At 45.9% G+C, this 118,515-nt stretch overlaps 2 protein-coding genes, 1 long non-coding RNA gene and 1 other non-coding gene across 8 annotated transcripts, besides 2 other annotated features; 2 read left to right on the top strand and 2 right to left on the bottom strand.

Moving 5' to 3' along the window:
* Nucleotides 1-17,016: 17,016 nt before the first annotated feature.
* Nucleotides 17,017-18,895, bottom strand: Gm38539. Its single transcript, XR_869119.1, has 2 exons — nucleotides 18,386-18,895; nucleotides 17,017-17,234 (listed from the first exon to the last, which is right to left on the bottom strand). It is a non-coding gene; the product is annotated as a predicted gene, 38539 (long non-coding RNA).
* Nucleotides 27,904-27,933: an enhancer, noted in NCBI's record as "m6a fragment". NCBI's record gives its function as "moderate activity enhancer in undifferentiated mouse and human ES cells, and in differentiated mouse ES cells" and the evidence as "EXISTENCE:reporter gene assay evidence [ECO:0000049][PMID:17784790]".
* Nucleotides 27,914-27,923: a transcriptional cis regulatory region, noted in NCBI's record as "motif 6a; may bind an NF-Y family factor". NCBI's record gives its function as "necessary for full enhancer activity in ES cells" and the evidence as "EXISTENCE:site-directed mutagenesis evidence [ECO:0005528][PMID:17784790]".
* Nucleotides 28,055-35,920, top strand: Ggct (gamma-glutamyl cyclotransferase). 2 transcript variants are annotated; one of them, NM_026637.3, is made up of 4 exons: nucleotides 28,148-28,320; nucleotides 31,458-31,603; nucleotides 34,047-34,182; nucleotides 35,014-35,920. In NM_026637.3, the coding sequence occupies exons 1-4, from the start codon at nucleotides 28,180-28,182 to the stop codon at nucleotides 35,155-35,157; spliced, it is 567 nt and encodes a 188-aa protein (NP_080913.1). In that variant the 5' UTR covers nucleotides 28,148-28,179; the 3' UTR covers nucleotides 35,158-35,920. The 2 variants fall into 2 exon arrangements, with proteins under 2 accessions (XP_006505429.1, NP_080913.1); XM_006505366.4 differs by lacking the exon at nucleotides 34,047-34,182 and having other exon boundaries at nucleotides 28,055-28,320; nucleotides 35,014-35,071.
* Nucleotides 35,921-46,235: 10,315 nt separating this feature from the next.
* On the bottom strand, nucleotides 46,236-46,364 carry Gm24230. The gene has a single exon (XR_003956602.1). It is a non-coding gene; the product is annotated as a small nucleolar RNA SNORA17 (small nucleolar RNA).
* A 1,976-nt stretch (nucleotides 46,365-48,340) lies between these two features.
* On the top strand, nucleotides 48,341-97,073 carry Nod1 (nucleotide-binding oligomerization domain containing 1). Of its 4 annotated transcripts, none has more exons than XR_377400.4 (12): nucleotides 48,341-48,746; nucleotides 71,262-71,583; nucleotides 72,892-73,066; nucleotides 76,060-77,884; nucleotides 81,628-81,711; nucleotides 82,794-82,881; nucleotides 83,578-83,661; nucleotides 86,537-86,620; nucleotides 87,372-87,455; nucleotides 90,756-90,839; nucleotides 92,897-92,980; nucleotides 96,006-97,066. XR_377400.4 is itself a non-coding variant. In NM_172729.3 (12 exons), exons 2-12 carry the CDS (start codon nucleotides 71,383-71,385, stop codon nucleotides 96,076-96,078), a joined length of 2,862 nt encoding a protein of 953 aa, NP_766317.1. In that variant the 5' UTR covers nucleotides 48,403-48,746; nucleotides 71,262-71,382; the 3' UTR covers nucleotides 96,079-97,073. The 4 variants fall into 4 exon arrangements, 3 of the variants coding, with proteins under 3 accessions (XP_006505341.1, NP_766317.1, NP_001164478.1); NM_172729.3 differs by having other exon boundaries at nucleotides 48,403-48,746; nucleotides 82,794-82,877; nucleotides 96,006-97,073; NM_001171007.1 differs by lacking the exon at nucleotides 48,341-48,746 and adding an exon at nucleotides 49,354-49,446 and having other exon boundaries at nucleotides 82,794-82,877; nucleotides 96,006-97,073.
* Nucleotides 97,074-118,515: the final 21,442 nt, after the last annotated feature.

Raw genomic sequence — 118,515 nt, 5'->3', positions numbered from 1 at the left:
ATCATGGCCCATAGTAACTCAGGGAGGGAAGGATTTGTTTTGCTTACAGTTCCATACCACAGTTCTTCACCCAGAGAAGTCAGGGCAGGACCTCAGGGCAAGAACCGGGAAGCAGGAGCCATGGAGCGTGGACCATATCGGATTACTGGCTTGCTCTCCACAGCTTACTCAGCCTGCTTTCTTATAGAACCCAGGGCCACCAGCCCCAGGGTAGCACCACCCACAGTGGACTGGGTCCTCCAACATCAATCACTAAGTAAGGGATTTCCCCCCACAGGCTTGCCCACAGTCAGATCTCATGGAGGCATTTTCTCAATTGAGGTTCCCTCCTCTGAGATGACTCTAGCTTATGTCAGGTTGACATAAACCTAGCCAGGGCAAGGCCCAAGCCCCTTCTTTCTCTTGCTAACCCCTGGATGGTGCACTAGAGCCCCTTTTCTGTTCTTCCGTTCTCTGCTTTTCACTACTGCTTGTCCATTGGGACCCCCAGAGCCTCTTGCATTACAATACCGCACCATCAATGGCAATTTCAGTATGAGTCTTGAGCCTTGTCTTAGTTAGGGTTTCATACTCATCAAAGGTAAAATCCTCCAAGAGGAACTCTCAATTCTGAATATCTACGCACCAAATGTAAGGGCAGCCACATTCATTAGAGACACTTTAGTAAAGCTCAAAGCATACATTGCACCTCACACAATAATAGTGGGAGACTTCAACACACCACTTTCTTCAAAGGACAGATCGTGGAAACAGAAACTAAACAGGGACACAGTGAAACTAACAGAAGTTATGAAAGTCTGCTGTGTACAGACACCATGACCAAGGCAAGTCTTATAAGGACAACATTTAACTGGAGCTGGCTTACAGGTTCAGAGGTTCAGTCCATTATCACCAAGGCAGGAACTTGGCAACATCCAGGCAGGCATGGTACAGGAGGAGCTGAGAGTTCTACATCTTCATCTTTTTTTTTTAAGATTTATTTTTTATTATATATGAGTACACTGTAGCTGTCTTCAGACACACCAGAAGAGGGCATCAGATCTCATTGCAGATGGTTGTGAGCCACCATGTGGTTGCTGGGATTTGAACTCGGGACCTTTGGAAGAACAGTCAGTGCTCTTAACCGTTGAGCCATCTCTCCAGCCCCTACATCTTCATCTTAAGGCTGCTAGCAAATACTGGCTTCCAGGCAGCTAGGATGAGGGTCTTACAGCCACAGTGACACACCTACTCCAACAGGGCCACATCCTCTAATAGTGCCACTCCCTGGGCTGAGCATATTCAAGCCATCACGAGCATCCAAACTGCCCTATAAATGAGAGTTGAAGAATTTGATTCTCATTTATGTGTTCATCTGTAGCCTAAATGAGGAGGGGGAGGGGCATTTATGGTTCCTAAGGGCAGAAAGCAGTGTGGATGCCAAGTGTAGACTCCAAGTTTGAGTAGTCTGGACAGAGGGGCTAGGGGTGACAGGCAGTAGCAGAGAAAATCTCATCCCACCCCAACATGGCTGAGAGGACCCCATCCTACATTCCTGTTAGGGCTTAGTTGCTTAGGAACAGAGGCCTAAGGGGGCAGTGCCCAGCTTTGCCATCATAATTACTGAAATCTCAGGCTTCAGGGATGGAAGGAGACCCACCTGACTGAACACAGGTGAACTGCCTGCTTTTCTCCCTCCCTGTACCTTCTATATATCCTGAAACACTCAGCAATCACAGAGCAACCCTTGTTCCCCTGTCCCTGAGCTCTGGACCCCAGTGTGGCCTAGACATGTTGAGGACCTAGATAGGAATCTAGATGATTGGACAGCTTGAGTCGTGAGGAATCTAGGGTATATTACAGAGTCAAGGGAGGAACTGGTTAGGTTCTGGGAAGGTCAGGCACTTTGGGGACTCTACCTCAGGGGCCTGGCTGCAACCGTCCCTGGATTCCCATTCAGATTCAAGTTCCCTGAAAAGAAAGTATTCTCACGAGGATACTCAGTGCTGGTGCTTGCCTGCACACATGAAGTCCTGGTACTGTATGATGATGGCGATGATGATGGTGGTGGTGATGATGATGGTGGTGATGGTGGCGACGACATCAGCCCAAGGGAAGAACTAAGCCATATCAGCTGCTCAGGGCTGATGCTACTTGTTTGGGTTTGGTTTTTGTTTTTGTGGAAGAAACCCCAGGTATGTCATGCTTGGCCCATCCTCCTTGGTCTTGAAGGGTTGAACACAGGAGCCAAACAATAGCAATCACCCTCAGGAGGGAGGGTCAGGGGGAGAGGGAGGGCTCAGGGGAGAGGGAGGGCTCAGGAGGAGCTAAGGAGGAGAGGGAGGGCTCAGGAGAAGGAGGGCTCAGGAGGGAGGGTCAGGAGGAGAGGGAGGAGCTAAGGAGGAGAGGGAGGGCTCAGGAGAAGGAGGGCTCAGGAGGGAGGGTCAGGAGGAGAGGGAGGGCTCAGGTGTAGAGGCTCAGGAGGAGAGGGAGGAGCTAAGGAGGAGAGGGAGGGTCCAGAAGGCAATGCACTGCCTTGGGGGCCACAGAGCTCGTAAGGGAGAGGCAGAGCATGAGGTCTTGCAGGCTTAGACAGTTGCTCACGTCACCCCCAGGAGAGCTCACTCAAGGCCCACGGAGAACTAACATCCTTCCACTTCATGAGATGCGCTTTGAGTTCCTTTTAGCATCGCCTTGGGCCACCCAGGTGGTCCTGGGCATTGCGTTTTCACTTAACTGCTGGAAAGATTTGACCTCAACTCAAGAACCCACTTCAGTTCTTCTGGTCAGGAGTTCTGGGCACTCTGGTGAAGGGCGCTCTCAAACGCGCCCAAAACCAACCAGGAGGAATTCAGCAGGGAGAGGGCTCAGTTAACTCCTTAGCAAGATCACTCCTTAAGAGGTAGGGAAGGGAAGAGAAAACTTGAGAAAATACACTGAGATCCGAAGCCGAAGCAGCTAAATTTGTAAGTCTCTTTAGGAAATGAATACTGACTACCTACTCTGTATCAAGGGACATGTTTCATGTTTAAAGATCCTAAAATAGCTAGGCTACCACTCAGCTTTGGCACCTCGCTGAACAAGGGTGAAAGCATTTGGATGTTTAGGGAAATTGTCAAGAGTTGCGATCCCCAGTGCTTAGATCTGCGCGGCTCAGTGCTAGAGCAGGAAGCTTGATCCCCAGCACTACAAAACAAAACCTGCATGCTGGGGAGAATCGGGAAGTTTAGGAAATTTAAAACAGCTTCCCCTTCTGTCACGAGAAATAACCACCTCTCTGCCTATGGCTATAATACGGTTATGAGATGAGCACTAAAAATGTAACGTTTATTCTTGGCCAGAGAACTGGAGAAGCCTGGAGACCAGCAGAGACTATTTATTAGTCAGCTGATCTCTAAGAACTGACTTTGGCTTTGCATATCTGTGTGGTAAGGCCTGTGGTGGACTCATTCCATCCACACCCCACGCCGTGGGGCCACCACAGCCCTGGCTTTGCAGGTGAGAGATGTATTGAGTCAACAAGTGGCATCGATCAGAATCACCCCAAATCTCTTATTCTCAAAGTCTGAGGCAGCCCACAGTTGAGAAGGGACAGAAGCTCTGTTACTTTCTAGAAAGACAGATCCGTGATCACATGGTCCCAGAGCTCAGACTTCATCTTCAGGAGATGGTGGGATACTATGGACCGATAAGGGCTGAAAGAGCTGTATCCTCAAAAACAAAACAAACTAAACCAAGCAAGCAACAACAACCCGAGCGAACCTGGTCTCTGCCAATTCTCTAACAGAGATGTAAAGCGAGAAGGGAAAGCTGTGGCAGGAGAGAATGCCTGTGCTTGCCAGTGTAGCGCTGCCCCCTAGTGGAAATAATGTTGTCTAACATGGTTCAGCATGACTGGCTGCCAGGGATACTCCTAGGCGAGGGAAGAAATGAAAGGAAAAGAAAGTGGAAAGGCTTACATGGTGTGTATTTCCCGGTATTCATTTGGGCAGCACTAGGAATTGAATCTAGGGGCCCTGGCATGCCAGGAACGCACTCTACCACACTCCATGTGTCGCATATTCTCCCCCTTTGTTGCTGCCACCGTTGTTTGGTTTTTGATACAGGGTCTTGCTATCTATGTAGCTCAGGCTGGCCTGGAGCTCTGAATCCCCCCACCTCCCCCGCTTCACCTAACCCAAATCTTCTCAAGGTCTTTTGGCATGTTTCCTTGTATGCATATTTCCTTTGTTACAATGAGCTTACCCCTGACTTCCCATCCTACAGTGCTTCAGATGATGACTAAACTTCATCTAGCTGTCTGCAGGACTTAAAGGACAGCATCACAGGGCTCTTGAGAGTGGAGAGGGGTGTTGTTTGACATCCCACGCCTGCTGGGACCTGAGATGGGGCTGGCCCCATGCCCTTTGCTGAAATGCAGGCTGCTGATTTGGGATCAAGGTGAAAAAAAGCAACTAAGTAGGAGCTCTGGTAAATTCCCTCCCTCCATCCTGAGAACGCCAGGGGAGGAGCATGGGTGGGAGTGGCTTGCAGTCTACACAGCTTGCTTTGATCTTGTGCAATGTAGCCGGCCCACCTTAATCTGAGGTTGTGCCTAACACAGCTCCCTACTTTATGGAAGCTCTAGTCACGAGAGCCAGCAGGTGGCAGCCTCCAAGTGCGCCTTCTTGCTGAAGAACAGGGAATATGCATGCGCTAAGTGGATTATTATTCAGACACAAAGAGGAAGTGAATGTTGTTACACAAATACACAGAAGGAGCCTTGAGGACATATGCCAAGTGACATAAATCACATACAAAAAGACAATCATCACATAATTTCATTTACATGGTATGCTGGCTAGTTTAAGGTCAATTTGACAGCTAGAGTCATCTGAGAGGAGGGAGACTTGATTGAGAAAATGCCTCTGTAAAATCAGGCTGCAGGCAAGCCTGTGGGGCAGTTTCTTAGTGATTGAGGTGAGAGGGCCAGCTCCCTGTGGGTGGCACTACCCCTGAGCTGATGGTCTTGGGTTCAATAAGAAAGCAGGTTGAACAAAACATGAGGGGCAAGCCTGTAAGCAGGACTCCTCCAAGGCCTGTGCATCAGCTCCTGCCCCCCCAGGTTTCTGCCCAGCCTGAGTTTCCTGTCTTGGCTTCCCTCTGTGATGGGGTGTGACCTGGTAGTGTGAGCAAAATAAACCCTTTTCTCCCCAAGTTGCTTTTGGTCCTGGTGATTCATCAAAGCAATAGAAACCCCAACTCAAGCATATGAGGTATTTAAAGTGGTCAAGTTCATAGAAGCGGAAAGTAGAATGCAGGCAACTGAGAGCTAAGGAAGGTTCTAACACCCAGATGCATGGTCTGCTGCCTCCTAGCATCTGTGGCTTCAGATGAGGGGACAGCTGAATATAGAGGAAAGTCAAAGTAATAGAATTGATGTTGCGAGGGATTTGCAAATATTTTTGCTTAGAAGACATTAGAATTCTGGAGCTGACCAGTTCCAGAGTGCTGCTATTAAAGGCATTTGAAACCACAGTTGGTCATGTTTGTTTCTCTTAACTAAACTATAGCCTGCAACCATGCTAGCCCTGAAAGTTACAGGAGCCTCAAAAGAATTATGGGAATGCCAGAGGGGAACAAAAGAGACACTAGACTTGTCCTCCAGCTAGGTACAGGCTAATTAGGATGCTGAATGCAAAATGGGTCCAAATGGCTTTTAAAAATTGTGTTTATGATGCAGCCCAGTGTGAGAACTCCTCAGTGGTCTGATGTCCTGCTGCTTAAACGATGCTAAGTGCTTTATCTCAAGCCAGTATCCAGTGGATGATAACTGCATCAAAAACACCAAGCCAGGAATGTGGTTCATGCCTGAATCTGAGCCATCCTCAGAACAAGGGGACCTGAGCAGGTCCTTCCGTTTGTGTGGTAAACACTTCACCAGCTGAGCCACCTCCCAGGCCCCACCTCACTACTGGATAACTCACTACTTTCGCAACTGCTTTGCTTCTCTGGTGACTTCTCTGGTGGTTTGAATGAGAATGGCTCCTACAGGTTCTTACCTTAGAACACTTGGCCTTCAGTTGATGAAACTGTTTTAGGAATTACTGGGAGGTGTGGCCTTGTCGGAGAAGGTTTGTCGATGGGGCAGGTGATGAGCTTTGGGGTTTCAAAAGCCCATACCAGGCCCAGTCTTGCTGTCTCTCCGCATCCAAATTGCCAATAAGATATAAGCTCTCAGCTACTGCTTCAGCGCCATGCCTGCCCACCTGCTGCCATGTGCCCTGCCATGATGACCACAGACTCACCCTCTGAAACTGTAAGCAATCCCCTATTTAAATGCTTCCTTGTATGAGTTGCTTTGGTCATGGTATCTCTTAAACAGTAACCAAGACAGTGGCATCTGTATATGATGGATGTCCTTCACACGTGAGTGCCCATGGTGCTTTAAACTAAACTCTCTGAAACATTCTTTGTACGTTAATGGCAACATGAAAGATGGGGGAGTCTAATTGAGAAGGGGGTTAAGGTGTAGACCGTACAGAATTGTGGCACCTATAGGATACACAGGAGAGATGTGGTGAAGAGGAAAGAGAAAGGCAGAAAGGAAGACTGTGGAAGGTGTGTCACCCAGGGGCACACAAGATAAAATGCTGAGTCATCACAATGTTGTCCATACTGCCTTCTCAGGGTAGCTGGGAAGGAGGAGGAAGAGAGAGGACTAAGCAGAGTTGCTAGAACCTTCCATGGGGGTGGTCTTAGTCAAGGTTAAGATGCCTGTGATGAAACACCAGGAACAAAAGCAAGTTGGGGAGGAAAGGGCTTACTCGCTGTACACTTCCATGTGTCAGTTTAGTCACTGAAGGAAGGCAGAATGGGAACTAAACAGGACAGGAACCTGAAAACAGGAGCTGATGCAGAGGTCATGGAGGGGTGCTGTTTACTGGATTGCTCCCCATGATTTTCTCAGTCTGCTTTCTTCTAGGACCCAGGTCCACAGCCCAGGAATGGCACCACCCATAATGGGCTAGGCTGTCCCTCATCAATAATTAAGAAAATGCCATACAGGAGGCATTTTCTCAAGGAGGCTTACTCCTCTCTGATGACTTCAGCGTGTGTCAAGTTGACAAAACTCTCCAGCACAGGGATGCTACAGTGTGAGACTAAAAAGACACGGAAAGGAACCGGGCCATGATGAATTGTAAGAAGGAACAAGCAAGCTTATTTTTATCACATTTAAGTGTGTTGGTTGACTTGAAAGAGTTCCCATTTCAGAAATCCTAAGAGCATAGTCTAACTTGAAACTGATGGCATACAACAGAGTGTGGCCTGAGAAGGAGGTGGTGAACCTGGGAGTCAGGCAGTTACAGGGCCTCAAAGAAGGGCCTTAGTCCATCTTGGTAGGCAAGCACATGCAGGACTCAGGGCTCTGGGTTGCCACAGTTAAGAGGTACAGGAGGCACAATGTGTCGATGACTTTAGCAGGTAATGAAGAGAAGGGGAACGGTTGGTGAAGGTTGTGATGAGGCTAAGAAGAAGAGACAGACAGAGAAGTTAGCGGGAGAAACTGATGTGTGGGTTAGAGGTGGAAGTGTATGAGGCAGTGTAGGGTAAATCGGTGGGGCAGGGGGCATGGCTATTGCATAGGGCTGGGTTTGCTACTTAGTTAGGGTTATCTATGGTTTTTAGTGCTTGGGTTTTTGTGATAGTCTCTTTATGCAGCCCAGGCAGAACTAAAGCTCACTGGGCTGCTCCTGATGCCCTTGATTGGCACAGCCACACTCAGTGGGAACCCCTAAAGTCACCAAGCCAGCACAGCTGCTTGACAAAGAGTCCCCCAAAGCCGAGCTGAGTGACACAGTCACCATGCAGTCTTCTACGTCTGGGCTCGATCTCCACCGGTACACGCTTGGGACGCTTTTCATATTTGCACAACTCGGGCTATTGGATTGATGGAAAAATTCTTATGAATCAATTATGCCTTCTCCCAGGAATACTGCTTCTAAGCTTCCCCAGCATACCTGAGTCCTGAGCATACCACGCCTCCTGATTTTAGGGAGATATCCTAAGCCATCCTTATACAGCCCTACTCTTGAAGGCCTTCCTTGCACCCTGGTTGTCACTCAAATAAAAGATGCGAGAGATCTTCTTATGAGGTCCCAGCTCCAAGATACTCTTGGAACATCTGCCCCCGTCTTTATTCAGGAACAAGATACTCAGAACAAAGTAAACTTTAAAAGGTCAGCAAGATTCGCTGGGCTCGAGGAGCTGGCAGCAGATCAAATTAAAAGCCTCTCTCTACTCTACGCTCAGGTGATCACATGACATATAAGATTGGGGGCCTCGTATGGTATGCCCCTCGAGGAAAAGGTACAGCAACAACGTTAGATTGGCTGGAGTTATCTCTGCCCCTACACAGGGGCTTGTATTGTTAGACAAAGAATGATATGGGTAAATGATAAAAAATAAAATGAAGTATTAAGGCCTCCTTTTCCTAGAAAAGTTAACTCATGCAAGGCCACTGTGGTGTAGTATGACCAAGGAACAAAAGAATACCAAGATTAGACATATAAGTAAATTCCACAAAGATAGAGAAACTGCATGTGGCAGAGATTGAATGATAACCACAGAAGCTTTCGCCTGAAGACCTTTTCTTGGACCTAGTGACAATGAACACTGTGACCATTATGACTAATAACATACTTCTTGTGACAGGACAATCTGCCCAGGTTGGCTTGGAGATTGTCTTTCTGTCTAGTGTGCCCTTGAAACCGCAAGAGATACCTTGAGAATGGGCTTCATGCTTTGGGAAAATATGCTTCTAGATTCTTACAAGCTGGGTTATGTGGTTGATGAGGGAAAGTGATTGTAAAAGGTAACTGTTTTGTCACAGTTTATCAATAATGACTAAACTTATGGTCAAGAGGAAGTCAAAACACACGTCTGGGGACAGAAAATGACAAGATCTATGTTCTGCCTACTGAGTTCTGTATAAATAAACACAACAAACACTGACTGCCGTCAGTCAGAATGCAAGATCACCCTGACCCCCGTGCCTGACTCACTCCACCCTCACCGACTCCGAATCATCTCCTCTGTGGGACCCGGCCCTCACCAGGGCTGGCCCCAGGCAATTGATCCTACCGCCTCAGTCTCCCAAAGGTGGGAAGACACATGTGTGCTACAAGCCCAGCTAGGACTGAGTTTAAACAGAAACTTTTATTGTTTATGTGACATTGAACGTCTCAAACTTTCAGGCCATTCTTGCCTTCCCCTACTATATAAAGTTGTTATAGAGTTGAGATTAACCCATAGTTTAGGAAAACATGGTGAAAGCTTCATGAACAGGGCCCACTATTGAGAGACTAAGGGAGCATCATTAATGAACTAAGTCCTGGAAGGAAGGGTGGGCACAGGCTCACAGGTGAGGCATTAGCCCTGCAAAGGAAGAGAGGTCTCTCTGTGGTGGATCTAAAAGATGTCCACAAATTCTTTGGCACACTTTTATTCCAGAGAGTAAAATCTAATTCCCCTCCTTCCAAAGGCAGATGGTATTTAGTCACTCCCTTCAACTTATAGAATTTGGAGGAAGTTTTTATATGCAACTTTAAAAATAAAAAACTTAATAAATTTATATATTTATTTGTACAATGGAAACCTTTGCTCTGAGCCTGTGTCCACTCCAGATGAGCTGCTGAGGACGGGCTCTAGCACTCAAAACCTGTATATGCAACTTTTGAGTGAATTACAGAAGATATTACAGTTTATACCACACTGTTCTCTTAGCTCACAAGGCTGGGCAAAGTGTGGGCACGCGCGCGCGCGCACACACACACACACACAAACATCCAAGCAAATTCTTTGGAGAGGTCCAGGTAATGAGGGCCTCTTGCCAACAGCCCTGTTAGTGTGCAACCTTGAAAAAGAATCTCCAAGTGCTAGTGGCCCAGTGGCACCCCGACGGATCCTATGAAAGGGTCAGGGCCAGAGCTGCCCAGTAAATAACTTCCAAATTGCCAGCTCTGTGGGGTTGTGAGGTCATGGATGCTTGGTCTTTTAAAGACATTTAGTGTGTGTGTGTGTGTGTGTGTGTGTGTGTGTGTGTACCCATGGACGCCATGAGAGGACACGGTATCCTCTGAAGTTAGAGGTAGGTACAGGGTAGGTATGACATACACAAGATAGGTGCTGGGAACTGAATTCCAGTCCTTTGGAAGAGCAGTAAGTGTTCTTATCTACTATGCCATCTCTCTAGCCACACCCCCTTCAAGCTGTTAAATTGGGAGCCAATTTGTAATACAGTGATAGATAACTAATCCACCTTCATTTTCTGAAGTGTAAGGACATCAGAGAACATGAAAAGGCAGGTATAACCTGGGAAGGAAAGGAGGGAAAAGGCTAATGAAATCTGTTATCTCTGTGAAATTACATGTGACCTTTGTCACCCGACAGTGAGGTGATGTGGCCAGGCAGGCAAGGGATTGGAATAGCTGTGCAGAATAGGAAAGCAACTTGGTAGGGAACATAGTCATGACTGATGACTTCTTTGTGCCAAACCCAACCAAGGGTATCACAACTGCTAAGGGAGGGAGGCCAGAGAGTGTAATGAGATTAGGTCCCACAAGTGAGATTCTAAGACAGAATTGTCCTGAGGCAACCCAGGGATCCCTTTGGGAGCAAGCTGCTGATAGCAAGTTCAGGTTGATGCTGGCGGTGGCATCCCTGGGGAAAGTACACCCCCCCACCCCCCCATCCCCCACCCTCCCATCCCCCCACCCTCCCACCCCACCACCACCCCCACCCCCCACCACCCGCTCAAAAGGATCTGCGCAGCTGGAGAGTCTGACACATCACTCGCGCAGTGGGATAGACTACCACAAGAGAGAAAAGCTATGCTGCCTGTCTTCCTCAGCAAACATTCCGCCATAAAGGGAGGCATTGTTCCACACCCCCAGACTGTTAGCAGCAGAGCCCTGGGAGTCAGCCTGACTTAGGCAGCAACTTCTGACTTCTCAGAGGAGACCAGAGCTCATACCTAGAAGGAACCAGACCAGGTCTACCTTCTCCCACAGTTTCTTTAAAGATGCCGGACGGCCCAGTTCCTCTGTTTTCCGCTGGCTTTCTAGAAACTGCGTGGCTGTGTTGTCCTGCAGAATGCCAGCTCCCCACTTCTTCCTAATGTGACTGCTCTGTTTGCAAACTGGGGAGCTGAGACTGCCCTGTAACACAGTGCCTTTTCTACCTCACACAAAAGAGGCTATTCATCCACTCGGCTTTCCACACACTCGCTATTTGATTACTTGGCAGCCAGTTACTGAATGCCGGCTCAGTAATCACACGGCATGTTTCTAAGGCCAGAGATAGAAGGTGAGCACTGAGTGCCCGGGTGGCATGTGAGAAGCCCTCAGCTTTAGGAGTAGTATGTAGGAAGCACCCAGTACGTGTGTACCAAGTTGTATGTATTGAATGGATGATAATTTTGTTCTCTTGGGCATTCTGCTCAAATAGGAGAAGAACGTGCAAATGAAAACCTCAAGTTCCTTAATGGTAAAGGAATGGATTAGTAAACTATAGCGTATAAAGGATGCAATCTACTAGAAGTTAAGGATGCTTTGAGACAGGAGGTAATGCTTAATTTTAAAGAGTAAATATACATTCTCTAGATAAGAAAAGTGAAGTTCTTTATAGGTTCCAAAATTCTCTCTCTCTCTCTTCCTCTCTCATGCCTCTCTCTTATTTTCTTTCTCTCTCTCTCTCTCTCTCTCTCTTTTTTTTTCACTTTCCAGACAGGATCTTATGTATTACAGCCTGGCCTGGACTCCTGATCTTCCCGTCTCTGCATCCCTGGAGCTGGAGTTAGAAGGGGGAACTCCCAAGCCTGATTCTACAAGCCTGCTTTTCTGATTTTGTTTCAGGCATGGTTCTAGTTAGAGACTGGACTCTGGCAACCCTAACAAGCTAGATTTAGCTACCTGGTCTATATATATATATATATATATATATATATATATATATATATATATATATATATATATATTATATATATATATATATATATATGAGTGTAACTTAAACTTTTTCAATTCCTATTTTTAATGATGGTTCTTAAAGGTTTTAACCTTCCTTGCAACCCACCAGAGGTAGTGGAAAAGAAGGAAACAGACAGGGGAAGTGGACCTGTTTAGAAAGGTTCTTTGGAACAACTCCCATCTGTGTTGTCTAGAAATCAGCAGTTCAGTCCACAGAATGGCAGGTAGCAGCAGCTCAATCCACTCTTGAACATCTCATGAAACATCTCACGGATACAGCAGCAGTCAGGTTTGGCAGAGTTGGATTAGCAACAGCAGTGACAACCTAGCAGAGACAGCCAGGCCTCGGCTTCTGCATGAGTCAGCAGGAGGGATCACGAAGGACACCAGGAGAAGTTCTCAGATATGCCTCTCTCTGTCAGGGAAGCGAAGATTAGTGAAGACACGAGACCCATAGCTGTACCAGCAAGCCAAGCTCTGTCTCTGTCACCCTGTGGAGTCCTATTTCTACCCTCCATACATCATGTGCCCTCCATGTGCCTTGCTTCAGCATCTGTCTCGCCTCAGCATGTGCATCCAATCAGTCCGAGTCCTTGGAAGCGGCACAAACTGCAGCACACTACCAGTCTTTTGGTGCGTTTCTCTCTATGGAGTCCTGACAAATGCAGCTCAACTACACGACGTAAGGCAGACCAATACATGCATGTTGACAAAGAAGCCTTCATCATGTGTCCTTTCATGTGCTTGCTTTAGTAGAACATCCTCTCTCCTGTGTCTGCTTCAGCGAAACATTCCTTCACTAGTCTGCCTTAGCCTTTCACATCCGTGTCCACTTTAACGAAACTTCTCTTCATGTGTGCTCCAGCAAAACACCATCCAACTGACTTTCCAAAGAACCCTTAAGGTTCCACTTCAGTAGAGGAAAGTGGTTCAATGCGACCAGAGCCTTTCAGTGAATCCTTAGTGTAGGTTTGACAAACTCTAGGATTTCATAGATCAGCCCCTGAGCATGCCTGTAAGATGCTCTGAAAATTAGAGTAGCCTTAGAATAGGTCTGTGAAAGTTTTTCCAGACTAGGTTAACTGAGGTGGGAAGACCATGCTGACTGGCAGGAAAAGGAAGAGAGGGAGTTGACAACCACATCCTTTGCTCTCTGCTTCCTGATGGCAGATGCAATGTGACCTCCAGCTCCCACCGCCATGGCTTCCCACTGTGACCCACTGTACCCTCTGACTGTGAAATAAAAGAAACACTTTGTCCCCCCCTCCTTTTTTTTTTTTTTTTTTTGGTCATGGACAAAGGGGTATTTCATTACAGCAGATAATAATGCACCCAAGTCCATCTCTGGACTCTTGATGTGAAGTTTAAGTGAAATATTGGGCAGAGGTATGTATGTAGAATTGTGCAGCTCTGGCCAAGGTGTGGTCCCACCATCACTGTCTCCACTCCAAGTCTTCCCTTGAAGAAGTTCTGACAGGTTGTCAGAACTGTGTGAGATTCCTTCCCGTGAGACAAGTCGGTTCCCCTTCTGGCTGACCCAGGCTTTCCAGGCTCCTAGCATGAATTTCAGGAGACACTCCAAACCTGTCGGGACCATGGTTCCAGCACCCTGCTGGCATGGCAGGGCACAGTTCTCCTTTCCCACCATTGTCCTTCCTGGCGGGGCAGTCACAGTCACAGTCTCTTCGGTTTGTTTATATGGGACTTGTCAATATTTTGTTGGATTTTAAGTCTTTGAGTTTATCTGTGTTGTAACAGGTTGGTGAAACTAGATGTAAAACAACTCTACTAAAGAGATTACTTTTTTTGTTTTGTTTTTTCAAGACAGAGTTTCTCTGTGTATCCCTGGCTGTCCTGGAACTCACTCTGTAGACCAGGCTGGCCTCGAACTCAGACATCTGCCTGCCTCTGCCTCCCAAGTGCTGGGATTAAAGGCATGCACCACCACTGCCCAGTAAGAGATTACTTTTATAGAATTGATGAAATTGGAGAAAAACATATTATTTTCTGCCTTATCTTTTGTTATTTTAAAACTAGGTGAAAGACAGTCTTCCTTAATAACAGTCTCTTCAGAGCTGGAGATGTCCCTGGTAACTCACCTGCTGCCAGGAAGCCCCAGGGCTCCACAACAGCATCATGATTTTCTTTTTTCAAGTGTCTTTACTACCTTTAACCTTTTTACCCGACTCTTAGTTGAGAAACTGCATCCTGCACCCTGCTCCACACCAAACCAGTGTGCTCAACCATCAGACACCACACACACTAATCCAAAATGGCAAGAGGACTTGGGACAGCAAAGAGCAATAATCTAATTTGTCACTATCAATTCACTAGTGATTAAGTATGCTGAGAAAATTCTTAACTGCTTGACAGCACAGAAAATTACCTTACACGAGGGGCCAAGCTTGCTAAGTCAATAGGCTGTGGTAATTGGAATTCAGAAGGACCTCTTATTTGAAGCAAGACAGGAGGATCAATATTGACACTCACCTGAATGTTTTAATGAAGGAGCCCTAGTGTGTCTCAAAATTCAACCAGCCTGGCAAGACCTGCCTGTGTTGTTCATGTTAATTATGTGTGTCCTATGCTAATTAGGTGTGCTCCTTGCTAATTAGGGCTTTGCCATGAAGTTGTCCAACTTACTCTTTTCCTCTTGTAAATGATTTGACAATCATAAAGGAAATACAAAGGAGTAAAGAGAGAAAAGTGGGGTCCCCCAAAAGCCTAACAGAAGTTGATGAGCATTTTTATAATAGTGCTGCTATAGTTTCAAACGGACTACAAGGCATGCAACCAGAAAACCCATCAACATTTCTGATTCAGCCTTGTGCTAAAATGTTCCCCACCACTGGCAGAGCCAGGGCAAACCAAACAGAGATTTTCAACTCTTCCCTTTCTACCTAACACATTACTGCAGGTTATCAATTGTTTGGATAATTTGAGACTCTAGTGAGTGATTATTCACAATCTGAATACTTACCATGAATGAATGACTCTAGGCAGGTGTGTCTCCCACAAAAGCATTTTCTACCCTGGTGGTACCTGGCCTCTCATATCTGAGTGGCCTACTATGGCTTCCACATTTTCAATTTCAGCCAACCATGAATCAAACACATTGGCAATGAATAATTTTTTTCCCCAACAATGCCCACCAAGAACTTTTGTGTTGGGGTGAGGCTTCTAGAACCATCCATTTCAAAACTAAGAACCTCTCACTTGCTGAGTACAGTATACACAGGAAGAGAGTGACCTGTCTATGAATCACATCAAGTCTTTTAAATCCCCCACCCCACTTGAAATCAAAGACTATCAGTGTTCAAGTTTCCACAAGCCTTCTCCTCTGACTCATAAATACTAAGGAAGGTTTCTGATGCTTGTCTTTATTGAGATGAAATTTATATGGCATGCTATTAACCATTTTAAATACACAGCTCCGTGTCAATTAACACACCCACACCATTCATCTATCGCTGCGTTCCTGTTCCCAAACATGTTTGTGACCCCCAAATTAAAGTCCACACTCACTAAGTAGTTAATGGCATCCTTCCTTCTCCTAATCAGCTTTCTGTTTCTGAAGGTTTACCTATCTGGATAGGTCATTATTGGAATCATCTAATAAGTCACTTTCAGCCACTGCTTCTTTTAAATAGCAATGCATTGCCTTTATCGACACTTTAGCATTTATAAGCACTTTGTTTCTCTTTCTGGCCAAATACGAGTCCTATATGAAAACGCATCGTTTATTTGTCCTGTGTAGTCATTTGGACCTCTCACTGCTTCAAGTGGGGCTGCTATGGAGATTTGCATACACTTGTTATTTTCAGTCTGTTTAGAGACATACCCGAGGTGTGAAATAGCTAAATCACAGGAAGGTTTTGCCTCTACCACTGTGAAGGAGAGCAAAGCAAATAAAACATCTGCACGGTTTTTGTTTTATTGTTAAGACCAGGTTTCCATATGTAGCTCAGGGTATCAAGTTGGCTGGAAGTCATTACATAGTCCATAGTCTTCTGGCCTCTGATTTCCAAAGGCTAGGGTTACCTGGGCCCAGTCTGAGGGCATAAAGACGTCACTTTCAGGAGGCTCTGGGATAATGCACTTGAGCCAGTTTCTTCTCCACATGTAGAACTCATCTGGTTCTCCCTGGGGTCATTGCTACTTTTGTGAGCCATTTATCCTGCTACTGAGCTACTCAATACACTGTCTGCAGACTGCTGCACTAGTAAGATGTTAACACACAAAAAGCAAGCCACATTTTGGTAGCTTTATGATCACAAGGTGTGTTCAGGTGAAGGTAGAAAATAATGCAGAAAAAAAAACAATTTTTTAAAAGTGATGGCCAACAATACTGGGTCAGCTAAATTATAAAGTTAGAAACCTTCAAAGGTTGTTGTTTTGGTTTTTAAATAGTCAACTTGAGTGCATATGTTTCTGAGAGTAGTTAATTATTAATTAAAAGTTGTTAGACTGACAGCATATTAATTAAACAGAGAACTCAAGCATAGTTTCTAACTTCAAAAACAAAGAAATCAAAACATTACCTAAGGCTTAAACCAGACCTCATTCTAAAATTCCTTTAATGGAGGCGTTACATGAACTCTAGGTTCATAGCTAACTGTTATAACTATCATTATACATGATGTTAACAACTGACTGAGTTTCAAGTCCTTTCTAGAAAAATGAGGTCAATACTCAAGGAAAAAAATTGGAATCTCCACTGAAGTAAGTCTGCTTCACGGTGCAGTTGTCAGCAATAGACAATAGACAACACCTTTCCCTTTATATTTTTATTTCAACTGGTTTCCTATGAACTTTTGAAGTTATCAAACATTGTAATTGGTCTCATTGTGGAGAACTGAATTTAAAACATTGTAAATACCATAAACATAGAGCTAAGAAATAGATATATTGGTGTTATGTTCTGAGCGACCTTGCCATATCAGTCATCAATCCTGGTACGTCTGTCTCAGTCTGACGATATTGTCCTAGTTTGTTTTGAATTCTTGCTATAAACAACATGACCAACAACTGCTTAGGAGAAAGGGTTTATTTAGCGGCCATGGTCTAATCCCAGTTGATCACTGAGGGAAGTCAGTCAGGGCAGGAATTCAAGGCAGGAAGCTGAAGGCAGGAACTGGTGCAGACGTTGTGGAGAGACATTGCTGACTGGCTCGTTCCACATTGCTTGTTCAGGTGGTTTCCTATATACCCCATGATCACAGTGGTCTGGGCCCTCCCACATCAGTCCTAAATTAAGAAAATACCTCATACGCTTGTCCACAGGCCAATCTGATAGCAGCAATTCTCAGTTGAGGCTCTCTCTTCCAAGATGACTCTAGCATGTGTCAAGTTGACAAAAAGCTAGCCAGCACAAACGCTCCAGGAAATGACACACAGAATGCTAAATGGTTCTTTCAGAACCTTCTGGAAGTAACTGGGAAGGTTAGCAGCAGGATCTATAAGAGATAGACTGTGGTTCTCTCCTAAAGCTGCCTGGAAAAGTCTGGCTCCTGTAGTCACAGCAACGGTGGCCTCTCTAGATGAAGACTCAGTCCTCTGTAGAGCAGGGCTGACTGGATCCAGCCTGATTATCTGATTGACATGTTCCGTGACACTACCCTTGGGAATGTGTTCCCTGGGTGGGTTTCTCTCAGAGCACTTGCTTCAGTCATCGCCCTCCTTTTATCTACTTGACAACAGAGCAGACACAAAATTCTGGGAAAAAGTCTTATTGTAAATGTGATACCTGTATTTTCTTTTTAAAGGTCTGTTTATTTTTATTTTATCTGCATTGGTGTTTTGCTTGCATGTATGTCTATGTGAGGGTATCAGATCCCCTGGAACTGGAGTTACAGACAGTTGTGAGCTGCTATGTGGGTGCGGGGAATTGAACCCAGGTCCTCTGGAAGAGCAGCCAGTGCTCTTAACTGCTGAGCCATCTCTCCAGCCACAAATACCTGTATTTTAATGGTTTTTACTTATTTATTGTCTGGAGATAGAACCTAGTACCTTGTACTCTATTACTGAACTATATCCCCTTCCCCACTGTGTGTGTATGTGTGTGTGTGTGTGTTTGTGTAATAAAAGCAGACAAAAATCTTCAAAAGTACCCAAACTACAAAGAATACAAATTTAAAAAAAAAAAAAAGAATGCCTAGTTGGTCCTGGTAACATGGGCCATCGTCTCAGGCACTTAGGATCACAGCTTCGAGCTGCATTAACTGCAGGGTGAGTTTTAGGCGGGCCTGGATAACATAAGACCCTGCCTTGGAATAAAGTGAAAACAGAGAGCCTGGGCACAGCTCAGCAGTGGCCCCACAGCAATCTGCAGTGCAGAGGAAGCCTGCTTCTGCTCAGCTGGCTCTCCCTCTCACCCCTGCCACTCCAGTTCCACTCACCTGCAATAGGGGAGCTTAGCTACAGCCTGGTCCAGCCTTCCTGAAGTACATAGTGACGGAGACACCCGAGGATCTGTTTACAAAGTACATATTATAAGTACCCAGCAGAGCCACTCTTAAAACAAGAACACAGGCCACCCATCACACACCCTGGGAGATGGCTGCCTGATAGAATTTTAACAATGAAATCTTTATTTTGTTTTCTGTCTGACTGTCTTTCTCTTACACACAAAGAAATAGAGAGGGAGTGAGGGAGAGAGAGAGAGATGTGTGTGTGGTAGAACCCCAAAGACGATTTTCGGGGTCTGCTCTCTGTGAGTTCTGGCCATCAGGCTTATTCGGCAAACTCTTGTACACAGACTGACCTTGCCGCCTCAGTATAATGTTAATGTATTCCTCCCCAACCTCATGCGGACGTTGTCTATACACTTTCAGTTCCTGCCATGGGTCAAACCTCACAAGCCAGATAATGCAACAGCAATACCACCGTGTTTGATAAGGTTTGTGTAGAATATGCGAAGGTATTAGTATAAAGCTTTAAATCTTAGCTTATAAGACTTGCAGTGTTTTTCAACCTGTGGGTCATGACCCCTTTGACAAATCTCTATCTCCAAAAATATTACATTATGATTTATAATAGTAGCAAGATTATAGTTATGAAATAACAACGATAATAATGTTATGGTTGGGGGTCACCACAACATGAGGCGCTGTATTAAAGGGACACAGTGCTAGGAAGGCTGAGAACCACTGGCTTACAGCTAAAGGGTAATTTTGCTTCTCCATAAATCCAGGAAACCAGAAAACCCTAGAAAGACAAAGAATTTGGGAGCTAGAGCAAGTTCTTTTCACTCTGGGTCAATTAATCAGCAACTACTTGGTATTCACCTATGCTGTGGTAAGAAGGGCTGAAGACCTTCAAGGTGTGGTCAATAACTCTAAATAGAGTTTACCATCTGCTGGAAAATCAGTTGGGTAGACGGGATAGAATCAGATAATAATGGGATTGCACAAGAGCCCGAGTTTGGTAAAGTAATCAAAGATGCTTCCACAGGTTTTTACAGAACAGTGGGATATGATAAAATCAATATTGAGTAACACGTCTTCACTCTGTTCCATCCCATTTTACAACCATGGCTCAGGCTCCGGCTTGCCTGACCTTGGCTGTTGTAATGAGCCTGTATCCAGCACTTCTTGCCATCACCCCAGCCTATCTCTCCCAGGCCATTTTGAACATAGAGCACCAAGAATGAGTTCCCAAAGGCATGCAAAGGACATTGTCTGCTTCCAAAGAAGCAATGACTCTCCTGGGATCCCCAATGAACCCTTTTTAGTTCCTAGTGTAAAATTCAGGGTCCTCCCATAAACAATGCTAATGTCCTTCCAGGGCTGCCTCTCCTTCCCTCGTAGGACTCTGGTGATTTGTAGAAATGGAGCCATTCACTGTTTTCCAAAGCCACGTTCATACTCCCTCCCGTGCACAATTCCTATTCCCTCCTCCATCCTGGGCCATTTTTCCTTGCCACAGCAAGCAGAATCAGAAAGGAAGTGGCAGGGAGGGTGTTGGCTGGCAGGGAGAGGCTGGCTGAGAAGTGTGCCACAAAGAGGCAGAAGGAGACAGGGGCAGGAGGAGACAGGGAACAGCAGAGCAGGACACTGGCCGCTTGGATGGGAAGGAAAAGCCGACTTAAGGGAACTCATTCTGGCTTTTAGACAGCAAATGGAATTCTCTCTCGATACTTCTTAGCCCACATCCTTGTAGTGACCGGGAGTCTCTGCTCATTTCATGTTGCATAAGCTGGGACCCTATGAAACTGCCCATAAGTCTTCTATTCTCTGCATCACTAATATGTGTTTACACTGATTTTGCACATGGGATGGGGAAGAGGCAAAGATGTGTGTCCGTGTGTGTGAAAGTGCTTGTGTGTGTGCATGTGGAGGACAGAAGTCGTCCGTGGTTGTCTTTCTCCAGCAGCTCTCCACCCTGTTTTCTGACAGGGTCACTCACTAAGACCAGGAGCTTGCTGGTTTGTCAGCCAGCCCCCGGGATCCACCTTTGCATGCCTTCCCAGGGCTGGGATTTATAAGTGCATGCCTAATAGACAGGATTTTTTTTTCTTTTTAAAATATGAGTGTGGGGTATCAAACCCAGGTCTTCATGTCTGAGCACAAGTACTCTGTCAATTGAGTGACGTTCTAGACCCAATATTTTGAAAGATTATATTTTTATTTTTACGTGTGTCTGTGTATGTGTATGTGTGAATATATGTTACATGCATTTGTGTGTCCAAGGAGGACAGAAGAGGGTGTCAGATCACTGGGAGCTGAAGTTACAAGTAGTTGTGAGCCAATCTAAATGGGTGCTGGGAATTGAATTTTTCTGGAAGAGCAATACATGCTCTTAACTGCTGAGCCATCCCTCCAGCCCTCTTTTGTGTGTTTTGTTGTTGTTGGTTTTTTTTTTTGTTGGTTTTTTTGTTTTGTTTTTAGAGATGACAGGATTTCCCTGTGTAACTTTGGCTCCCTGTAGACCAGGCTCGTCAGCCTGGTCTAGGAGCTGGGGGTGAACTTAGAGAGATCTGCCTGCCTCTGCCTTCTGGGTGCTGGGACTAAAGGTGTGTGCCACCACTACCTGGCCCAGCACTCTTATTTCTATTGTTATTTGAGCACTGTGTAGCCCAGGCTGACCTTGAAATCACAGTCCTTTTGCTGCAATCTCTGAGTGCCGAGATTACAGGAGTATGACATGTATAATTATTTTAAATAATACAGGCCCAGCAGTGCACTTTACTGTGGGAGGTAGAGGTCTTTAGGGCACACCCTAAATTACTGCCGTGAGATTAGATGTATTTGCTTTTCCAAACCACATACATTTAATAAGAACTGTCTGGTGTGGTTGCCCACACCTGGTAACTCCAGCATCTGAAAAGCTGAGGCAGGAGGACTGCAAATTCAAGGCCAGCCTGGCTTCCACAGCAGCAAGCTTGAGGCTGAATTATATAGCAAGACACTGTCTCAAATAATAATGTATCTATGCCTTATTTTCACTGACAGTGTGGTTTGAGGGTAAAGCTTCCAGGGTGTCTGTGAGTTAGAGTGGGGAACCTGCCTGGCTTTGGCAATGGCTGGGGCAACACAGCAATGTGGCCATGATGTTTTCTGTATCTGCTGTCTCTGGTTCGGTTGCTATCTGCGCTCCAATTCTCTGTTGTAGGATCATCTTTATCTCCTCGTCCACAAGTCTCCTCCACCAATTCCAAGTCGAGGCTGAATCACTTAGACCCAGGTTCAGATGACTGGGGGAGGGGGGGGTGGGGAATCAGATCCCTTTGTCCCTGATCACCATTTCCTTCCCCAGAAGAAAAGCCAGATGACCAGAATGACCGCAGTGAGAGTGGACCAAGCCTGGAGTCATGGCAGGTCACTCAGCAGGCCAGCCCTTTTCTTTGCAGCTTCACTCCCTCTACCCTAGTCCACCTTACTCTGCCAAGCAGTAGAAACTGGACCACGGTACGGGTTGGTGATAGAGCACTTTCCTAGCATGTGTGAAGCCCCGAGTTCAACCCTCAGCATTGCAAAGTGAAGACAATATTCTTTAATATCTGTAGTAGCCACTGTGTCTCTAAACGACTGACTCTCCCACTAGTATCCAGAATCACTCAGTTGAAACAGATCCCTACCTAAAACATTCCACTAGTTTTTGTTTGTTTGATTGGTTGGTTATTTTTAAAGACAGGGCCGTGAGGCTGGAGAGATGGCTCAAGAGTTCAGAGCACTTAGCGCTCTTGCAGAGGACCCCAGCAGAGTTGCTGACACCTGCTCACAACCACCTGTAACTCTAGCTCCATGGAACCTGATGCCTCCTTTTGGCCCCCAAAGATATGTTCTTTCACATGCACCCACCTACACACACACACACACACACACACACACACACACACACACACAGATGCACACATACACACACACTAAAAATAAATGTCTGAGTTCGAGGCCAGCTCGGTCTACAAATTGAGTTCCAGGAAAGCCAGGACTACAGAGAAAAACCTGTCCTGAAAAACGAAAACCAACCAATCAACCAAACAACCCAAACAATGACAACAACAACAACAACAACAACAACAACAAAATAAACCAAACAAAAAACCCCTGAAACCTGTTCATAGTAATAGCGTGCAAAGCAAAAGAGTAAGCTGGCCTATTGATTTATGAAAATGAGTAAAATTCAATTTTTACTATTTAAATTAAGATAGCAGGAAGAACCTGGCCAGTGGTGGCCCATGTCTTTAATCCTCAGCATTTGGGAACGTCTATGAGTTTGAGGCCAGTCTGGTCTACAGAGCAAGTTCCAGGACAGCCAGGGCTTCATAGAGAAACCCTATCTTGAAAAAACAAAAAACAAATTAAATAAAATAAAACAGAAAAATTCTTGCTTTTCCATACTTTGTCTTTGTTGCCATTAGTAGAGAAATGTATATATGATTTTTGCTCTATTCTAACTATATAGTCCTCTGGTCTCTGCTGCACAGGAGGCGAGGTATCCAAAGGGAAGGGCCACCCTTGGGAAGGCTGACAGGGATGTTGTCCCTCATTCAGTCACCTGCTCTGTCTGGGCACTTAAGTCATTTGCCCACGCTGGGTTAAATGCGTTCCTGGCAGCAGGTAGCTCTCTGTAGGCAGGAAAAGAAAAGAGGCCTGTAGTTAAACTACAAACCAGCCAGCTAAACGTTGAGAACAAAGAACAGCAAGATTCCTGCCAAGGTCAGAGACCAGCCACACTTGCTAAGGTTGGCATCGTGAGCAGGTGAGCCAAGGTCACCAGCCAACCAATAGGTTAAAGTTGGACAGAGTGGGGCTTCAATGTGTGACTCTCCCACTGGGCAAGCAGCGGGAAGACACCTTTTCAGTGCGTGGGTGACCCACTGACCTGGCCCACAATATGCCCCAAATTAAGCGATCTCAATAGACAAAGTCCCTCAATCTTTGTCCAGTATCTGCTGTAAGTCCTATAAAAGGACCATGCAGGTGGTACATCCATTTTCATTGTCCTTTGGGTTCCTGTCCGCTCAGGAGTTTTCTCAGTTTTTCTTAATCATCTCCCTTTGCTTTGCTCACTTCTCTATTCTTGCGTCTTTATTCCTCACTGGCCAGAGAAGAACTCCAGAGCACCTGTCTCAGGTTGGCTTTTAGCACCCTAAAGCTCACCCCCGGCCCACAGAGGGCCTTTCAAAGACATGCATTGAATTTACATAGAATTCACTGATTCTCACAAAATGGAAACACGATTTACAAGATCTCTTACTGCATCAAACTCTTTCTAAAATTTAAGTACAAGGGGGAAAAATTACACTTTTTAGGCTTCTAGGTCAAGCTCCTATAGTTTACTCTGATATGAAGCTAATGGTGACCTCGTAAGATATGACAGGGACAGCTAAACATTGATGTTTTTCATGGGAATTCTAGGCAATGTGAGTCTCCACTCTACAGTACCTTGAAACTGGGCAATGTGTAAATATCACAATTTACGTGATAGTTATAATAGTTTGTTTACTTTTAAGTGTATAATTTATGATTGTTGCATATAGTATTTTATTTATTGATGTACTAATACATTAACATGTAATATTACCCTTATAATGTGACATAATGCTAGGTATGCCTTTACTGTATAATCACATAGGTTAATAGATACAATTGTATTTGTACATGCTCAAAAAATTTTAATGTCACAATCAAAAAACCTGAAAGACAACTGATTAAAAGATGCACTCGGAAGACATCTGGCCTTGCTATTGTTATCATCAAATGACTGAAGGCTAGCACCAATGTTGTGTAATAGCTTCGATTGTATCTGGAAGTGGTTATTACTAACTATTCTATCTAGAGCAGCAGGGCATTGCAGGGTGGGCAGTCTGGGAGGCCGCACCGAGGCAGTGACTCAAGAGAAGGTCCCCACGCACAACCCTGCTTCAGTCCTTGTGTACCCAGCCTGTGTGCCCACACTGGGACAGGGCAACATAACCTTCTGTACAGAATTTTCAAGGATAAATGAGTTAGTAAACAAGAGAATTCAGGCCAAGGGTTCAGTGAGTGTTAACCAGTATTAACTTGGGTTTGGTTAAACTTGACAAAACAAATACAACAAAAACCCCACAACTAACCTTGCTACCTACTGCTCCTTACTGGCCAACATTGCTTTGAGCACCCCAGTCTTCATGGGATAGCTAAATAAATATTTGGAAAAAGCAAGGCTTTCAGAGTTTAAGGAAACTTTAAACTTCACTTTAGAATTTTTTTCACAAAAACAGTGTGGAGAATAATTAACTGCATGGCATGACAGTAAGCCATCTGAAAGATGTATAGGAAGAGAGATAACATTTTTTTTTTCCTGAGGCAGGGTTTCTTTGTATAGCCCTGGCTGTCCTGGAACTCACTCTGTAGACCAGGCTGGCCTCAAACTCAGAAATCCGCCTGCCTCTGCCTCCCAAGTGCTGGGATTAAAGGCGTGCACCACCGTGCCTGGCGATAACTTTTAAGATAACTAAATTGATGCCTGTGTTGGGGCTGGATTGTAATCCCAGCATTTAGGATATTGAGGCTGGATGGGGAGTTAAAGGTTAGTCTAGACAATACTGCAAAAATTCTGTCTCAAAAAAAATATTACCCCAACCTAATACATCTTACATCAAAACCCTAAATAACACATTTTACATAGTTATAAGCAGCTTTTAAAACAGAGCCTGAGGCCTGAAGAGATCAGGACAACGTAGAGAATATGTGCTGACGAGAAGCTCGGGCTCTGAGAGGACCAGTATGTGTACAGGCCTGCCTTGTGTGTGGGGTGAGAGGACAGCAGTGTCCTACTGCAGACTACACAGCAAGTGCCTGCCGAGGCACACCAGTGCCAGGTGCTTTCTTTCTATCTATCTTTTTCTGCCTTTTCCACTCCTAAGATGAATATGTTCAAATATAAAGAAAAGAATAGCCGGGCGTGGTGGCATATGCCTTTAATCTCAGCACTCGGGAGGCAGAGGCAGGCGGATTTCTGAGTTCGAGGCCAGCCTGGTCTACAAAGTGAGTTCCAGGACAGCTGGGGCTATACAGAGAAACACTGTCTCGAAAAACCAAAATAAATAAATAAATAAATAAAAATAAAAAATAAAAAAAATAAAATAAATAAATAAAAATAAAAAGGGGCTGGTGAGATGGCTCAGTGGGTAAGAGCACCCGACTGCTCTTCTGAAGGTCAGGAGTTCAAATCCCAGCAACCACATGGTGGCTCACAACCATCCACAACGAGATCTGACTCTTTCTTCTGGAGTGTCTGAGGACAGCTACAGTGTACTTACATATAATCAATCAATCAATCAATCTTAAAAAAAAAAGAATAGAACAGTATAGTGAACACCCACATACATATCACTCCCATTAGCATTTAGCTCTCTATTTTTCTGAATTCTTTTAAAATATAGATAACGAACGCATCAGCCTAAATATGTCAGTATGCATGCTAAAATAAAACTATTTCCTCCATAAGACAAACCACTATCCATTTAATAGTAATTGTCTAATACCATCAAATTCTGCAATCCAAATTCAAGTTCAGTTGTCCCTAAAATATATTTCTATTTGAGTCACCATATCAGAATCTATCAAGGACAAGCCATCACATTGAGCCTTCATGTCTCGTTTCTCTCAAACTAGAACAACCCTCCCTCAGTCTTGTCTTTCTAAAAACACTTTTTACTACATCTATATGCTTACCTATTGTGTGTGTGTGCGTGTATGTGTGTGTGTGTGTATGTGTGTGTGTATGTATGTGTGTGTATGTGTGTGTATGTATGTGTGTGTGTGTATGTGTGTGTATGTATGTATGTGTGTGTGTGTGAGAGAGAGAGAGAGAGAGAGAGAGTGTGTGTGTGTATGCACGTAGGGGTCAGAGGAGACCTGCAGGAGCTGGGTTTTTCCTACCTTATGGGTACTGGAGATGTAACTGTCTGCAGGCTTGGTAGCAAGTGCTTTACCTCCAGATCCATGTAGCTGGCCCCAGCCTTACCTTTTATTTTTAATCACAACAATGTAAGAGATAAGTTCAAGGTGTTCTTCACTGTTTTCTTCTATTGCCATTTGTTCTTATACATGAATGGTTTCTGGAAGAGGGTGATATAAAAGATAAAAGGCTTTTTTTTTTGAGGCTAAAAATCCTTTGTAAATTGTAGTTCACAGATGTGGGGGCTTCGTGTTGCTTCATGTTGTTGTTATTATTGTTGTTGTTGTTTTTCAAAACAAGGTTTCTCTGTATAACAGCCCTGGCTATCTTGGAACTTACTCTCTAGGCCAGGCTGGCCTTGAACTCACAGAGAACTGCCTGCCTCTGCCTCTCGAGTGATGGTATTAAAGGTGCAGTCCACAATGCCCAGCTTCATGTTGCTTTCTGACTGTGTCAGGATAGTCTTCTTTTATTGGTGACCAGATTGACTGGCTATCAGGTGAGAGAGGTCAGGTTTCCCAAATAATCATGGTCTTCCTGTCCAATGACTAGCAGTGAGCCTTGGGGGATAACTGAGACTCTATAAACATCCCTGTGACCTGATGCTCCTGACGGGAAGTTTGGTTGCACCAGAGACAGATGTTCTAATCCCAGTACCCCCATTTCCTGCATTTAGCCAGTATACTTTTTTTTAAAAAAGCAAAGAATTGCTTCCTCATCAGCTATTTGGTTTTCAAAAATACAGTTGGTACTAGAAAGGCAGAACACTCATTTTCTTAAATACCCACTTTTTAAAAGTGATGAAGTGTTAGCCACTGATGGCATGGCAATATGGTTCTCTTCTCTGTTTTAATTTGGTTTACTTCCTGAAGGGAATGACATACATTTAGGGATCATTTTAGAGTTTCCAGTCGTTCTGCTCCTTAAGTTGTTCTCGCTTTGTCTAGTGAATGGTCTTTTAGGAATGACCTTGTTCATCTTGGGGTTCTCATTTTCTGGATTATTGTTCTTTCAAGAGGTAATTTTCACTCCCAGCTTTGACCTAAGATTCAGTCATTTCTCCAGGAATTCTGGCACCTGTCAGTGTGGAGTTGAATTTAGATTAATTTCTGAGGGCCAACGGCAGTCATTGCTCTAGACCTTCAGTTTGCTCTCCTATCTTCATTTCAAGAGCAACAACATGGGTGTTTTGTGTCGTTCTATTTTAAAAAGAGGAAATAGATTGCAACGATGAACAGAGTCAACTGGCTAGCAAATGGCATGTCCGGATCTGAACGTGGGAGAAAGACTACCCTGGTATGCAGTGAGGCAACTTCAGGTAGTGATCCTAAGAAAACTTGTAGGATCAGCCTTCCCATTCCAGGAAGGCTGAGGCAGGAGAACTGCCGCAAGATCCAGGCTAGGCCGACAGCAATTTGAGACTTGTCTCCTCTATACCAGGCGCAGAGCCTACCGCACCACTGGTTGACCTGGGCAATCGCCGCCAGGTGGGGAAAACACAGTCGCCAGTAGCCACTCTCGGGCTGTCCGTTAGACTCGCCAATCAGCGGCGCCTCAGGCAGGGGGCCGTACATCCGAGGGATGCATCCAATAGAAAAGCGACGTCAGTGGGCGGGAGGAGCTGTAGACAGGCCAATCCTGGTAGTTAGCTCACGCCGGCAAGCCGGCAGCCAATCCTCAGCGCGCTCTCTGTGCGGCTCCGCCCGCCGCTCTGCACTACCGCGTGGGTGGCGGCGCACTGCTCTTTTTAGCAGCGCTAGTCCGGCTTCTCTGTGCTTGACGCTGCTGGCGTGGATAAGTGGACATGGCGAGCTCCGACTGTGAGGGCCATGCGGGCCAGGAGGGGGAGACATTCCTGTACTTCGCCTACGGCAGCAATCTCCTGACCGAGAGGATCCACCTGCGAAACCCCTCGGCCGTGTTCTGCTGCGTGGCGCGCCTGCAGGTCAGTGCCGTTGTGCGGGCGACCTGGAGAGCGGGCTAGCTGCGACTCCTGCCGGGAACCTCTAGCCACCGTCGGAGTTCGCAACCCTCCACTGGCTGCCCTTTTCCACCGGTTATGAGCATCCCGTAAGATGCCTTTAATAGGTGCTTCTTAGTCGAGAACTAGCTGCTTTCTGTCCTGTGCGTACCTTATCTATCCCACAGTTCTGTGAAATTCTGCCTGTCCTTTCCTTCGGATCTTAGCGTCCTGGCCTTGAGACCTGGAACCGTGTCTTCAATACTGATAGCAATGTTCGTTCCCTCAGTAGAGTAGCCCAATAAGCTTTTAACTGTGATAAAATGTGTTCTTGACCATAGTTCATTTCCTCTTTAATACGTATTCTTCTGGCACTCAGTGCTGGGGTTACAAGGATGACTGAGCAGCCTAGCTATTTGGAGGACCTTTCTGGTGTACAATCTGATTGTGTGTAGGGCCCTTAATAATTTTAGCCAACTTTGATAACCTTGTCAATTCTTGATTTCAGGCAACAGAAACCAGCTGATTTCAGAAAGGAGAATGGGGAGGGGTGTTGGAAGGCTGTTAGAGAGCTCATGGATTCACCTGAAAGATTGAGTAAACAGGTGGACTACTGTGTGTGTGTGTGTGTGTGTGTGTGTGTGTGTGTGTGTGTGTGTGTGTGTGTGTGTGTATACACAACCAGCATTACAGGAGAGGGCCATCCCTGCTCTGGAAACTGGCCACACCTTTCCTCAACTAGTAAGCACAATATGGAACTGACTCCTGACTGCTGCTTTGCCACAGTTCTGCAATTCCTGAAGCCTAGAGTGGAGTCCCTAATGATCTTAAACACCAGCACTAATTGAGAGCCCCTGCGAGGTGCCCTGATTGGCTAAATCTCACCATGAATCCACGTCCTTACTTAGCAAGCAAGATGATCTGATAACTAGCTCCTAGCCTTTCAAGTTTCAGAAGTGGGAGTCACGCTCTGTACTCTATCTAAAACTCCAAAGAGTGTAGGATTGGAGTTCAAGTACGTGAAGTACAGGAAAGAAATACCACATAAATGATAAATTATAGCTGTGGTTAGCCTTAAAAGAGGACTTGCAAGGTGCAACAGAATATATGACCAGAGGACCTGACCTAGGTGCTCAGGAAAGCCTTCCTGGATATAACTTTTAAGCTGAGACCTGAAGGGAGATGAGGAGAGCAAAAAACTGTCAGGGAGGGTAGCTTGTTCAAAGGACAGGAGATAAAGGAAGTGGTTGGAGTCTACAGGGAGATGTGGCATGAGGGCTGGAAAGATAAGAAAGTGTCATATCCTAACATGACCACAGAGAACTTTGGACAGTCTGTTGCATGCTGTGAGTGGAGTGTCTTACAGGATGAAAGCAGACGATGAGATTTATGTATTTGAAAGCTCATTCTGGTTACTCTGCAAATAGGGCAAGTTATTGGAAGCCCAGTTACGATCTTGCCACATTCATGTCAGAGATAATGCCACCATGATCTAATAGGGTGGTGACAGGGAAGGTAGAGTAATACTCAGAAGATAACATCATAAGGCTTGATGATTGTGTGTCTGTGTCTGTGTGTGTAGGGAAGGTATATCAAATATGACACAGTTTTTGAACAACCAAGTAGGTGATGGTGATAATGTTCACAGAGGAGAATCAGGTTTGGCGGTAAAAATTATAAACTAACTTTGTACTAAATTAAGTTTAAGATGCTTTCCAGACAAGCACATGAACAGTAAATATTTGTGAACATTGGCAAAGAGATGAAGAGATCAGCCCTAACTGTGTGCTCGTCCCAGATCTAAGAGCTTTTGAGCCTCAGAATAGAGATGTGGGATGGTTTTAAAGGTAGCTGAAGCATCCGATGGTATTGGAAGCTGCTGGAGGTAGTGGGACTATTCTGGGCACCTGGATAAATTCAAAAAAGGCCTAAGCTGAATCCCAAGAAACCCAGACATTTCAAAATGGGGAGTAGAGGTGGGATTGGCAGAGATGAGGAGATCAGGTCAACCCTAAATCAGAAGAAAGAGCTGATCTGGACTGGTAGCTACCTACGTTACACACGAGCATTGAGCCATTGAAGCGGACGGAATGACACAGCCTGCTGCCTTTAGCAGGAGGCTGCCAGTCTCTGGTGTGGATTTGATCAGATCTCCTGATACTGGAATATCCAGTTTGCTGCGTGAAGCGCCTTGTCGTGTGGATCAGTGTTTTCCCTGAAGTATCAACCAAGGTTTCTGAGCAAACATAGGTGACAGGAATAATATCCACCAGAAGGGACTGACAACACTGTCATTGAGCCCATCCTTTTGTATTTTGCTGCTGAGGAAACTAAGCCCTAGAGAGATGGGAGGACATCTTCCTAGACCACACAAGGCAAGGCCCCTCAGCCCTGATTGCCCATCAGTAATGGCAGAAGCTAAATTAGAAAGGTGTCTCTGTCGCTTGTTAGTTGTGAGATCTTAGAGAAGAAGAGGCTTAATCTTTCTAAGCTGTAGCAAAACATTGGTCTGGGTAAAGTAATAGCTACTGTGATAGCACACAATAAATACTCAGTAAGTCTTAGCTGCTCTTAGGTTCCTGGAAAGAAATTGGTACAGTTCATGAAGATTAATGCTCACACACATGCCAGACCCCTTAGGGCAAATCCAGTGATTTGCAGGTAAGATACTCTACAGATATAAAAGTATATCATAACCCCTGTGTAACCATCATTCAGCAAGTCTAAGTAGAAATACATGTGCATTTAAGTAGACTGAGACGTCATTTGCAGAGAGAAAGAAAGAAAAAGAGAGAGAAAGCAAGCAGTCTAGAGCTATTGTGTGGTATATTGGGATTTAAGGATCTTTGTTTTTAAGGTTTTTGGTTTTTATTTTTAATGTTTAGATGCCTGTATGTTTAGAATAATCTTCAATTTTAAAGGAAAATAAGAAAGAATCTATAGTCTTACAGATTTGGGCCTTGATCTTTTTATCTGTATTTCCCACAGTTTTGTACACACAGAAACAAAAGTTTGTTGAATGTTTTATTTGCATGGAGGCCAATGCAAATCATTTGTATTTTGAAGGAGGAAATATCATGCCCAAATAGATATTGATCATATCGCTTTGGTTTCCTTTGCAGGACTTTAAGCTCGACTTCGGCAATTTCCAAGGCAAAATGAGTGAGAGGTGGCACGGAGGTATAGCTACCATTTTTCAAAGTCCTGGCGACGAAGTGTGGGGAGTGGTATGGAGAATGAACAAAAGCAATATAAGTTCCCTGGATGAGTAGGTGGCTCCTAATTATCAGTTACAGTAATAAGGGACACAAAGCGTGCTGTATGGATGTGCTTTGGGGATACACTGTAGACATACTCTTTATTCTTCAGAGTCAGTACAAAAGTTAGAAACCAGGAGTTTCCTAACAAATCTAGAAGGGGAGGGTCACACTTACTAATTGGATGGGTGCGGTGCTTGTCTCTCTTAGGTAAAAAATAAAAGCCCTTATTTTTTAGTTCTGTTTGTCTCTTAGTAAAAATTATCTTTCTGGTTTATTGCAAAAACTTATGAAACTTTTAATTGTCAAAAAATGATTTTGAAAGTGAGTTGGTTAAAATGCTTTGAGATTGCAATTGAATAAGTAATAAAGGCATTGAACAGCACAGTAGAATTAAAATTCTCAGAGTTGTGCGACAGGGTGCCTGATACAATGCAGACTGCCAAGGAAGAGCTGGCTGACATTCTCTTGCTGTCAGATCATAGACTCATGTTTGGTATTCTAGGGAATGCTGCTTCAGGGACACAGAGGTAAAAATGAGCCTACTGAAGCATGTTTTCAGACAGTAAAAATAGACGGAGGTCAGCTGGAAGTGTACCAAATGAAAGTCCTCTGTGTTCAGAGTATTGCTTTGGCCTCCGAGCACATCACAATCTATAGATGTTATTTGTATTTTGACATCATACTTGCATGTGGCCTGCCCGTACCAACCTGTAGTGCTCTTACTGTCTCTTGGTTACTTCATTACCTAATACAATATCACTGCATTTTATTTGCAACAACTTTCCTTTTAAGGGAATAATGACCAGTAAAAACAATCCATATGCATTTAATTCAGACCTTAGAAATTATTCTCAATCCAAAGTAGGTTGAATATGTGGATCCAGAAGCCAACTGCAATATCAAAATGCTAAGCATGGTAGGCATGGTGGCACATAAAAACAAGGTGGGGCATGTTGCGAGAAATATTAAAAAGATTGGCAACTTCCTGAGCTACACCCGGCTACTCTCAGCCCAGCGGTCTCACTGGCTAGTTCTTACCTCATGGAGACTCTCTGACTCAGAGCTCCAAAATCTCTCCACCCAGCTTGCTAAATTCCCACTGGCGGGTCGCCACCACACCAGCCCCATGCTTTGAAACCCCCATGGCCTTTGTGGAGCATATCTGGCAAACCCACACTTTGCTGCCTGCTGTCTCTAGGCTAGCCCCTCCAGTGACCAATCATGGTCTTCCCAGCTCCAGTTCGCTTGTCTCAGTGCCACCCATACCTTCTCAGCCATAACCTCCCTCCCCCTGTGGTTGGCAGTCCCACATTCCAGTAACCCAGTAAATCAAAACTCTAGAAGCTTATAACTAATCAGTCAGATTTATATATCAATAAGTTCTCAATACACAAGATGCTCACACAATAAATTCAGGGTCAATTGATAATGGTACAAGCTGCCCTCCTAGATTAGACAAGTTACCCCAATTATTCTATCCCTGTATGATATTATATCTACCTGTGGTTCTTTAAAAACACGTGGATTCTGAATCATCCTGCTCGTCCTCCATCTTGCTTCCTTCTCCTACTGTGTTGCTTCCTGTCTCTGCAACTCTTTTTTTTTTTTTTTTTAAGATTTATTTATTATTATATCTAAGTACACTGTAGCTGTCTTTGGACACTCCAGAAGAGGGCGTCAGATCTCATTACAGATGGTTGTGAGCCACCATGTGGTTGCTGGGATTTGAACTCAGGACCTTCGGAAGTCCATTCAGTGCTCTTAACCACTGAGCCATCTCTCCAGCCCTGTCTCTTCAACTCTTAGCTCTGTATCCTTTTTCCCTGTCCAATCACAGACCTCCTGCTGCACTAATATTTAAATTAATTGGACAGGGAAAATCCTGCCACAGGGGCATACCTTTAATCTCAACACTCAGGAGATAGAAGCAGGTAGATTTCTGTGTATTCAAGCCCAACCTGCTCTACATAGTGAGTTCTAGGCCAGACAGGGCTGCATAGCGAATCCCTATTTAAATAAAAAAGTTTTAAACATGCTAAGTGTATTTTTGACATGGTAACACTTAAACATTCTGCATTCCCTAGCACACAGTGAGAAAACGTGTATGTAGAGAAATGATTAGGGGCTGGTGAGATGGCTCAGTGGGTAAGAGCACCCGACTGCTCTTCCAAAGGTCCGAAGTTCAAATCCCAGCAACCACATGATGGCTCACAACCATCTGTAATGAGATCTGACGCCCTCTTCTGGTGCGTCTGAAGACAGCTACAGTGTACTTACATATAATAAATAAATAAATAAATAAATAAATAAATAAATAAATAAATAAATAAATAAATCTTTAAAAAAAAAAAAAAGATGATTAATCGTGCACTTCAGCCTGAGTAAAACATCTTACCTCAGAACCATTCTCCGAGGTACCGTGTAGCTAAAATATGGTTTGTTTGGTTTCAGGCAAGAAGGAGTTAAAAGTGGAGTCTATGTTGTAATAGAAATTAAAGTTTCAACTCGAGAAGGGAAGGAAATAACCTGCCGAAGTTACCTGATGACGAACTACGAGAGCGCGCCCCCATCACCACAGTATAAGAAGGTGAGCTAAATCAATTAGAGCATTTCCGTCATAGAAAGCTTTTAAGAATTTAAAACTCCACATCAACATTTTAATCCAAATGTTTAAAATAAGAAAAGTGTATTTTAATAGATTTATGATATATATTATGTATAGTAGACTCTACATATACTTTTATAGTTTTTTTTTTCTTCAACAGTATCTTATAGAACATTTGGCGGGGGTGGATTATATATTTTCTGCTACTGAAGTATTTTTTCCCTAAGTGGAAAGATCACTAGGCCCTTTGGAGTCAGGGAATCTATTCTCCAACACACAAGACCCAAGAGGAGTGCGTGGCCCGACACCCCATGGTACCTTATGTGGCCTGTGAGGTTACACAGGTGCTGAGAGTCTGACCGTTAGGGTCTTGGGAGTCAGCAGAACAGTTGTCCCTTGTCTTCTGTGTCTCATCCAAGCAGAATCAGACAGTGCCACTGACAGCTATCCCTGCAAGCTTTGTCTTGTTCTAAACTGAATTTAATTTTATTTTTTGAAAGAGTGTTTTCTCTTAAAACATCATGTGAATTTCATACCATAACAATTGATTTTATCTTAATATTAAGACATCTTACATCATGCTGCTGAGTAGAACTGATAGCCTGGTAATGCTTCAGGCTCCTTAGGAAATCCCTTCTGTAGCCATACACAGAATGAGGAACACTGGCTTTGCCTGGGTCTTGTTTTAAAGTGTATCAATTCTTTCGTCATCGAAAGCCAATATCGTGGATCTCTACAGTACAGACAAAGCTGTGGTGCTACACTAAATCATACTCCTAACTAAAAGGGTTCCCCTATTTTAACCATTTCTAGGTTATCTGCATGGGTGCGAAAGAAAACGGTTTGCCACAGGAATATCAAGAGAAATTAAAAGCAATAGAACCAAATGAGTATAAAGGAAAGATCTCCGACGAAATGGAAGACATCATCAAAAAGGGAGAGTCAAAACTGTCATAACAGACTCTGAAGCTATGTGTGCTAGTATGAAGTGCTTTTAACGTTTGCGAACAGGAGTCTGGACCTTCTTGGTTCTGACCTTGATTTTCAACAGTGCTGGGAAGGGCTTCTCACATAGGTGATTCTTTATTTTTAACTGTAACAAAGAACTGGAATGGGGATGGGCTTAGACCATTAAAGGGACCAGGGGATCCTGGCATGTGCAAGTGGTGATGGCCGTGGGTTCTCCTGTGGACACTGCTATAGCCCCCCACTGTGTGGACGACCTCCGTGGAGGGTAGGTCTGTAGCTCAGGGGCGCACTGCTGCGCTTGGTCTGCTTTCTGCTTGTATCCGATCGGCTTGTAAGAAGTAAGCAAAATATAGAGGGTAGGTGGTAAGGCTTTGAGAAGTACAAAGATGGTACACTGTCCTTTGAGGGGCGACTGCTTTCATGACTCTAAGGGGTTTCTCAGCAAGAGCTCCACCTCACTGTGCTCTGCTCAGACCACACAGAGCAGCCTCAGCTCATAGAGTCTGTGTTAACTGGTATTGTGGACTCTGGAGCCAAGCTGGCCTTGAACCTGTGACCATCTTGCCTCAGCTTCTCATATAGCTGGCTGGGATTATAGTCTTGTGCTACTGGGGCTAGCTGAGCCTCCCACTTTCCAGTTGTGGGACTTGAGCTTCTCTGGCTCACTGGACCTTAGTTGCTTCACCTGTATAAATAGGGAAAATCAAAAACGTGAATTTGAAGATTTCATGAGTAAACATGTGATAAGCTTAGGACACAGCTTGGCTCTAAGTATTAGCAATCATCATCGTGTAATGGAGTTTTGGGTTTCTTTGTCTTTTGAGACTTAAGCCTATTCTGTAGTCCAGAGTGGCCTTGCATTCAGGATTGTCTTGCCTCCCAGCCATCCTGCATCTAGTTACAGATGTGTGTCATCATATGAGGCAGGGGATTCCTTTTTGTTTAATCAGTGATTTGGGCCCTTTAACAAACAATACAACTCTTGAAAACAATAATTATAATTAGGTCCTAGGTTGCAGAAAAATAACAGAAATCTCCAAAGTGTGCCAGCTCCTGTCCCAGAAAAAAAAGAGATGGACTGTGAGCTGAGAGCAAGGCTGGGAAGAAATAGGCCCAGTGTCCTGGGTGCAAATGCAGCGTTAACCGGGGGCATTTCTGTTCAGGATAAGAAACCAGAGTCCTTAGGAAGGACTAGCATGGCTCCTGTTTGCTTACCTCAGTTCCCACGAGTGAAAGCAGCAAACATAGAAGCTCGGAGCTGGGTAGATAGCTCGACTAGTTAAGTGCCCAGTACACAAGCGTGAGGACCCAAGGTCCGTCCTGAGAACTCCTGTCCAAAATCTCTGCTGTTAAAAGCTTCTAATGCTGGAAGAGCAGAGACAGCCACATCTCTAGGGCTCGCTGTCCCGCCAGCCTTGCCTGCTCGGAGAGTTCCCAGACTGGTGAGAAGAGAGATCCTGTCTCAAGGAAAAATAGATGGCTCACCAAGGCTGGCCTCTGGCCTCTCTGCATACCCTCTCTCACATAAGCAACAGCTTTGCTAGGCATGGAACTGTGCGCTTGTGTCCTAGCACTCAGGCCGAGGTGGGAGGATGGCTTGAGTCCCACCTGGTCTGTATCGTAAAGCCTTCTCAAAAATGACCAACAGAAACCCCACAACAATTTAAAATGGAGGTGTGTGGAGACCTTGGTTCCTGCGAAGATGGACTAGGAGGTGCTTTTCCCTCGTTCTCCTGTTAAGTACAACTAAAATCTCTGTGTATTATTTATGCAACAATCTGGGGCAAGACTGAAAGTTTGGGGAGATGGCAGTCTTCAGTAGGGCCTTAAGACCCAGTGCCCCAGAGTAGTAAATTCTCTGAATTTTCTTTTGCCTCATACAGCTTAGGCGTGTAACTAAAATAGCCATGCACTGGAAACAGCAAAGAGGGTGTGCTTGAATGCTTACACACAGTACACATAGCCTGTTCTACTGAGGATACTAGGAAAGGGACAGCTTGGTATTAAAAAACATTGAGAGATCAAACACTCCGTGCAGGCCATAGAGAAACGTGGTAGACTTGTTTCCACCATGCCAATTGGGGCCTGGAAGAGAGCCTGGATTTACACATACACATGCATAAGACAAATCCTCTAACCACTTTGCCACCATATGCGTGTCAAAAAGCTTGGGAAGGACCTGGCAGCAACACTCTGTCTCAGTGTGCCATTGGAACCATGGGGATGTAACCTCCCATCCATCACTGATGGTTTTCCCTTGACCTCCATGCTAGAACAGTTTGAGAATGAACCAGCTGAAACAGGACTTAAATAGATCCAGAGCCTTATAAAACTCCAGTATGTTCTGATTTCAATTGATGATCATATTCCAAAACAAGGAAACTACCAGACTAGCTGGTAAATGGTAACTATAGATGCCAGGGTGATGTGACATGTTGGGATTGTCTGTCAAAGGTTTTCAAACAGCCATTGGTAGTGGTGAGCTAGTTCAGTGGGTTATTGTCAATGCTCACAAGGGTCATGGGTTCAACACTGCCACAGGTTGGGTTAACGTAGACCACTATAGTTGTGACTGTTTCCAACACCCAACCACAAAGTGCAGATCACCAAGCCAAAGTGTCTTATTCATGAGAATGCCGTCACTTTCCATAGTGACTGAGGAAATGGCCACAGCAAGCTCTGGGATCCTGCTGGATGCCAGTGATAACATAGAGAGCCTCAGTAAGCAGAGGACAGGACCTGAATGATGATGTTAGTATCAAAACACCATGGCTGAAATCTAACAATTCAGTGTGTGGGGCTCAGCAGCAGAACAGTGGGGACCACGGAAAGGAGGTGTGAGCTGGGTGATGGAGTAAGAGCTGCCAGGGTGAGCAGAAAACCAAAAAGCTAAGAGATCCTGGAGCCCGTTTGAATCCTAACATTAGAGCTGACGTATTGAAAGAGGCCAGCCTGCAGAGAAGCCAAAACATCCTGAGGTCTGCAAAGGACAAAGTAGCTGAGTGGACCCCATACAAGCCCAAAGAAATGCACACCAAAGCACTGCATAGTCAGTTTGGAAAATGAAAAATTCTTGAAACTAGGATTAAGTTTTGGGGGTACATTGTTTCCAATCAGAAATGGCGGAGCCCAGAAGCAAGCGGCACACTTCAGAAGCAAGTGGCACACTTCATGGAGAACTGGAAAAACCCCCAGAACCATTAACAATGAGGGCAAAGTAAGACACAGACAAGTTTTTAAAAATATTACCAGCCATCCTGCTCAAAACAACGAAGAAAATAAGCAGAAAAGAAAGAATGAAAGGAGGAAGCTTTGCACATTAGAAAGATAAGGTCACCATGAGAAAAATTAGGATAAATGCACTAGAATCCCTTCTCAGTCTCCTGGTTCATACTTGACAATGTTGCACAAGTTGTAATCCTAACTGCCAAGGTCCGAAAATACAGAGCAGGGTTAGAAGAGGAAAGCCAAGAAGATAAGTGTTCTATATTTGAATGTGTAACACCTCAGTGGGCAACCAATAAATACAGAAAGGATTTTTGCAAAACAAAAATTAAAAATAAAAGAATCTCACTATTAGAAGACAAGATGAAAGCCAGTGTGTGTGTGTGTGTGTGTGTGTGTGTGTACCTATAATCCCAGTTCTTGAAAGATTGAGACAGAAGGATCATAAATATGACAAGCTTCAACTAAAAGGCAAAAATAAGATGGCAGAGTTATATTTCAGCATGCCAGTTATCATATTAAGTATAAGTGTCTAAGAGTATGACTGGAGCTGCTGCAAAGGCTCTGGAGCACTCACTGCTCTTGCAGAAGAAATAGATTTGGTTCTCAGCACCCACAGGATAGCTAACAGCCACATATAACTCCAGTTCCAGAGGCTCCACCACCCCGTCCTGGCCTCAGGCACTAAGCATCCAGGTGCTACTGGAACAAACGTGAGCAAACACTTATGAATGTAAAACAAAACAAAAAAAAACCCTCTGAACATAAATATGATAATTAAAACATAGAAACTGGCAAAATGGATTTAATACACAATCCAACCTTGTGCTGTCTACAGGAAACAATGACAGGCAGTTTGAAAGGGAGTGGTGGACAAAGATCTGGGATGCCAACATGAGCCAAGCAAACTCGTTCCCATGTTAGTGTCAGGTAAGGAAAGTTTCAGAGCAAAGGAAACAGAACAATTGCTAACTTTACCTAATTCATCTTTATGAAGTTAGTATTAGCTTGGTACCCAAACTGACAATACAAAGGAAACTAAACCCACAGATGAGTATTCTTAATACTTGTGGATTTTTTTTTTAAGTGCTTAAGGAAGAAGGAGTTACTAGGATTCAGCCATACCTAAGTGTTGGGAGCCATGACAAAGGGGAGGGGCTGTTCTACAGATGTCATGATGGTGTAGTATTTACAAATCTGTCAAGCCACTACAGGGTGAATAGAAAACAAAAAAGCAGCTACACATCCATTCACAATTAAAGCACTTAGAAAATTAGGAAAAGGGGACTAACAATTTAACAGTTTATAAAAATCATAGTTGGTGACATTACACTTCAACTACCAAATGCTTTACCCCTAAAGATGCATGCTCTCCCATTCAACATGGTGAGATGGTACAACCTGTTCTCTAAAGTAGAAGAGAGAGGAGCACAAAGAGTAAACTGGGCGTGAGAAGGCTCTGCAGGTAAAGACACTTGCTGCCAAGCCGGGAGACCTGAGCTTGAGACCCAGACCCACATGGTGGAAGGAGAGAACCGACCCTTCAGGTTGTCCTCTGACTTCTTGCCAACAGCCCCCCACCACCTCCCTTTACTCTTGCTCCCTCAATCTCCCTATGTAATAATTAAAAAAACAGTAAGTTGAACCATCCCCACTTATCCATGGTTGACAGAATTGTCCTCAGAGAGAGTAACAAGAAATTTTTTTAATCTCTAAGTCCAACAGGGCCACGGGATACAAAGTAATATACGTATACGAAAAGCCCACCATGTTCCTGTACACTTGAGAGGAACACATGGGCAATGGAAGTAAAGATACAATGCCACCTGGAGCTGGAGCTCAGAAGGACACAGCCACAGAAGACCAGGAGTATGAGATATCAGAATATCAGCAATAGCTTCAGGATTGAAGCATGCACAAAGAAAAGCGGGGAATGAAGAGGTCAGCTCAGGGCATTTGGAAAATTCCACCAGATCCCAGAACATAAAGACCCCTCCCTTCCTGGATTACATTCCTCAGGAAAACCACAGAGCAGACCAACCATTAGCCACCTACAGACAAGGGAAGTCCTTGCCACCTCATCCCCTAAGGACCAGTTTAAAAGTCGTACTGTTCTGCCAATCACACTGTGCCTAGTGGCTGTTGCTCTATTCTACCCCTGAAAACTGTATAAAAACTGGCCAAATGGGCGCCTGGGGTTGCCGCCTCTCCTTTAGGTGCAGGATAACCCCAGCATGCTGAAACAATAAATTCCTCTTGCTTTTGCATTGGAAAAAGAAAAAGAAAAAAGCAAAAAAAAAAAAAAAAAAAACAAAAAAAAACAAAAAAAAAAAACACAGCCTACCTTGCCTGTGTGTGGCCCTGCATTTCAGTCCCAGTACAGCAAAAGTTCATCTCAGCACTCGGGAGGCAGAGGCAGGCGGATTTCTGAGTTCAAGGCTAGTCTGGTCTACAAAGTGAGTTCCGGGACAGCCAGGGCTATACAGAGAAACCCTGTCTCGAAAAACAAAACAAACAAACAAACAAAACAACAACAACAACAAAAAGTTACAGAAAAAGAGTTTAAGAGCTCTTCCAGGGGATTTGGGGTCTGTTCCTAAATCCTCAGGTCCTAATGTTCTCTACTGGCTTGCACAGGTAGCAGATATGTGTGCAATACACACACACACATACACACACACATATATGTATGTATATATATATATATATATATATATATATATATACATATATATATATATATGCAGACAAAACACTCATACACATAAACTAAAAACAACAACAACTAAGAAAATACCACTTGCAGGGCTGTAGCTATATTTTTATGAAATAGCCATTTTAAGTGGACAGTTGGCATTTTATACAGTGTTATAACCACCTCCAGTTCCAAAGCATTTATGTCACCTCCCAAGTGAAACCAGGTACAAAAGTCTTGCCCACTCTCCCACCCTTGTGAAACTCCATTCTGTCCCTGTCTATGGGGATGGGAGTGGTATCAGACAGGCGCCTGTTTGTATCAACCCTCTAGTGAGGTGTCCTGGAGCTTCAGCCTCCCTGTAGTAGGCACCTGAACTCCACATCTGTTTTGTGAATAGCATGAGCTGTGTTCATGCGCCACACTTGTTTAGCCTTCATCCCATCATGGGCACTTGGACGGTTCTCGTTTCCAACTACGACAGATACTTCTTCCACGAACATTTATGCACACATATTTTTGAGTCCTACTTTTCAATTATTTTGGATTTATACCTAGGAGCAGGATAATGGCTCATATAGTAATTCTATATATTTAACTTAAGTAACACAACAATTTCCCACTTGGGCTGGAACATTGTAATTCTGTAATTCATGTACACAATTGGTTAAAAAAAAAAGGAAAGAAAATACTAGCTATGCATAATGGTATGTGCCTATATTTATTGCACTTGGGAGGTGGGAGGGGAAAGATTGTGCATTCAAGGCCACTGTGGACCACACAATGAAATTCTATCTCAAAATAATAGCCAAAAAAGAAATGGATAACCATGGAAATGCTTAAGTGTAACTCTTGGAAAGCTATGAACAGCATATGTAGTGAAAACACAGTAGTATGAACAGTGTGTGTACTGAACAAAGAAATCAAGGTGGGCATAAAAGGATGGAAGACAAATGGTAACAGTCAAGTGTTGAAAGATCCAAAGATAATGTTCATGGGGATGATCCATGGTAAAATTGTCTGCTCTCCCCTGACCCAGAACAGACTCAACAAATCTGCTGTCAAAATTGTAACATGATTCATTTTTCTAAAACTGACAAAGTGAAATAGGTAAGGGGATTTTTAAAAATGGCAATAAAATGGGCACTCGATGTAGTTGCTGGTGAAGGACTGAATACATAGAGCGATGGAGCAGGATGAGTGCACAGAGCAATGGAGCAGGATGAGTACACAGAATGATGAAGCAGGATGAGGACACAGAGCGATGGAGCAGGGTGAGTACATAGAGCTATGGAGCAGGGTGAGTACACAGAGCGATGGAGCAGGGTGAGTACATAGAGCTATGGAGCAGGATGAGTACACAGAATGATGAAGCAGGATGAGTACACAGAGCGATGGAGCAGAGTGAGTACACAGAGCGATGGAGCAGGGTGAGTACACAGAGCGATGGAGCAGGGTGAGTACATAGAGCGATGGAGCAGGATGAGTACACAGAATGATGAAGCAGGATGAGTACACAGAGCGATGGAGCAGAGTGAGTACACAGAGCGATGGAGCAGGGTGAGTACACAGAGCGATGGAGCAGGGTGAGTACACAGAGCGATGGAGCAGGATGAGTACACAGAATGATGAAGCAGGATGAGTACACAGAGCGATGGAGCAGAGTGAGTACACAGAGCGATGGAGCAGGATGAGTACACAGAGCGATGGAGCAGAGTGAGTACACAGAGCGATGGAGCAGGATGAGTACACAGAGCGATGGAGCAGGATGAGTACACAGAGCGATGGAGCAGAGTGAGTACACAGAGCGATGGAGCAGGATGAGTACACAGAGCGATGGAGCAGAGTGAGTACACAGAGCGATGGAGCAGGGTGAGTACACAGAGCGATGGAGCAGGATGAGTACACAGAGCGATGGAGCAGGATGAGTACACAGAATGATGAAGCAGGATGAGGACACAGAGTGATGGAGCAGGGTGAGTACATAGAGCTATGGAGCAGGATGAGTACACAGAGCGATGGAGCAGGATGAGTACACAGATCGATGGAGCAGGGTGAGTACACAGAGCGATGGAGCAGAGTGAGTACACAGAGCGATGGAGCAGGATGAGTACACAGAGCGATGGAGCAGGATGAGTACACAGAGCGATGGAGCAGAGTGAGTACACAGAGCGATGGAGCAGGATGAGTACACAGAGCGATGGAGCAGAGTGAGTACACAGAGCGATGGAGCAGGATGAGTACACAGAGCGATGGAGCAGGATGAGTACACAGAGCGATGGAGCAGAGTGAGTACACAGAGCGATGGAGCAGGATGAGTACACAGAGCGATGGAGCAGAGTGAGTACACAGAGCGATGGAGCAGGATGAGTACACAGAGCGATGGAGCAGGATGAGTACACAGAATGATGAAGCAGGATGAGGACACAGAGTGATGGAGCAGGGTGAGTACATAGAGCTATGGAGCAGGATGAGTACACAGAATGATGAAGCAGGATGAGTACACAGATCGATGGAGCAGGGTGAGTACACAGAGCGATGGAGCAGAGTGAGTACACAGAGCGATGGAGCAGGGTGAGTACACAGAGCGATGGAGCAGGATGAGTACACAGAATGATGAAGCAGGATGAGTACACAGAGCGATGGAGCAGGATGAGTACACAGATCGATGGAGCAGGGTGAGTACACAGAGCAATGGAGCAGGTTGAGTACACAGAATGATGAAGCAGGATGAGTACACAGAGTGATGGAGCAGGATGAGTACACAGAATGATGAAGCAGGATGAGTACACAGAGCGATGGAGCAGAGTGAGTACACAGAGCGATGGAGCAGAGTGAGTACACAGAGCGATGGAGCAGAGTGAGTACACAGAGCGATGGAGCAGGATGAGTACACAGAGCGATGGAGCAGGATGAGGACACAGAGCGATGGAGCAGGATGAGTACACAGAATGATGAAGCAGGATGAGTACACAGAGTGATGGAGCAGGGTGAGTACACAGAGCGATGGAGCAGGATGAGTACACAGAGCGATGGAGCAGGGTGAGTACACAGAGCGATGGAGCAGGATGAGTACACAGAGCGATGGAGCAGGATGAGTACACAGAATGATGAAGCAGGATGAGGACACAGAGTGATGGAGCAGGGTGAGTACATAGAGCGATGGAGCAGGATGAGTACACAGAATGATGAAGCAGGATGAGTACACAGAGTGATGGAGCAGGGTGAGTACACAGAGCGATGGGGGAGATCAGAGAACCCAGGGAAGGACCCACAAGAATACACCAAACTGACTTCTGGCCAAAGTAACTTAATGGGAGAACCTTTGTAGCAAACAATCCTGAATCATAAATGGCACACTGTATAAGAAGAGGGAGGATTTTAGATTCTAAGAGTAAATGTCGGCTATAACCTAACCAGCCACGGTGGCATAGAACTTGGGGAGGACCACAAGTATGAGGCCAATCTGGGCTATATAACAAGACCCTGTTCAGGAAAGCAAACAAACAATAGAATCCCAAACCTGTAAAATTACTAGAAAAAAAGATGTAACTGCCAATTTTTAAACTTTTTATTGTTTCTTTGTGAATTTCACATCCATGGACCCCAAACCCACTCATCTCCCTCTCTCCTAATACCTGCCCTCCACCGTTGCAACTTTCCCCCAAGAGAGGAAAAAAAAATCTCACTCTGGAAGCTTTAGTGTGTCACAGTGTGTCACAGTAAACCCTTTTGTCCACACTTCTTTGCTTTCAAATGGACTCATGAGTCCTTGGTCTGCTTTGAGGCCTCTGGCTTCTTCTACACCATCAATACTGGAACCTCACTGAGATTCCTCTTGGATACCTTGCCCTGTGTCATGGAGATCGTGTAGTTTTGGATCTGTAGGACCAGCCCCTTTATGGATTCCGCAGTTCTTCAATGGGATAGATTTTGGGGTGTGCCAATTCAAAGCTCTGGATCTGGGCCTGAGAGGTAGATGAGCTGGTCAGCCCTCCAGTTCTGCACCCACACCACTGGAGTGAGCTCCTCTGCCTCGCCTTGGATGGGCCACCCAATGCTGTCACAAGCAAGGGGCTGAGCCAGCTCTCCTGCTCTCATGCCCTCTTGGCTGGCTCAACCACACTCACACCATCAGGGCCAGCTCTCTTGTGCTGCCAAGGCAGGGTGCAGGGCCCACTTTCCCAAGGGCTGTAGCAGGGGAGGGATGAGGCCAATTCTCCCACTCTCATAACCCAGGGGCCAGCACCCCTGCTTGACATAGGTGGCAAGGGGTGAGAGTGGGGGAAGGCATCTCTCCCTGGTCCTTGTCACCATGTGGCAGACAAATTACCAACCAGCTCTCTCACATTCACACCCTCTGGGCCCACTCACCCACCCATAATTCCCTAATCCAGGGTTGGCTCTACTGTGCTTCTTGGGCAATGTGACGAGTTGTGACGGTGGGGGCAATGTCGAAGCTCTTCTAAGTGCTGGCTAGGGGAGGGGTCAGCTCTCCTAATCTCACCCCCACCCCCACCAACTCTCCCATTATGCTCAAGCAAGGGGTGGGGCCTTTGGTGGTAACATACCCTCTGCTGCTGCAGAGCCATGGATCCAGACATGGCCTCCAGTGGCATCACCAGCCAGGACCTCACCATGGTCCCAGGTCCCAGGTCCCAGGTCCCAGGTCCCAGGTCCCAGGTCCCAGGTCCTAGCTACTCACATCAGGTTGTTCCTCACTACCCTCCAGTCTCCAGTTCTGCCTCTCTTCATTGTGCACACATCCTTCTGCTTCTCTTTCTCTTCCGTTTCTCCACCACTTACGTGCTCTTCTTGGTGGTGTCCAGGGTCTCTGTGTGTCTGGGGTCATCTCAGCAGTGGTCTCAGGAGTGCTATGTCCTGCCTGTGCATTATGATACTAGGCATGGGTTGTCTCAGGCATGGTCTGCCCCTCTCCCCTCCAGGCCTGCTTGGTGCCCGACTGGTGGCCATCTTGGACTTGCTCTTTGCCCAGGCCGGACCACATGTCTCCATAGGAGGGTTGTTTATCTGGTGCCCACAGTTCCAGGGTCCCACGCAGAGTTCGTCCAGTCTTTGGCTCACTCCTCACCCTAGGACCCATCTGGGCCTTTGCAACACTAGACTGGTGGTCATCTCAGGCTCACGTGTTAGGCTAGTAATCCTTCAGTTCACAGATCAGAACACTGAGCATAGACATAGCCTCTCTCTTCTCTGCCACCTACTGACTCCCATGTGACACAGCAGCCACACCAGCAGTGCCTCTAGGGGCAGGGTAGCTGCCAATTTTTAAAATCTAGGAATTGGCAGAGTTCAAACTCAACTCCAAATGTATGACCCATCGAAGTAAAATGAGTAAGCTGGACTTCATAAAATGAAAGGGCAGGCAGGGGGCTCAGGCATATAGCTTGGTTGCTAACCGTCCTTGCCTGGCATGCCCTGAGTTTGGTTCATGGTGTCTGCCCATGCTGGCATAGGTTTTCAATCCCAGCTCTTGGAAGGAGATGCTTAAGGTCATCTTTGGCAATATAGTGAGTTTTAGGACAGCTGAAAGCCTGTCAGAGAGAGAGGGAGAGGGAGAGGGAGAGGGAGAGGGAGAGGGAGAGAGAGAGGGAGAGGGAGAGGGAGAGGGAGAGGGAGAGGGAGAGGGAGAAAAAGAGAAGCAGGGAAAGAAGAAGAAAGAAAAGGCAAATAATTGGAGAAAATATTTACAAGCCACACTCTCAACACACAACATTTAGGTGAATGAACAAGAGACACACAGACATTTTTTCCTCAAGAGAAGATACAGGTGGCATGTAGACAAACGTGAAAAGTCCACGTCATCAGCAAGCTAAAACCACAGCAGTGTCTCACGAGGGCAATACAACTATCCAAATGGCCAAGATGGAATGGGACAGCACCAGAAGCTGGTGATATGCTATGAAGCAGTCACTTAGCTGGTCAACGGTGGAAATGCTAAATGGTTTAGCTATTTCAGAAGATAGATGAATAGGCATTTGAGAAATTGATGCCAAAGGCTGAAAATAGCCCAAAAAGGTAAGCAGTATTTCAAAAAGCTACAGGAACATGTGCTTCGGAATACTGCCCAAGGAAAATAATTAAAGGGGAATCACTATTGATACAAGCAATGGTCTCGGTGAATCCTCTTAGGATTATACTAAATGAAAACAAAATAGCAAAATACTAGAGCCAGTAGGACTGTTCAGTGGGTAAAGGTGCCTGCTACCAAGTCGGAATTCAATTATGCCCCAAAGCCACATGGTGGAAAGAGAAAACCAAGCCCTGCCATTGTTCTATGATCCCCACATGTGCATCATAATATGTATGTACTCATACACCCAAACACACACAAATGTAATACAGAATTTTAAAATGTTATTCCAAAGTGCAGCCTGATTCCATCTATTTTAAAAGTCTTGATACATTTCTAGCAATGCGAACAAGTTTGTGGTTGCCAGAGGCTGAGCACAGGGTGGGACGGTGAACAAGGTTGCTTGGGGTGGACCTGTTCTGTATCTTGACTCTATTAGTAGTCTGTTTTCTGCTTACCATAGCTTTTTTTGTGTTGTAGCTCTTCAAGACTGGGGCAAATTGAGTTACAGGTACATGAATCTGCATTATTTCCTCCAGTTATTTATTAATTTACAAATATCCCAAAATAAAAAGTCCAAAATAACAAGTAAGGAACAGCTGTCCCCAAAAATGTAAATAATAGTCTAAGCAAAAAGCAGAAGGCTAAGAATGAACAGTGCCCTGCAGGTGCACAGTACGGTTGTTCTGGCTCCGTCTTAGCACATCAGGCTCTTAGAATCAAAGTTTTCCTTTCAGTCACTTAGCTGCAGCACTGCAGCACACTGCAGGAGGAGGGAGGCCTTCACGCATGCAAGAACACAGTTCTTGCAGTTTCGGTTTTGCTTTTCTCAGAGGGTCAACTTCATGCGAGTTTTCATAACCATGACTACATGTGGCCAAAAATCTCAAAGCACTTTTGTTTAACTGTCAAAAACGTTTAAAAATATTTATTCGGACGGTTTATTAACATGTTAATTCCTTTACGTAATTCCTTACAGTAAAGGAAAAGGCTCTAGAATATTCGTGGTCAAGAGAAGACTTAACGACAGAGGAGGAGAAAGTCTCCGTCTCTGAAAGTAGATCAAACTGAATCTTATTTTGATCTTAGTTTGCTTAGTTTAACAGCCTTTCTGCCCGGGTCCCGGCATTGGTTGTGGTTACAGGCGCTGGGTGGCACTCTCAGGGGGCGGGCCTTGGCTCTCCGCGGCCGTGGCAGAGCTGGCACGACGAGTTCCCAGGGTGTCACCCCTGGGCGAACTGCGAGGCCTGCCCACTCCCACTGCGCAGTGGCCGCTCGTCCGATGCAGTGTGCGGCGGCTCCTTCCCGGGAAACGAGACAGGGGGGCAGCGCTACGGATGGTCCCCGCCTCCTCCGCCCGCTCCGCCCTGTTCCCTCCCCGGAGCCCACCCGAGCCCAGGCGCGGCCGGCCGTAGACACAGCCAGCTCCTGATCCCGGACCGCGAGCGGTAGCGCCCTCCCTCCCAGCTGTTGTCCCGCCCGATCCGCGACCCTAGTCCCCGGATCCCCTTGCTGAGAGTCACCGTACTCCAGGGCCAACTGAGCCAAAGTCCTGCCAACTTGGTAAGTCATGGGGGTTGGCGCCCGCAGGCTCTGTAACCAGCTGAGGAAATGTAAGGCTGCTGTGGAAGAGCTCTGGCTGAAACTCCAGGGGAGAGACCCCCGCCTCCCACCCCTCACCCAGAGTGTCAGATGCAGCCCTAGTTCAGAGATCAGCGGAATCAAGATCCCAGTGTGATCTAAGGCCTGCGTTTTCAGCCCGCCTGCCTGCAACTTAAAGTGTAGCAAATCCAGACACCCAGACTATTCGACAAATTAATTCTGTCGGAATGTCTAAACTATTGCTTCAGAGCTCCCTTGGTGATTCCAATGTGCACGTAGGGTTAGGAGTCTGAGACCAATGGGCAGGCAGCCTTCAAAAGAAAGTGCCTGCTGACCTGGACCTTCCTGAGCGCGTGCTGCAGACAGGCTGGCTGCTTCCAGGAACCTCCTATGGTCCTGGAGCCAAAGGAGAACTTCCCTTGAGTTTCATGGGATACAAAAGAAGGAAGCAAGACAATGCTTGCTTGGCAGAGTTGCCCGAATATCAAACTGAAAAAAAGTCCTCGAGTGTGCAGTGTTTTCATAGACTGTAAAAAGCATAAAAGTGGACAGACTGCAAAGCACCTTTGTTATTTGCCTAAGTTATTGGTGTTCGAAATTGCCTCGGGAGGCCAGAGAACCCTTGACAAGTGCCCTCCATCCTTTAAGGGTGAAGCCAAAGGTATAGAATGGAGTCTGATTGCCTTCCTAAAAGCAGCCTTCCTGCTTTAGATGTTAAGGATACCTGGAGTGTATGGGTAACTTCCAGGACATCTGTTGGAGAGGAGAGGTTCCTCTGTTGTACCTGGGAGCAGAGATCTGTGTGGTAGTTGTGATCCAGGAGCCACTGGAAAACAGACAGGTATGCTGGCCAGGAGAGAGGCAGACTAAAAACCCAAGGCAGAGAGGTGGGAGAGGGAGGACCCTTGCAAAGGTCACAAGAGTTTTGTTTTTATTGAACATACACCCAGTAAACCTGGTTCCAATCTTTGATTCTGTCACTTGAGTGATGTGATTGGCTGCAAGTTCAAAATGATCCCTTCGAGCCTCTCTTTTCTTACTGGTAAAGTCTAGACAAAGTGAGGCTTAATACAGATTAAGGTAACATCCACCCCACACCTTATGGTCCCTGGCAGGGGCTCTGTTACTAGAAGACAATTATCTATTTGGTATAGCCACTATGATGGAGTGTGTCCAGAAACTGTCTCCCTTAAAGCCCCACTCTCCTGCTCTTCTATACCAAATATATTCTTTTTTTTTTTTTTTTTTTTTTTTTTGGTTATTCGAGACAGGGTTTCTCTGTATAGCCCTGGCTGTCCTGGAACTCACTCTGTAGACCAGGCTGGCCTTGAACTCAGAAATCCGCCTGCCTCTGCCTCCCGAGTGCTGGGATTAAAGGCGTGCGCCACCACTCCCGGCTCCAAATATATTCTTAAGAAAGGTGGGCTGTCAGCAGGACTCACAATTTATGCTGCACACATGGCTCTCTTGCTGGCAATAGCCTGAGATATCGTACCCAGCGTTCTTGTTCTCCTCTTGACTCCTGGCCAGGGACTCGTTCATCAAAGACAGTCAGGAATCAGTAGAAGAGAATTCCAAGTCCTGCCTGTACTGATGCCTGCCTCCCAGCTGAAACTGCTACCCAGCTGCCTCATTCTGTTGGGACTGTCACTACCAGAGCATAGGTGATAGTATTGTTTAGATAAGACATTCAAAATATAAACTGTAAAGCCACAGAGGCACGAGGTCAAGTGTCTATAAGAGTCTGTGTGGTCACTGATATTTGCTTCAACAAAAATACCAAGGCTCTGTCTTTTATCCAAAGGAAGGGTTCACTGATGAAATGGAAGGCATTTGATTCCTAGGATTTGAATAACAGTTTCTTCTACCCCTTTCCTTTGGAAGGTTTTAGACAAGATGAAGTTAGGAAACCATGTATGTACTCGTTCTGAATTGTTACCACAATGAGCTATAGGCATTTCATAAATTTCCAGTCTTGTTGTCTTTGCTGTTCTGTGGAAAGCTAGTTGCGTGCCCTGTAGCAGTGTGCTCTTAGCCACCTACATGTTGTGACTGTACCTATGGAGGCTCAGAGAGCAGTTGTTTCATCTAAACTTGACCCTGTAGTAAGAGAAGTGGTGTCTTTTCAATTAACTAATGGATTTCAGCCAGGGCTAAAATAATGGCCAGCACGAGACTCCCTGGTCTGGATGCTTACTTAAACTTGAATTTCATCTGGATTTGGCAGGCACCAAACTGGGCAGAGAGTCCTCTGCAGAGTCAGCCACAGCAGGCTTGCCACCACCCTCCCTGTTTGCCTTACTGCCAACCAATGGAACGGGCTGCAAACTGATGGGGCCCTATCCTGGCCTTTGATGGAAGAGTCCCTAAAAGAGATCCACTTCTTTATAGCCAACAAGGGAATGAAGTACCATCCTTTCTTAAAACCAACAGACTACTCAGGAAACTCGCTTTAGAATTTGTTTTGGTGCCAAGTGGTTTCCCTCTAAAACAACAGAAAGCTATATTTTAAAGGAGTGATACATGATTGAAGACAAATGCCCAGGGAATAATCCAGTGAGCACCTGATTAGCACCAGGTCTTGGTACATCATTGCTGCGTGATAGAGACTGTGTTGGAGAGACTGAACCTAAGATTTTATAAATGCTAGGCAAGAGCTCGACCACTGCGCTATAACCCTGCCCTCTTCTTACTTTTAAAATCTTGAGTCAGAATCTCACTAAGTTACAGAGGTTTTGGGTTGTAGCACTTTAACCTTCTGAGCAGCTGGAATATATCTGTGTCTATACCTATATGTTTATGCTGTATGTCTATGTCTAGCTGTTTATATGTAGAGATCACTCTTTCTATAGAGATATATATCCTTATACATCTCTATATGGATATATAGATATAGTAGACATATCAACACATATTTCTTTCTGTTGCTACGTATTTTAGAATGGAGATGTCCCTTGCTGTTCTGCTGTATTGTCACCACCACATAGGTTAGGGTTGGAAGAGGTAATTGTGGTAGTTGATGGCTCAGTGTGGATGCTTTCACAGCCATGTGCCATGAGCTAAGACAGTCACACATTACTGAAGAAATGTCTTTGGTGTTAGGAAAGCTGTGAGAAGGTGAAATTTTATGTGTGTTATTCCAATTCCCAGAAGATTAAAAATGCAAAGACCAAGAACCTCTGTGCTGGCCGGGCGTGGTGGCGCATGCCTTTAATCCCAGCACTTGGGCAGCAGAGGCAGGTGGATTTCTGAGTTCGAGGCCAGCCTGGTCTACAAAGTGAGTTCCAGGACAGCCAGAGCTATACAGAGAAACCCTGTCTCGAAACAAACAAACAAACAAACAAACAAACAAAAAAAGAACCTCTGTGCTGTGCTTCATCTTAATACAATCTTCATTTTTTTCCAGGACCCACAGAGCAAACTTTCTGGAACTAGATAAGAAGCTAGGCTTTCCCTTGGGGACAGATAGTCTCTGTATACTACAGGACAACAGATTCCCCCAGAAAGGAGATTCCTGGCTCCATTTAACAATGCAGTTTTAAATTTAATTTTATTGTTATTATCTTTTTGAGACAGGGTCTCACTAGTAGCCTCGACTGGCCTGGTACTTGATATGTAGACCAGGCTGGCCTCCAACTCAGGTTGATCCTCTTGGCTCTGCTGCCAGAGTGCTGGGACTGAAAGCAGGCATCACCATGCCTGGCACAATGGAGATTTTAAAAACATGCCGTTAGGCTTGCTTTCTGAGGCTTCAAGTGCTGGCTCCTGATCTCTGTAAAGCAGAAAGCAGATGGATGTGGAGGAAACCTTAGGCTTTGCACTCAGTGAGGGGGTGGGGGGTGTCACACCATTGCACTTTCTTTCTTAACTAAAGGTGGTATCTCCGTTCATAAAATAGGGCGGCCTTTCCAAACAGGTTGTTTTGAGCCAGTGATGAGCTAATCTGCGCAGTACCCTCCCCCTCCCCTAGCTTCCAGTAAGTAGTGATTACTGTGGTGACAGTAATAACGGTGGGTACTGTGGCTCCGGAGCTGGTTTTGCCATCTTCTTGCGTGACCTTAGACTGGGCTCTGGCATCTGTAAAATAGGGGTCAAAACTTATCATGGTGCTAGGTTTGGTGATGAAGATATGGCAGACTGCAGATAATAAAGATGTACTCCTCCCCAGCCTTGCTGTGTGCCACACTGGGTTGAGGAATTCACAGTGAGTTGTCGTTTGGTTTGTCGACTCCTACCCGGCACACACTTAGTTTTCCCAACAGCTCAACATCCCTTAGTTGTGTCTCCCATCTTCCAGGTGGGACAGCTGACGTCCCATGCGGTTAATGAACTAACCCCAAGTCCACAGTGCTTGGCTCAGGACTTGAAGCCAGCCCGGCAAGCCTGAGTTCTTAATCTCCGCCTGGATGTTCAGCAGGACCCGCCCTCTTTGCTAGCCCCACCCATCTCTCCAGCCTCCTACCTGTAATTAAGGGCAGGTGCGCGCATGTTTCCTTCAGAACGGCTCGTTTAAGGAGTTCCTGCTTGTTTAAGGAGTGGAAGTAGGAGCTTCCTCTTGTGCCCCTCAGATGACTTAAACCCCAACCATCACTTAGACTGTAATTGAATGGAAAAATGAAACGAAACAAAACAGGGAAACTAAAAATCCTTGTTACCAGTATAGACTTAATTTTATTAGGATGGATTATACTGTTTGCTTTGTAATAATGTCCCCCGGATGCAGTAAAGTATCCCTTTATGGTGGGCAGGTGTGTGGGTGGGTGGGGAGATTAGGTAAACAGCGACAGAGCTTAAAAGTTCCAAGTACACCCCAGTTTTTAAATTTTTACTCACCGCCCCCCTCCCCGCCCCATCCCAATGGCTTGTTTTTCTTCTTGAGATCTCACAACCTTCCTAGAGGTCTGTGTGGGGCAGGGTGGGGGCGGAAGAGTAAATGTCAAGAATAAGTGGTAGGTGCTTTAGCATATCTAATAATGAAGTGGGCATTTCCAGGGGTGTGAAACACTCTGTTGGCTCCTCAGCCTGGAAGACTGGTATAAAACTGTGCTACCTCCAGGTTCTTCCTTGCTCCGTGGAGTTTCAGCTCTTCAACACATTAATTCAACACCTATTCTCAGAAGGTCTCACTGGGAGCAAAGATGTAGTAACACCTGGGAGCTGGGGAGGGGGCAGGGGAATAATGCAGTACTAGAGTGTGTGCCAGCATTCACAAGGTCCTGGGTTCAAGTCCCAGTGTCACAAAACCAAAACTGAAAACATAAGGACCAGACAGTGTTTTAGCTGGATTTGTAGTGCATGCTTGTAATGCTAGCCAGCACTCTGCAGGTAGGCCTGGAAGATAGCAGCTTTGAGACCAGTCTGGGCTATATAAAGTATGTACATTAGCTTGTTCTAATGGAGTGTACAAGCTAGGATGGTCACCTGTATTTTTGGAAAACTATCTTAGACTGTGTGTTCTAAACAACAGCTGTTTATTTCTTTTAGCCCTGGAGGCACGGAGTAGGAGATTAGGCCTCCAGCATGGGCAGGAATAGTGGGCACTCTCTACCTGGCTTACAAATGGGCACCCATGTCCTGTGGGACAGACAGTGAAACCAAGATAGCATTCTCTGTCCCTTCTTATAAGTCCATTGCTCTGGGGATGAAGCCCCCATGGTATCATTTAAACATAAACATTACTCAGGGTCCCCTCCAAGGCTATCCTGCTGGGGGTTAGACTCATGAATGGAACATGGACATTCGGTCCTTTGACAGGCAGGATGTGAACACACAAGAAAATACATAATTATAACATGTACAACCCTTCCTGAGATAGAACATTCCTAGGATTAGAGGCCTGGCAGTTTCTCTCTAGGGAGTCTTTCAGCAAAGCATTAGGGGTGTACACGGGAGTGGTAAGGTCATGTGCGAGTGGGAACAGTGGGCCTGAAGCTCAGCAGTGGGAAGGAACTGAGTAAGTGGCCTTCTTGGTGAGGCCTGGGGCAGAAGAGAATGAGAGGAGCTAGAGAATGGGCTGTCTCAGGCTGAACAAGGTCAGAATGGGCTGAGAAAGGTCAGAGGATTGTATCTAACATGCAGTAATGGCTGCTGAAGAGTCCCCCCCCCCCCCCCCCACTGACTGTTCCATACTGTCACTCTGTAAGCAAAAGATTATGGGAAAGTCTCTGCAGGAAGAGAACAGAGAGGCCTCACGTGAGAAGGCCAGACCCCTCTCAGCATAACCAATCCACTCCCTTAGGACCCGTGTTATGACACTCAGTTTTCATCACCGTGACAAAATGCCAGAAACAGTCAACTTAAAAGGAAAAAGGTTTTGTTTCGGCTCGTGGTTTCAGAGGTTTCAGCCATGATTGCTTGGTCCTGTTGTCTTTGTGCCTGTGATGGAGCAAAATATCACCACAAGGTGCGGGAGTCATGGTGGCTGGATTAAAAGAGAAGGGACGACTGAGGTCCCACTAGTCCTCTCAGTGACTTGATGCTGTGCTGTAACGTTCTTCCACCTACTAAAGGTTCTGCCATTTCCCAGTAGCATGTAGGTTGGTGACTATCAACTTTAATATGTGGGCTTCTTGGGCGCATTTAGTTGTGGTCCATCGTGAAGATGGGATCCCTGTGTCCCAGTCTCCTTCAAAGGTCCCACTTCCACACACCACTATGATCTTGAGGATCAGTTTCCAACACAAATATTTTGGGGATCAAATGGTTAAGTTATATCAGCTGTTGCACCGTGAAGTTAGAAACCGCACACTGCTCCATCCTCAGTGCAGGAGGGGGTGGAGGTGGGAGGAGCAAGCCCAGGTTAGAGCGCGGAACCCTTTTGATAGGGAGCAAACCTCTGTTAGAGAGTGAAATGTAGGCAGTGTTTTCAACTTGGGGGAAAAAGACTCTTAAACTCAGAACGCAGTAAAAGTGGGCTGAGAGCCAGGTGTGCCCAGCCCAGGATGTAGTCTCTGCCCTGGAGTTTCTGAGACAGATAAATATGCATGGGTGAAACTCCTCTAGGCCAGGAACATCCTTCATCGGGAGCCCCGATGGATGGGTATGAGAGATTCTAGTCCGTCTTAGCTCCTGGAAGCAAGGACAAAGAACTCCCCAAAGTAGAGTGAGTGAAGCTAGGACTAGGTGGGGCTAGAGATTGCAGACACAAAATACTAGGTCCCCCGTGGCTCTAAACCAGCATTTCATGCATCTGTTCTCCAGTTGAAAGAGGTGCTTCCCCCACCCATATTATCTTTGAAAATCTAAATTCCTCTACTAGGGGATTTGCATAGTGTTGGGAGGCACCTGGTTGGCTTTGTTTTGCCTTTTTGTTTTTAGTGCTGGGGGTGAACCCAGGGCCTCCTAGGTGTTAAGTGTGTCCTGTACTCCTGAGCCACACACCCAGAAGCCAGGGTTTGAAAAGAAAAAAAGAATGTTTTTGGCTTGGCACTTTTAGGTCACAAAGGTATGCTCCACTGAAGGGGAAAGCCACACCTTGGTCTGCTGTCCTGTAGCTAGGTGGCTGCACCACCCTATCCCTCTCCGTCCATTGCATGTACTGTGGCTGGTTAAACAGGTCTCCCTCTGATAGCAGCTCACTCATCAAGGCCTGCAGGCCACGCAGGCTCTGAAGAGGACAGTTTGGGATGGTGGCTCTGTCATCTCAACGTCTCAATGACCCCCAGGATCCGTGCACTCTCATCCTCTCCATCTGAAAGCCGTGACAGATTTGTGTTCCTGGTTCTGCTGGCTGTGCACATATGTTCAGGTGGGGCAAGACAGATTTTGTGGAGCCCTTGGCCAACAGTCAGCAGCGTGTTTATTTGTTCACAGCCAGGTTCCATCTTAGGCTTTTGTGGTGAGTAATACATGCTGTTCTTAAGAAATGTCTTTCATCTGAGAAGCCTCAGACACTTTCAGGTAGATCCTAAATGTTACCCTTCAGGTATCTTCTGCGTTGCAGATCTGTGCTGTGTATAGCATCTCTCTCTCTCTCTCTCTCTCTCTCTCTCTCTCTCTCTCCCTCTCCCTCTCCCTCTCCCTCTCCCTCTCCCTCTCCCTCTCTGTCTCCCTCTCCCCAAATTAAAATTACAAGTATTTATTTATTTGAGAGGGGGCATTTGTGGAGATCAGAATGTTAGGGTCCAGGAGTCACTGAAGGATGACTCCAGACTCAAATAGTATGCAAAGACAAAGACTGTTTATTCTGCAGAAGTTACCAGCATGCAGGGGTCAACCATTCATCAAAATGGTGGTGACCTGAGAGGCTCACGGGCCCCTTTTATGCAGGTCTAGGGGAATTTTCTAGAAGGGTTAGGTAACCTCTAATATGATTGGTAGGAGCAAAGCAGTGACATCAGTACAACTTTGATTGGCTGCTATCAGCATAGTTCTATGAGACCTTGAAGAATTTTGGAAACCAGCTCAGTTCTGGCCTTGTTATCTCCCCAGGCCAGGTGTCCCAGGAGCTGACTCAGCCCCACACTTAGCCTCCCTAAGTCAGGGCTGCCATTGACTAAAGGCCATTGTCAGTGGATCCTTCTGAGGAGCCCAGTCTGCTTCCTGGGGAATTGAAATTTTTATTCCCTAGGTTTTTGGACCTCTCGAGAGAATAATTTGTGGGAATTGATTCTCTTCTTCTACTATGTATGGCCCAGGGATTGAACTCAGGCCATCAGTTTGGCAGCAAGCTTCTTTATTCAACGAGTCATGGGAAATATGAGGACACTTCTTTATTCCCTTCGAGGAACTCCGGGAATGGGTAAAACCAAAAGTTTGCTTTCCTCTGTTGGCTCTCTTTATTAGGATGTTTTAGTCTTGGTCCCTCAGCAATGAGCTCCAGGCATGATCTTTTTCAAAGACTGGACTTAAACAGAAAAAAGTATCTTATTAGTTAAGCATCAGTCTTGATAAGGGGTAGGGCAGGGTCACTGTCTTAGTTGGGCTTTCATTGCTGTGAAGAGATACCAGGACCAAGGCAACTCTTATAAAGGACAACACTTAATTGAGCTGGCTTACAGGTTCAGAGGTTCAGTCCATTATCATCCAGGCAGACAAAGGAGGAGCTGAGAGCTCTACATCTTATTCTGAAGGCAGCTAGGAGAAGACTGGCATCCTCAGGCAGCTAGGAGGAAGTTCTCAAAGCCCACCCTCACAGTGACACACTTCCTCCAACCAGGCCACACCTCCTAATAGTGCCACTCCCTGGGCCAAGAATATTCAAACCACCTCAGTCACTAAGCTGCAATGATTCAGTTTCTAGCCATTGCACTTATAATGCTTTGGAAAGTGAGACCTGGGCGCTGGTTGTGGTCCCTCCCTCCCTCCCTCCCTCCCTCCCTCCCTCCCTCCCTCCCTCCCTTCCTTTCTTCCTTCTGTCTTACTTTCCCTCGTTGTATAGCTCAGGCTGACAATCTTCCTGCCTCCGAAGTGCTAGGTTTATGGGTTTGTGCCACCATGCCTGGCTCTTTAGTTATCTTTTTAAAGGTGGAAGATATATGAGGGACTTGGAGCAATAGGAAGCGCCCAGATGCAAACCTTCACTGTCTACTGATAAACTTGGTAGGTGCTGCTTCTGAAGTGATTCTCTGGACTGTGCAAATGCATTGATGTCACTCATTGCCAGTATCTCTTGTTCAGCAAGAGGGTACATAAATTACAAAAGAAGGAATTACCTCCCACCAAAGCAGTAAGGATAAAATACCATAGGAATTCCCAGTGGGGAGAGATAGGCTTAGGGGGAGAACAGAGTAAGAAAGGGTCTGACCCTTCTCTCATTCAGTTCCTACTGAATGATAGGGAAAGCCATTGGTTAAGGGGGTTACTCTAGCCAGAAGCAAACAGAGATAGTATTTGCCTCATGGCAGGAGCCCTGGGTTCCAGTTTTTGTGGGCCTATAAAATCTTTACCCAGCTCAGGGTCTCAGTTTGCACGATTAAATGGGTGTGTGGAATGGTATTCTTTACTCTAAAAGCCCGTGATCCCAGGAGAGTGGTTAGCTCATGGGCACTGTTTGTGGGGCTTTAGGGACAGAGGACGGAGACTTGGCTCTGAAGATGTGGGGGGTTTCCAGAAGCCGAGCAGTTGTGGAAGGATGTTCGTCAGCACTGAATTCTGAGGAATGCTTATCGCAGATGTGTCAGCATTCCTTTATCCGTGGGCAGGATGGCAGTGCCTGCATGCCTGGGATTCAAGTTATATGGAGAAAGAGAGAGAGAAAGACAAAGAGAAAGAAGCTTTGGATGGGGGCTAATTTCTCTCCTTTCTTTTTTTAATGCAGAGGGATTAAACGTTTTTAGATGCTTAGAAGTAAATGAGAGCTAATGTAACTTGAAAGCATTCAATAACTAAGGCAACTCCATCCACCTACCAAGAGCGCTCCAGATATGTGCCCTGTCAATCATTTCCCGATGTGGCAGAAACAATATCAAAGTGGGCTGTTTTTCCAGGTTAAGTTCATTAAGAGATCGACAACAAAATAGGAAATAGAGAGAAGAACATGGATTTTGGTGGACCATGTGGCAGAGATGTTGGGACCCACTTGAGTGGCTGTGAGCATGTGTGTTCTATGTTGTTGTATGAGCACTGCACATGAACAGGCTCGGCATTGGGATCTATCTGCCAGACCCTAGGGTGGGTCAGCCCACCCAGCCACTGCCTGGCGGCAGGAGGAGTGGAGAGCCAGCAGGCTCAACTTCTCATCACTTTAATTCTGACAATCCATTCAAGTTGCTCATGTGTGAATTCAGTGTAACAGTCTTCATCACCGGAAACTGCTCAGCAAGGAGGCTGTGGATTAAATGACTCTTGCATAAGACAGAAGCCATTCCATAAAGGAGAGTGCAGATTTGATTCTCAGCTTTCATGGATGTCTGATACAAGTTATCCCTGGGGTTTGGGTCATACTGCTGTCTGAACCCGATATGTTCTGAATGACATCTTTCACTCAGATAATTTCAAGTCTCAGATTACTTACTTACAGAAAGAAAGAAAGAAAGAAAGAAAGAAAGAAAGAAAGTCCACTCATGTTTCTAGTGTCCAAGACTATATGAACACGATTTTTGCAAGCCCATATTGTGCACAGCAAATTCTGACCTTGCTGCAGATATTATTTGCTGCTTTCATTTGTGTGTGTGTGTGTGTGTGTGTCTTCCTCCATAACCAAGACTACCTAGGAATTCATGATCCCCCTGCCTCAGCCTCCCAAGTGCTAGGATTTCATGAAGGCACCCCGCTGTAAGATGTGCCTTTATCAAAAAGGGAGCAAAAAATTGACAGGTTTCATTGGTAACGATTAGAATGGGTGGGTGGTAATAAGAGAGAGACCTCAGCATCAGCCATCTGCCGCAGAGAAATCAAACTAAAGCATTTCTAGGATAGGTTTTAGGGTCAAGGGACATGTCTCCCACTGATTTGCATGCACAAGGGTCTTGGTTTAATCCCAGCATTGAAAACAAAACAAAAACAAGAAAGACAGATAGGGAACGAATGGCAAACCAAAGTAAGAGCTCCACCATAGTCTAACTTGGAGTTTATTGGGCTTGGAGTTCACTGGGCTTACAGAAAGTGGGTAAGAGTTTACGTATAGGAGCATGGGCCATTCAAAGCAGCCAAAACACAGAGTCTCGTCCTTCCCTGCATCATGGCTTCCCTGGCTGGTAGGGAGACAAGCATGGATGGATTCTCGGAGGAGGGGATAATGGCAAGTCCTCCAGTTTCTTCTGTGAGGTCAGTAAGCCCATGCTTAAAGGTCATTTGCAATAATCTCAAGATAAAGCTCACTTTCAGGTCACCACGGTCGCCCAGATGAAGACAGTAATGGACAGTGTTCTACAACATACTAGAAAAGAAGGGGCAGATGAGGGCAGGGGCAGGGCTCTGGGGAGGTAGAACATTCTGTAAAGTGCCTGCTGTGCAACTGCAAAGGCCAGAAACCAAAGGCTAGGCATGCTGGTGTGCACTGGTAATCCCCATATGGGGGAGAAGAAACAAGTGGATCCCTTGAACTCACTGGCCAGCCAGTTTAGCCTGATCAGCTATCAGCTGGCCCAGCCTAATGAGAAACGCTCTCAGGAAAGGAAAGGAACCCAAGGTGCACAGCACAAGAGTTTGATCCCCATGGCTCATGGTCATGCATACGTTCATACCCCAACCCCCAACCTCCAACCCCACACACATGGAGGAAATAAGAGCTTTTGCCAAGAAAGCTATTTCTGTGGGGGCGTTCCTTCCCCCTTTCTGGGTTCCAGCTAGGCTATCAGCTGGTAGGAGATGGAATGGCTAAAGTAAAGTCAAATCTCCTAAAGATGGGTGACTGTATTAGTCAGGCTTCTTTAGAGTCACAGAATGTATGGAATATCTTTCTATATTGAGGGAATTTATCATAATGACTTACAGTCTGTAGTCCAACTCTCCCACAATGATCAGCTGTGAATGGGAAGTCCAAGAATCTAGTAGTTTCTCAGTCCCATGAGGCGAGCTGTTTCAGCTGGTCTTCTGTAGAAGTAGGTTCTAACAGATGTGCTGGCAAGTAAGTGCAAGCAGTTGAAGAATGAATCTTCCTACTTTCAATGTCCTTATGTAGGTCTCCAGCAAAAGGTGTGGCCCAGATTAAAGGTGTGCAACACAACACCAGGATCTGGGACTTGTTTTTTTCCCAGGATGACATTGAACTCAGAGATCTCTTTGCCTTAGTCTCCTGGGATTAAAGGCGTGTACTACTTTGCCTGAGCCTAAACTTTTCATGGCCACTATGCCACAAGATCTCCATGCCAAGATCCAGGTCAGAAACTTGTATCTTCCGGCCTCAAGATCTGGATCACAGGCGAGCCCTCCAATTCTGGATTGTAGTTCATTCCAGATATAGTCAAGTTAACAACCAGAAATAGCCATTACAGTGATTGAGGGGTGAATTCTCTAATTGGCTTCCCTCCTATAGAAATTGTGGTCTTGTGCGTGAAGAGGTGCAAGCTTCCTAAGCGGATCTATTGGATACCTCCCTGCTGCTAAGCGGATCTATTGGATACCTCCCTGCTGCATTGAAAACCAGTCTCAATCCAGCTTCCTCGTGGGCCCACTGCCTATTCTTGTCTAAAATTATTGTATCTGAGCCGGGCGGTGGTGGCGCACGCCTTTAATCCCAGCACTTGGGAGGCAGAGGCAGGCGGATTTCTGAGTTCGAGGCCAGCCTGGTCTACAGAGTGAGTTCCAGGACAGCCAAGACTACAGAGAAACCCTGTCTCGAAAAAAACAAAACAAAACAAAACAAAACAAAACAAATTATTGTATCTGTCAAAGGATTGGGAAGGGTTTGCCATATTAATGGATGATTAAGAAGTCAAACAAATCAAATCAAACAGTTGAATCTCATCCCTTGATTGCATGCCAAAGGTCCTTTGCAAGTTGGCAAGATGCTCCGCTCGGGCTGGAGAGATGGCTCAGCAGTTCAGAACATTGCAGCTTTCCAGAGCCCACACAGGCAAGCTCACAACCCCGTTTCGGAGGATCTGATGCTCTCCTGGCCTCCTCTAGCATTAGGCATATGCATGATGCATGTACAAACATAAAATAAAGGGACTCACGCGTACACATAAAATACAAATTACATTTTTTTTAAGTTGGGCAGTGATGATGCACGCCTTTAATTCCAGCACAAGGGAGGCAGAGGCAGGTGGATCTCTGCATTCAAGGCCAGTCTGGTCTACAAAGCAAAATGTCCACGAAAGCCAGGGCTATCAACAGCAACACTACTATCTATCTATCTATCTATCTATCTATCTATCTATCTATCTATCTATGGCTGATGCCTGGGGGGGGGGTGGGGTGGGGAGCTGCTTGCAGGCAGGCTGGCCATTTTTCCAGAAACGAAAGACTGAAATAGTGACAGCCATGTACCCACCCTTACCATTGTAAGCCCACAAAACTCATTCTCATTTCCTAAGCCACAGGAGGGGCTGAGAGAGTGAACCAGGCCCTAGTGGGGTCAGCACAGCTGCTGAATAGACAGCTGACTTCTGCCTGGGTCAGTCTTCAAAGAAGAAGGGGGCAAGGCTGTATAAACTGCCACATGGTCAGCAAAGTCATTGCTTCCCACACCAGGCCTTTCTGTGTCCTCTTTCTGTGACAGCCACAGTCCCTGAGTCACAGGCTTCTTATGAGCTCTCACTCCAGGGAAGGCGCTTGAGGAGGAGGAGTCAGGACTGGGGAAGAAGTAGAGTGGGTGGCCGGATTCGAACACTGGCCTGGCTTGCTTTGGCTTACATTGGTGCTTATGGCCAGCCTTTATACAGAAGTGCTTGTAAGATGGCCGGGCCACGTAACAACAACTTGGGGTGTAACTCTAATTAGCATCTGCTATGCTGTTACAGAATAGTTTTCTGGGAAAGGCTCGTCTCAATCTGTAATCTCGTCCTCTGGTATTGCAACAGCAACTTGGAGAAAGCTGGGGCGATTTATTTGGAAAAATACAGAGTTTCAAAAGAATGAATGAAGGTTCCCAACAGCAGGGCGTGTCAGGAAAGGGCAGAGTCATAAGGCCACTGGGGCTGATGGGGAATGACTTCTTTGAGTGTTCTCTTCTTGATTCAACCCAAAAAAGTAGATTGCTACTTTTAAATGGCAATCCGTAAGTTACTGCTGTATAATATAAAGCAGTGCTTTTCAGCTAGGCATGGTGGTGCATGCTTTTATCCCTGACGTATGGGAGACCCAGGCAGAAGGATCTTGAGAGCTCGAGGCCACAATGCAGTACACAGTAAGGCTCTCTCTTAACATGAAACTAAAACAAACATAATGCTCATAGAACATTTCAGATTTGAAAAATATAGGTTGATGACACTTGGCAAATATGCATGTGTGTGTGTGTGTGTGTGTGTGTGTGTGTGTGTGTGTGTGTTTATATATATGCTCTTCCCTCAGTGTCTGCAGGGATCAGTGTCAGGATACTCCAAGGAAAACAAAATCCACCAGTGCTCAAATCCCTGATACAAGACAGAGTGATTATCTTCATATACCTACACATACCATCCTGAAAATTTAAATCATCTTTAGATTTTTATGACACCTAATGCATTGTAAGTGCTATAAAAGTGGTTATAGCATTCGATTCAAGAAACAATGACAAGGAAAAATCTACAAATTCTTCCATGTTTAGTGAGGTGCGATATTTTTCTGAATATTCTTGATCCATGGTTGGTTGAATCTGAGAATGTGGAATTCACAAATGTATACACACTATACACACACACACTACACACTACACACTACACACTACACACTACACACACACACACACACACACACACACACTACACACACACACTACACATACACTACACACACACACACACATACATAGAGCTCTCACTCAAGATATTTCTATGTCCCCAGGAGTTTGCATGGCTGTTGTTTTGCAACCCGTGTCTCCCAGCTACCATCTCTCGGCTTCTACACAGAGCCATACAGTGTATTCTGTTTTATTGAGTCTGACTTTCCTCAGCCTTGAATCTGACAGCAGTGATGTATTTTATTGCACTCACATGTGCCTGGTGCTGAGTTATGTGTCTGTAGACACTGCTCTGACTCAGTCATTCAATTCCTCTGGGAACTGCCAACTCCTTTCTCACTGTCAACAGCAGGGGCCTTGTTGGAATGAAACAAAACCAAAACCCTGTCAGAACTTCTGATTCTCCTCACAGGGCAGATTTCTTAGAAAGGGAAGTTGCTAAAGACACTTCTCAAGGCTGTTGATGCCTAGTGTTGAGCAGTATCAGCTCACCACAAGGAAAGGGAGAAAAATAAAAGCAAACCCTGAGCCCTTGGCTCATTTTTGTCTGTGGACTCTCAACAGCTTTGTTAAGACATCAGATGAGGCCACAAGTCCAGAGTGCTTGAGAGCAATCTTTCCACTCCATCAGCTAAAACTAGTGCCATTCAATATGTCACACATATGTCCTCTGATAGATCTCAAAGCCCTCAAAGTTAGATGTTACTAAGATAAAACCTGGTCCTATAAAATGTCCTTGGAAAGCTCCCTCAGTTTGTGAGAGTGACACCATAACACCTGCTCTCAGTTGACTTCAAACCTACCAACAGTGGAGGTCACACAGCAGAAAACCTCTTCTAGCTTCCCCCTAACTGTGGGTAACACCTCTCATGTGTGAATTCTGACAGTAACATTGCCTAATTACTTTGCACCATTGACTCTTAACTTGGAGTGCAAAGTCTAGAAAAAGAGAACACTCTTTATAGCACACCTTAACAGGACCTCTCATGTACCTCTGGCAAGAATTTAGGAATGTGATGGGGAAAGCCATTGTACTGACAGTGATACCCAGTGGTGGGATGTTATGGTCCTAGCATTGTAGACATTGGACCAAGCAAGGTGTTATATACAAGACTAGAAAACTGCTTCATTAAAACTGTAGCTTCTGGGCAGAAGGAACTGACAGGGAACTAAGTTGCAATCAGGCTATGTACTGACAAAGGGCAGTAGGTTTCTATTTCAAGAGTACAGAGTTGCAAAATTGCATCTACCACCTGCATATTTTATCCTAATTTTTCTATTTCATGTCCCACCCTGCGTTCTGCTGCCCGAGGTCTCATTTTCAGGCCACATCCACGGCCTTAATTTGTTTCTTTGGTTGTTTCCTTGGGCTGTCTGGACAGGATCTCCCTTCAACTCCCATCCTCAAGGCTCCATATATAGAGCTGGGAAAACCTCCCCCTACAGAGTGGCCTAGCTCTGTAAAGTCAACCTCTGCCATTCCTCCTGCCTCTTCTCCACCCTTTCCTCTCCCCCCCCCCTTCTCCAGCCCTCCCTTTCCCTTACTCCTCTGCTGTCCCTACTACTATCTACCCTCAGCTCCCTTGCCTTCCACTGGCACCCCAGGGCCCACCGTTTGGCAGGTTGTGACCTGGGAGACGCTTGGCTCTCTGTTTCTGGTGGCACCAGCTCATGCTTGGTCACTCTCTCTGAGGTGTCTCATGGCAGTTTGCTCTATCTCTGGCTTTGGTTTATTAGGCAATGTTTTTCTTTGTTTCCTTTTTTATGTCCACCATAACTTCCTTAACTTCCTGCCAAAGAGAGCTCACTGCCCTCTGAAAATTACAAAAAAGCACCTCTTTGCCAGCTAGGGGTCATGAACCTGTGGCTTTGTTCAGGTGGTCAGAAATCAGGAGAGAGTGTCCCCTTTTGCTGGTGAACTGTGAAGAGCCCGTGGTGGAAATTACAGGAAAAGCCTGGGAAGCCGAGGGACCATGTTTGTGGGAATTGCAGGCACGGAAAGAGAAGCCTGGTTAAAAGCCCACTCCCAGTTGATAAGAGTTGGGTCAAGTGGAATGAAGGCAGTTGCTCAACCTCCTTTCCCCAGCCTTCTAAACACGCTGACTCACCCGGGAAGAACCGCGGCCTTTCCCTGTTCTCTCACACTTGTGAGCATTTCAAGAGAAAGTTTCCACTCTGGGCTTCAGCTTCCACTTTTCTCACAGGCTTCCAGAGCCACCTCATCCCTTGCAATGACTTGCTGCTGTTACAGTTCTTGCCCTCTGTTTCTTTGACGATAATTTATTTATTGAGCTAGTCAGTTATGGTTATACATTTTTTATTTTTTGATCTCACAATATACATTTTCAAAGCACTTTAAAATGTTTTTGAGATTATAATATAATTATAGTATTTCTCTGTTCCTTTTTTCCCCTTCCAAAATGTTCTGTATTATCCTTCCTCACTCTCCTTCAAACTCATGCCTTTTTTTCCTCACTAATCCCATGACTGACACCATGGATTAAAGGTAGTGAGAATTGGCCCTGAGGGCTGGCCAGTCTGAGTAAGAGTGGCCTAGACAGAATATGGCTGCATATATATGTATATATATGTGTGTGTGTGTGTGTGTGTGTGTGTGTGTGTGTGTGTGTATGTGTGCGCGCAATATATATTCCTACATATAATCCTTCAGGCCATGTAACGGTACTTGTATGTATACTTTCAGGGCTGACCATTCCTGATCCCAGCTTTCACCAGTTACCTATAATTCTTTGTGTAGGGTTGAGGCCTCATGGACTTTTCTCTGTCCAGTTTGTCATGTTCATTGGTGTCATCCTTATTTGGGCCATCATGTTGGTGAGACTTTATGGATGTAGCTTCTGGTATCACTAGGAGATACAACTTCATAGACAACTTTCCAATCCTCTGGCTCTTACAGTATTTCTACCCCTTCTTCCAACATGCTTCCTGAGCCTTAGCTATGGGGCTATTTTGTAGATGAACCCATTGGGACAGGTCTCCATAGCTTGGTGCCACAGACCCTCTGGGTCCCTTTGTCTGCGTTGAACGGGTCTCTAGTTGCAGATGGGCAAGTAGTCGGCAAATGACAGACAGACACAACACAAGAGGTTGTGTAGAATCTGAATGTAATTTGTCAAGTTGAGCATCAAATTTTTTATACAGAAGAATAGCAAGAAAACAGGCGAGATACATCCTCTGAGTTACAGTGACACCATACAAAAGGAATGTATACATGAAAAGAAGGCGGGGACCAGGCCGCTGCCACTAAGAAGGGAGCCAGGTGTAAAGCTAGTCTATTGTTAAGCCCACCACCAGGGGTTCTTAGTAAATGACTGATTTATGCTGTTTCTTTGGGCCTGTCTTAGGAGGACTCTTTCATGGTAAACCCACCTATTTGATAGGCCATTGTGAATTCCCCTGTCTGGGTAAGACTGGCTATTGTCTCAAGTAAACACTCTGCAGACCAACCCTAAGCTATTCCGGCTCTGTTCTTTGTAATGCCTAATTAGTTTCACTATCTCTACTAGAAGTAAATTTGAATGTTACTGAATAGGTAACCTTCTCACAGAATTCCTACTGAATTCTAAGTTTGTCGGCTTCATGGATTTTCTGGGACGTTGGAATACTGGCAAAGGCTTAGCTATGTCAGAATTCAATCTTAAAAGGCACTTATAATAAAATAATACTAAAAGAGAGCACGTGGATCCACACACCAGACTAACACGGGGATAGGGTATGAGTATACGGGTTATGAGAATGCCAAAGTTCCAGGAAGTGAGTTTCCGTGAAACTCTTTGCCTCGTGAGTGCTCCCAGGCCTCTCGGCCTGCCAAGCAAACTTCACTGGAGTGTGCGTAGCAGCTTGGTGTTTTGATTAGTTGTGATTTTCTATAGTGGTCTCCATCTGTTGCAAAGTTTCCCTGATGAAGGTGAAAATTACTCTGATCTGTGGGTATAAGGACAAATGTTTATAAATTGTTGCTTGAGATTATACTGGTTTAATAAATTAGTAGTTGCAGATTCTTGTCTAATAACCATGATTTCACTAGCACTGAGTAATTATCTAGGTTTCCTGTACCAGACATTGTTCCCAATCTTGAGCAGGTCTTAGGTCCAACTAGAGAGCTGTTGGTTACCACCAAGGTGTGTGTGCCATTTTTGCACCCTCAGGGTTATTGTGCAATTCTGGTCATTAATGTGGGTCATAGGCACCATAGCTGAGTAAGATCCTCTTTCGTTCCAGGCACGTGCCTCCATCCTCTGCCTCTGTCTCTGGGTGCTGAGAGAGTCCTCGTGTTTGCACAGCAAGCACTTTACCATCTGAGCTATCTTTGTAGCACCCCAAATACCATCCAAAACTCCAAACAAGGCTGGGCATACCTTTAATCCTGGCAATCAGAGCTATGTAGTGAGACTGTCTCAAAAACAGCAAGAACTAAATGCAAGCAATGAACATGAGTTATGAAAAGGGTATAAAGCGAATTGTTTTTCTAACTTTTTAAATGTTTGTTTTATTTGTTTTATGTATGTGAGTATGCTGTAGCTGTCTTCAGACAGACCTGGAGAGGGCATCAGATCCGATTACAAATGATTGTGAGCCACCATGTGGGTTGCCGGGAATTGAACTCAGGACCTCTGGAAGAGCAGTCAGTGTTCCTCTGAGCCATCTCTCCAGCCTCCTATTTTTCTAATTTTAATTCTGTCTTAGTATTTTTTGGGGGGTAGTAGATAAGTATTTGATTATAGAAGAACAACACTCAGTGTGAAGCTCTATTGCTTCCTTTCCAAGTGGCTAGTTTAACTGTTTAGAAGTTCATTAAGATGTATAGTCTTTGGAGCTGGTTAATTTCAGTGTGTGATATCTTCTTTGCAACTTTTAATAATAACATTTAAATTTAAAAAGAGGCCCTCCTTGTGTGGAAGGGTCCCTGAAGGCTTTATAGCTGTCAGTGAAATGATCCTCAAAAAGACAAGAATTAAACTTGGTTCAGTCAGGTTTTGATACAGGTGCTGGGCCAGGACACCTAGTGTCTGACACCAGATCATTTACTTTAGCCATATTTAAGCACAACACAATTTGGGGGAACAGTTTTGTGAAAGCAACTAGCTCGGCCCTGTGAGTATAGCAAAGCCCAGGCATGTTTACACTGAAGCTCTTTGCAGAGGACACATGGCTTCCTTTGTAAGATCATTCTTGTTGACTTAGAAACAATGTTCAAGGTCATGGTCTAGGGAGAATGACCAAGGTCAACATAATGTATGGCCCTAAGGCATAGATCTTGCTCAGGCTGTTATAAAATAGAAAGAGCATCTCTCACAAGGATGAATTTTATGGCCTAAAGTAATGTTCAAGGTTTTAGAGGGAAAGGACCTGGGATAAGTAAGTCACAAATTGTTTGGGGTTCTGGGAAATATGGGCAGAGCCTGTCTCATCAGACAGCAGACGATCACCAGGTTGTAAACTATAACAGGCTAAACATCTCTTTCCTTTGAAGGATACCTGTGAGTTTAACTTTTCTGGCTTCTGTGCCTGTGTGCACAAATACTTTTTGTCTTCTACATGCTTGTTGGCATTGCAGATTCAAAAAAGATAATGAAGGTCTATGCGAAGAAGACCGTGTTAGCGTATTTTATCTTCCTTCAAGGGATAATGCCAGAGACTCAGTGTGACCAGCTATTTGAATTCGGTATTATCAGCTTGATGTCTTTTGGGTGTCACTTCCTGAAGAAGCCATGGGTTCTGAAGTGGGTCCTAGTGACCACTTTCTTCCCTCTCTCCCCCTCTCTTCTCCCCGGTCTACTTGTGGAGACAGAGCTGCTCTACTCTGCCATGCCTTCTCCATCAGAAGGACTAAAACAAGGAGGCAGAATAAATCTTTCTTCCCTGGCATTGTTCTCTTGCTGCAGTGACAGCAACACTGATGAACACATTTAGTGGTGCAGCAAACCACCGACAGCAGTGAATTGTGTGGAGGTTTGGTCTGTTGCTATGTGTTGTGATACTAAATACTGACCCCCAAGGTCTGGTTGCTTCAGCGAGGAGGAAATCTTCAAGTATACCAAGAGTAACCTTGCTCCTTAATTTAAATCTATTTGTTAAATAAAGATGCCTTCAGCCTATAGCTGGGCAGAAGAGAGATAGGTGGGGTTTCAGTTCCCAGGCTTGGGGTCTGAGGAGGACCAAGAGGAAGAGAGAAGGTGGAGGGAAGAGAAGACACCATGGGCTAAAGATGGTGGGAACTGGCCCTGAGGGTTAGCCAGTCTGAGTAAGAGTGGCCTAGAAGGAATATGACAAGTCATATCTTGGGGTTGTTGGCAGAGAAGTGGCCATAACGGCATAGAGGGTAGATATCTGCCCAGCTGTAATGCTGGTTAAAGTTTAGTATAAGTATAAAAAATTTGTGTGTTTTACCTGGGAACTGAACGATCAAAAGCGGGGTAGAAACCCCCAACTGAGATTAAATATACATTACAACAGAATTATGATTGTTGTTGTTCATCCTCCCTTGTAAGGTCCCCTTTCAGGGACCCCCTACTCTAGTCTCGGGAGTGTGAGAGCACCCAAAGAAACACAAGGACCCAACTTGCTGTAATTACATGAGGACGTTTAATTACGGAGCTCTGGACCGACATGTATCCCACACAGGAGATAACAGATGCCGGCCACGAGGCTCGAAAGCTAGGGGTTTTTATGGGGTAAGGGGCTTAGGGGTGTGGAATTCAGCACAGCGACACACTATTGGCTTATTCAAACATTAACAGAAAGATTACAGGGCATCAAGACTTTGTTCCTGTGGGCTGGGGGCTTATCTTTGTTCACATAGCAACCAGTTGATGTATGACTTTACCCGTCGTCAAGGGGCAGTAGACAGAGGGGAGGTTCCGGCCAGGTGGTGTTAACTCAGATAATATAGCCCTGCTATGTCTTCACAGTCCCCTTTATCTTATGGTCAAGATGTTCCTAGGAATGTTTTAACTACGAGGCATACCCAGGTTTGTTTTTCTCTTTTCTCAGCTCCAGGCAGCCTCTAGGCTCACAACCAGCAATTTCTGAGTACTTTATATGACTTACAGGTCTTGAAATTTCATCTTTCTTTCACCCTGATAAAATTTTTAGGCATGACTCCCTCCTGTCGGAGGTAGAAAATGGGAGAAAGGAGATGGAGAATTCACCAGGGAAGTTTGCTTTGCTAACAATGTCCTTTACCTCTTCAGGGTCAGCAATGAAAGGCAGGATCCCGGGTGGTGGCCCTGAATCCTGATTTGTCTGCCCTGCCAGCGAGACACATGTGGTCAAAGATGAATTTGAGAAAAGTAGCTGCTGGCTACTTGAACAATGGAGGAACACGGCCATCATGAGATGGAAGGCACCCCATTGGGTTGTCACTCCCACATTAAACTGCTGAAGATCAACAGGGAACATCTGGTCACCAACATTCGGAACACTCAGTGTCTGGTGGACAACTTGCTGGAGAATGGCTACTTCTCAGCCGAAGATGCAGAGATTGTGTGTGCCTGTCCCACCAAGCCTGACAAGGTGCAGTGGGGGACACTGAAGCTGATAGTCACTGACCTGGCTTTCTAGCAGTGGTCCACCTTGCTGACCCCTGCAAATTCATTGGGGGAATTTGGTATTTGGGTCAAATTTCACTCTTTAGAGTCTTTAGTTGTTGTTGTTGTTGTTTTTAGTCCCATGAAGCTTCTGTAGCATAAGGGTATTGGTGACATATGTGACTCACACTGTGGTCTCTGGGCTATTTTCATCCTTGAGCCTCAGCTTATGCATTACAGAAGAGACTGATGACATATGTCCATTCACACTGAGGTCTCGGTAGAATCCTAAATGCCCAAATGTTTAGCTTCCTGCCCAAACAGTTTACTCCTGTCAGAGGCTGGAGCAAGCCCTACCAGTTCAGCATTTCCTGCTGTGGGTATTGATCCGCAGTTCACCTTATAAGTGTGTCCTAAATGAGTAGGGGATACAGAGCGCCACACTCAGTGCCTCGACACCCCAAGGGCACAGAGGCAAAGACTCAGGGTAGCCACCCACAAAGTGCGATTTAGAAGTGACTTCCTCCCAAGGTGGGGCCCCATTGAAGACTTTCCCACGCCATGAAGTAGGAAGTAGAGCAATTCTTAGTTCCCTAAGCTTGAGGGTATCTTCTGAAAAATCTAACAGAGGCCTGGAAGTCCCTGGATAGAGGAATGAAGAGTTTATTTGAGAAGAAACAGGAAGAGATAGGAAGGAAGTGCCAGTATGCTGTGGGCTTCCCTTATGATCCCCACTCCTTTTTTGCTTTTTTGAGACAGGATCCTGTCTATAGTCTATGTTGGTTTGAGACTATGATCCTCTTATCTCAAGATTCTCCCAAGTGCTAGGATTATAGGTGTGTGCCTCTAAATACAGGTCCTGATTGTTTTGCCTATATTTTAAATTAAAAGGCCATTTTGAGCATGTGATTTGACGGGAGTCCTGTTACCCTCCTGCGGGGTAGCCCAGCTATGCTACTTCCTTGTGTCTCTGAGGAGACTACCTCCTTAGCACGCTTGTTCTGGGATGTCAGTGACGTGAGATTAGCAGGGAAAGGCAGAGAAAAGACCACAGCTGGAGGGCTCTGTGTCTGATCTGTTCTCAGGCTCACAGATTCCTCCTGGCTTCTTATTGCCATGGGGCTGAGATCTTGCTAAAGAGGCCCATTTTACAGATTCCATGTTGACTCTTACACTGGGTATGGAGGTGGCCAGGCTACTGCTACAATTCTAGTAGCTGGGTGCACCAGGATCCTTTTGACAGGAAGGTGTCCTTCACACCAGCGTATGCTCTTAATGCGTGTGTTGTCTGTAGGTCCGAAAGATCCTTGACCTGGTGCAGAGCAAAGGCGAGGAGGTGTCTGAGTTCTTCCTCTACGTGCTGCAGCAGCTGGAGGATGCTTACGTGGACCTCAGGCTGTGGCTCTCAGAAATTGGCTTCTCCCCTTCCCAGCTCATTCGGACCAAAACTATCGTCAATACTGACCCAGGTAGGAGTCATCGCGGCGGGACTACAAGCTGGAGTACAGGGCCAGGCACTGGAAATGCTGTGGGCATAAACGTGTAGCCAACCAGCAAGGGCAGGCACCCTGGTGGCTTTAGGCTCTACCTCACCCAGCAACACCCCAGTGTTCCTTCCATTTTGGAAAGAAGAGATGGTCCCTGACATCAGAGCACAGACTAGGTGCTTGCAACTGAACCAAACATGTGGAGCGACTCTGTCTGTTCCCTTTTTCTTGCTTTGGTTTTAGGGATGGAACACTTGGCCTTAGGCATGCTGGGCCAGTGCCTTACCATTGGTTTACATCCCCAGCCCTCTTCTTGTAGCTTGTTCTGGGCCCCCACAAATTATGGAAACAGCCTTTGTTCTGAGTGCTTGCTCACTGCCTCTTCTGACTCGGAGATAGCAGTTTTGACACTGTGGGCTTTGTTTGTTTGTTTTTTCAGTGTGTTCTGGGAAGGCTAAGATGCCACTCAGTGGTAATGTATTTGCCTAGCATGCATAGCTCTGAGCTCAACCTTCAAGACACAAATAATAATAATAAAAAGAAATATACCTTTCCAGAAACAAAACTGCCAGGTTTGATTCTAGGTAAAGTTCTTTGGTCACTCAGGAGCCAGTCCATGTTTTCAAAGTGCTATAGATTTCATTCATTGACCACTTAGCTCCATAGTTTTTAGTGATGCACCCAACACATGCTGAAGCACTGTGCTGGATACTGAGGGTGCAGTGATGCCCAGGCATAAAATGAGCTGTCTTCCAGGAGTTCAGAGTCTATGGCAAGGTGACCAGGGCAGCAGCAGCAGCGAAAGGTACAACTGATGGGGGCAGAGTCTGCTCTGGGACAGGATGATCTGTTCTAACTTTGTGACACCTATTGACATCTACCAGGAACAAGGGCCCCCCCCACCGGACCCCCCACTCCAATTTTAGACCCCAGTTTGACCTGGGGTTCTAGTCACTTTACAACTCCATGACAAAATGTCTAGAAAAGCAACCTCAAGAAGAAAAGCTCTGTTTTAGTGTCTCAGTCCACGGTTGCTTGGCTCCTTTGTCATTGGGCCTAAGTGGGGCTGAAGCATTATGGTGGACGAACATGGCAGAGAACTGCTGCTCTCTGACAGCAGTGACAGACAGCAAGGAGCCAGGGACAAGATACAGTGACCTGCCTCTTCCCATTAACCCCACCTCCTAGTTTCTGCCACTTCCCTACAATTTCATAAGATTATGAAACTGTCAGTGGATTCATTTTGGTGAGGTCACAGCCTTAAAGATTCATCACCTACCCAAAGCCCAATGTCTGGCCCTGTTATTGGCCTTCATAGGCCATGTCAGATTCAAGACGTTACACTTGGAAACAAAAATAACCTTCCCAGAGAGTGAATGTTTACAGAGAATAAAGCCAAGCAGCAGTGCCAAGGCTGAGTTTGCTCCTGTAGCCCAAGGTGCCAGGTGTCCTTAGGCAGCCTCTTGCTCACATTATTCTTTTCCAGCCTGCCTGCCTGCCTCATTTCCTGTGTGTGTGTGTGTGTGTGTGTGTGTGTGTGTGTGTGTGTGTGTGTACACATTTATTCCACGCTGAGTGGTTCTCTCAAGGACTTCTCTTTTGGTTCCTTCAGCCATGACTAGCATGTAGAGAGTAATTTATTCTACATAATAGAATCATATTGCAAGATTTCACATCAATGAATGTCCAGAAAAAGCACATTTATAAAGAGGAGAAGCCCACTGGCAGTTGTCAGTGTCTGGAGTTGGGACAGAACAGAGGCTGGCTACAAATCAGCTCCAAACACTTTAGGAAGATGATAGAAATTTCTAGAATGAACTATAGTTGCACTTATTAAACTCTAAATTTACTAAAACTTAAATGAGTATATTATGTGATTAGTAAAATTTCTCCAATATAAATTATTATGAGTTAGACCCAAGTAAGCTATAAATAACGTACAATTAACTTTAAACTTCTTTTTTTAAAAAATGAGGATTTGTGTTTTGGGAGCAGGATCTACCAGTATAAGCCCATGCTGGTCTTGAACTCTTGATCTTCCTGCCTCAGACTCCTAAGTAGAGATTACAAAGGTGGGCCACCATAACCATCCCTCTTTACAAATTTTGAACAGTTGGACTAAATTGATGGGGTGAATCCAGGAGTGTGCATATGAGTATCTGGATTTTTGTTAATTGGATAATTTAAATTCAATAACTATTTTAAAGGACCGTGTAGAACACTCTTTTGTTTGGCATAAGCCCCATTTTTTGGTCATTCAGGTTCGATGGGAGCATAGACATCGTGGAGCATACTGTGGCATCTCTGCCTCTTGGGGCAGGTTGGGGCTCACCCTTGGGGCTTACACAGAGCATCTGTGCCCCAAGGTGCTCACCCTGGGAGCCAGCGGTTGCACTGTGTTAGCTCTGCATGTTTGATGTGATGTTTGAGGCTAGGCACAGCTCCTTTGCAAGTCAGATTAATGCCCAGCCTTGTATTTTTATAACCAAACATTTTGACGTGCAGTTCTGTCGGACCCTTATTCAAGAACAGTATTACAAAGCAAAGAACGGCTGGGGTAACTTCCCCCCATACAAGACTCTCAGTGCAGACTTACTATTCTAACAGGACTGTGGACTGGGATGGGGCAGCAAAGCCTGGCCCTCAAGTGTGAGTGGCTTCTGTCTCTAGGGTTCAATGACAACATTGTGCAGAGGAACAAGGGAGGCCTGTCTCAGATACTTGACCTGGAGGGGCCTGCAGCCCTGCTGCTGGCTAAACCTAAAGTCAAGCAGAGGGAGGGAAGGCCTGACCCTCAAGTTCTGGGACACTGGCTCTTTGAGGCCTTGGGGGCTCCTGTTAGAGTAATTGATCTGGCTCAGAGTCTGGGCTGTTTGTTTGCTTATGTGCTTGCCTCTGTTCCATGCTGCTCTGTTTAACGCATCTACTCCCTGTCCCCTCACCTGGTTGCTGGGAAACACTCCTCCCCACTCCAGTAAGCAGGTATACCCAACAGCTGCGACACCAACTGGGCCGCGACTCCAAGTTCATGCTGTGCTACGCCCAGAAGGAGGACCTGCTGCTGGAGGAGACCTATATGGACACACTCATGGAGCTGGTAGGCTTCAACAATGAAAACCTGGGCAGCCTAGGAGGCCTGGATTGCCTGCTGGACCACAGTACGGGCGTCCTCAACGAGCATGGCGAGACTGTCTTCGTGTTCGGGGACGCGGGAGTGGGCAAGTCCATGCTGCTGCAGAGGTTGCAGAGCCTCTGGGCGTCAGGCAGGTTGACCTCCACAGCCAAATTCTTCTTCCACTTCCGCTGCCGCATGTTCAGCTGCTTCAAGGAGAGCGACATGCTGAGTCTGCAGGACCTGCTCTTCAAGCATTTCTGCTACCCGGAGCAGGACCCCGAGGAGGTGTTCTCCTTCTTGCTGCGCTTTCCCCACACAGCGCTCTTCACTTTTGACGGCCTGGATGAGCTGCACTCAGACTTCGACCTGAGCCGCGTGCCGGATAGCTGCTGCCCCTGGGAGCCGGCTCACCCTCTGGTCCTGCTGGCTAACCTCCTAAGTGGGAGGCTGCTCAAGGGTGCCGGCAAATTGCTCACTGCTCGCACAGGCGTGGAGGTCCCCCGCCAGCTCCTGCGCAAAAAGGTGCTGCTCCGGGGCTTCTCCCCAAGTCACCTGCGCGCCTATGCCCGCCGGATGTTCCCCGAGCGCACAGCGCAGGAGCATCTGCTGCAGCAGCTGGATGCCAACCCCAACCTCTGCAGCCTGTGCGGGGTGCCGCTCTTCTGTTGGATCATCTTCCGTTGTTTCCAGCACTTCCAGACGGTCTTCGAGGGCTCCTCTTCACAGTTGCCGGACTGTGCTGTGACCCTGACCGATGTCTTTCTGCTGGTCACTGAGGTGCATCTGAACAGGCCGCAGCCCAGCAGCCTGGTGCAGCGCAACACGCGCAGCCCGGCGGAAACCCTACGTGCAGGCTGGCGCACGCTGCATGCGCTGGGAGAGGTGGCTCACCGAGGCACCGACAAGAGCCTCTTTGTGTTTGGCCAGGAGGAGGTGCAGGCGTCGAAGCTGCAGGAAGGAGATCTGCAGCTGGGCTTCCTGCGGGCTTTGCCCGATGTGGGCCCTGAGCAGGGCCAGTCTTACGAATTTTTCCACCTTACGCTCCAGGCCTTCTTCACCGCCTTCTTCCTGGTAGCAGATGACAAAGTGAGCACCCGGGAGTTGCTGAGGTTCTTTCGAGAATGGACGTCTCCTGGAGAGGCAACAAGCTCGTCCTGCCATTCTTCCTTCTTCTCCTTCCAGTGCCTGGGCGGCAGAAGCCGGTTGGGCCCTGATCCTTTCAGGAACAAAGATCACTTCCAGTTCACCAACCTCTTCCTGTGCGGGCTACTGGCCAAAGCCCGACAGAAACTCCTTCGGCAGCTGGTGCCCAAGGCTATCCTGAGGAGGAAGCGCAAGGCCCTGTGGGCTCACCTGTTTGCTAGCCTGCGCTCCTACTTGAAGAGCCTACCTCGGGTCCAGTCTGGAGGCTTTAACCAGGTGCATGCCATGCCCACATTCCTGTGGATGCTGCGCTGCATCTATGAGACGCAGAGCCAGAAGGTGGGGCGCCTCGCCGCCAGGGGCATCAGTGCGGACTACCTCAAGCTGGCCTTTTGCAACGCTTGCTCTGCGGACTGCAGCGCCCTGTCCTTCGTCCTGCATCACTTCCACAGGCAGCTGGCCCTAGACCTGGACAACAACAACCTCAATGACTATGGCGTGCAGGAGCTGCAGCCTTGCTTTAGCCGTCTCACGGTTATCAGGTGAGGCTGAAGGGCTTGGGGCCATATGACTAGTAACCTGGTTTAAGATTCTTGGTCTGTCCATTACACAAGGGCTCAACCCTTCTGTCTGAGAATGGGTAGGGGAGGCAAGGAGGAAAGCGAGCCAGGTAACCAGATCAGATCCAGCTGGGTATCCTGTAACCAACTGCAATTTCAGGAAGCTCAAGGGAGAGTCCTAGCATGGCCAATCTAACAGCCACACAAAAATATTATAAGAGTGTGCTTTTGTTTTAATCCCAGGAGCAGGGATGTGGGGCTGTGTTGGACTCTGTAGCCGCTGACTATGGTTTGCCTTGTACTCTAACGGAGGCATGATTTTGCCAGCTGCAGATAGTTTCTGCAGTTGTATGACGTTTGGAACTCCAGGAACTTTTCAGAGGGTATATAAATGCTAAAGCCCCAAAAGAGTTAGTGGTTTTAGTGGTTTCTGGTCATTCAGATGGGATTGGTTGGGGTCTGTTTGCCATGCTCAAAGAAGAAAAGAAGAAATTAGATTCTCTCTCTCTCTCTCTCTCTCTCTCTCTCTCTCTTCCATCCTTCTTTCTCTCCTTTCTAGTGGCAGGAGGTAAAACAGGGTGTGGATAAAGGGTGGGAAAAAGAAGAACCCACAAAGTAGCAAAGACCAGCAACATTCCCTGTAGAGGCAGGGGCTGCTATTGCCTTGGAACGATATTGCCCATTTAGGCAAATAGGAAGCAGAGACAGAAAAGTTAAGGAATTGCTCCAGGCCCCACAGCTGAGACGTGGTGGGGCCAGAAGGGGAAGAGCTGCCCTTGAAGATGAGCTTGAGGCTCAGAAAGAGCAGAGTCTTGCCTTTGGCTCCTGGTATCTGGTGTGGCCCCAGGGAAGGCAGACTATGAACTAATCGGCCTTGCTTCTCCTGAGAAAGGCAGCCCATACCTGCTGTCTTCACATAACCTGCTGTCTTCGGGTGATTTTCCTGCTTGATAGTAGAAATGAGAGGCTACTCTGCTTCTCCTGCTAACATTACCTGCAGGAAACAAACAAAGTCTCTGCAGGGACTTCGGTCTGCCAGAGTTTGGCTCATGCAGTTCTGTAGAATAGTGGAGTTTTGGAGCTCATTCTTAGGCCTGGGAACTAGGTGAAAACCGTGTGGGGACTCGGTGTGTATGAAGCTGAAGACAGAAGGCAGCCTAGAACCGAAGACTTCTGTAAGAAGGAGCTCAGGAGCAGAGTGGGATCCTGCCCTCTCTGGCCATTCTCCACACCCACAGAGGAAAGAACAGCTTATAGGAAAGCAGGGCTTATATTATGGTTGACCTCACAGAAGCACTTTGAGTCCCTTGAAGACATCAGGTAGGATTAATTGTAGTAAAGAGGTTGAGAAAACATCAACTCTTGGTGGCTTACATATATCTTATTTCTCTCTGGAGCAAAGTCTAGGAATATGTGATTAAAAGCTGATATGTTGTCTCTCTGATTCAAACCCAAAATCCAGCTCTCTTTTGCCTTACTACCTGGCTTCTATATCCTGACCCAATATGGCTACGCAAGATGGTCACTCCAGCCAACTACTTAGTATTGTAGCCAGATGGAATCACAAAAGGGACATGTCTTGTTTTTAATTTTTTTCTTCAGTATTGGAGTTTGAACTGGAGGCACCATACATACCACACAAGCACTTACCATTGAGCCACACTCGTAAAAAGCTATTGTCAATGAAACTGAAGGGACACTAGCCAGCACGCGCATGGATCTGTCGGACTTCGCTCTTCTTCCCCATTCCCTCTGCCTTGCTAAAAACAATTGAATGGCATTGCTAAAGCTAACCCCAGCATCTGTTCCCTTATTTGGATACTTCCTCCTCCTGAGACTGACCACCGAAGTCCAACTATCAGAGAGTATTGAAGTCCTGCAATCAAAAGCCCCCTTTTTGGCTCACCCAATAAACATGCCCAGTTAATATTAAACACCTCATCCTAACACAGGGTTTCCCCTTCTACCTTTATAAACTGCCATTCTCCTTTGTACTGCATCTGTCTTCTCCTTATCCAGAGGCAGTCCTTTGTCCCTATGGGGACAAGTACCCTTCCCCCCCACCCCTTTGCTCCTTTACCCTTCTCCCTCATACACTATCTCCTGTCTTTGTCTCTTATTCCTGCCCTCTGTCCCCTCTGGAGCAAAGAAATCGCCTTTGTGCTTAGAACTTGCTCTTGGGGGTCCTGAGCTGATACCATTTCTTACAGGTATGGTGGAGGAGAAGGTTTATTGTAAATATGAGGGAGAGCATAGCCCGAGGCAGACATCTGGGAGTGTCTGAGGCTAACAGGACCAGATCAAGCTGGGCCATGTGGGGAGATGGGGGAGGGGAGAGCCAGGAGATGGGAGACCAATAGTCTAAAAGAGCAGAAAGAGTGAAAATGAACTGGCATAGTCATGTCTGGATTATATAGGGAAGAGCAGCTGGGGGAAGGACAGCCCAATCCCTGGGCCGGACAGGTCAGGGCAGAGGGCAGGGTATGCTGGCAAGGAGCAGGTATGGACTGAGGGATGCTGGGAGAACCTGACAGCCAGGGTCTGCTCTGATATGTTAGACATCTCAGCCTTCTGTCCCCAGGTTTGAGACCTAAGGGCATAGCTGTGCTGTGGGCACCCTGGGCTTGCGCTGAGAGAGACCATACTCTTGGGGACAGGTTCTGAGAGGCTGCCCTTATCTTTTTGATGTGGCTTGATAATACATCTTTTTCTGTTCACTTTTTATTTGTCGTGGATGTCAGTTTGGGGTCCAGCTCAGCCGCAGCTTGTGCTAGTAAGGGTTTATTGGCGCGTAGCCACACCCTTTGTTTGCTTCTCCGGTTGTTTCTCTCAGTAGGGTTGAGCATTTTGCCAGTTGGTTTGAGTGTAGAAAGTCTGCTGCCCCCATCCTGTCCCCTCATGAGGGGTGTGGGTGGGGGGTCCTGCTCATACCTTGTCTCTCAGCTGCTTTCCCTCTTCATGGTCAGGGTAGCTTGTTACAGAGATCGCTTGGTGGGTGGGGGTGGGGAGAAAAAGGGAAATGGGCAAGGGGGCGAAGAGGAAGGTTCTCGGTAGCTCAGGGGCATATCAGCCTAGCATGCTGCAAGCCCTGGACTTATTGGACTCCCAATAAATACATACACTCATGTACATTTTGGTCATGAGAAGCTATTCTGCTGGTTCTGAGATAGGCTGGCCTTTGACCTATAGGGAAGCAGCCCCTGAGGCCCTGTTTTCCTGTTTGTCTTGTGGCCAGTGCCCAATCTGGCCCGCACAGGCAGCATTTGCACTGGGAGTCAGCTGGAGAGGGTTGCTGCCAAGACCCGCCCTTTCCCAGAAAGCTTCTGATTTCCCACCCAGAGCTGCTTCAAATGAGCAATCTCCGTAGGCAGCAGGATGCTCGACCTTCTCCTGCATTGGAGCTGGGTCAGTTCTAGTGGGGACTGTGCTGTCCTGTATTTTGCAAGTTATCTCATGCCCTGACCCCACTCCTAAAAGGCAAGGGTACCCTTAGTGGCAGTGATCTCTAAAGGTGGCCCCACACAGTTCAGACTTCATGCTCCCCACTGTGTAGAGAGGATGGAGAAGCCACACCCAAAATGCAGGATGTTGGAGGTTGCTGGCTGCACATGCCCTTCTTGGTCTCCGTGACCCTTCTGTTTCAGGGCTGGGCTACAGTCTTGTTGCTGGTCCTGCCTATAGACATTTTTGGACTGAGTATGGCCATCTTCACTGTTGTGTTTTAGACTCAGCGTCAACCAGATCACCGACACGGGGGTGAAGGTGCTATGTGAGGAACTGACCAAGTATAAGATCGTGACGTTCCTGGGGTGAGTCTCGCTTGAGGATCCTGGGCCTGCTACCTGGTCATAGTTCTAAGCAGCAGAAGATTAGCAGGCATGTGGTCCACTGGAGACAGAAACCATGGCCAGTGCTGGCATCCTCCAGCCTCAGCCTCCACGTGCTGGGCTTACAGGCATGCGTCACCACATGTGTTCTGGGTTCTGTTTTAGGCTCAACCAGTATCTAGGTAGGATCTGAGCTCATCACAAACTCACGGAGCCCCAGCTTCCTTACTTTAACAGTTGAGACCCAATCCGGGCATGCTGGTTTGGAGGATATGAAGAGAAAGCATATCGGGATAGGTTTTGTAGAGGTTAAAATGCCTGTTTATACATTAGACTTGTCTACTTCAGATCTATTCCTAGGTCAAAAGCAAGGGGCATGTATGTTGAAAAGTAGTAATTCCGCCAGAGGGGTCCTAGCTAGTACCTTCTTCAAATACCTCAGAAAAGGGAGTGAATACTCAGAACCAAGTAGGGCTAAGTAAAGACCACACAGAGATCCAAGTCAGTTGCTAAATCAGTGACAAAGAGCTTTGGGTTTTGGCATTGAAGTGAAGGCAGGTGGCCCCATGGCTGCTGATTTTTCTGTCACTTCATACCCCTGGACCTCAGTCGTGGACCCTGGGGCATGAGGACACATAGTCAAAAGGTCCCATGCTCCGCTCTGTTACATATGATGGGGGACCGCAGAGAGGAGCCTTACTGCTTTACTGATCTTACATTTCAATCAGAATGGATAGGGAAAATAGTTTTGTAAAAAAAGACACAGGACATTACTCTTCAGAAAATGTAAATCGCCATCACCTGCATTTACCACATTGTGTGCCAGGGCTGTGCACGGTGGCATATTCTTCCTGTGACACAGGCTGGAGCCGTGTAAGGATTTAGTGCAGAAGGGAAGTCTGACTTTGGAGCCAGGCTGAGGCAGAGCCCAAACTCAGGGCTCTGTGAGTTCCCCCTTTAAACCTAGACAGTGGAAATCAGTAGGCGGCATGTACCCACTGTAGGAGAGAGTGTTCAAGCGACAGTGAAACTTATAAAGCCCCTGGCTGTGCTTTCTCTCCAAGTTTATACAACAACCAGATAACTGATATCGGAGCCAGGTATGTGGCCCAAATCCTGGATGAATGCAGAGGCCTCAAGCACCTTAAGTAAGTAAGTGGGGAAGGGGCGGGGACTCCTTAGAAATTGCTTTTCTCTACAGATACCCAGATCGCCTTTTCCATTACTACATGAACCAATGTTATCATAAAGAGGTTTCACCCTAAAGCCTCTGCCAGCCCCATGGCAATACTGGTCCAAACTGGCCAGGTGTGCTCATCCTGTGGAGGAATTATGACCCAGTGTGGGGCCTGGATTGTGAACCTGTTGGTGGGGAGTTAGCACTTTAATCTCCCTAACCATTGGCTAGGAAGAAGGGTTGTATCTATTGCCTTTTCTGGAATGTCAGAGAAAGATCCTCCTTCCCCAGGGAGCTTGATCCCTGGTACTGTCATAGATAAGCCCTTTCAGGATGACCATCCAGTCCTCCTGGTAATGGAAACACGCACCTTGGCCCTTGTCAATAAGTATGAGCATCCCCCATCACTGAAGTGAGTGATGGTCTTGGGGTCACTTAGAGAACCCCAGGAAAGGCTCCAGTGGTTGACCACCAGCAGAGATCATGAGCAATCTCCTTGGGTGACTGGTCCCAGGCTGTGGGTCCCTCCCTGAGAGAAGACCCCAGGCATAGATATATGAGTACCAAGAGCAAGATCACACTGGCATCAAGACATGGTGGGCTCAGTGCTGGGAAGATGGCCTGGGTGGAGTTCCGATACAGAGCCTAACCGTGCATCCTTCTCTCTGCAGACTAGGGAAAAACAGAATAACAAGTGAGGGCGGGAAGTGTGTGGCTTTGGCTGTGAAGAACAGCACCTCCATCGTTGATGTTGGGTGAGTAGAAGGGACCTCCCACACACATGGGTGCACACAGCCTGCCAGCTCTGGACACCGGTGAGCCAGAAGGACCCAGGGGTCAGCAGCACAGACACCCTGGTGACTAGTGCATAAAAAATAGGTGGGAAGTCCCAGAGACAGTGACACTCAAGAGCTACACAAACTTTTAATTACCCATTTGGAAGTCAGTGTCTTCGTGACTGGGACTGGAAGGAGCCATCCTAGCTCTGTGAATTCACCGCTGCCAGCAGATGGTCTTGGTTTTGAGACTGTATTATCCTTTGGGTAGCTTTTTTTTTTAAATATTAAATTTATGGTAAAAGGCACAACTATAAAGTCAGCCACCTTCACCACATTGTGCAGTTCAGTGGTATTGATTCATATATGTAAGACAGCCCTAAGACTATACCTTCCAAAGTGCTTCTTGGCTCTGGAACTGGCTTGCTATCTATTTCTAGGCATCCAAATTTGAAGTGAGTACATTACAGTTAGTTAGTTAGCTTAGTGATGGCTTGTTTCACTTAATGTGACACCCCATGGGTCATTCTGCCTCCAGGGTCATTCCTGTTATCACGTGTGGGAGTTTCTTTCCTTTCAGGCTGACTGTTCTCTGGATATTTGCTCATTGGCTTGCTTGTCACTAGGCATGTGGGTTGTGAACACTGGTGACAGGCTCAGGAGCACAGGCATATCTGCTAGATCCTGTTTGCACTCTCTGTGGTTAACCAGCCCCCCACCGGGGTTACAGTAGAATGTTTAGTCTATTTTTGATTTCTCTTTTCTCCATTATATATTTTTTTAATTTAAAGTTGTATTTTGTGGATATGGATCTTCTGACTGCATGTATGTTTGTGTACCGCCTGGTGCCACGGAGACCAAAGAGAACACCTGAGACCCTGGAACTTCAGTTCTAGATGACCATAAACTGTCATATGGGTGTGGAAATCAAACCCTTGTCCTTCCACCGTTGGAACCAGCTCTGTCCCCTCTGTGTGATTTCTTGGAGGCCCTCATATGTTTCTCATGGCAGTGCCTCAGTTTACACTCCTGCCAGTGGAGCACGTGGGCTCCATTTCACTCACCTCTTTGCCGGCACTTGTTATTTTTTATTTTTCTGTCTTAACTGTAGCCATCTTGCTGACAGGAGTGGTATCTCCTTGTGGTTAAGAAACTCCTATGGCGTGGTAATTTTTCCTAGATTGTGAAAAGAACATAGGTGGGTTTCTCGAGAAACTATATGGTTTTACGCTGGATATGGTTGTACATGCCCAGAATCTTAGACTCTGGAGGGTGAAGGCAAGAAGGTTACAAATTAGTACCAGCCTCAGCTATATATCAGGTTCAAGGCTAGCCTGAGAGAGAGAGAGAGAGAGAGAGAGAGAGAGAGAGAGCAAGAGCTCATTGTCATTGGTATTTGAAACCATGTAAACTCTACCATCTCCCTCTTCTATTATTTTTACATAACAGAAGTCAACCACGTGGACAGATTTTATCTTCATTTTTTCCCACTTAGTTTCACATCATAAATATTCTGACACTTTACTTAAAAACTATGCCACTCAATTGTATTGTGCATGCCTTCCCCCCCCTCCCCCCCAGCTGAAAACAGGAACCTGTAGCCCATACCTGAAAGCAGCCTGTTGGCTCTTCATGAAGGGCAGGAGCTGTTTCGAGAGGGCAGACTGGGGAGCTTATCCTGTTCCCTGGGACAGAGCCTCTCTTCCTGATGGAAACAGCCAGCCCTTCCAGGCCAGGCACTGTTCTAAGGGCTGCCATCTATGGTATCACACAACCTCTCTCAATGCTCTGCAAAGGCTGCCCTTGTTATCCCGTTTGACGGAGGATTTCAGAAACTGGGGCTGAAGACATTTAAATGCTTACCCGAGGTTGCACAGGCAGTATAGGTGTCTGTCTTTGTTTACTTTTTTTAATGGCCTTAGTGATAAACACTAAGGCCAGAATCAGCTAGAGGACCGAAGGGTTTGTTTGGCTTAACATTTTCCCCGTCACAGCCTATCATTGAGGAAAGTCAGGGCAGGAACTCAAGCAGGAACCTGGAGGCAGGACCTGAAGCAGAGACCACAGAGGCTTGCTACTTACTGGCTAGCTTCTGGGGCTCACTCCGGCCTGCCTTCTTACATACCTCAAGAACACACCCTACAGAGTTTCCTATAGGTCCATCTGATGAAGGCGGGTTCTCCAGCCTTACAGAGTTTCCTATAGGTCCATCTGATGGAGGCGGGTTCTCCACTGAGATTTCTCTTCCCAGAGGCAGAGCTCGATGTGAGACTTTCACTAGGCAGATTGTTTATTTTGCCCTCTGAGAGGTCTGCCTGGCCAGGGAGATCAGCTTCAGTGTTCTAATTATCCACCGAGACTGAAGTGGAACTCAGGCCCTGGTTGGCAACATTCTTGCCACATACAAGTAAGGTTGCTGGTGAGGTTTCAGCCACAGCTCCAGTTCTTGGCTTCCTGGGAGGCCAAAATCATCTCCAGTGGCCATCCGTTTGCTACCTCAGTTGATCCAGGGTGAACATCTAACTCCTGTGCACAGCTCTTCAGAGTGGCCTGGGATTTTCTTTCTAGGGCAGTTGCTGGCTGAGTGTCTCCCACTGGAGCCTTCTCAAAGTTCAGAGAGGCTGGTCTCGAGCTGCGAGCTGCGCAACCTGCTGATCTGCCTCTCTGGACTTAAGGCTGTTGCTGTTTTCACAGCTCTCTGTAACTGTAGCCCAGGGCTGGCTTCTTAGGCAGCTGCAGGCTGGGCCTGAGGTAACTGCTCTGGGAGTTGCCTATTGAGAATGAACCAAGAGGGCAGCTGTCATCAGCTGGAGGTGTGGCCGCGGAACAGTCCTTTTCTTACCTCTGCTTTCAGGATGTGGGGTAATCAGATTGGAGACGAAGGGGCAAAGGCCTTCGCAGAGGCATTGAAGGACCACCCCAGCCTGACCACTCTCAGGTAACGTGCCTTCTGAGATATGGGCTCCAGGGACCTGGGGAGGAACTGTTGGGAGGGGGTGCCTGTCTTTTCTACTAGGGCAACATTGATTGGCACTTGGCTTCTCTTGCTGAAGTTTTCCTCAGTGGGTGTGAGTTTTTGGTCAAGTGCATTATTCTTAAGTGCCCAGTGAACAACAGGATGACACGGGACACCTGAAGCCCCTCAGTTTCTCCATGTGGCACCCTTTGTAGGGGCAGAGGCTAGGAGCAATATTCAAGCCCAGATAAAACGGAAGGGACACTGGCAGGCAGGTTCCCGTTCCTTCCTCTTTCTCAAATGACTCTAGGACAGAGGGGGCCCTCCCTTCCTGTGAACAGCCATCCATTAGTGTCCTTGCCTGACCCCAGAGCCTTGGAGTCTTAGAGTCTTATAGGCTCTACCATGGAAAGGAGTCCAAGACTCCATGGGTTTCTGAAACTCTCAGATGGTCTGAGCAGCCCTGTGAATGCCCTCACACATACAAGCCTGGCACAGTCCTCTTTCAGAGCACCAGGATCCCTTGGCCGTCAGCTCAGATGCAAACCCTGGAGTTCTCCCTTTGTTTCTACAAGGTCTTTTCAGACCCTCAGGCTCCTGCTGTTGGGCCAAGCACCCCGCTTCCTGCCTGGTGCTGTGTGCAGACAGATACTTCCCAGGTGACTGAGTGTCGACGGCAAGGCCAACCATGGACAGGCCTGTAATAATCCGTCCCCTGTGTCTTCCTTTCTAGTCTTGCATTCAATGGCATCTCTCCGGAGGGAGGGAAGAGCCTTGCGCAGGCCCTGAAGCAGAACACCACACTGACAGTAATCTGGTAACATTTTGAGTCATTTTTGAGGGTTGGGTCTGGTCATTATTGCCGAGGTTGCACGGGTTATGAACTCAGAACTGAAAAGCACTTCTTTATTTAAAAGGTGAATTAAATCTCTCCCAGCTATTTCCACAAACCCGGGCCCACCACAGGGATGAAGCAGGCTTTGCCACCTACTCTCAGCTTAGCTGAAGGTGCCAGAAGTCCCCTCAAAACAGGCCCAGCTTTCACACGCCTGGCCCAAAGGCACCTCCCCTTCCTCCCCTCCCTCCTCCTTCCTCCCCTCCCTCCTCCTTCCTTCCCACCCTCCTCCTTTCTCCCCTCCCTCCCCTTCCCCACCTTCCTCCCCTCCCCTTGCACTGCTGTTCATCCGTGCAGCTGCCTCTTATCATTCCTCACATCAGGACTTGGCATCCATGCCCCAGATGGCTTGTCTCTAGAAACCTGGAATCCTCCCACTTAGTAAGTGGGTGTTACAGATATGGCTTTTGGGTACCCCCCCCATCTCTCTTATAGGCCATTTAACCCTTCACTTCCCACTATCTTTATTTGTGAGCAGGTTGAATTACCCTGCTGTGTACTCTTGCCTCCCCATACTCATGAGACCTTGCTAACGTAGTGTTAGTTACTTATTCTTTTGCTGGGACAAAAGACCTGAGAAAAGTAGCGGAAGGAGGAAAGGATTTATCTAGGCTCACGGTTTGAAGCTACTGTCCATGCCTCGTCCATGCCGCTAAGGATGGCATGGTAGCAGGAGCGTGAGACAGCTGTTCACACTGGGGGTTGCGGGGGAGCAGAGAGGTGAGCACTGATCCTCAGCTCACTTTCTCCTTAGCACGACGGTGCTCCAGCCCGTGGAAGGGTGGTGCTCCAGCCCGTGGAAGGGTGCCATCCGCATCCAGCATGGGGCTGCCTACCTCAGTTAACCCAATCTAGAAACTCCCCATATCATGCTCAGAGGTTGGTCTTCCCGGGGAGTCTAGATCCTGGCAAGTTGTCCATCAGTATAAACCATTACCCATACTTACTGAAAATCCCATGTTCTGCCCGGTGGAGTGGAGAACACCTGTAGCCCCAGTATCCAAAAGGCTGAGGCTGGGGGATTGCATGCTTAACACCATCCTGCTTTTCATAGTGAAAGCCTTACTCAAACAGTAACAACATGAAATCGTTTTTTGGATTTTGTTTTGTTTTGTTTTTTTGACAGTTTTGACATTGGATCTTCTGGTCAGTCAGTAGACTTTTTAAAAGTTATTTCCCTTCCAAAAAGTTAGTATTTTTAAATAACATATGCTTTGTAGGGGAAAATGTGCACATTCTATTTCTGCTTCTTAGAATTTTTCATGGTTTCCAGATAGTATTTTTCTCCTCTAATCTTTCTGTATGTATGAATGTATACAAAACAGAAGTACACTTGACTATTGGCTATATGCTAACACAGCTGTTCACTATGCACTGCGAATTTGATGTATCCATTCTTGTCAGGATGTCTCGCCTCCACATTGCTGATGTTTTGGCTGTTGCTTGGAGCTGGCCCGAACTGGAGGGTATATAAAAGCCTCCATGGCATCTGCCTGTTAGGTGCCAGGAGTACCTCAAATTGTGGTGGTCAAAAAGGTCTCCCTCAAAACATTGTTAAGTGCCCAGATCCACACCGGTTGGGGGCGGCTGCTCTGTATGAACAAGAATGTAGATTTCTTAATGCAGGCCATGGGTCCCTCTGCACTTCCACACATGCAGACTCATCACACCTGTGATGGTTTGCATATGCTGGGCCCAGGGAGTGCCACTATTAGAAGGTGTGGTCCTGCTGGAGTAGGTGTGTCACAGTGGGCCTGGGGTTTAAGACCCTTATCCTAGCTGCCTGGAAGTCAGTATCCCCACAGCAGCCTTCCGATGAGGATATAGAACTCTCAGCTCTGCCTGCACCATGCCTGCCTAAAATCTGCCATGCTCCCACCTTGATGATAATGGACTGAACCTCTGAGCCTGTAAGCTAGCCCCAATTAAATGTTGTCTTTATAAGAGTTGCTTTGGTCATGGTGTCTGTTCACAGCAGTAAAACCCTAAGACACTACTCATTCTGTATGTAGTATACTGTTGCTCTTCACACTTGCCCATGCTAAGACCAGACACAGTAAATCACTTGCCTGAGTTGTCTCTGCTAGTCAGTGATGTAAGGCCAGCAAGCTGGTGTCCAGAACACTCTAACACTGCCTCCTTCTTTGTCTATCTTACCGTCTCTAAGACAATACACCTTCGAATGGATGCCTGCTATTTTATCGGTCTTGTCTGTTGACGGGTACCTAAAATTGTTCGCATTTTGCATCCTGAGCACAAAACCCCTGAGTGTGTTGCAAAGTCTAAACCTTTGTTACACATCTTTTTCCTTTTCAGTACTGAGGTTCAAGCTCAGGGCTTTGGGCACGCTGGGTCATAGCTCTGACACTGTTCTCTATTTCCAGTTCTTGCATTCTTTTTTAAAATTTGAAATATACGGAGGCTGGCCTCAGACTCACGATCCTCCTACCTCTGAGTAGCTGGGGTTACCGTTACCACTTTTCTTAGCTTTAATGAACGTCTTGTACACATCAGGGTGACTTTCTAGTCCGATGGTTTTTATCTCAGAGGAAAAAGTACATTTAAGATTGGGATGGATGGGACCCAACTGCCCTGCAGAGGATGATTGTCTAAGCAGAGCTAATTCCTGTAATCTTATTCTTTCACCCATTGGAACAAGAGGATCCTCCTCTGTTGACGTCGGGGAGTTTCTGTGCACTTGTCCCATCAACTGCTGCATTTAGAGCATCTGAGAGGGTCCCTGAGCCTTGTCACAGAGTTCGTGTCCTTCACAGTGACCCCAGAGCACAGCCGAGCATGGCTCACCATGCAGGGCTTTTCCAGGTCTCTATCCTGAGCTGGGTAGTGTGCAGTTGATGCAGAGAGCTGATGGCATTCAGAGATCTAGGGCCGGAAGCTGACCTGGAGGCTGATCAGCAAGCCCTGGCCCCTTATATCTCGAGGGTGGGGATGGGGGGGGCTTGCATTCTATAATATCCAAGAGCTCTGTCTTGGTGGGGAACTCCGCTGCAGGTAGGAGGGCAGGAAATAAGGTCTCTGGGAAGGATTGCCTGGAGGCTAGAGCCCTTGTATGTGTTTATCAGCTGTGATGCAGGATTCAGAGTAGCCTGGGAGCCTGGCCCTCAGCATGTGGTGCTGGGCTGGAGGGAAGGCTCTAAAAGGTCTCACAATGAACTCACAAATATCTGTCCATCTCCTGACTCAACGTTTCCTTTCTTCCAGGCTGACCAAAAATGAACTTAATGATGAGTCTGCAGAGTGCTTCGCTGAGATGCTGAGAGTGAACCAGACGCTACGGCATTTATGGTAACTCATGGGCCCAGGTCCCAGACTCTACTGTCTGTACATAGTCTTGGTGATAGAATCTACATATCATAGCATCCAGCCATTGAAAGGTTAGAGGGTATTAGTGTCACAAAGCTGTATAGCTGTGACTGTCTAGGTCTAGACCATGTTTACTGCCCTTCCCCCAGGTTCTGTCCTGCCATCTCTGCCCTGGTGACACAATTCTGATTTTTGCCTCTGAGGTAGACATTTCATATAAATAGAACCATTCAACCTGGCCTTTCATTAGCACAGTTCCCAAGGTTAACCCATGCATGGCCGGAATGCATTGGTACTACCTTGCCCTTTAAAGCTACGTGGACTTCAGGGCATAGAGATAAGAGATTTTGTTCTTTGTCAGTTGACAGATCTTGGGCATTTCCTCTTCCTGTGCATTCTGGCTAGTGCTTCCATGAGCAATTCATGCACAGGTTTTTGCAGGAGCACATTTTCCTCTTCTTGGTGTATACATTTAGGCACGGAGTGGCTGGTAACACAGAGTGCCTGTTTAACTTTCTGAGGAAACTTTGCACAGCTTTCCAAAGTGGAAGCCACATCAGGAGGGCCAATTCTCCCCATTCTTCCCAAAATCTGGTTTTCTTTTTCTGAAATGGATCATTTATTGGTTTGTTTGGTTTCTTTTCTTTTTTTTTTTTTTTAAATATTTATTTATTTAATGTAAGTACACTGTAGTTGTCTTCAGATACTCCAGAAGAGGGCATCAGATTTCATTACGGATGGTTGTGAGCCACCATGTGGTTGCTGGGATTTGAACTCGGGACCTTTGGAAGAGCAGTCGGCGCTCTTAACCACTGAGCCATCTCACCAGCCCTGGTTTCTTTTCTTAAATGTAATTTATTTTTAACTTCACACATATATAAAATGTTCTTTGAGCAAAGTCTCAAGTATCCTCTCTTGTTCCTTGTCCTTCCAACAAATCTCTTTTTCCCAAGTCTTCCTACCGCCATGCTTGTGTGTGTGTGTGTGTGTGTGTGTGTGTGTGAGTGTGTGTGTGTGTGAGTGCATGCATGCACGTGTGTGTCCCATTGTAATTAATGATAGCTACTGACAAGAGCATGAACAGACGGTTTCGTATTTGAGTTGGGTACCGGTGGCTGCATCACTGAAGATGGCGGTAGCCTCCTGTACCTACAGCCTGGTGAAGAAGAGAGTCCATGATACAATGCAGACTCATCATCACCTCGGTCTGAATTTACATTGTGGTTGGCAGATGCATCGCTATAGATTTAGTTCCAAACTGCAGAGCAGGCTCCAGACGGCAGGCCAGGGCTTCAGGCTGCAGACCAGGGGTCCAGACGGCAGGCCAGGGCTTCAGGCTGCAGACCAGGGGTCCAGACTGCAGGCTAGGCGTCCAGGCAGTGTCTGCCTTTTCAGCCTTGCCTGTACGTTGCTTGGTTTGGTTCATGTCTCATCTGCAGCACACATCCCCTATCTGCTATCCTATTTATCAGTGCTGCACCACAGGTACCATGAGTGACAGCAGCAGAACCCTTTTCCCGCCTGCTCTTCTAGACGCTGGGAGGACCTGGCACCATCTTACAAGACTACTTGGTAGCTACTTTAAATTCTGAATTCAAATTCTAAAAACCTTAAATTCTTCCCTGCCTTTGCCTAACTACTTGGAAGGAGTGGCAGACAGCCTGTTCTTGGTGTTTAGATTGATGGTCTCCAATTCTTTTGGCTTGGGGATCCCTGCAATGAAGGACACACACACACACACACACACACACACACACACACACACACACACACAGAGAGAGAGAGAGAGAGAGAGAGAGAGAGAGAGAGAGCAGAGAGAAAGATCTGTTTAAAATTATGCTATGCATGAGCCTGGATATATCACACTCACTGTGTAAAAACAGAGGATTTCCTGGGGTGTTCAGTGTCCTCATGTGTCTGAGCCACTGTCAGTCAAGCGAGGAATAATTCTGGGGATCCTGTTCCCACCTAACCCTGACCCCGTGGATCCCAGGTTGGACCCAACCTTCTGTGTCAACACAGGTGCACTCTTCTTTCAGGCTGATCCAGAATCGCATCACAGCCAAGGGGACAGCGCAGCTGGCGAGGGCACTGCAGAAGAACACAGCCATAACAGAGATTTGGTAAGGCCACACCCTTGTCACAGCAGCCAGCTCCATAGCGTCTGACCAGGTGCCAATAACATCCTTCTGCTATCATGGAAGCCAATTCCTCTGCCTTCTTGCCTGTGAAGACACTGTGGTGACGGGCAGCAGTTACAGGAGGGAGCTCAGTGGCCCTGAGTGCTCTGGAAATGTGCCCTGGAACCTGGGCCTGGAGTGTCCCTTCCAGCGTGATGTGTAGAAGGGACAAAGCCAACTGTGGGTTCTTTGAGGCTTATGGAGTAGCCTCACCAGGAACCGGAGTCCCAGATTCAGGGGGTGGATGCCATTAACCCTTGTCTCCTGTGTCAGTGGAGAAAAGAGTTACAACACCCAAGACCTATTAAGATATAGTCCTCCCCAGTCTTGGCTCCTGAAAGGTGTGGCTTTGCCTTAGAAATGTCACTGGTCACACACTAGTCCAGGTGCTGCAGCCAGCATTGTTTTGAAGTGAAACAGGAAGGACAGAATCCCAGCAGTGGACAAACTGTCTCGCCCACCTTGCCTGAAGTGGGCATGTGTAAAAGTGTTTAGATGCTGGTTCTAGAACATAGTTCTAGATCCTTCCAAGTTGACAACTAATTAACTATTATGTAGAATCTATCCCTCTTACGGTCACAGTAAAACCTTTATGAACAAGACTGTTATAGAGAATAGAGCCCCATTCCAACAAGAGAGAACTGTCTGGTACCCAAAGGCGAAGCTTTCTGTGAGGGGGTCCTGATTGTAAGCTGATTGGGCCTACCTCTTGGTACTAGGCATTCCTGGTGCTGTGTCACTATCTTCCTTCCACTAAGTAACATGGGCTTGAATGCCACCCTTGGGCTGCTACTGAGAATCCAATGGTGAACACATGCGAACTGGCCTCATGGCCTCCCCCTGAGATGAGGGAGGAGCACATTAGGGCAGATAGTCGGCCAGGAGGAAGTGGGTTCAAGGCAGGCCTCCTGTCTTAGTCAGGGTTTTTATTCTTGCACAATACATCATGACCAAGAAGCAAGTTGGGGAGGAAAGGGTTTATTCAGCTTACACTTCCACACTGCTGTTCATCACCAAAGGAAGTCAGGACAGGAACATAGGACAGGAACTTGGAGGTAGGAGCTGATGCAGAGGCTATAAAAGAGTGCTGCTTACTGGCTGGCTTCCCCTGGCTTGCTCAGCTTGCTTTTTTATAGAACCCAGGACCAGCAGTCCAGGGATGGCACCACTCACAATGGGCTGAGCCCTCCCCTCTTGATCACTAATTGAGAAAATGCCTTACAGCTGGATCTCATGGAGGCATTTCCTCAAGGGAGGCTCCTTTCTCTGTGAGAACTCCAGCTGTGTCAAGTTGGCACACAAAACCAGCCAGTATGCCTCCTAAGGAAGAGACTTTAGACTAAGCCACCAAGGAAGATTGGGAGTTGGAAGGCTGGAGTGATCTGCAAGTGCTACCTGTTGGAGAAGGACCCATCCAGAGGCAGAGTTTGTCCAACAAGAACGACAAGCAGCCAGGCATGGTGGCATGTGTATTTAATCCTAGCACTCAGCTCTCTGGGAATTTGAGGCTAGCCTGAACTGGTGGAATCTCTGGGTGTGTCTATGAGGACATTTTGATTGAGTTAGCTGATGTGTAAAGACCCACCCTGAACATGAGTGGTAGCATCCCATGTGCTGGGGCCTCAGACTGAAAAAGAAAGGGGTGGGGGGTGGGGGTGGGGCAGCTCTGAGAGAGCAAGCACCAGTATTCATCTTGTACTGCTTCCTGACTGCAGATGCAATGTGACAAATTGTCCCATGCCCCTGTCGCCACACCTTTCCTGCCACTATACCCTCAAGCTGCGTGTTAAAATAAACCTTTCCTTCCTGAGCTGCCTTTGTCACAGCAACAAGGAAAGCAACGCACCCAGTTTCAAAGATGTCCACAGTTGATGTCCATAGGCTCAGGTGGTGTGGACCAGGAGGCTGAGGAGAGAGGCGGAGCATGAAAGAGCTCAGGGTCAGACCATGTATTTTGATCTTTATACTAAGCTCAGGGGAAGGGTAATGAAGGGTGTGAAGCAGAAAGGGGATGTGGTCAGGCCAGAGCGCATCTAACAGAGCAGTCAGTAACACTCCAGGAAGGATGCTGAGGCTGCAGAGGGTCAGAGTGTCAAGCCAGAGCTGCTTAGGAATCAAAACAGAACTCCAAGACAGCCGGACTAGCAGGATGGAAGCAGGCCTCGGGGACTCCAGCATGCTACCTGACACAGCTGGATGCAGGGAGGGACTATTCCCTGAGTGGGGGCCTGGGCTGCTGTGGCAACTTTGAAGTGTATGGTGACATCCAGAGAAAGGCCCCAATAGTGAGCTTGCCTAGCTGATGTGTCTGTGGCAAGATAAGAGGCCAGAAGCAAAGAGCCCAGGCAGATTCCAGCCTCCGGCCAGTACTGAGAATGAGGACATGAGAAAGCAGGCTAAGAACAAGTGCCCAGAGCTGGAGAGATGGCTCAGCGGGTAAGAGCACTGACTGCTTTTCCAGAGGTCCTGAGTTCAATTCCCAGTAACCACATGGTGGCTCACAACCATCTGTAATGGGCATTTGATGCCTTCTTCTGGTGTGTCTGAAGACAGCGACAGTGTACCTATATACATGAAATAAAGCAATAAATATTAAAAAAAAAAAAAAGAATAAGTGCCCAGAGACGGGAGAAAATCTAGAGCCTGTGATGTCCACCTGAGAGATGTCACGGTGCTTCAGGGAGAGAGATCAAAACAGCCTAATGCCTATGAAGGCTCCAAAGAAAGATGAGACCTGAAAATGTCATTAAACTTCAGCTTATAGAAGCTGCTTATAGAAGAGTCCAGTGAGACCCAGTAAATAAAGCAAGGACAGCTGGTATTAATATCAAAGCATACTTTGGATAGTGTGTGCTCCTTTATTTCAGGTTTGTATGACACACACAGTGCGTGAGGTCACTTATTGGAAATGGATGGATAATATTCCATAGCATTTTATATAAAATTTGCTTTTTCTCCTTCTCACCAGTCTCAATGGAAACTTGATTAAGCCCGAGGAGGCCAAAGTCTTCGAGAATGAGAAGAGAATCATCTGCTTCTGACGGACGCTCCTGGGCAGGATCTTTGTCCTAGGTTGCTCCTCAGTCACAGACAGCACTGTGCAGTCAGCAGGGTAGCAGGATGCTGTGCAGCGCCTGCAGCAAGGTGCCTGTCAGGAGCCCACACCTCCACAGTGCACACCGATGTCCCCTGCTCATGCTTGGACTGGTAGCACCCGCGCCGCGGCTGAGACCCTGCAGACGCAGGGAGTCTTAGGAACCATCGTCACCACTCAAAGCCAGCAGGGCATCTTCTGTACAAAGATCTCCCTGCATATCCACTAGACGGAAGCTGAAGGAACGCAACAGCAGAGGAGGCCAACAGACGCCTGGCTGAAGGCTCCGTGGGACCAACGGTGTCACCTTCAGAAAAGAGCTGGGAACTTGAGCAGAGCCGATGGTAACTTCTTGGGGAAAGAAGGCACCCAGTGACTGCATGGTTATTCTGAGTCCTCCTTCCTCTGCTTAGTCCCTCTCACTGTACAGGTCTGTTTCTTCCTCGCAGCTGTGGCTGCTGAAGTAGGTCCACTGTGGGGAGAGCTCATCACAGACTTTGGTTCGGTTCTGGATTCTCAGTGGTGGCAACCGAGAGTCAGACGATACCCTCTAGGTCAGTCTCAGAGGATCTCTATGCTGTGAGAGGGTTGAGGGCCCACCCAGAATTTTTTTTTTTTACCAGTTTTTACTGTGCCTGCCCCAGGAGGGAGAATTACTTCCCAGCCTCCACAGCAGCAGGCATGGCTTGCCTCAATGGTCCTGAGATCCCAACAAAACTCTCTCCCTTGCCTGTGAGCAGAAAGTATCTTCATGTCCTCAGAAGTTGGAGGGTGACTGGACACAGTTAAGACTCAGAGAGCCAGCTGATAGCTCAAAGCAAAGCATGGCACATACCCACCACCATACCATGGTGCGCATGGGATGGGACAGTTGGAATGTTGCAGATAACGTGTTCTTTTGCCAGTTCATTTGTTAATAAAATATTTAAAACGTTCACTGTTTCTAATGGCCAAGTCTGGGGTTTTCTGAAGGGACTCTGCTTGGAAAGCATGCCTTAAGCTCAGCCTGGCTCACCGCAGTGGGGATTTTGAGGTGTCATGCTATACAGAGGGCAGATAAACAGAAGCTAGAGGTGTCACCAACTTGATCCTTCACAGGTCCCACCAAGGGACAAGAAGGGTAGAGGTGGCCTCCAAGGCCACTCTACCTGGTCTCTGAATCCAAATGGGCTGCTCCTGATTCAGGACATACGGCTATATTGGGGCAGAGAATGCCCCATTTCACACTGTCACTAACACACAGTAGGTTCTTCAGGCCAGGTTTGCTACGGGGTGGAAGCCCATGATGAGAGGGACTGAGCCAATAGGGAAAGCAAGAGACAGTTCAGGGGATCCTCCAACTGCATCTGTTGGTCCCAGAGTCCAAGTGTAGCTTTGTGTGGCAGCTTGAAAGGATAGGAGCAGCTGAGGGCTTAGCGGAGGACATTAGGAAGAAACCTATAGGAGCACAAAGGTAGTTCCCCTAAAAGCACTATTGTAGGGGACCCCCACCTTCCACACTACAGGTCCCAGTATTCATCCAATAATCACTCTCAGGGGTGGCAAATTTCTTTCTAGCTGGATTGGGAAGAATCTACCCGAAGTACAATAAAACAGTGTCATGTGGATGGCCAGTGACGCTTGTGACAGGCTGTACCCTCACCACATCATACAAGACCTTCTCTGGGGCAAAGCATAGGTTTAGTAACAGCCTGAGTGAAACCGTGGTGGGGAAAGCATACTCATTACTGCCCTTTCGGCTGTCAGAACTGTGACCTTGAGAGGCTGGGCACAGTTAGCACAGCCTTGGATTTCAGATCTATCTTCTTTCAGTCCTCCTAGTGGTAAAAGGTCCCACCTGACTTCCTGCCTTATAGCAGGGGTTTGGGGCTGGTAGGTGGAGAGAGGTTCCATACGATGGAAGAAAAGAAAATGGGTCCTCTAGTGGCCCACATCTGTAATCCTAGCACTAAAGAGACTAAGGCAGGAGGACCACGAGCTCAAGGCTAGCCTGGGCTACATGGAAGAGGACTTGCCTAAGGTATACAGGCCCCGGGTTCCATCCCCAGCGTTTCCCTTCCAAACACAAATGGCAATGGGAATGTCTTATATGAAGTTTGGATGAATTTATTTCCATAGGATTTTCTGGCTTATTTGGGAGATGAGGACGACGAGGAGGAAGAAAAAACCCACAGTCTTTCATAGCTGCATTTATACAACATAACCAAACTGAAGATTTCTTTTAAAAATTATTGATTGAGTGATTTACTTTGTGTGTGCTCTTTCTCTGTCTCTCTGTTTCTCTCTCTCTGTTTCTCTCTGTGTTTCTCTCTCTCTCTGTGTGTGTTTCTCTCTCTGTTTTTCTCTCTGTGTTTCTGTGTGTTTCTCTCTCTCTCTCTCTCTCTCTCTCTCTCTCTCTCTCTCTCTCTCTCATGAGCGATAGTATAGCATTCACATAGAGGTCAGAAGACAAGCTTTTGGGGGGGGGGTGTTTCAGTTCTCTTCTTCTACCATGTGGGCTCCAGGGATTGAATTCAGATCATAAGACATGATCATGAACTCAGATCAAGATGGCAAGTGCTGAGCCATCTTGATGGCTCATGTCTTGGAGCTGTGTGTGTGTGTGCGTGTGTGCACGCGCACGCACAGGCATATATGAGTGTGCACATGTGAATGTAGAAGTCTGAAGCCTTGTTTTTTTGAGACAAGATCTCTCACTGGCCTGGAACTCACTGAATAAACTAGGCTGGGGGTGAACAGGCTAGGCTGGGGGTCAGTGATCTCTAGGGATCCTCTGCCCCTCACCATCGGGATTACAACTCCCTGCTACCATGCCTGGCTTAAAAAAAAAACACAGGTCCTCACACCTAAAGGTAAGTTCTTCACTGACTGAGCTGTCTCCCCACCCAGGAACTTCCTTCCAAGTCACTATGTACCTGGGAAGAATTAACTTCCCCACTGCCCACTCTTCCACAGCCTGCCTGCTGGCTATGGCTGTTAGAGTCTTGACTTCTCTTTTGACAAATGAGAATGGAAGAGTTCTAACTCAGGAGGTTGTTGTGAGGAAGAAGTGAAGTGGCATTCGGGGTACTGAGCAGTGCTGGCACAGGGTCCCCACCCTACAGGCTCCAGTTACCACAAACCTGACATCCTCATGTCCTGTCCAGTGGATTCTCCACTTGTTTCTTCTCTCTCGGGCAGAGAGCATCTCCCAGCAAAGTCAAAAAGGACTGAGTGTTCTCATTGCCTCCACAGCTTACAGGGCATCACGCTTCCTGTAATACTCTACCTCTGTCAATGAAAAGCAGTGCTTAGTCCTCAGCAGAGTTCCTGAAGGACACTGCAGCAGAAGTGTGGACTTGCTGAGCACAGCTGGGGGCCATGTCTCCGCTGTGCAAGAAAGAGCAAGACAGGGGCTAGAACTGCAGTCTGTGCAGACTTATGCCATGGACCGTCCAATTTCCTTACAGATTCTGGAATGTGGTTTCATCTTGAAATAAACATCTAGAAATCTTAATCGTCACACACATAAACTATTCTTTGATATAGCGAAGTCCCAAGCTGGTGCTTTGGGAAAGTGATTGTATATTGATGTTCTGGCCTCATCAAAGGGTTAATCTATTAAGTTATTAGAGGAGGGTGTGAAGCTTAGTTGAGGTCAATTCTTTAGGTCAGTGGAGACATGTCCTTGCTCCCTAGCCCAACTGGTCACTCACTGGCTTCCTTGCTCTTGCTACTTTCTGCCCACCCTGAAGAGAGCAGCCGTCTTCCACCCCACCCTTCTGCCATGATGTTCTGCCTCTCCCAGGCCCACAGACAGAGTGAAGGGTCCACAAGTTGAAACAAGTTATCCAAGTTAAACTTTTCTTCTTTAAGTTACCTGCACTCCAGTATTTTGTCACAGTGATGGAGAGTTAACACTACCAAACAAGGAACGGTGGCCTCATCACTGTTTTCAGTTCACTTCCAGACATGGCACATACCTGTTTCTGGTACCTAACTACTTAGTTTACAGAAGCAAACACAGCCTTGCTGTGGTGCTGAGGTGAAACATCGGCCATTATCCAGCTCTGCCTCTCTAGAGGAGGACGAGACATGCTCACACAGACAGGTAAAAACATGTCCTGTAACAAAGCTGTGTGGGTGTCAGGGAGCACCCCAACACTGACCTCATCGCCTGAGATGGAAGGAACCTCACCCACAATCAGCTTAAGGTTCCCAGAGGCACTGAGTGCTGGAAAGGCTCCCTGTGATAATTTAGAACAGAACGAGGCTGTAAATAAGAAAATGAGAATGCTGAATAAGCTGTGGTTTGTCCCAGCCCCCCTTAATTACTTGGCTACTTTGAGTTGGTGTCTAATGCCTTGAGATTTTCCCTTGATTGCTCTCTTCCTCCGTGCACATTTGTTTTTGTTGTAAAACCAACCTTATAATGTTGAGCATTGAAAAATACTGCATATAATCGTGTTCCTTTTCTATTGCTTTGACCAAACACCTCAGAAGTACAGCTTAATGAAGAGATGTGGGCTCATGGTTCTGTGGTTTCAGGCCAAGGCTGATCAGATCAGTACCTCTAGGCTTCTGGTAGCAGGCATGTATGGCAGAAGAGGCTGTTTACCTCATAGCCATGGAGCAGAAAGACCCAGAAGTTAGGGAATGAGGCATTAGCGTTCCCTTTGTAGGCTGGTTTCAGCGATCCACTTCCTCCAATAGGCCCATGTTCCCAGTGTCCACCATTCCCAACAGTCCACTGAGCTTCAGGTCCACTCCAACCCTCATCAGCCGAACACCTCTCAGTGGGTAGCTCTACCAATTGGGGTCTAATACATATAAGCCTTTGGGCGTATACTTCATACCCAAATCAAAACAGTAATAATACAGCTACTTTAATTTTTTGTAATGATTGTTTATACTTTGCTGAAATATCTTTAATTAAAAAATGGGGCTGGTGAGATGGCTCAGTGGGTAAGAGCACCCGACTGCTCTTCCGAAGGACCAAAGTTCAAATCCCAGCAACCACATGGTGGCTCACAACCACCCGTAATGAGATCTGATGCCCTCTTCTGGAGTGTCTGAAGACAGCTACAGTGTACTTACATATAATAAATAAATAAATCTTTTAAAAAAATGTATTTGTGTGTGGGAGAGGGTTGGGGGAGCAGTACATGCATGCATGCCACAGTATGTATCTGGAGGTCAGAAAGCAACTTTAGGAGTTGGTTCTTGCCTTCCACCGTGTAGGCACCAAGACTCACCAGGCTTGTTGGAAAATGTCCTTAGCCACAGAACCTCACTGACCCTCAAACACCCCTCTCACTGTTGCAATCACACTGTGTGTCTGCAGATATTTTTATGTAACTCTGACTGGCCTGCAACTCACTATGTAGAATAGACCTCACTGAGATCTGCTTGCTTCTGCCTTCCAAATGCTGGGATTAAAAGGTGTGTGTAAACACACACTATGTCTGCAGTTCTTTTTTAATAAAACATTTCTCTCACATTCTCATGCTCTTAATAACTACCAGTTGTGTTCTACAAATTTGAGAATTTAATTTAATTTAATTTTTCGCTTAATTACATTCTAGTGATTAGACATTCATGCTTCCAGACTGACTGTAGTGCTGGTGATGATAGCAATGTTTTGGTAGAATTGAAAATCCTTAAAGAGCCAGGCGTGGTGGCGCATGCCTTTAATCCCAGCAGTTGGGAGGCAGAGGCAGGCGGATTTCTGAGTTCGAGGCCAGCCTGGTTTACAAAGTGAGTTCCAGGACAGCCAGAGCTATACAGAGAAACCCTGTCTCGAAAAAACAAACAAACAAAAAAAGAAAATCCTTAAAGTTATTTCTTTGGAGCGGGATGGTCGAGGCAGAACTCTTCCTATTATGCAATTTTATTTCATTGTCACCCAAGTTACGGGTGTGAGGAATGATTTAGAAAGACAGAAAACCAGAGAACAGTGTAATATAATAACCAAGGGCATTTCCATGGAAGAGGAAAGCTCTGTGGCCCTGCCCTTCAGCCTAGACACTGTCCAAACACTGCCCATGCCCCAGATGTGCATGTCTGAAGATTGTTCACTGGTGGTGGCAATAATGGCCACAAGAGGAGTTGGCAGTCCCAAAGAGTGGCTCCCGTTGTAAGGAGGCCTGCGTGTGATGGTGGGAAGTATGCAGGGGTTGGACTCTTCCTTGACTGAGGCATGTCATATCTCTGGGTGGGTTCACTCGACCCGAAGAAGCCCAGTCTAAGCCCAGGCCAGTGGAAACTGCTTCCCTGCACAGCCTCGTGGAGTGGAAATGCTTCTTGAACAGGGACAGTGAGAATCAGGGATGCAATTGTGCACATTGTCTTGTTAGCCAGGACAGGCTTATGATGAAGCAAGCAAACTGTCAGGATGGGACCTGGGCACATGTGGAAGACCACACTTATCCTGTTTGGGACTTCAGGCTCACGTGATCCAAACCCTCACTCCACCAGAGAGTAAACTGGTATCAGGTGGCAAGAGTGACAAGGGAATGCCACACAGCTGATCACTGGTGGCGCTGAAGTGAGAACACAGTTCAAAGTCTTCAGTTTACTTTGCAACTAACTAACTAACTAACTAACTAACTCCTTGCCTATTAAGTGCGGGCAGGCAGGCCAAGCAGAAAGGGACTTTTCTGCAAAGGCACAGTGAGTCTGTTTGGCATCCAGTATTTCTCAGGAAACCTCACGTTTACTCCTTCAATTAAGATGCCTGCATTCCAGGACACTGGAGTCAGGCTGAAGGGCATCAGTGAGCGTTGTGTCCGGGGAGCACCATGGGATAGCATCGTGGGCAGGAAGAGTGCGATAACCAACAACTGCATCCTCCATCCTCCATCCTCCAGCCAGGAGACTGGGTAGATGGAAGTCAGCAGGTACATTCTAGAGCTGCAGTCACATGGGGTGTGTGTCTGTGACTTTCATTACAGGAGGACCTCAAAGAGCCAACTGTACCGGGTCCCTGGTGACAGGTGCACTATTTCACTCTCTCATTTCTTAAAATAAAATTATTTACTTGGTGTGTGCCCGCCCATGCTCACATGTGCATTTCCCCCTGTGAACGTGGGTATGTGCATGCCATGGCTTGCATATGGAGGTCAGGCTCCATGGTCTCCATCCACCTTGAGACAGGGTTTCTTTTGTTTCTGCTGCTGTGCTGCCCTCTTCAGGCCAGAGAACTGACAGGCTTCTCTTTGGTTCTCCTACATCTCACAGTAGGGTACTGGGACTACAGACGTATACAACTGCATCTGGTTTGCATGTTGGGTTCCAGACATCAAACTCCAGTCGTCACTTGTAAGCACTTTTACCTGCTAAGCCATGAAACTCAGACCAAAGCAAACTGTGCTAAATAAAAAGAAACTATCTTAATTCCATTTATCCATCACGTCAAAGACAGCAATACACGCAGAGAACTGGCTAAGAACTCATTAAAAGATGACTTGGTCAGTCATTCACTAGTGCTGAGGGTTCAAATCCCAGGGCTTCTGGCAGCTGTGTGACCTTATACAAGTGACTTAGCTTTTCTGTTGTTGAGTTTCCCATCTGTAAGCAGGCTGGTTAAATAATGCTCCTCCTGTAGGGTTATTTGAGCAAGCAGGTTAAATAAATTAATATAAAGCTCTTACCCAGTATCCATGCGCAGTTAGGGCCCCAGAAACAGCGACTCCCATTACCTCATCAGTCTGTTTTCCTCTGGTGCTGCCTCAGTGGAAGCAGGAGTTAGGGCAGGCAGAAGCAGAGATGTCCTGTGCTACCCTTCCCAACCTTAAGTATATAGCCAAGACAACACCACCCCTTCACACAGCCCAGACACAAGAGGCCACGTGCAATGCTAAGTGCTGAGGGATGAACCAGCATCCATATCTGTAACTGTCTTCTTTATTTTGTAAAGGGGCCTCGTATCCAGGAAAGCAGGTGTACTGGCTGGTTGTATATGTTAACTTGACACAGGCTGGAGTTATCACAGAGAAAGGAGCTTCAGTTGAGGAAGTGCCTCCATGAGATCCAGCTGTAAGGCATTTTCTCAATTAGTGATCAAGGGGAAAGGCCCCTTGTGGGTGGTATTATCTCTGGGCTGGTAGTCTTGGGTTCTATAAGCAAGCAAGCTGAGCAAGCCAGGGGAAGCAAGCCAGCAAGTAACATCCCTCCATGGCCTTTGTATCAGCTCCTGCCTCCTGACTTGCTTGAGTTCCAGTCCTGACATCCTTTAGTGATGAACAGCAGTTTGGAGGTTTAAGCTTAAGAATAAACCCTTTCCTCCCCAACTTGCTTCTTGGTCATGATGTTTGTGCAGGAATAGAAACCCTGACTAAGACAGCAGGGCATGGGCTGGACAGACAAGAGGCTTTCCATATCAGAATCCATGGCTGAAGTTCGCTTCTGTTTATCAGCAAGTGGTTCTCTTTCTAGCACTTCTTTCTCCCACTCATAACACTGTAGCTCTGACTCCTGCCTGTAATACAAAGATATGAGAACCTGGAGGAGGGAGATGAGACTGGAACAAGAAGGAGGAAGTGGCTGGGCTAACTCCTGGAAATTGACTTCCTTCCACTGCACAGGTGGCCAGCTGGCCTTACATGTGACGTCACCACCAGCAGCCTGGGTACAGGAAAAGCAAGTTCACAAGCTACTAAACCCGCAGGATGGGCCAGATGCCTGCTGTGGCATTTAGATGTTCAATCAAGTGTTTCATTAGGTGACGTGTAAGGCTCTGATTCCTGCTACTGTGATGTGCTTGCTTACTAGGAAGGGTCTAAGGTCTCACTATACTGGGCTCAACTTTATGATCCTTCTGTCTTAGCCTCTGGGGTTCTGGGAATACAGGTATAGGCCAACACAACCAGCCAAGAGGACTCATTAGTAGCCAACAAACTCTTGTGCCTGCCCCAAGTAGTCCAGTGATTCGCACATCTTCATCATAAACTGACTTCCGGTACATCTTCTCTAATCTCCTCCCCCATGGCACATTTTAGCCACGTGATATGCTGTAATTCTGTTTCAGTTCCAAAGGACCACAGTCAGATCTAAGCTTCCTACCACCCCTGGCAGTATTTGTCTCCCCAGTGCTGCTGCCCTATTTGAGGGTGCTCTGTCTCCTCACATCTGGTAGTTCTCTCCTTGCCGCTACATCCAGAACCCCTCTGTCTGTCTCACCATCGGTCCTTCCATACATGGTACAGTTTTCAGTTCAGCAAGTCACGGGTCTAACAGTGGATTCTTTTCATTCACCTGTCCCAGAGACCATCTTAACCTGTGCAATGACTTCTCCTTTGTTATTTTTTCTTTTGATCCTCCTATGAAAGAAGAGGTCACCATTGGAGCGGCTTCCCTCTAAAACACACGAGGCAGTGGCCCTGTAGGACTTCCACCATGGCCCCTGATTCCTGAAATCAGCCCATGAACAGAGTCAAGAAGCTAGTTTGCTTACCCGTGCTGCTGTTGTACTTTCTCTTATTTCTTGGATTCCCACCATCCTGTCCTCCAAGAGCCCAGGAGCCTCCTCTGTGGGCATCCAAGTTAGCCTCTTTACCACACTAGCATCCTCCCCACATGCATCATATCACTGTACCACTAAGCTGGCCAAGGATCAGGAGGTTCAGAGCAAAATCCAAGTGTTGCACACTCTGCCCCCCCCCCTCCAGCAGACCAGGCAGACCTTCTCCTACAGCTTCCCTCACCACCCCACCCCTTTGTCTCAGCTGCCAACTCCATGCAGACATTCCATGGACACTTGCCTGCCAGGGAAGGGGATGGGTGATCTGCAGATCTTCACTCTCTCCTCTCCTCCCCAGTGTCATCCGCAGCTCCTTGGGAGGCCGCCAGCTGTGGCCTCTCCTCGTGGACCCTCTCACGCACCCTATCCTAGGCAATCTCTATTATTTAGTGTCAGCTCCTAATACCAAGAAACACCTTATTTCTACCTAGAACACCCAGAGGCCACATCTGGAAGGATCCCAGAAGCATTTCTTACCAGGCAACCCATACTCTAAGAATAAAAAGAAGGCAACAGAAACTATAGAGCAAAGCACCCACCCAACTAAGACAAGACCAGATATCAGAACATAGAATTACAATCCTCCCAAACCTAGGTGCCTAGATGCCAGCCCCAAAACGTAATCAGTAACAGCCAGAATAATATGTTTCTGCTGGAGTCCAGCAACCGCACAAGACAAAGACTCCAAAATAGCCTTTATGAGTATATTAGAGGTCCACAAAGAATAAATGAGTGGATCCTTGAAAGAAATCTATGAAAACAGAAACAAACAGTGAATGAAATGAAGAGGACGGTTCAAGACGTGCAAGTGGAAACACATGCTAGAGAGAAAGCCAACACTGATCAAAATCTGGAAAAGGAAAGTTTAGGAACCATAGAGACAACAGAATATGAGAGGTGAAAGAGAGGATCTCAGGCATCAGAGACAAGATCGAAGAACTGGATACCTGGTCACAGAAAATGTTAAATTAAAAAAAAATCCAGGCCCCAAACATCCAGGAAATCTGGGACACCATGAAAAGACCATATCTATAAACAATAGGAATAGAGGAAGGAGGGAGGGAGAAGAAACTCACATCAAAGGCACAGGAAATATTATCAGAAAATGGTATCGACAACAACCACAAAATCATAGAAGAAATTTCCCCAGCCTAAAGAAGGAAGGTACAAGCACCATTCAGAACACCAAATAGACATAATAATTAAAACACTAAATGTACAAAAGAAAGAAAGATTATAAAAAAGTTTAAGGGAAAAAGGCCAAATAACATACAAAGGCAGACCTATAACACTTGGCTTTTCTTTTCTTTTCTTTTTCTTTTTTCCCAAGACAGGGTATACTTGGCTTTTCAATGGAGACTTTAAAAGTCAGAAGGGCTTGGATAGATGTTCTACAAACTTTGAGAGAGCAGAGATGCCAGCCTAGACTAATATACTCAGTAAAACTTTCAATCACAATAGATGGAAAAAAAAATCCCAAGATAAAACAAAATTTAAGCAGTATGTATCTACAATGCCAGCCCTATAGAAGGCACTAGAAGGAAAACTTCAACTTGAAGGTTAGCACTCAAGAAATCATAAGAAATAAATATCAGACCAACAAGTTAAAAGGAGGAAGGGAAAACCCACACTACAACCACAAACTAACAGGAATCAACAAACACTGCTCATTGATAACTCTCAACTTCAGTGGTCTCAACTCACCAATAAAAAGACACAAACTACCAAACCCAGACATTATTGCATATGCCAGCAAGATTATGCTGAAAGGACCTTGATATAGCTGTCTCATGTGAGGCTATGCCAGTGCCTGGTAAATACAGAAGTGGACGCTCACAGTCAGCTATTGGATGGAACACAGGGCCCCCAATGGAGGAGCTAGAGAAAGTACCCAAGGAGCTGAAGGGGTCTGCAACCCTATAGGTGGAACTAACCAGCACCCCCAGAACTTGTGTCTCTAGCTGCATATGTAGCAGAAGATGGCCTAGTCAGCCATCATTGGGAATTGCAAACTTTATATGCCCCAGTATAGGGGAACGCCAGGGCCAAGAAGTGGGAGTGGGTGGGTAGGAGAGCAGGGTGGGGGGAGGGTTTAGGGAACTTTCGGGATAGCATTTGAAATGTAAATAAAGAAAATGTCTAAAAAAAATAAAAGACACAAACTAACAATAGATTTGAATACAGGATTCATCCTTCTGCTGAATCCAAGAAACAGACCTTAACATTAAGGATAGACATCACCTCAGGGTAAAAGGATGGATAAAGATATTCCAAGCAAACAGAATTAAGAAGTAAGCTGATCTAACCAGTTTAATATGTGACAAGAGACTTCAAAACACAACTAATCAGAAGAGACAATTACTACATATTCATCAAAGAACTCTATCAGGAAGGTATTATAATTCTTAACATCTATGTACCAAATACAAAAGGTACCCTAACTCTTAACAGAAACACTATTGCATCTTAAATCACTTATGACTTTCACACACTGATAGTGGGAGACTTCAATACTCGACTGCACTTAGCAAAAGATTCACCCAAGCAAAACTAAACAGAAACGCTGGAGCTAAATGCGGATGTTATAAACCAAATGGACCTAACAGATATTTACAGAAATGTTTACCCAAACACAAAAGAATATAGCGTCTTCTCAGCAGCTCATCGAACTTTCCTCAAAATTGACCACATACTTGGACACAAGACACTTTTCAACAGATACAAGAAAACTAGAAGAATACCCTGTATCCTCTCTGACCACCACAGAGAAAGCTGGATATCAAGCACAGCAGAAACAACAGAAAACGTACAAAGTCCTGGGAAATGATCAGCTCACCACTGAGTGAAAAGCGAGTCAAGACAGAAATCAGGACAGAAATGTAAAACATCCTAGAACTGAATGAAATGAAGATACAATATATAGAGAACTTAAGGGACACAGTAAAGGTGGTTCTAAGAGGCAAGTTCATAGCACTAAGCTCCTACAGAAAGGAATTGGAGAGATCTCATATTAGTTACTTAACAGTAAACCTTAAACACATTAGACCAAAAAGAAGAAATAACACTCCAAAGGAGTAGGTGGCTAGAAATAATCAAACTCAGGGCTGAAATCAATAAAACAGAAACAATGTAATAAATACAATACAATACAATACAATACAATACAATACAATACAAAACAATATAATACAATGCAATGCAATGCAACGCAACACAACACAACACAACATAATACAAAGAACGAGTGAAACAGAGAATTTTTTCTTCGAGAAAATCAGTAAGATTGATAAAACCTTAGCCAAATTAGCAAAAAGGTGGAGAGAGAATGCCCAAATTAACAAAGTTTGAGATGAGAAATAGAAACACCAGGAAATCCAAAGAATTATGAGGACATATGTTAAAAGCCTCTACTCCATCAAACAGGAAAATCTAAAAGAAATGGATACTTTTCTCTACATATACCACCTACCAAAGTTAAAGCATTAAACAAGCCTATAACCCCTAGTGAAATAGAAGCAGTCATTAAAAGTCTCAACCAAAAAAAGCCCAGAGCCAGATGGTTTTTGCACAATGCTACCAGACTGTCAAAGAGAGTTAATGCCAATATTCCTCAAATTATTTCATAAAATGGAAACATAAGGAACACTGTCCTACTTTTTTATGAGGTCAGTTACTCAGATACCTAAACTACATAAAGACCCCAAAAGGAAGAGAATTACAGACCAATTTCCCTTATGAACATGGATGCAAAGATTTTCAATAAAATGCTTGCAAAACAAATCCAAGAACAAATCAAGAGCTCATTATGATCAAGTTGGAAATTGATCATCCCAGAAATTCAGCAACGGTCGGACACTCCTAAATCGATAAGTGCAATCCACCATATGAGCAGAGTTAAAGACAAAACCATCTTAAAGATAATAATCAACTCATTAGATGAGGTAAAGGCCTTTGCAAAAGTCAACACCCCTTTATAAAGATCCTGGAGAGATTAGGGATATAAAGGACATGCCTCAACATAATAAAGGCAATTTACAGCAAGCCCATAGTCAACATCAACTTTAAATGGGGAGAAACAAAGCGTTTCCACTAACAAGAAACAATCTTTCCAGGAATAAGAAAAGCTTGCCTACTCTCTCCATATCTACTCAATACAGTACTTGAAAGGCTTAGCTAGAGCAGCAAGACAACTGAAGGAGATCAAGGGGCTACAAATTGGAAGGGAAGAAGTAAAAGTATCTTTATGTGCAGATGATATGATGGTATACATAAATCCCACGAGAAACTTCTACAGCTGATAAACACTTTCAGTGAAGTAGCAGAATGCAAAATTAACCCACAAAAATCAATAGCCTTCCTATAAACAAATGACAAACATCCTGAGAAACAGATCAGGGAAACAACACTTTTCACAATAGCCTCAAATGTATATGTATATGTATATGTATATGTATATGTATATGTATATGTATATGTATATGTATATGTATATGTATACACACACTATCCTGGGGGTAATTCTAGCCAAGCAGGTGAAAGACTTGTGATGATAAAAACTTCAAGTCTTGGAAAAAAAGAAATTGAAGAAGATTCAGAAGACGGAAAGATCTCCCATGTTCATGGGTCAGTAGGATTAACACAGTGAAAATGGCCATCCTACCAAAAGCAATCTACAGATTCAGTGTAATCCCCATCAAAATTTCAGCACAATTCTTCAAAGAATGTGAAAGGACAATTTCCAGCTTCCTATGGAAAACCACTAAACCCAGGGTAGCTAAAACACTCCTGAATGCTAAAAGAACTGCTGAAAGCATCACCATCCCTGATCTCAAATTTTACTTCAGAGCTATAGTAATAAAAATAGCATGGTACTGACACAAAAACAGACACACTGATCAATGGAATAGAATTGAAGACCAAAAAAAATAAGTCCACACATCTATGGACACCTGATTTTTTACTTCATCATGTTTGACCAGTTTGACCATGAAGAAGAATGTAAATTGGTCCATACTTATCACCCTGCGTGAAACTCTATTCCAAATGGATCCAAACCTCCACATAGGACCAGAGAGATTGAATCTGATGGAAAAGAAAGTAGGAAAGTCCTCAACGCATTGGCACAGGAAAAGTCTTTCTGAAGAGAACACCAATAGCACAGGCAGTAAGAACAATTAATAAATGGGACCTCATGAAATTGAAAAGCTTCTATGCAGCAAAGGATACCATCATTTGGACAAAGCAGCAGGCTATAGAATTGGAAAAGAGTTTTACATATCCAATAGGAGGCTAGTATCCAAAACATATAAAGAACTAAAAAACTGGACAAGGAAAGAAGCCAACTTTAAAAATGAGGTACAGATCTAAATTCTCAAAAGAGGACTTAAAGAAATGGTTAACATTCTCATTCATCAGGGAAATGTAAATCAAAACTTCTTAGAGATTTCATCTTACTCTTGTTAGAATGGCAAGATCAATAAAACAAATGTTAGTGTATGCTGGTGAGCGGACACTCATCTATTGCCCATTGGACTGCAAACTTGTACAGCTACTAAAGTATGTGAGTTCCTCAGAGAGATAGGAATTCATTTACTTCAAGATCCAGCGTATACCCAAAGATTGCTTCACTCTACTGCAGAGAGACTTGCTCAACCATGTTCCCGGCTGCTCTATGCATAATAGCCAGAAACTGGAAACAATCTAGATGCTTGTCAACAGATGAATGGATAAAGTGAGCGTGGGACATTTATACAATGGAATCTCTCTAACCTATTAAAAATCATGAAGTTTGGAGGTACACAAATGAAACTAGAAGAAGCCAGTGTTTCAGACCCAGAAAGGCAACTGTAGTATGAATTCACTTATGTGTAGATGTTCACTGTTAAGTCATTGACAAGCAAATACAACAATCAGTAATCATAAAACCAATAATCACAGAGGTTAGGTAGTAAGAGACTGGAAAAAGATAGATCTTCCTAGGAAGGAGACATAAAATTGGCTATTAATAAAAGGGGGCATTGAAGTGGGAGGATCAAGCAGGGAGGGAAGAGTGAAGAGGGGCAAGGGAGGGAATACAAGGAGGGACAGTTAAAACTAAGGGCCACTTGAGGGGCTTTGTGGAAGCCGACTACAGTAGAAGCTTCCTGTAATATAGAGATAGATGAAGGGGATCTAAGTGAAATCACCAAACGAAGCCTCCGGTACTGGAAATAGGTTACATCTAATTGAACTGTTGGCCAAAAGGGTCTCCCAAACAACTCCTGTTGTTGCCACGTCTACTGGCTCCACAAACTGATGGTAAGACTATCGCTGAGGACAACACCTATAGAACCCATTGACACAGCATAGAAGTGGAGCTGGGGCCTCTCCAGAGCCTTCAACCCTGCAGACTAGTATTCACAATGCTGGGGATGGGGGGGGAGGGGTACTCTGCATGCTACTAAAGGAGAAAGGTAAATACCAACCCGGCTGTAAACCCTTCACTGTACAAGAGGGACCTACCTGCAAGATGTGCTGGTACAGGGAGAGTAGTGGCAGTAAGCTGATGGAAGTAACCAATACACGATTTGTGTCAAGGTCTACTCCATGAGGTGAACCCATACCCAAAGCTGCTTGGGTGGCCAAGAACCTGAGCCTACATAGATCAGGGACCTAGGGGAAGACCAAATACTACTGCTCTGCTAAAGGAACATAGTGATAAAAGGCTTCCTAATGACATTCTCTCATACTGTAGATTAGTGTCTTGCTCAGCCATCATCAGAGAAGCTTCCTCCTTCAGCAGGTGAGAACAAATAGAGACCCACAACTGGAAAATATGCAGAGGAGAGACCTCAGAGCACTCTGCCCTAAATGGGATGTCTCCATCAAATCCATCCCCCCAGGGCTCAATGAACTGTGGAAGAAGAGGCAGAAAGAGTGTCAGAGCCAGAGGGCTGGAGGACACCAAGGAATCAAGGCCTTCTAGGCACAACAGGGCTGGAGCAACAGTGAACTCACAGAGACTAAGGCAGCATGGTCGGGCCTGCTTGGGTCCTAGAACTGAAAGAAGCAGACACATGTCCCCATCCCTAGCCCAGAGGCTATCTCCAACTGAGGGCCACTTGCAAATGAAAAGTTGGTTTTCTCCATGGGATTCTGGCTGGGGAAACCCCTCATAAGAGTAGGCCCCACGCCCTGCAGTAGATGCCAACAGAAAACAAACTCAGTGAGATCTTTGGAGGTTCTTTGTCTCATAATGTTAAGTCAACTTATTTTTTACCTATTTTACAGTTCCTTTGCATATTAGTTTCCTGTTGGTTTTTTTGTTTTTGTTTTTGTTCTTTGGAATTTCTATGTGTGCAAATGTGTCTCCGTGTCGATATGGGTTTCTTGTTCTTTACCTTGGCTCTTTTTGTTTTGTTGTTTTGTCCTATACTAATTTTAAAAAAATCTTATATTATTTAATAGTATTCCTTAGATGCCTGTTTGCTTTCTAGCAAGAGACAGAAAGGGTGTGGTTCTGAATAGAGGGGAGGTGGGGGAAACTGGGAGGAGTAGGGGAGAGAAAACTTTTTTTAGACCGTATTGCATGAAAAATATCTATTTTCAAAAAAAGGAAAAAAATGCAAGTGTCTCATGGCAGTACCTGTCCTGGCTGCTCTTTTGTCAACTTGACAAACTAGAGTTGTCTGAATGGAGGAAACCTTAACTGAGAAAATGCCTCCATGACATCAGGCTGTAGATGAGCCATAGCAGCACTCCTCTATGGCCTCTGCATCAGCTCCTGCCTTCAGGCTCCTTCAGGCTCCTGACCCAATTGAATTCCCGTCCTGACTTCCTTTGATGATGAACATCAATATGGAAGTATAAGCCAGATAAATTCTTTCCTTTCCAACTTGCATTTTGGTCAGGGTGTTTCATCATAGTGATAAAACCTCAACGAAGACAGTCCCCATGTCAGATAATTCATATGTCAGAACAGGAGTGGCTATCTGAGAAAACTCTCATTAGGTAATGTAGAGGCAGATTAATTTTCACATCCTCCTGTGTTAGCTTTCCATAGCTGTGACGAAGGACCAAACATAGGAGGGGAGGTTTCTTTTGGCTCACAGTTGGAATTCATGGTCCTGGAGCCTGTTTCTGGGCACCCGAAGCAGAACATTTCTAGGGGTGCAGCTGTTCACCTTATGGTGACAGAGGAGGGGGAAGGGGTTGGGTACATAATGTAGCCAAGACTCATCTTTTTCACCTACATTCTTCTTGCTAAGTTCCCATCCCCTCCCAATAGCCAGGCTTCTCTCATTGCAAAGTTTTGCTTGGTTTTTTGTTTGAAATAGGCTCCCAAGTATCCCAGGCTGGCCTCAAGCTACTCAAGCAACTCCCACTGTAGTTAAGAATGACCTTGAATGCTAGACTTTCCAGCCTCTACTTTTGAATCTCAGGCATGCACTTTCACACCCAACTTTATAACCTTCTTTTGAGAAATAACTCAGGAATCCAATGAGACCCATCCTAACCCTTTCCAAGGGTGTGTCCCAGTGACCTATGGATCTCCTCGTGGACCTCGACTCTTAAAGGGCCTGAACTTCGTGACAGCTCCACCTTCCACGGGGTTGGGAGGAAAGCCACACCCCAACCATGATAATTGGTAAATAGCTTAGTCTCATACCCAGACCTGAAAAAGTAATTAAAAGATAACTGGACCTTTATTATGCCCACTACTGATTCAGTTGATTCGGAAGTGGGACACTGAGGTATACATACATCTACAACCCCATCTTACTCAGAGGCTGAAGCAGGATCAAAACTTCAAAACCAGACCGCGGCTATATAGTGAGACTCCTGTATGACATGTTTAAGTATAAGATTGTGTCTATGACATAGTACTTACCCACTCCTGCCCTCCCTCTGAAACATTTTCAATTGATTCAGGAGGATATGAAAACAGCCTTACATCTGGACTTTATGACCAAATGTGCAATTAAGCTGCTATGCAAATGTGAACCAAGTGCCTACTTTGTATACTTGTCACATGCACAATAGATTGTAGCAGGAAATGGCCCCATAAATCCTGTATCCCTCTAGCCTGTGTGATGTGTCAGGGCTATGGAGCAGTTGTGCGCATTAAGCCAGAGCAGCTCCGTAAGTATTTGCAGAGCAGGGCTTGTCCTCTCTTGCTCCTGGGAACTCTTCCACTATCACATGAACGAGCTCAGGCAAGCAAGCTAGAAGCATGTGGTCCAGCCAGCAGCCAGCACCTGCCAAGGAGCTACAGAACAGCTAGACTCTGGATCCATGGAGTTGTAACTGCACAAACAAGTATATGAGAGAGCCCAGATTTCTGACCTACATAATCAGGAGCCAATTACGACTGGTTGTGGTTTGAAGGCACTAAAATTTCAGAGTACTTTGTTACCCCAGTAAAGGGTAAATGAAGTAGTCCAAACACAGTAAGGATGAATGACCCTTGAAAGAAACAGACTCGTGAGGATGAAACAACTTACGTATAGCAAAAGCTTCTCTCACGCTGGTGGCATAATCTGCAGAAATCAGGACCTTGACAGGGCTGAGGAACCCACCACACCTGTCCCCAGGATATTGATTGCTGGAACACACATCTCTCCTTGTGGCTACCATTCAAAAAAGGCGGAGCTATATGGCGGTATTTTCTTTTAAGTATTACAGATCTGGCAGAGCCCAGGGAGAACTGGTCACAGAAAGAGCTACAAAAACTATGGACCCATCTGTTTGGGAAGGAGACAAAAAGCCTTCAGGATGGTCGCTGCAGATGGAATGTACCTGACCAGATGGCTAGAACTTCAAGCATCTGTCCCACTGTGCAGAATGAGGCAAAGCTTCAGTTTCTCTTGATGACACTCCAGGTGTGCACAGTTTGTAACCTGCTGTATGAATTGGCAGCATCAAAGGATGTAAGACCAGGGGAAAGACAGAGATAATGTTGGAAAGGAAAAATCAGGGATGTGGGAAGTAAGAATTTCTTGGCTCTGACATAGTACTTAGTACTATGACTTAGTGTGTGTGTGTGTTTAGAATTAACTATGTAGAGCAGGCCTCTTCATTTCCTTGCCAATCAACCTTAATACATGCATCATGCTGTTGTAACTAACTCATTTTCAATTTTTAGGTATGTTCAACTGTCCTTTCCAAAGAGGGATAACTGGTCTACCTACCTTATAGCTGTAACGAGAGGCAATGTTCCACCCTACCTGACATGTTCAAAGAGGGTCCCTGATCTACCCCACCTCACATGCTTTGTTAATAGGTTAACTCTGTACACCCCTTCTTGTTTGGTGGGCTGTCTTCCTCCTGTGAACCTAGGAGGACCTTTGTGTCCTTGCCACTAACCTGATAGAGTGGAAGTGACTGTGTGTGACTTGTGAGCTGAGAGCATAAAACCCAAGCACTGTTGCCTTGTTCTCTTGGGAGAACCTCACTGAGCACAGTCTCTGCAGTTAGGAAGCTGCCACTCAGACGTTACTGGGACATGTCTTAGTTTCTTTTCTCTTTGCTGTGATAAAATGCTCTAACAAGGAGATTAAGGGTGGAAGGGTTCATTTTGGCTGACAGGTCTGAGTTATAGTCTCTCATGACTGAGGAATCAAGGTAGCAGGATTTGTGACAGCTGGGCACAGAGCCTCACAGTCAGGAACAGAGGGGACTTAGTTCTTGCTGCTGTTCAGCCCTTTCTTTTCTTTACATATGTAGTCCAGGATCCCAGCCAAGGAGTGGTGCTGCCCACAGTGAGTGGGTCTTCCTTCATCGATGAACATAATCAAGGTATTTCCCCGGAGGCATGCCACCCAGAAGTGATTCTAGAGTCTATCAAGTTAATACCAGTAATCTTCACAGTAGGTGTTCTGGCAAAGAAATCCCGCTGAGTGAGGTTCACACTGACCACCAACATCAACCAGCAGACAAGAGTGAAGGCTCAGGCAACTCCCACCTGAACCTGTACATCACCCAGCTCCAACTGAAGTGCAAGGAGAAAAGATGAGCAAGCAGCCTGTAGCCCAATGTGGAAATAACACAAAGACCACTGTCACTGAAATCACTAAGTCTGAGGTGCTTTGCTACACAGCAGAAATAATTAGAAGACCATAAAACATTGTTACATTAGTGAAGATATTGACTCTACCCAGACAGCTAGGCAGCAACATATATTGGCCATAAATGAATAAAGTAGGTAAATTTTGGGCTAATTTTTTTTTTCTTTTAGAGACAGGATCTCACTGTATAGCCCAAGTAGGCCTCAGACTCTCAAACCTACCTCAGCTTCCAGATCTGAAACGACAGGCATCTGTTAACATGGAACAGTCTTTAAAAGTCAAAGGGGGGCTGGAGAAATGGCTCAGGGGTCAAGAGCACTGACTGCTCTTCCAGAGGTCCTGAGTTCAATTCCCAGCAACCACATGATGGCTTGTCTGATGCCCTCTTCTGGTGTGTCTGAAGAGAGGAACAATGTACTCAAATATATGGAACAAATAAATCTTTTAAAAAAGTCAAAAGAGATGAATGATAATTACATGGAATAAGACAACAGATTACAAAACATAATATACAGCAAATAATTAAGGAATGTTACTTATCTGTAGCTAAGTAAACATTAAAAATCGCACATATTTTTCAAACATTCATAAAGTCTAATCAACTATAAAGGTCAATCAGAAGGATGATAGGATCCCTAGCACCTGTGCGTGCACAGAAGCGAGGGCATGGCTGCACATTCCCGGAACCCCTGCACTGGGGAGCTGCTCTCGACCATAGCTGGGATGTAACTAGCTGTTTGAAGTTCTTGCCTTGACTTGCCCACAGTGACTGGCTGTAACTGAAATTGTAAGTTGAAATAAACCCCTTCTTTCCTAACACACTTTTGTTGGGTTTCTTATCACAGCTACAGAAAGAAAACAAGCACACAGCCTAACCTCAAATTCACAAAATCCTTCTTTTGAAACTACTGTAGCACGAGCTGCTGGCGTGGGAACACATACACTACGAGGCTCATCTGCTTGCTTCTGAGACTCTCTACCTCCATTTGCAGACACTAGCTACCACCCCCAGGAACTCTCCCTGCCTCCCAAGAGAAGAAACTGGCCCATACCTGCTGTAATAAATCTCACGCACACTCCCAGAATAGTCTGATTCATATCTTGGCATGGCCTCTTTTCAGGCAAGGCACAATCTGTGACATGTAGGCTAACCAGTACACAGAAGGACATTTCTAGTAGTCTGTTTAAACTTTTAAAATAAACCAAGGAACAGTTCCCAAGGCTCTTAATGAGCACCTCCTGCCCAATTTTCTAGCAACAAAAACAAAAAAGAATGCAACAATGAAAAACTATAGATCAGATGACATTTCATATGGGTAGTGTAAAAAAATCCTGGATCAAATATTAGTTGAATAAAACTACATGAAAGGTTGCTTGAGCATCCAAAACAGTAGTTTCTCTTATACCACAGCCTCTCCTTTCACAAGGCCAATGTTGGTATTACTATTGTTTAGCTTACTGAGTGACAACTACGTGCCTGGCGATGTTTGGTGTTTTCATTGGATGGTTAAAGAGTGTCTCCATTAGGTGACAATCATGCCAAACCAAACAAGGATGCTGAGGAGGAAGTGTTATAGGCAGAAGAGCCCATAACAGGAAGGCAAGTGAGGGCAGGTGACAGAAGGGCTAGAGAAGGAAGTGGGAGGGGTGTGTTCATGCCTGTGTGTTATGGAGCCTTTAGGTCATGCTAAGGACTTAAGCTTTGGCATTGAGACACAGGATTGGGCTCAGTGGAGGAACAGCAGTGATTGTTAGCTTGACCCATCAACTTTAGAAAAAAATTCATTTTAGTCTTATATAAGACATTTACAAAATTTAGAGGAGTTACTCAACCATGGCA

The sequence above is a fragment of the Mus musculus genome, chromosome 6, assembly GCF_000001635.26.
Source record: "Mus musculus strain C57BL/6J chromosome 6, GRCm38.p6 C57BL/6J".
NCBI classification, from domain to species: Eukaryota; Metazoa; Chordata; class Mammalia; order Rodentia; family Muridae; genus Mus; species Mus musculus.
This window is presented reverse-complemented; position numbering and strand designations above follow the sequence as displayed.

Coding starts and splice junctions, on each gene's coding strand:
- Ggct (NM_026637.3), top strand. CDS start 28,180: ATGGCGAGCTCCGACTGTGAGGGCCATGCGGGCCAGGAGGGGGAGACA. Junction 31,604..34,046: donor AATATAAGTTCCCTGGATGA/GTAGGTGGCTCC, acceptor GTTTGGTTTCAG/GCAAGAAGGAGTTAAAAGTG. Junction 34,183..35,013: donor CATCACCACAGTATAAGAAG/GTGAGCTAAATC, acceptor AACCATTTCTAG/GTTATCTGCATGGGTGCGAA.
- Nod1 (NM_172729.3), top strand. CDS start 71,383: ATGGAGGAACACGGCCATCATGAGATGGAAGGCACCCCATTGGGTTGT. Junction 77,885..81,627: donor AGCCGTCTCACGGTTATCAG/GTGAGGCTGAAG, acceptor GTTGTGTTTTAG/ACTCAGCGTCAACCAGATCA. Junction 82,878..83,577: donor AGAGGCCTCAAGCACCTTAA/GTAAGTAAGTGG, acceptor TTCTCTCTGCAG/ACTAGGGAAAAACAGAATAA.